Consider the following 121896-nt stretch of genomic DNA (forward strand, 5'->3'; position numbering starts at 1 on the left):
ATGGGTTCTGCCCCTTGGTAGCCTGACGGCATTAGGGTACACTGTGCGCCTGTGTCCACTAAAGCTTTATATTTCTGCGGTTCCAGTGTGCCAGGCCATTGAATCCACACAGTCCAGTAAATCCGGTTGTCCCTCTCCTCTACCTGGCCAGAGGCAGGGCCCCACTAGTCCTGATTGGAGCATCTATCAATTAATTCTTCCAAATGTGAAGCAGAAGTCTCTTCGTCAGGGTCAGGAGTAATACTATCCCTTCTACTGCCTCTGGGGGACTGTCCAGCAGAAACTGGGGCAGCAATCCTCCATTGGGCCCTCTTTGTTGCTGCTGTATCTTTCCGTAGCTCACGTATCCGAGCAGCTAGGGCCGAGGTCGGTTCACCGTCCCACTTCCTCATATCTTCCCCCGGTCACGTAAATAAAACCACAAGGTACCCCGTGGTGTGCGTCCCGGATTCTCCCTTGTTTGAGCCGGAGACTGCTGGCGCTTGATGGCCGAAAGATTCTTCCGTCTAGGTGAGGACGAAGCTATGTGTTCATCTAACCGTTGGGACAGTCTCTCCACAGCTGAAATGCCGCCCCATACTGGGGCAGAGAGATTTTCTTCATATTTATGAAGCTGGTTGGACACGTTGTCCACAGTTGGCCCCATCCCCTCCTCCCAACCCATTGCTGCCAGTGTGCTGGCATGTGTTGGGGGTGCAGCCCGTACAAACTTCCGCCACATGGACGTTGTGCATTGGACTTCATCGGGGTCTTTAGGTGCCTGGGTGTTGTTTAAATCGCTATAAAGCATCTCCAGCACAACTAATTCCCACAGGTGCTGGAGGCCCTTATCCATAGTGGTCCATTTGCCTACTTGGTATATAATATCCTCTTTGTGGGAATACCTTTCTTTCACAGCTGTTAGGAGTCACCTCCAGAGGCTGAGAACTTGTGCCTCTCTCCCAATTACTCTATCAATGAGCCTTTCTCTAGAGAGGGATCCCAGCTGCTTGGCTTCATTTCCTTCTAGCTGTTGGCTATTGGCACCGGTGTCCCTGCATCGAAGCAACCAGGTGAGGATGTGCTCACCTGGATGACGACTGAAATCTTTTCGTATTTCTCGCAGCTCACTCAAGGATAGAGACCAAGTAGTTTCTGATTCATCTATGATTTCAGTCTCTTCTCCGTGATGTTGCCGTGATGACACTGCTTTAGAGCTGCCTGCCTTTTCCTCTTCTCCCTCATCCTTAGGAGGAGCTTCTTCCCTTATTAAACGACCTGATCTGTTTCCACTGTTTTGTCTTTACTATAGGGGCGACTGATACCATAGATGGTCGGTCCTCTGGGGTGGTCACAGTGTGTGCTGTCTCATCATCAAATTCAGGAACCTCCCTATCCCCTTGAGGGTGCTGGGCAATGTTAATTGACATTTGATAGGCGTAAGCCAGACCCCAGCAGAGTGCAGCAAGCTGGTGGAGTTCTCTAGTATTGTCAGGGTCAGGGCATACATCTTTCAAACATTCTACCAGTTTTCTTGGATTTTGTACTTGTTCAGGGGTGAAATTTAGAACCATTGGAGGAGAAAACCATGACAGGTACCTGCCCAAATCCCCACACACACCTTGCCACCCACAAATACTTTGTCTGGGGACAAGTCCTTGGATAATATTCTTAATAAATTTCTTTACCTTGGGGAAGAAGACAAACACTAGACCTAGTAATAAGAGGATAATATCTGACCAAGGGTATCCAAGATACTGAAAGGCTGCTGTAATTAGCCCACAGGGAGAAAAGTAGAAGGCACCACCCCCGATATTATTCACAGATTGACTGCTAGGGGCAAAAAAGAAGGCGCTGTAATTCTTAATATTTTCAGTAAGATAATCTCCATGAGACCAGGAGGATAACAATGCCGGGCCTGAATACCAAACAAAACTGAAGGCCAGTATGTTACAGCACAACATGATAAAAAAAAAAACAAGCACAGACTTCAACACTTTCTCCGTTCGGATGTAAAGGAAAAAAGAAAACAGAGAGTGGACTACATACAACATATCCACACAGAAAAGTATTACCAGAAAACCAAGTATTATGACTACCAATATGTTAGTTGTAAATGCTTCAACCAATGCTATTGTTATTTCAACCCTCGAGCCCCACATTGGGCGCCAAAAAGGACTGTGGTGGTTTTACTCAGGTGGGCAGCCGAGCTCCACCACAACCGCTCTCTCACTTCCCCTCTCCTCAAAGAGGAAGGGGGAGAAAATACAACACAGAGAACTCGAGGTTTGAGATGAGAAAGGTTTAATTAAAGGGAAAGGGAATGGGGAGGAAAAAAAGAAACAAAAGAAACAATCAGTCCGCGTGGAAGCACAGAAAGAGTGGAAAAAAAATTATTCTCTACTTCCCATCAACGAGTGATGTTTGGCCACGTCCTGGGAAGCAGGGCCTCAAACGCGTAGTGGTTGTTCAGGAGGAACAGCCCCCTCCCCCACGAGAGCCCCCCCTTTTTATTGCTGAGTGTGACATCAGGTGTTATGGGATATCCCTTTGGTTGGTTTAGGTCAGCTGCCCTGGCGATGTCCCCTCCCCATCACTTGCCCACCCCCAGCCTGCTGGCTCTTGGGGGCTTGGAAGGAGTCCTGATGCTGTGCCAGCACTAGGCAGCAATAGACACAACACTGGAGAGATATCAGTGCTGTTCCAGCTACGAGTGCAGAGCAAAGCACTGTGTGGGCTGCTGCAGGGAAAAGGTGACTCCAGCTCAGACAGACCCAACACAGACTTGTTCTCCAGAACCCTCACCAGCTTGGTCGCCCTTCTCTGGACTTGCTTGACCACCTCCATGTCAAAAATCACAGAATCACAGAATTTTCTAGGTTGGAAGAGACCTCAAGGACATCGAGTCCAACCTCCAACCTAACGCTAACAGCCCTCCAATAAACCATATCCCTAAGCTCTACATCTAAACGTCTTTTGAAGACTTCCAGGGATGGTGACTCCACCACTTCCCTGGGCAGCCTGTTCCAGTGCCTCACAACCCTTTCAGTGAAGAAGTTCTTCCTAACATCTAACCTAAAACTCCCCTGGCTCAACTTAAGCCCATTCCCCCTCGTCCTGTCACCAGGCACGTGGGAGAACAGGCCAACCCCCACCTCGCTACAGCCTCCCTTGAGGTACCTAAAAAGAGCGATAAGGTCACCCCTGAGCCTCCTCTTCTCCAGGCTGAACAAGCCCAGCTCCCTCAGCCGCTCCTCGTAGGACTTGTTCTCCAGGCCCCTCACCAGCTTCATCGCCCTTCTCTGCACCCTCTCAAGCACCTCGATGTCCTTCTTGTAGCGAGGGGCCCAAAACTGAACACAGGACTCGAGGTGCGGCCTCACCAGAGCTGAGTACAGGGGGACGATCACCTCCCTAGCCCTGCTGGTCACGCTGTTTCTGATACAAGCCAGGATGCCGTTGGCCTTCTTGGCCACCTGAGCACACTGCTGGCTCATATTCAGCCGACTATCCACCATCACTCCCAGGTCCTTCTCTGCCTGGCAGCTTTCCAACCATTCCTCTCCCAGCCTGTAGCTCTGCTTGGGGTTATTGCGCCCCAGGTGCAGGACCCGGCACTTGGCCTTGTTAAACTTCATGCAGTTGACCTCAGCCCATCGGTGCAGCCTATCCAGATCGTCCTGCAGAGCTTTCCTACCCTTGAGCAGATCGACACACGCGCATAGCTTGGTGTCATCTGCAAACTTACGGAGGGTGCACTCAATGCCCTCGTCCAGATCATCGATGAAGATATTAAAGAGGACCAGCCCCAGCACCGAGCCCTGGGGAACGCCACTAGTGACTGGCCTCCAACTGGACTTGGCTCCATTCACCACGACTCTTTGGGCCCGGCTATCCAGCCAGTTTCTAACCCAACGAAGCGTGCGCCAGTCCAAGCCAAGAGCAGCCAGTTTCTTGAGGAGAATGCTGCGGGAGACGGTGTCAAAAGCCTTGCTGAAGTCAAGGTAGACCACATCCACAGCCTTTCCCTCATCCACCCAGCGCGTCACTTTGTCACAGAAGGAGATCAGGTTTGTCAAGCAGGACCTGCCTTTCATAAACCCATGCTGACTGGGCCTGATCGCCTGCTTGCACTGCAAGTGCTATGTAGTGCGGGACCCAAATGTAGTGAGGGACCCAAAACCGAACACAGTACTAGAGGTGCTGCCACACCAGAGCCGAGTACAGGGGGACGATCACTTCCCTAGACCTGCTGGCCACACTGCTTCTTATCCAAGCCAGGATGTTGTTGGCCTTCTTGGCCACCTGAGCACACTGCTGGCTCATATTCAGCCGACTATCCACCATCACTCCCAGGTCCTTCTCCGCCTGGCATCTCTCCAACCACTCATCTCCCAGCCTGTAGCTCTGCTTGGGTTTCTTGTGCACCAGGTGCAGGACCCGGCACTTGGCCTTGGTGAACTTCATGCAGTTGGCCTCTGCCCATTGGTCCAGCCTATCCAGATCCTCCTGCAGAACCTTCCTACCCTCGAGAAGATCGATACAAGCACCTAACTTGGTGTCATCTGCAAACTTACTGAGGGTGCACTCGATCCCCTCAAAGATATTAAAGAGGACAGGCCCCAGTACTGAGCCCTGGGGAATGCCACTAGTGACCCCCAGAGACCCCCAGAGGGACCACCGGAGACTGATACGCATGCTCCAGTAGGAGGGTTTGGATTCCGGAAACTAATTATAATAACCCTGTTTTTTTTAGAAGTAGTAATGAATATGTATCAGCCTAGGAGCATAAAAATCAGCTGCTTGATGTAACTGGTGTGCGTCCTGGTGGAGCAGAGACTCCCGGTGCACCCAGCGCTGTTTGCTTACCTCTATTCCTTTAATAAATTGTAAACTTTGATTATAGTCCTATTTTGAAGACTGAGCCATTTATTACATCCAGAATTCTACATCATCCCTGCATTCAACCTCAAAGGCATTGGTCAATCATCTACTGCGCTGATGGTATTTTCCATAATTCAGAATAATGGATGTATTCGGTGTCAACAACGTGAGCCTTCCGAAGCTACCATGGAAACCTCCTAGCGACAGAATATAGCCTATGTGCACTTTGTTACTTTCTCACTGCCCAAGGTTAAACAATCTCACAGTAGCACTTATATTACAAAAACAGTCTTTGGGTGTTTTCCCAAGTTTCTCCTAATCATCACATTCCCAGGGCTTTCTGCTGACCAAAGTGATAAGACTTTGGTGGCTATCCAAGTTCGTATACGTCTCTGGCCCCACAGTGGGTGTGATCCTCCCCTACTGCTCAGTTAAATAACTTGGGGCTTATTATATTAGAATCATAGAATATCCTGAGTTGGAAGGGACCCATAAGGATCATCAAGTCCAACTCCTGGCACCGGACAGGTCTACCCAAAAGTTTAGACCATGTGACTAAGTGCACAGTCCAATCACTTTTTAAATTCAAACAGGCTTGGTGCAGTGACTACTTCACTGGGGAGCCTGTTCCAGTGTGCGACCACCCTCTCGGTGAAGAACCTCTTCCTGATGTCCAGCCTAAACCTCCCCGGCCTCAGCTTAACACCGTTCCCGCGGGTCCTATCACTGGTGATTACGGAGAACAGGTAAGCGCCTGCCCCTCCACTCCCCCTCGCGAGGAAGTTGTAGACTGCAATGAGGTCCCCCCTCAGCCTCCTCTTTTCCAGCCTGAACAGGCCCAGTGACCTCAGACGCTCCTCATATGTCTTTCCCTCTAGGCCCTTCACCATCTTCGTTGCCCTCCTCTGGACACTCTCCAAAAGTTTAATGTCCTTTTTGTACTGTGGTGCCCGGAACTGCACACAGTACTCGAGGTGAGGCCGCACCAGCGCAGAGTAGCTGGGGACAATCACTTCCCTTGACTGACTAGCAATGCCGTGCTTGATGCATCCCAGGATACGGTTGGCCCTCCTGGCTGCCAGGGCACACTGCTGGCTCATATTCAGCTTGCTGTCAACCACAACCCCCAGATCCCACTTTGCGGGGCTGCTCTTCAGCGTCTCATCGCCCAATCTGTACGTATAGCCAGGGTTCCCCGTCCCAGGTGCAGGACCCTGCACTTGCTTTTGTTAAAATTCATGTGGTTGGTGATCAGTTCAAGTTCAAGCCTTGTTGAGCTTCATACAGTTGGCCTCAGCCCATCAGTCCAGCCTATCCAGATCCTCCTGCAGAGCTTTCCTACTCTTAATCAGATCAAGACACGCACCTAACTTGGTGTCATCTGCAAACTTACGGAGGGTGCACTCGATCCCCTCATCCAGATCATCGATAAACATGCGAAAGAGAACTGGCCCTAGTACTGAGCCCTGGGGGACTCCACTAGTGACCGGCCTCCAACTGGATTTAACTCCATTCACCACGACTCTTTGGGCCCGGCTACCCAGACAGTTTCTAGCCCAGCAAAGCGTAAGCCAGTCCAAGCCAAGAGCAGCCAGTTTCTTGAGGAGAATGCTGTGGGAAACGGTGTCAAAAGCCTTACTGGAATCAAGGTAGACCACATCCACAGCCTTTCCCTCATCCACCCAGCGCGTCACTTTGTCACAGAAGGACATCAGGTTCGTCAAGCAGGACCTGCCTTTCATAAACCCATGCTGACTGGGCCTGATCACCTGGTTGCCCTGCAAGTGCCGCGTGATGACACTCAAGATAATCTGCTCCATGTGCTCCCCTGGCACTGAGGTCAAATAGGCCTAAAGTTTCCCGGGACTACCCTCCGGCCCTTCTTGTAGATGGGCGTCACGTTTGCTAGCCGCCAGTCGACTGGGACTTCCCCCGATAGCCAGGTCTGTTGATAAATGATGGAAAGCAGCTTGGCCAGCTCCTCCGCCAGTTCTCTCAGCATCCTCAGGTGGATCCCATCTGGCCCCATCGACTTGCACACATCCAAGTGCCGTAGCAGGTCGCCAACCATTTCCTCGTGGATTATGAGGGCCACATTCTGCTCCCCATCCCCTTCCACCAGCTCAGGGTACTGGGTGTCCAGAGAACAACTGCTCTTGCCGCTAAAGACTGAGGCAAAGAAGGCATTAAGCACGTCAGCCTTTTCCTCATCTCTTGTCACTGTTTCCCCCCGCATCCTGTAAAGAATGGAGATTCTCTTTAGTCCCCCTTTTTGTGTTGATGTATTTATAAAAACATTTTTTGTTATCTTTAACAGCAGTAGCCAGATTGAGCTCCAGATGATCTTTGGCCGTTCTAATTTTGTCCCTGCACAGTTTTGCAACATCCTTGTAGTCCTCCCGAGTGGCCCGCCCTCTTTTCGAAAGATTGTAAACCCTCTTTTTTCTCCTAAGCTCAAGCCACAACTCTCTGTTCAGCCAGGTCGGTCTTCTTCCGCGCCAGCTCGTCTTTGGGCAAATGGGGTCGGACTGCTCCTGAGCCATTAAGATTTCCTTCTTGAAGAGCGCCCAGCCTTCCTGGACTCCTCTGCCCTTCAGAACCGCCTCCCAAGGGACTCGGCCAACCAGTGTCCTCAGCAGCTCAAAGTCAGCCCTACGGAGGTCCAAGACTGCAGTTTTACTGATCCCCCCCCTGAGTTCACCAAGAATAGAGAACTCTACTATTTTGTGGTCACTCTGCCCAAGGCAGCTCCCGACCACCACATCTCCCACCAGTCCTTCTCTGTTTGTGAACAGAAGGTCCAGCAGGGCACCTCCCCTGGTAGGCTCACTAACCAGCTGCATCAGGAAGCTACCTTCCACGCTCTCCAGAAACCTCCTAGACTGCTTCCTCTGAGATGTATTGTATTTCCAAGATATATCTGGGAAGTTGAAGTCCCCCACGAGAACAAGCGCTGATGATTTTGCAACTTCTGCCAGCTGCCTGTAGAATTCCTCATCCGTCTCCTCATCTTGGTTCGGCGGTCTATAACAGACCCCCACCAGGATGCTTGCCTTGTTGGCCTTCCCGCTGATCCTAACCCGTAGGGACTCAACCTTATTATTCCCAGCGCTGCAATAAACATACCTCCTTTGTTTTCTGTGCCTCAGTTTGGCAACCCAGATGGGACCTTCTCTGTTCAGCTGCGGGACCTGCTGAGGACGGGACTCCTCTGGGCGCCCCTGAGATTTCTTGGAGGGACTCCCCCAGTCACCCAGATCACAGCGGGGGCTGACAAGAACCATCACTGGTGGACCAGGTATGCTTCAATGGAGTAAGGGTATACCTGTAAGTCATGAGGAGGTGTCCTATGTGAGGTAAAGAGCATTGGTGCTCTCCCCTGAAAGTTTGGGGTAGTTGGGTACATTCTGCGCCCTGACTAATGGTAACCTGAGTTCTCCTGGACGTGGTGGTGGGAGGTATATGTGGCATTGGCATAATCATTGTCATCTGTGGACAGGAAGATTTTAATAAAGTATTGTAATCAGTGGTGGCCCCTGTATAAATTGGACGATGGGGAGAAGTGCCACCGTATTGATGCCGGCCTTAGCGCGGACGCCCGCTCGGCATAGCGCACTGCAGCCCAGAACTCCTGGGCTCAAGCAATCCGGCGGGCTCAGCCTCCCGAGCAGCTGGGACTACAGGCGTGCGCCACCGCGCCCGGCATCAATATGGTGAGCCCCGGGGAGCCTGGGCACACCAGGTTGCCTAAGGAGGGGTGAACCGGCCCAGGTCGGAAAAGGTGACTCCAGCTCAGACAGACCCAACACACCCCCCTAATGGAACACTGAATTATAATACTTTATTACAACTGATGTTGTCTTTGAGAAGGGAAGGGAAGCGGGATGAAGTCTTCTATGTGGATATGTTCTTTACTCTCAGAAATCACCCTGAGTACCAAACGAACTGTGGATTGATGATCACACAGGATCCAATGGTGCTAGCTTTAGAGAGAGAGAACAAGAAAGAAGGAAGAGGAAAGTTGAAGAGATGTTGCTCAGTGTGCTGCATAGGGCAGCGATGTACTAAGTTGAGAGGGCTCAGGGATCCTGGGGCAGGAGACTTACCAGAACATTATAAACCACCAGTGGGGGTGCAACAAGGAGAAAGCAGGGATTCTGATCGAGGAACCCCTCCCAGTAGTCCAGTAGCCTCTCGCACCCGAGGAAAAAGAGAGCAGATGGTAATACAGGCACCTTTAAGGGAAGCAGTGGGACCGGAGGGAAACCCTGTTTTGATAAAAGTTCCCTTTTCCTCGTTTGATCTTGAAACATGGAAAAACATGGCAAAAGGTTACTGGAGTGACTCTGTGAGTGTGGCCAAGCATTTCCCGTTTCTGATAAAACAGCACAATCCAGACCGGAGTGATATTCAATTGTTATTAGACTATATGACAGAAACTGAAAAGCAGCTAATATTAAAAATGGCCCGAGATTTGGCTGCTGACCAACTTAAGAATGTAGGAGAGGATCTAAAAGAGCATTTTCCTCTACATTGGGACCTTAACAAAGGAGCCCACATGAAATTACTGGGTGCCTATAGGGACTGGATCGTAAGGGGAATGGAGCGGGCTATCCCAAAAATAATCAATTGGTCGGCCTTATATGCCATTCGGAAAGGCCCAAAAGAGACCCCCTCGGAATTTTTAGATAAATTACGGGACACTGTGAGAAGGCACACCCCTCTAGACCCAGTATGGGAGATAGGAATCCAGCAGTCTCTATTCATTGGGCAGTCAGCAAGTGATATCCGGAGAACGTTACAGAGATTAAGACTGGCAGAAAGTAGAAATTTGGAGACTTTACTAGATGAAGCATGGAGAGTGTTTAGTAATAGGGAAGAGGAAGACGAAGGAAGGACAAGCGGGCATTGATAGCAGCGTTACAAGAGAATAAGGGATTCAGAAGTGTAGGGCCTAAGGGGCCTCTGGGAAAGGATCAATGTGCATGGTGTAGACAAAAGGGACATTGGAAAAATGAGTGTCCAGAGAGACAGAAAGGGAAAGGGCCCATGTCAAGGAGTACTGATGGGGACCTAGAGAATCTACCCTAGCAGATCCACTGGTTATATTAAAGCTAGGAAAACAATAACAGGGCATGGAATTTCTAATTGACACTGGAGCAATGGTTTCAGTTTTAAATCAAGTTTTGACACCTGTAGGTGTCAAAAGACCACCAGAGTACACCAGATGACCACCCAAGGACTCTAGCACGCATAGCGAATAGGGATGGAAACCTATGTTAATGATTCTTTGGATACCTAATGAATATGCAAGAGACTGGGGGGGGGGGGGGGGGGTTGTGAGATTAATGTGTATATCTCCCACTAATATAAGTACCCTGGAAGTAACTCTTGGTGTGCAAGCTAGGAAGAGTGATACCCCTTGCACCCAGAGCTGCAATAAACATACCTCCTTTATAACTCTTCAGGAGTTGTGAAGTTTGTTTTCAGCGCCTCAGTCTTTAGCTGAACTCGAGTGACGAGGACCTGTGGAGTCTACCCTAGCAGATCCACTGGTTAAAATAAAGCTAGGGAACCAGAGGAAAGAGGTAGAAATCTTAGTTGATACAGGAGTGATACAGGGAACAAGATAAAGGATGTTGATTATGTAGGTCTTAGCTAACACAACTGTATGTTAACCTCAAGGACGAGATGACCCCAAAGATAAGAGAGTAAAAGACTGTATGCATAGATAATGGAACCAGCAAGAACTGGCTTGGACTGTTTGGTCAGTCAAGTTTGTTTCACGGTACTAGATTTAAAGGATGCCTTTTCCTGCCTACCCGTGGCGACTGAAAGCCAGAAACTCTTTACCTTTGAATGGAAAAATCCCAATACAGGAAGAAAATCTCAGCTTACTTGGAGTGTTGTTACCACAGGGGTTCAAGAATAGCCCCACCATATTTGGGAACCAACTAGCCTGTGATCTTGAAGCTTGGAAAACCCCTTCAGGAAAAGGGGACACTGTTGCAATATGTAGATGACCTGTTGATAGCTACCGAAGAAGGAATGTGCAGGGTAGACTATTAGTTTACTAATTTTTTTGGCACTAATACTGTGAACCCAGCCTCTTTCCTTAGTAACAAAGTTTCCAGATCACCCACTCATGATTGCATCAAGACCATGGAAATAGTATACTCCAGACGACCAGATTTAAAGGATACACCCCTAGAAGATGCAGAGGATTGGTATATAGATGGCAGCAGCTTCATCTGCCAGGGAGTTTGCCTCGCAGGGTATGCGGTAACAACACTTAATAAGGCAATTGAGGTGAAACCTCTTTCTCCTGGAACACCAGCCCAAACGGCAGAAATCCTTGCCTTGGTAAGAGCTCTTGAGCTGGCAAAAGGGAAAAGAATTAATATTTGGACAGACTTGAAATATGCCTTTGGTGTGGTGCATGCACATGGGGCAATTTGGAAGGAGAGAGGACTCTTACCATCCTCAATTAAACATGCAGAAGAGATACTTAAGTTACTCCAAGCGGTATACCTGCCTATTAAAGTTTCCATTATGCACTGTAAAGGACGTCGAACAGGGGATACTGATATTGGAAGAGGAAATAGATTGGCTGACGCAGAGACCAAAGGGGCAGCAGAATGGGCATCGGAGAGTAAAATTTTGGCACTAGTACCAGGAATATAAAACCAGGTAGTAAGAAAAGCCTTAAAGAATGAAATAGAATATTCTAAGATCAATAAGCAATTAATTGAAGATGTAAATGGAAAATATTACCTACAGGCTTAGCACAAATAAATGGTGGGAGAATTGTGACACCCTCCGAACTATTATATCAGATGGCAAATGAAGAACATAATAAAACATGCTAGGGAGCTGAAACATTATATCAGTTTTTAAGTAGAAAATGGATAGTATACCATTGTCTGACAGGTATCAAAACAATGTGTCATATGTCTTAAAAATAACCCACAGACAGGAATCAAACCCCAAATGGGAACAATAGGGAAGGGAAATGTTCCTGGGAAACAGTGGCAAATTGATTTTTTTGAACTCCCAAGAAAAAGGGGGGTTTAGATGCCTATTGGTACTAACAGATGTCTTTTCTGGATGACCAGAACCATTCTTGTGTAGAAGTAACAAAGCTAGAGAAGTGTCCAAAGTATTGTTGAATGAAATTACACCAAGATTTGGTGTACCCTCGGTAATCTCATCTGACAGGAGACCATGGTTCACTGCAGAACTGACCCAACAAGTCAGCAAAGTGCTGGGGATTGATTGGCAACTACACACTCCGTATAGGCCACAGGCAAGTGGCCAAGTGGAAAAACTGAATCATTTGATAAAACAACAGATTGCTAAAATCTGTCAAGAAGCCAATATGTTTTGGTATCAGGCACTACCCATGGCACTTCTTAGAATTAGAACTAGGCCTAGGACCAAGGAAAAACTAAGCCCCTTTGGGATATTGTATGGCAGGCCTTACCAAATGCCATACGAAGGAGAAGATCTAACACAAGTAGGAAACCAACATTTATGACAACATATTTTATTTTTGGGCAAGCAACTAGAACAAATTAATAAGAACATTTTAGGCACTAAACCTTTTATTAGCCTCCCAAGGGGGAGTATGCACTTTAATAAATATTAGTTGCTCTAGGTATGTAAATGAGGCAGGACGAATTGTGACTGATCTCAAAAAATATTTGGGAAAAGACCAAGATCTTACATAAGGTAGTTCAAGATGACACCTTGTGAGGTTTTTGAGAATTATGGAACGAACTGACCTCTTGGTTACCTATCTTTTCTTGGCTTAAGCAATTGTTTATAGGAATATTGATCTTGCTTATACTAGTATTCTTACCCTGTGTATTAGTACAATGTGCATTTTGGTGCTGTATAAAAGGACTAGATGATTATGAAACCTGGAAGTGTAACCGAATCAAGCACCAAGTAGAAACTGGTAAGTATTTCATGAAAACTTTGAATCAAGAAGGAATGTTATAAGCAAAAGAATTTGCTTAGGATAAAGAAAAGGGAGGACTTGAGACAGGGAACAAGATAAAGGACGTTGATTATGTAGGTCTTAGCTAACACAATTGTACGTTAACCACAAGGACAGGATGACCCCACTTTGACCTCAGTGCCAGGGAAGCTCATGGAGCAGATCCTCCTGAGAGTCATCACGCGGCACTTGCAGGGCAAGCAGGCGATCAGGCCCAGTCAGCATGGGTTTATGAAAGGCAGGTCCTGCTTGACGAACCTGATCTCCTTCTATGACAAAGTGACGCACTGGGTGGATGGGGGAAAGGCTGTGGATGTGGTCTACCTTGACTTCAGCAAGGCTTTTGACACCGTCTCCCGCAGCATTCTCCTCAAGAAACTGGCTGCTCTTGGCTTGGACTGGCGCACGCTTCGTTGGGTTAGAAACTGGCTGGATAGCCGGGCCCAAAGAGTCGTGGTGAATGGAGCCAAGTCCAGTTGGAGGCCAGTCACTAGTGGCGTTCCCCAGGGCTCGGTGCTGGGGCTGGTCCTCTTTAATATCTTCATCGATGATCTGGACGAGGGCATTGAGTGCACCCTCCGTAAGTTTGCAGATGACACCAAGCTATGCGCGTGTGTCGATCTGCTCAAGGGTAGGAAAGCTCTGCAGGAAGACCTGGATAGGCTGCACCGATGGGCTGAGGTCAACTGCATGAAGTTTAACAAGGCCAAGTGCCGGGTCCTGCACCTGGTGCACAAGAAACCCAAGCAGAGCTACAGGCTGGGAGATGAGTGGTTGGAGAGATGCCAGGCAGAGAAGGACCTGGGAGTGATGGTGGATAGTCGGCTGAATATGAGCCAGCAGTGTGCTCAGGTGGCCAAGAAGGCCAACGGCATCCTGGCTTGTATCAGAAACAGTGTGGCCAGCAGGGCTAGGGAGGTGATTGTCCCCCTGTACTCGGCTCTGGTGAGGCCGCACCTCGAGTCCTGTGTTCAGTTTTGGGCCCCTCGCTACAAGAAGGACATCGAGGTGCTTGAGCAGGTCCAGAGAAGGGCGACGAAGCTGGTGAGGGGCCTGGAGAACAAGTCCTACGAGGAGCGGCTGAGGGAGCTGGGCTTGTTCAGCCTGGAGAAAAGGAGGCTCAGGGGTGACCTTATTGCTCTCTACAGGTACCTTAAAGGAGGCTGTAGTGAGGTGGGGGTTGGCCTGTTCTCCCACGTGCCTGGTGACAGGACGAGGGGGAATGGGCTAAAGTTGCGCCAGGGTAGTTTTAGGTTAGATGTTAGGAAGAACTTCTTTACCGAAAGGGTTGTTAGACACTGGAACAGGCTGCCCAGGGAAGTGGTGGAGTCACCATCCCTGGAAGTCTTTAAAAGACGTTTAGATATAGAGCTTAGGGATATGGTTTAGTGGGGACTGTTAGTGTTAGGTAGAGGTTGGACTCGATGATCTTGAGGTCTCTTCCAACCTAGAAATTCTGTGATTCTGTGATAAGGGAGTAAAAGACTGTATGCGTAGATAATGGAACCAGCAAGAACTGGCTTGGACTACTGATGTCTGTCAAAGAAAGGAAAGGTCAGAAGTTTAGCAGTGAGGAAGACTTCTGGCCTTCGTCAAAAGACCGCCAGGGTATGCCAGACAACCACCCAAGGACTCCAATACACATGCAAATAGGGGCGGGAATCTATGTTAATGTTTCTTCAGAGACCTGATGAATATGCAAGAAACTTAATTGACATGCAAGATATGCAATAAACTTAAGGAATATGTATGTATCCAACTAATATAAGCACCCTGGCAGTAACCCTTTGTGTGCAAGCTAGGAGGAAAGATCCCCCTTGCACCCAGTACTGCAATAAACATACCTGCTTTATAACTCTTCGTGAGTTGTGAAGTTTGTTTTCAGCACCTCAGTAATCATGTCCTACAGCCTACTGACATTTGTATCCCTGCCCGGGTGGGGGAGGGGAGAGGAGGGGGGCTTCCCTGCATGGGGAGATTGATTGTTACCCACCAGAACAGTGACTCAAACCCTGCAGCAATTTGACTCCTGGCTTTCTGTTCATCGGGAACTCCTCTAGGCACCCCAATAGAATCTATGTATACTCCATCATCGAATGATACTCCCAAGTGTCTTTTATTTCTTCTAGGTATTTCTGATGTTTCTCTTTCAAATGCCAGGGTGAAGGATATAGCTAATTGGAACAAGTGCACAAGTGCCTCCCCAATTAGATGGTAGTGTTATAAATGAAGTCTCAACTCAATCTGAATTTTGTAATATTTATAAAACAAATATTTATAAAAGGCAAGTAAACAGCACTGGGTGCACAGAGAGTCTAAGCTCTACCAACACGCACACATGAACATCGATCATTCTAAATATATAGAACATTGCTTTTACATACAAAACCCGAGTATGCCTATACGTATGTACAATCAGAAAAGGTAACAAACAATCCTTTAAGTTCCGTGACTTAACAGTCTCCATTTTCCATTAATTTTCTTGATTACTAACAAGTCTCCATTTTCCATTCCTTTTGAACAATATGTCTCGCTTTAAGTTGTCAAGAAACTTGGCCTATGGGCCTTATGTATCCCATTCTTCCCGGATGGAAGAAAAGCATATCCATCTCCTCCTCAAGGCCAATAGGGCCTGGGTAAAAAGGCACGTTCAGGTCACCTGGGGGTATAACAGCAAAGGTCTTCGATGGCAGCAGCAGTGGGGGGGCCGATGGCATAGCAGTCGGACCAGTAAAGGAGCCCACACCTCCCTCACTGTCTGGTAAACCACACGTTGTTAACTGTGGCCCCACATGGCTCTTTAAGGCCTCAGAGACTGCTCGCCAGGTGCCAAGCAATCCCACTGCAACCTTGCCATTTTTAGTTGTAGTCCCACACCTTGACCTCGGTTTGGTCCCATATTTCAGGCTCATAAACTGTCCAATTGTTAATAAGGAGAATGAGCTGTAAGGTTATCAGGACAGTCTTTGTTCCTAAGGACATATGATTCCCCATAATGCGCAACTGCTTACCATTGTGAGAAACACTCCATAGCCAATAGTGAGAAACACTCCATAGCCAATAACTTTTTTTTTGGGGGGGGGGGGGGAGAGAAGATTCATCCGGCCTCAAAGGGGCCCACCGCTGCCCAGAGCCATGCCATGAGCAACACAGTCCGTGCCTCTGTGAGAGCACATCCACGAAGACAAACAAACAAAGAAACAAACAAAAACCTGCTGCTCAACACCAGCTGGGAGAGCAAGGAGCAAGAAACCTCCCCACAGAAATCAAAGTCAGCCCAGAAGGAGAGGGAGGAGGCGCTCCAGGTGCTGGAGCCGAAGCCCCTCTGCGGCCTGTGGCTCCTGGTGGAACAGGCTGTCCCACCCTATTCCCCCTTCCCGATACTTGGGAAAACTGACCAAACACCACAGCAAATATACCAAATCTTCTAGACTGTTACTTAGATAATGCCTACATCCCCTTTCCCTGCTCATTCAACTTCAAACAGCTCTGTCAAACACTACATACCACACCTTTAACACCTTCAATAACGCTTTTTAACACTTCTTTTTATCTTTCTCCAGCCTGTACTTTCACCAAAGGCTCAGTCATTGGCCAACCTAATTCCATACCTTTCCCCCCCCTGGATGCTGAAACAACATATCAGTATACCATATTTCATCTCATTTTCCTTCTTTCCTCCTTCTTCCACTCCAGATATTCCTATTCGAAGTGGCCAGCCTGGCCACACTTAAACCATCTTATCAAAGCCTGTCCCTGCTAGGATTCAGGCCACAACACAGGCAGCCTTCTTTGCCTGACATTCCTTCATCTCTCTTCCTCTCCTTTCCATCCTGGCCCTGACTCCTCCTGAAGATTTTCTTCCTCTTTCTCCAACCCTCTGCCTCACTACCTGCTACACTGTCAATGCCATTTGTTTCGCTCTCTGCTTTTCCTTTTCATCTCCTCTCCTGACATACACCTTCAGGACCTCCTCCAGGAGGCCTCAGGAGGCCCCCAGTGACTGTTCACTACATCCTCCAACCCTCCTGGAGCTTTTGCTGTTTCAGCTTTTTGCTGATTGCTTGCCAGGAGCCGAGCAATCCCACTGCAACCTTGTCGTTTTTAGTTGCAGAGTCCCACACCTTGACCTCGGTTTGTTCCCGTATTTCAGGATCATAAACTGTCTGATTGTTAATAAGGAGAATACGCTGTAAGGTTTCCAGGACAGTCTGTGTTTCTAAGGACGTATGATTCCCCATAATGCCTGGCTGCTTACCAGCGAGGGGCAGTTGTGTGCACCGGTCCGCTTCTCTCAGCTTGAGCTTATTTGCAGCTCCGGTGCACCTATTTCCAGCGACTTTCAGTATGAGCTTCTCTGAGCGGTTTGCTGAGTTTGGCCGAACCTATCGTCATGAGGCGATCAATGTGCCTGTTCCCGTCCTGGTCTCCATTCTGCCAGCCTGTTCCTCTTCACTTCTTTTTCCTGCCTCTTTATTGATCGTAACTTCATCACATCGTGTTGCCTTCCTTTTTTTTTTCTTCTTCTTTCTTGAGAGCAGGCTCCCCTCTTATACCCTTCTCCCCACAGCAGTTCTTTTCAAAACAACTTTTCATTGGTCAAACAACTTTGAATGTAACAACAACAGCAATCACCCAGAAACTTCCATGCCTTAACAGCTGGAGAACAAGAGACCAGCTGGAGAACAAGAAACCCAAGACTGCATGGAGTCTCATGAATCACTGTCGTGGTTTAACCCGGCTGGCAGCTAAACACCACGCAGCCGTTCGCTCACCCTCCCCCCTCCCTCTCTGGGACGGGGGAGAGAAATGGAAAGTGAAGCCCGTGAGTTGAGATAAAGACAGTTTAATAAGACAGGAAAATAATAATAATAATAATAATAATAATAATAATAGTACAATGATGATAATAGTACTACTAATAATAATATGTACAAACAAGTGATGCACAATGCAATTGCTCACCACCCGCTGACCGACGCCCAGCTTAACCCCGAGCAGTCCGGCCCCCTCCCCCCGGCTAGCCACCCCTATATATTGTTTAGCATGACGTCAGATGGTATGGAATACCCCTTTGGCTAGTTCGGGTCACCTGTCCTGGGTCTGTCCCCTCCCAGCTCTTACTGCACCCCCAGCCTGCCTGTTGGCAGGACAGAGCGAAAGTCTGAGGTGTCCTTGGCTTGGTATAAGCACTGCTCTGCAACAATTAAAACATCGGGGTGTTATCAGCACTCTTCTCATCCTAAGCCAAAACACAGCATTCCACCAGCTACTAGGAAGAAAATTAATTCTGTTCTAACTGAAACCAGGACATCTATCCACCCCTTATTCCATACCATTTATGTCATGCTCAGGTTACACTCTTTTCCATACATTCTAATTAGTCACCTATAGTAGTCATGGTAGTGGTAACATACAGTATTATGTAGCAATTAAGATGGTACAATTCAGTTCATGGGCTATTCTCACCCAGTATTAAATCTCCTTGAGGTACACACCGGACCTCTCCGTTCTTTTGCATCACCCACCAAGTGTATCCAGGTCCCTGAGCGAAAACAATTCCATGAATGGGTTTGCCTTTTCCTGAGGCAGGAGTAGCCCAGACTGTTTTACCCAGCATATTTCTTACATGCACTACAGGAACTTTATCCCCATCTACAGTACGTAACAGGTTTGATTGGGCAGGTCCAGCTCGGTTGGCAGATCCCCTAGTATTGACTAGCCAGGTGGCCTTTGCCAAATGCGTATCCCAGTTTTTGAATGTCCCAGCGCCCATTGCTTTCAATGTAGTCTTTAACAGTCCATTGTATCGTTCAACTTTCCCGGAGGCTGGTGCATGATAGGGGATGTGATACACCCACTCAATACCATGTTCTTTGGCCCAAGTGTCTATAAGGTTGTTTCGGAAATGAGTTCCATTGTCTGACTCTATTCTTTCTGGGGTACCATGTCGCCATAGGACTTGCTTTTCAAGGCCCAGGATAGTGTTCCGGGCGGTGGCATGAGGCACAGGATATGTTTCCAGCCATCCGGTGGTTGCTTCCACCATTGTAAGTACGTGGCGCTTGCCATTGCGAGTTTGAGGGAGTGTGATGTAATCAATCTGCCAGGCCTCTCCATATTTATATTTCAGCCATCGTCCTCCATACCAAAGAGGCTTTGACCGTTTGGCTTGCTTGATTGCAGCACATGTTTCACAGTCATGAATAACCTGTGCTATAGCATCCATGGTCAGGTCCACCCCTCGATCACGAGCCCATCTGTATGTTGCATCTCTACCTTGATGGCCTGAGGTGTCATGGGCCCATCGGGCTATAAATAATTCACCTTTATGCTGCCAATCCAGATCCACCTGAGCTACTTCAATCTTAGCAGCCTGATCCACCTGCTGGTTGTTCTGATGTTCTTCAGTAGCCCGATTCTTGGGCACATGAGCATCTACGTGACGTACTTTCACAGCCAGGTTCTCTACCCGAGCAGCAATATCTTGCCACAATGCAGCAGCCCAGATGGGTTTGCCCCTACGCTGCCAGTTGTTTTGCTTCCATTGCTGTAACCATCCCCACAGGGCATTTGCTACCATCCATGAATCAGTGTAGAGATAGAGAACTGGCCATTTTTCTCGTTCAGCAATGTCTAAAGCCAGCTGAATGGCCTTCACTTCTGCAAACTGACTCGATTCACCTTCTCCCTCAGCAGCTTCTACAACTCGTCGTGTAGGACTCCATACAGCAGCCTTCCATCTTCGATGCTTCCCCACAATACGACAGGACCCATCAGTGAACAGGGCATATTTCTTTTCATTTTCTGGTAACTGGTTGTACAGTGGGGCTTCTTCAGCACGACCCACCTCCTCCTCTGATGATATCCCAAAGTATTTACCTTCTGGCCAGTCCATAATCACTTCCAATATTCCTGGGCGACTGGGGTTTCCTATTCGAGCCCGCTGAGTAATTAGTGCAATCCACTTGCTCCATGTAGCATCAGTTGCATGATGCGTAGAAGAGACCCTTCCCTTGAACATCCAGCCTAGTACTGGCAATCGGAGTGCTAGGAGGAGCTGCGCTTCAGTACCGACCACCTCTGAAGCAGATCGAACTCCTTCATATGCTGCCAGTATCTCCTTTTCAGTTGGAGTATAGCGGGCCTCAGACCCTCTGTATCCCCGGCTCCAAAACCCCAGGGGCCGACCTCGAGTTTCCCCAGGTTCTTTCTGCCAGAGGCTCCAGGTGGGGCCGTTCTCCCCGGCTGCAGTGTAGAGCACATTCTTTACATCTGGTCCTGTTCGAACTGGCCCAAGGGCTACTGCATGGACTATTTCCTGCTTGATTTGTTCAAAGGCTTGTCGTTGTTCAGGGCCCCATTCAAATTCATTCTTCTTACGGGTTACTTGGTAGAGCGGGTTTACAATCAGACTGTAATTTGGGATGTGCATTCTCCAAAACCCCACAACACCTAGGAAAGTCTGTGTTTCTTTTTTGCTAGTTGGTGGAGACATAGCTGTTATTTTGTTGATCACATCCATTGGGATTTGACGACGTCCATCTTGCCATTTTATTCCTAAAAACTGGATCTCTCGTGCAGGTCCTTTGACTTTATTTTGTTTTATGGCAAAACCGGCTTTCAGAAGGATTTGGACTATTTTCTTCCCTTTCTCGAAAACTTCCTCTGCTGTGTCACCCCACACAATAATGTCATCGATGTACTGCAGGTGTTCAGGAGCTTCCCCCTGCTCCAGTGCAGACTGGATCAGCCCATGGCAAATGGTAGGGCTGTGTTTCCACCCCTGGGGCAGTTGATTCCAAGTATATTGGACTCCCCTCCAAGTGAAAGCAAACTGTGGCCTGCACTCTGCTGCTAGAGGGATGGAGAAAAATGCATTAGCGATATCAATTGTGGCGTACCACTTGGCTGCCTTCGATTCAAGTTCATACTGAAGTTCCAGCATGTCTGGCACTGCAGCACTCAGTGGTGGCGTCACTTCGTTCAGGCCACGATAGTCCACTGTTAGTCTCCACTCGCCATTAGACTTTCGCACTGGCCATATGGGACTATTGAAAGGTGAATGAGTCTTGCTGATCACTCCTTGGCTCTCCAATTGACGAATTAGCTTATGGATGGGAATCAGGGAGTCCCGGTTAGTGCGATATTGCCGCCGGTGCACAGTTGTGGTAGCGATTGGCACTTGCTGTTCTTTGACCCTCAGCAACCCCACAACAGAGGGGTCCTCTGAGAGACCAGGCAAGGTAGATAATTGTTTAATGCCCTCTGTCTCTAAGGCAGCTATACCAAAAGCCCACCGGAACCCTTTTGGGTCCTTGCAATATCCTCTTCTGAGATAGTCTATGCCAAGGATACATGGAGCATCCGGGCCAGTCACAATACGGTGCTTTTCCCACTCATTCCCAGTCAGACTCACTTCAGCCTCCAATACAGTCAACTGCTGAGATCCCCCTGTCACTCCACAAATATAGATGGGCTCTGGTCCTTTATAGCTCGATGGCATTATAGTGCATTGTGCACCGGTGTCTACTAAAGCCTTATACTTCTGTGCGTCTGATGTGCCAGGCCATCGAATCCACACAGTCCAATAAACTCGATTATCCCTTTCCTCCCCCTGGCTGGAGGCAGGGCCTCTCTAATCCTGGTCGGAATCTTCTTCGTTTCTGTGTTTGAAGGACTGTCTGCTGGAAGTTGGAGCAGCAAACTTTTCGGAGAACCCCTTTTTCCTGATTGTTTTCTTTTGCAACTCACGTACCCGTGCCTCTAGGGTCACGGTAGATTTTTCCATCCCATTTTCTCATGTCCTCTCCATGGTCTCGTAAGTAAAACCACAGGGTAGCACGGGGTGAGTACCCACCATATCGTCTTCCTTGTGTGGATGAACGACTACCCCTGATAGCTGAGACACTGCTCTGTACAGGTACGGAGGAGAATAATCTCTCTTCAAGTTGGTGAACCTTTTCAGAAAGTTTCTCCCAAGTGTTCTCTTTTGGTCGGTGGACACTGGTTGGTTCAGGTGGGGATGAAGATAGATTCTCTTTAAGTTGGTGGAACTCTTCAGAAAGTTTCTCCACAGCTGAGACGCAGGCCTGTAAGGAAGAGGAGAGACTTTCTTCGTACTGCCGGAGTTGTTTAGCCACTTCATCCACTGTGGGTTCCTCATCCTCTTTCCAGGCCATTATTGCCAATGAGCTGGCATATGATGATGGTGCACTCCGTACAAACTTCCGCCACATGGGTCGCGTACACCTGACTTCATCTGGATCTTTGGATGTTTGTCTGAGGTCTGGATCCTCATAAATCACTTCCCGTACGGCTAATTCCCTCAGATACTGGATTCCCTTCTCCATAGTGGTCCACTTGCCTGGTAGACATAAAAGTTCTTCCTTGAAGGGATACCTTTCCCTCACAGCTGAGAGGAGACGCCTCCAGAGGCTGTGAGATTGTGCTCCATCTGCAATTGCTTTGTCAATGCCTGCATCTCTAGCAAGGGATCCCAGTCGCTTGGCTTCCCTGCCATCTAATTCCACACAATTGGCTCCAGTGTCCCAGCATTGGAGCAGCCAGGTGACAAGCTGCTCACCTATACAGCGACCAAAATCTTTTCGCACATCTCGTAACTCACGCTCGTTTAGGCTTCGGGTAGTTACTGTTGATTTTTCGGCATCCTCATCTTCCTCCTCCTGAACCCTTGATGGCCCAGCGTCATCGTCGTCTCCGTCGTCTCTATACCTAGATTTGGCAGAAGATTCTCTGCGTTCTAAACGACCTGAATCTCTATACCATTTTTTCACCTTCTCTACAGGGGCAGCTTGCACTGCTACTGCTCGTTTCTCTGACCTTGTTACAGGGTCTGCCACAGAGGTTGGAATACCCTCCGCAGGGTCAACTTGCACTGCTACAGCTCGTTTCTCTGACCTTGTTATAGGGTCTGCCACAGAGGTTGGAATACCCTCTGCAGGGTCAACTTGCACTGCTACAGCTCGTTTCTCTGACCCAGCTACCGGAGCTGGAGCAGCTGCAGGAGCTGAAGCAGCTGCAGGAACCGGAGCTGGAGCAGCTGCAGGAACCGGAGCTGGAGCGGCTGCAGGAACTGGAGCTGGAGCGGCTGCAGAGTCCACCGTAGGGGTCACAGTGGCCGTTGGATCTGTCACGGGACTTGGAGTGGCCGCAGGGTCTGTCACTAAGTTGATAGCAGTATCAATGGCGGCTCGATAGGCATGAGCCAGGCCCCAGCATGTTACAATGATTTGTGTTACTTTGGAACTGCCAGAATCATGACACCTTTTTCTCAAGCATTCTGCCAGTTTTTGAGGATTTTGCAGTTGTTCAGGGGTGAATTTCCAAAACACTGGGGGTGCCAACTGGTCTAGATGCCTGCCCATATCCTCCCATACTCCCTGCCACCCACAACTATACTGCCTCCGGGCAGATCTCCGGATGAGCTTCCTAAGTAGTTGTTTAACTTTAAGCAGAACCTGAAGTGCATTCAGGAGGCAGAACAACAGGACTATGCTGGTCTGAGTATCCCAAGGATATTCAATATCTTGGAGAGCTATTGTAATAAACTCGGAGGATAAGAGGGTGGTGAAGGAGGAAGGGAGAGTGATCAAGGAGGGTACAGGGGTGGTGAAGGAGAAAGGGAGAGTGATCAAGTAAGAAAAATTATCTTCCCCTTTCCCCTCCACAGATTGACTCCCTAATGAAAAAAGGCAACAGATACAATTGCTAATAGTTTCCAAAATACAGTTTCCAAAGTATAGAATCGAAGAATCACCCTTCTTTGTTCCCTCTAAACTCTTTTACATTCCTGATGGCCTCATCATTAAGAGTCTGATGTTATCACCAACCATGGGGCTTTCCATCCCCCATGGCCACACTCCCAAATCTCCCCCTTCTTTATTAATATCAACCATTTTCTCGACACGAATTACCACTCCATATATAACACTAGGGTCTTCTTGCCCTTCTTGAAAATTGGTACAACATTTGCCAGCTTCCAGTCTACTGGGACCTCTCCAGATTCCCAAGACTGTTGAAAAATAATTGAGAGGTCCCGCGATGACGTCAGACAGCTCTTATAACCTTCACCCCACAGCAGTTCTTTTCAAAACAACTTTGCAGCCCCTGTGAGAAAAATCCAGAAGTCTCCCCGTGGCAGATAAGGGATAATTTCATCTGGACCCAAAGGGGCCCACTGCTGCCCAGAGCCAAACCATGAGCAACACAGTCTGTGCTTCTGTGAGAGCACATCCAAGAAAATGAAAACAAACAAAAACCTGCTGCTCAACAGCAGCTGGGAGCGCGAGGAGCAAGAAACCTCCCCACATACACCAAGGTCAGCGCAGAAGCAGGGGAAGGAGGCGCTCCAGGCACCGGAGCCGAAGCCCCTCTGCGGCCTGTGGCTCCTGGTGGAGCAGGCTGTGTCACCCCCGCCACATCCCCCCCCTTCCCGATACTTGGGAAACTGACCAAACACCACAGCAAATATACCAAAACTTCTAGACTGTTACTTAGATAATGCCTACTTCCTCTTTCCCTGCTCATTCAACTTCAAACAGCTCTGTGAAACACTACATACCACACATTTAACACCTTCAGTAACACTTTTTAACACTTCTTTTTATCTTTCTCCAGCCTTTCACCAAAGGCTCAGTCATTGGCCAACCTATTTCCATACCTTTCTCCCTCCTGGATGCTGAAACAACATATCAGTATACCATATTTCATCCCATTTTCCTTCTCACTTAAAACGTCTTATCAAAGCCTGTCTCTGCTAGGATTCAGGCTGCAGCACAGGCAGCCTTCCTTGCCTGCCATTCCTTCATCTCTTTTCCTCTCCTTTCCATCCTGGCCCTGATTCCACCTGAGGATTTTCTTCCTCTTTCTCCAATCCTCTGCCTCACTACTTCCTGCACTGTCAATACTATTAGTTTCGCTCTCTGCTTTTCCTTCTCATCTCCCCTCCGGACACACACCTTCATGGACTCCCGCAGGAGGGCCCCCCAGTGATGGTTCACTACATACCCCCACCTTCTGGAGCATTTTCTGTGTATCTTGTCAGGCTTTAATCACACAATGAACTTTCAAGAGCCCTTCATCCCCGAGTACTCTCTCATTCTGATCCCAAGTCTCTCATATGATTTCTGTGTTGCACATTATTATTATTCCTGCCAGGATTGGCAAGTGGGTATTTCTGCCCTGCCGGTATTACCCCTGGTCCTGGAGGATGAGCTCTTTCCCATTCTTGTATACCAGCTCTCCTCCTGATCATTCCCATTTCTTTCCCTGTAAACAACATACTTATAGACATAATTCCCTCCCCCAAAAAGTATAAATTAGGTCCTAGGAACTGGTCTAATTGTTCAGCTAGGCTGTTGGGGTCCTCAATTAATGACTTCATCTCCTTCTTAAAACCCTTAACACCTCTCTGCTGGTAAGGAGGGGGGAGGGAAGTTCACCTAAGAGGATGCACAGTTATTATTAGTTCTGTTAGTATCAGGGAAGGCAAAATTCTCAATATATCTTCTACCTTGTTCTAATTCTTGCCAGAGCCTAGCGTACACTCTTCTCTAGGGACAGTGTTAATTGCAGTCCCTGTATCCCTTCATGGAGCGACTGGTGCTGCCACCGGTGCAATATTAGGATTATAGGGAGCATAACTTGGCTCCTTCTCCGAAAAAGGAATCTTATCGTTTACACATAAATTTAAATCCTGAATTTTCATCAGACCCGTATTTTGGCCAAAATACTGCTGTTTCTTTAATTGGTTCTTTTCCCCAGACTGATACACAATACTTACCTTTTTTTTTTTTTTTTTTTTTTTTTTTTTTATCATCTCCTCTAATTTTGGGATTATTTTTCCAATTTCTTATAATTCTTCAGGAAGAACTGTCGGTAGGCACTCCCCAAGGGATATCTCCCTGTCCCCTGTGTTATATATGGAGTGGTAATTCGTGTCAGAAAAATGTTTGATATTAATAAAGAAGGGGGAGATTTGGGAATGTGGCAATGGGGGTCGGAAAGCCTGGAGGTTGGTGATAACATCAGACTCTTAACGATGAGATTATCAGGAATGTAAAGAGTTTAGAGGAAAGGTGAGGAAGGTTTAGAGGAAGGGTGATTGAGGCAACGCCCTGCCATCTGGGGTTGCTTGTTTTCCCCTCTGTTAAGGCACGGAAGTTGCTGGGGGGGTTGCTGGTTAGAACTGTTAATATTTATTGTTTAATGTTATATGATAATAATATGATTAGTGTGATTTCAAGGGTTAACGAAACACGGGAAAAGCAATCACGTTTTGTTGCTTTTGGGAACCTTGTGGTGGGCAGAGCATGTGCAGAAGAAGAGGGAGACAGTCGAAGCCGCTCCTGCAGTCTGGAACAAAAGGTTGCTAATGGTGATGGGGAAACCATGAGCCTTTCACCCACAAGGACCACCACAAAGAGATATTCTTGGACTTTGTATCTGCGACTGGTAAAGGGAGGCGCCCCACACAGTGGCCCTTGCCAATAGTGGCGCTAGTGTTCAACAAGATTTCGAACATAAGAAGCAAGTTAAAAAAAAAAAAAAAAAAAAAAAAAGAGCTCTCCGTCAGTGACCCGTAATCTTGTGCGCGAAAACCCTAACGAAGAGGATTTGTGAGTATACTGTTCGGTTGGGTGGGATTCAGCTGTGTGACTGTGTGTAAGGGTGTGACTGAGACAGAATTTAGTTCCGAAGCGAGTGCGGAGGTCTTCTAACAGCGGTTCCGATCTCCCGCGAGGGACTCGGCCAGTGAAGGACCGAAGCGATTGGTCTAGGAATTTGTGGGTGGGTTAACCACTTGCAAGACACCTCTACACAAACACAGCCAGGGATTCAGGACCTCTTTAAGGTTTCCAGGGATTCGGAACTTATTTTAAGCTTCCAGGGATTCGGCCAGGGATTCAGAACCTCTTAGAGGATTCCAGGGATTCGGAACCTCTTTAAGGGTTCCAGGGATTCGGAACTTATTTGAAGGTTCCAGGATGGGTCTGGGGGAAAGTGGATTCTCTGACCTGGGAGACTCAGAGAGCCCAGACATTCCACCAGAAAGCCCATTAGGGATAATGTTAAAATATTGGGATGTTTGGGAATCGAGGAAAGGAAAAAATAAAGAGAAAATGGCTCAATTTTGTATGATAAAATGGCCAAAGGAACCTTTAAGGCCACATGTTTTTTGGCCAGTTTTTGGATCCTTTGAGGATTGGGTATGTCAGGCATTAAACCGCTATGTTAACTCTAAGGAGCCTTTTAACCAAGAAGAAAGCGATTATGCGGCTCTATGGGTAGGAGCCTCAAACGCATTTCCCCCAAAACAAATATTTGCATTAAATACAAGAACTGACAGGGGAAAGGAAGAATGGGAACCTCTGGATAATATACCCCCTCCCTATTCATGGCAACCAGAACCGACACATTTTGAAAGTCGATTGTCCGCGGCCCCTGTTCTCTCTCCCTCTCCTCCTGCACAAAGGACTAGAAGTAAGATAAGGGCCACAGAAAGGGAGGAAAGTGAAACACGAGGCCGGACTGATGATTTAGGAGGCCTTTACCCTTTGAGGGAGGTACCCCTTGGGGGGAACCAGGGGGGAATAGGGTTTGTAGTGGTTCCTTTGAACACGTCAGATGTAAGAAATTTTAAGAAGGAAATGGGAAACCTTTTAGATGACCCTTTAGGAGTTGCCGAAAGATTGGACCAGTTCCTAGTTCCAAACACGTATACCTGGGAAGAAATGCAGTCCATATTAGGAATCCTCTTCACCATAGAAGAAAGAGGAATGATCAGGCAAGCAGGAATGAGACTGTGGGAAAGACAAAATCAGGGAGGTCCTCCAGGGGATGTGAAATGGCCAAATACCAACCCTAACTGGGAGCATCAGGCTGCTCAGGGGAGGCAAAATATGAGGGATCTTAGGACCATAATGATACAAGGGATAAAGGAATCGGTTCCAAGGGGACAAAATATAAATAAAGCTTTTAACGAGTGTCAGTGCAGAGACGAATCTCCAACTGAATGGTTAGACAGGCTGAGAAAAAGCCTTCAGATGTACTTGGGTATAGATCCTGATTCCCCTGCAGGAGGGGCACTGTTGAGAACCCAGTTTGTAGCAAAATCCTGGGAAGACATCCGAAAGAAATTGGAGAAACTTGATGATTGGCATGAAAAGGGATTAGAAGAATTATTGAGGGAAGCACAGAAGGTCTATGTGAGGAGAGATGGGGAAAAACAGAAGGCAAAAGCAAATGTTTTTATGGCAGCAATAAGGGAAAATCAAAAGCCAAGTGGACAGGAAAGCAGGAAAGGATCAGGAAAAAAACAGGGTGAAAGAGAACCCATGGATAAATGGAAAGGACAACAAGATAGAATCCCTATCTGTTACTATTGTGGCAAAAAGGGGCATCTTCAGAGGAACTGTAGAAAAAAAGAAACAGGATGAAGAAATGTTAAATGTTTAAGGAAGACTAGGGGTGTCAGGGGCTATATCTTTTGGGGACCCGAACATCGAATGAGCCCTTGATAAAATTATTAATAGGTCCCCAGAGGGAAGAGGTGTATTTTTTGGTAGATACTGGAGCGGAGAAATCAACTCTTAGAAAATTACCAAAAGGGGTTAAGGAAGGGAAGAGGAATACCATGGTAGTAGGAGCAAAAGGTGAGCCCTTTAAGGTTCCTATATTGGAAAATATAGAAATAGAATCAGAAAAGAAACTATGTCTCAATGACCTATTGCTGGTGCCTGAGGCTGAGCACAATCTATTAGGAAGGGACTTAATAATAAGATTAGGGTTGGAAATCAAGAGCCAGGGGGAAGAATTAAAAATTCAGCTATATACCCTAACCCAAGAAGATGAGGGAGAAATAGACCCACAGGTATGGTATCAAGAGGGAGATTCGGGAAAATTAGATATGGAACCCTTGGCAGTAGAAATAGTGTATCCACAACAGCCAATAAGGATTAGGCAATATCCTATCCCATTGGAGGGGAAAAGAGGACTCAAACCAGTTATAGACAGGTTGCTCCAAAAGGGGATGTTGGAACCATGTATGTCCCCACATAATACCCCCATTTTGCCAGTAAAAAAGGCTGATGGATCATATAGGTTGGTTCAGGATCTTAGGGCTGTGAATCAGCGAACCATAACCAAATTTCCAGTGGTGGCTAACCCATATACTTTATTAAACCACCTAACACCTCAGCATAAATGGTATAGTGTAATAGATTTGAAGGATGCTTTCTGGGCCTGCCCATTAAGTGAAGGGTCGCGGAATTACTTCGCCTTTGAATGGGAAGACCCCGAAACAGGAAGGCGACAACAGCTTAGATGCACTGTACTTCCTCAGGGATTTACTGAATCCCCACATTTATTTGGCCAAACCTTAGAAAAATTATTACAACTTTTTGAGGTAAAGGGGGAAGTGAAATTGTTGCAATATGTGGATGACCTATTAATAGCTGGGGAGACTGAAAAAGAGACACGGAGAACCACTATTGAATTACTTAATTTCTTAGGGAAAAAAGGGTTGAAGGTCTCAAAATCTAAATTACAGTTTGTGGAAAAGGAAGTAAGGTACTTAGGACATTGGCTTAGCCAAGGAAAGAAAAAATTGGATCCTGACAGGGTATCTGGGATTTTAGCCCTGTCATCACCCAAAACGAAGAAGGAAGTGAGGCAACTGCTCGGCCTCTTGGGATGTTGTAGACCCTGGATTGAAGGGTTTAGTGAAAAGGCAAAGTTTTTATATGAAAAATTGGAGAAAAAAATAAGTGGAACGAGGAAGATGAGGAAAAGTTGAGGTTGATCAAGAAAACGTTAATAGAAGCTCCAGTGCTGAGCCTCCCAGATTTAGAAAGACCCTTTTATTTATTTGTAAATGTTTCTAACCAAACCGCATATGGAGTACTAACTCAAGAATGGGCAGGAATCAAGAAACCTGTGGGATATTGTTCCAAGCTATTAGACCCTGTGAGTAGGGGGTGGCCAGTGTGCTTACAGGCAATTGTGGCTACTGCCTTACTGATTGAGGAAGCCAGAAAAGTCACTTTTAGGGCACCTCTGAAGATATATACTCCACATAATGTTAGGGGAGTACTCCAGCAAAAGGCTGAAAAATGGTTAACTGACAGTAGGATGCTGAAGTATGAGGCCATCCTGATCAACTCCCCTGATTTAGAACTAAAAGTAACTGCTGCACAGAGCCCTGCACAAGGGGTTCTATATGGGGAACCCCTAACAGAACTACAACATAACTGCGTGGAAGTGATTGAATTGCAAACCAAAATCTGACCCAATCTCGAGGAGACAGAATTAGAAACAGGGGAAAAATTACTTATTGATGGATCATCCAAAGTAGTAGATGGAAAAAGAAGATCAGGATATGCCATTGTAAATGGGGATATGGTCCTAATAGAATCGGGACCACTCAGAGCTGCCTGGTCCGCTCAAGCATGTGAACTTTATGCATTATTACGAGCCCTAGAACTATTGAAAGGAAAAAGTGGCACTATTTGTACAGACTCTAAATATGCTTATGGAATAGTCCACACATTTGGGAAAATTTGGGAAGAAAGGGGACTCATAGGCACACAGGGAAAAGGGCTGATTCACCAAACTTTAGTTACTCAAAGATTGCAGGCATTGAGAGGACCTAGGGAGATTGCTGTGGTACATGTCAGAGGACATCAAAAGGGAACTGGCTTCCACATAAGAGGGAATAACCTAGCGAATAGAGAAGCTAGGGAAGCAGCTCTTAGGAAGCATGGTGTAGTCCTAACCCCACAAGAAACGGATAACGGAAAAGGGACACAAAAGAAAAAGTATACAGAAGCAGAAATAAAAATTATAAAGACCATAGGAGCAGAACTGAAAGAAGGAAAATGGATTCTGCCTGATGGAAGAGAAATACTGCCAAAGGAACAAACTAGGCGTCTACTTTTACGGCTACACCTACAAACCCACTGGGGAACAAAAGCACTGAGTGATCAATTTCTAAAATTTTATGGGTGTGTAGGAATATATGAGATAGCCAAACAAACCATACAAGGATGCTTAACGTGTCAAAAAGTAAATAAGAAGGTGATTAGGCAAGCACCTGCTGGAGGAAGAAGAATTGCATATCGACCATTTGAGAGAATACAGGTGGACTTTACTGAACTACCAAAGAGATGGCTATAAGAATGGTGGAAAAGGGGTGGACACATGCATCACGAGTAAAGGGACCCGTAACAGGAACCTGGAAGGTTGAGTCTACTCCTGGAGATCTGAAAGTTAAGCTTAAAAGAACCTGAAGTATATCAGGGCATAGGTACCCTTTGGATGCTAATTGTATGTATATTAAATCTTGTATTGATTAGAATATTAGCAATCATTGGAAACTCATATAAAGGCCCTAATAGAAGGATTTGGGGACCCCAAAGTCCCATAGGGGGAGTGCCACCTCCAGTAGAGATACCCACAACATATTGAATTACCTGAAAATTTAATAATAGGTGGGAAAATTTACCTAGATGATTGGTTATCTGCTTTGAATCGAGCCCCCACTAACTCGTGGAAAAGTTGAACGCAAATAGAAGAACCATCGTGTGTGTAAGCCTGGACCATTTCCTAAGAAGCATCAGGGAGAGGGCAAACCCGGAGAATAGACCAGTACTGCGGCTCAAGAAGGTTTACCAAGGGCTGCAACCCCTTAGGGTAATAACCACCAGGTAACATGGCCTTTACCGGACCTCTCCTAATTACATGCCATTGGTCTCAGAATTGTAGTGAATGTATTGTTAACACCCAGAGGGGAAGAATGCAGGAACAAACACTATTATGCCTATTAAACCTATGCTATGGAAACCAGAGTATGCTCGAAGTAATGAAAGCAATAAGATAACCAGTTATGAGCCAAAAGAGGTCCCCTATCAATGGTGGATAGAGGTAAGAGTTAATAATGAAGGAGGGTTAATTGGGAAAAGTACAATTATTATACACCTTGCGGAATCGTGAAATTGAAACACGAGCTAAATATGGGATTCCAACCATTGCTAAAAACTTGTTTATAAAACTTACAGAGAATATTGTGAAAGCATTCTTTTATGGTTCAATTGGCATTGGCCAAATTCGAAGCCAAGACACGAATTAATGACATTCAAAAGAAGAGGAGGGATTGTTATATATGGAGTGGTAATTCGTGTCAGAAAAATGGTTGATATTAATAAAGAAGGGGGAGATTTGGGAATGTGGCAATGGGGGTCGGAAAGCCTCGTGGTTGGTGAAAACATCAGACTCTTAACAACGAGGTCATCAGGAATGTAAAGAGTTTAGAGGAAACGAAGAAGGGTGATTGAGGCGACCACCACAAAGAGAATTATAATATGAAGCAGGGATAGGATATCCATATGTATAGGTGTAATCGAGTTTCTTGTAAATATGTAACAGCAATGTCCTATATATATATTTGGAAAATTCGACGGGTGCGTGTACATGTTGGTAGAGCATAGACTCCCCGTGCACCCAGTGCTGTTTACTTGCCTTTTATAAATATTCTTTTATGTTACTAAATTCAGAGTTGAGACTTCATTTATAACAATCTTATCTGAGTAAGGTGGTGGCTCCATGGTCATTTGTTTCAATAGTGCGGTTTCAGTTAACCATTGTACTAGTCCTCTTATACAGGGGATAATGCAGCAACCAATGGCTGTCAAAACTCCTACAACTACGATCAAGGACGTAAATATGCCTACTTTTTCTGCCAATTCACTGGCAAGGGTGGTAAGCCCTTGCAATGCTCTAGTTACTGAGCCATCTGGGACAGTATTGTTGGGTATAAGAGTACAACAATGGTTGCTCAGTATCACACACACACACCTCCTTCCTCCACGAGCATCATATCTAATGATGTTCTGTTTTCCCAAGCCATTTTGCTGGTGGCATCTAGTTGTTCAGCGATTCCTCTCATCTCATCCCTGGTGGAAGGGGATGGGGAGTAGGATGTGGCCCTCACTATCCATGAAGAACTGGTTGGTGACCTGCTACGGCACTTAGATGTGCACAAGTCGATGGGGCCAGATGGGATCCACCCAAGGGTACTGAGGGAACTGGCAGAGGAGCTGGCCCAGCCACTGTCCATCATTTATCAACAGTCCTGGCTATCGGGGGAGGTCCCAATCGACTGGCGGCTAGCAAACGTGACGCCCATCTACAAGAAGGGCCGGAGGGCAGACCCAGGAAACTACAGGCCTGTCAGTTTGACCTCAGTAACAGGGAAGCTCATGGAGCAGATCCTCTTGACAGTCATCATGCAGCACTTGCAGGGCAAGCAGGCGATCAGGCCCAGTCAGCATGGGTTTATGAAAGGCAGGTCATGCTTGACAAACCTGATCTCCTTCTATGACAGAGTGACGCGCTGGGTGGATGAGGGAAAGGCTGTGGATGTGGTCTACCTTGATTCCCGTAAGGCTTTTGACACCGTCTCCCACAGCATTCTCCTCGGGAAACTGGCTGCTCTTGGCTTGGACTGGCGCACGCTTCGTTGGGTTAGAAACTGGCTGGATAGCCGGGCCCAAAGAGTCATGGTGAATGGAGCCAAGTCCAGTTGGAGGCCAGTCACTAGTGGCATCCCCCAGGGCTCGGTGCTGGGGCCGGTCCTCTTTAATATCTTCATCGATGATCTGGATGAGGGCATTGAGTGCACCCTCCGTAAGTTTGCAGATGACACCAAGTTAGGTGCGTGTGTCGATCTGCTCGAGGGTAGGAAAGCTCTGCAGGACGATCTGGATAGGCTGCACCGATGGGCTGAGGTCAACTGCATGAAGTTCAACAAGGCCAAGTGCCGGGTCCTGCACCTGGGGCGCAATAACCCCAAGCAGAGCTACAGGCTGGGAGAGGAATGGTTGGAAAGCTGCCAGGCAGAGAAGGACCTGGGAGTGATGGTGGATAGTCGGCTGAATATGAGCCAGCAGTGTGCTCAGGTGGCCAAGAAGGCCAACGGCATCCTGGCTTGTATCAGGAACAGTGTGACCAGCAGGGCTAGGGAGGTGATCGTCCCCCTGTACTCGGCTCTGGTGAGGCCGCACCTCGAGTACTGTGTTCAGTTTTGGGCCCCTCGCTACAAGAAGGACATCGAGGTGCTTGAGCGGGTGCAGAGAAGGGCGACAAAGCTGGTGAGGGGCCTGGAGAACAAGTCCTACGAGGAGCGGCTGAGGGAGCTGGGCTTGTTCAGCCTGGAGAAGAGGAGGCTCAGGGGTGACCTTATCGCTCTTTTTAGGTACCTCAAGGGAGGCTGTAGCGAGGTGGGGGTTGGCCTGTTCTCCCACGTGCCTGGTGACAGGACGAGGGGGAATGGGCTTAAGTTGAGCCAGAGGAGTTTTAGGTTAGATGTTAGGAAGAACTTCTTCACTGAAAGGGTTGTGAGGCATTGGAACAGGCTGCCCAGGGAAGTGGTGGAGTCACCATCCCTGGAAGTCTTCAAAAGACGTTTAGATGTAGAGCTTAGGGATATGGTTTAGTGGAGGGCTGTTAGCGTTAGGTTGGAGGTTGGACTCGATGACCTTGAGGTCTCTTCCAACCTAGAAAATTCTGTGATTCTGTGATTCTGTGATAACTGATGAATCTCTGACGATTATAATAGATATAATTAATCCAATCCACATTTTTATTGATTGTTACCCACCAGAACAGTGACTCAAACCCTGCAGCAATTTGATTTCTGGCTTTATGTTCATCCGGAACTCCTCTAGGCACCCCAATGGAATCTATGTATACTCTATCATCAAATGATATTCCTAAGCCTCTTTTACTTCTTCTGGGTATTTGTGATGCTTCTCTTTCAAATGCCAGGGTGAAGGGTATAGCTAATTGAACAAGTGCACAAGTACCTCCCCAATTAGATGGTAGGGTGGACCGTAAGATCTTCCCTCCGCCGTACCACCAGAGATCTGCCCTGGGGATCTCTAGTCTTGAGCAGTTTCCCATCAAGTCCTTGGTAGCACAAGGCAAATTCTCCCAGATGCCAGGTAGCACTCACACCCTGCCGTGAGAGGCAAGCTGTATGGTGTCGTGGTTTAACCCAGCCGGCAGCTAAACACCACGCAGCCGTTCGCTCACCCTCCCCCCTCCCTCTCTGGGACGGGGGAGAGAAATGGAAAGTGAAGCCCGTGAGTTGAGATAAAGACAGTTTACTAAGACAAAATAATAATAATAATAATAATAATAATAATAATAATAATAATAATAATAATAATAATAATAATACAATGGTGATAAAAGTACTACTACTAATAATGTGTACAAACAAGTGATGCACAATGCAATTGCTCACCACCCGCTGACCGACGCCCAGCCTAACCCCGAGCAGTCCGGCCCCCTCTCCCCGGCTAGCCACCCCTATATATTGTTTAGCATGACGTCAGATGGTATGGAATACCCCTTTGGCTAGTTTGGGTCACCTGTCCTGGGTCTGTCCCCTCCCAGCTCTTACTGCACCCCCAGCCTGCCTGTTGGCAGGACAGAGCAAAAGGCTGAGATGTCCTTGGCTTGGTATAAGCACTGCTCTGCAACAATTAAAACACCTTCAGGACCTCCTCCAGGAGGCCTCAGGAGGCCCCCAGTGACTGTTCACTACATCCTCCAACCCTCCTGGAGCTTTTGCTGTGCATCTTGACAGGCTTTAATCACAAAATGAACTTTCAAGAGCCCTTGGGATACTGGGTCCTCAGGAATCATCCCCGAGTACTTTCTCATTCTGACCCCAAGTCTCTCATATGATTTCTGTGTTGCACACTATTATTATTCCAGCCAGGATTGGCAAGTGGGTATTTCTCCTCTGCCAGTATTACCCCTGGTCCTGGAGGATGAGCTCTTTCCCAGTCTTGTATAGCAGCTCTCCTCCTGATCATTCCCATTTCTTTCCCTGTAAACAACATACTTACAGACATAATTCCCTCCCCCAAGAGTATAAGTCAGGTCCTAGGAACTGGTCTAATTGTTCAGCTAGCCTGATGGGGTCCTCCCAACACAGTTAGTGTTAGTTCTGTTAGTATCAGGGAAGGCAAAATTCTCCATATCTCTTCTACCTTGTTCTAATTCTTGCCAGAGCCTAGAGTATGCTCCTTCTTTTAGGGACAGCGTTAATTGCAGTCCCTGTCTCCCTTCCTGGAGTGACTGCTGCTGCCACAGGTACAATATTAGGATTATAGGGAGCATAACTTGGCTCCTTCTCTGAAAAAGGTATCTTATCGTTTACACATAAATTTAAAGTGTGAATTTTCATCAGACCCGTATTTTGGCCAAAATACTGCTGTTTCCTTAATTGGTTCTTTTGTCCAGGCTGATACAAAATATTTAACCTTTTTAAAATTATTTTTATTTTCCTTTTATCATCTCCTCTAATTTGGGGATTATGTTTCCAATTGCTTATCATTCTTCAGGAAGAACTATTGGTAGGCACTCCCCCAGGGATATCTCCCTGTCCCCTGGAATTCATATTTCCCATTTTTCCTAGCCCTTATCAGTATGTTGCTACAGAAATTTCCCTTCTGCAGTGTACCACACACTAATGTTCTGATTCTGGAAAATGGGGGTGTACTGCCAAGCACTTCCCCGTGCAAGGGTTACCGCACACCAAATTTCCCTGGTGTAGTGCCAGCACTTCCCTGTGCGAGGGCTTACCATACACCAAATTTCCCAAGACTCTTCACACAGAGTCTCACCCGACCCCCAAGGCAATACTTAATATTTCTTACCTTGGTCTGTGCACAGAGTTGCCAGATCAATTCTTAAAAATCCGGAGTGCCTACCTTCTTCCTTTCCCCACTACTTCACGGATCCTGCCTCTTTAACCAGTCTCGGGCCCTCTGTCAGCTTTCCGCAGAACCGCCACCCTCGATGCACAGGACCGCTGAAATCAGCGGGGCATGCCTTCCTGCGGCGGCGGCGGTGGGGCTCCCCAGTAGGTGACTGGATCCCGGACGAGCCCCCAAATTGTGTATGAGAAACGCTCTGTAGCCAATAACTTAGGCTCAGGCGAGGATCTCAGTGAAGTAGTAATATATTCGCAATTGCAATGGCGGGCGCCCCACAAGCAGGAGAGAGCGCATCTACTAGTTCCAAAACACAGTTTATATACTTTTTGAGGACAGGACCCTCCCCTGTTTCCCCACTGAGTGGGTAATCCAGGTTCACAATCTATCTGATGCTTCACAAACAATGCATGGCCTTCAGTAGCCGGCCTGTTAAATTTTAATTTCCATTTGCCATTTTTACTGTTTGAAATGGTAATGTTTCTTCACTTATCTGACTTGACTTAACACCATGATTTTCACCTAATTGTCCTAAGGAGTCTGGTTGTCTGCATTTTACAAGGTCGCCTGCTAAGCTTTCTTATCACTGTAAGCATATCTCAGTACCACATTCCTTCCCTCTAAATAATGTAACTCTGCAAAAACAACATTTCTATTCCCACACCAGCGAGAGGCAGTTGTGTGCACAGGTCTGCTTCTCTCAGCTCGAGCTTCTTTCCAGCTCTTGTGCGCCTATTTCCAGCGACTTTCTATATGAGCTTCTCTGAGCAGTTAGCTGAGTTTGGCCGAACCTATCTTCATGAGGCAATCAAAGTGCCTGTTCCTGTCCTGGTCTCCGTTCTGCCAGCCTATTCCTCTTCACTTCTTTTTCCCGCTTCTTTATTGATCATAACTTCATCACATCGTGTTGCCTTCCTTTTTTTTTTCCTTCTTCTTTCTTGAGGGCAGGCTTCCCTCTTATACCCTTCTCTCCACAGCAGTTCTTTTCAAAACAACTTTTCATTGGTCAAACAACTTTGCATATAACAACAGCAAACACCCAGAAACTTCCATGCCTTAACAGCTGGAGAACAAGAGACCAGCTGGAGAACAAGCAACCCAAGACTGCATGGAGTCTCTTGAATCACCCTTCTTTGTTCCCTCTAAACTCTTTTACATTCCTGATGGCCTCATCATTAAGAGTCTGATGTTATCTCAACCACAGGGCTTTCCATCCCCCATGGCCACACTCCCAAATCTCCCCCTTCTTTATTAATATCAACCATTTTCTCGACACGAATTACCACTCCATATATAACACTAGGGTCTTCTTGCCCTTCTTGAAAATTGGTACAACATTTGCCAGCTTCCAGTCTACTGGGACCTCTCCAGATTCCCAAGACTGTTGAAAAATAATTGAGAGGTCCCGCGATGACGTCAGGCAGCTCTTTAAGCACCCTGGCATGAATCCCATCTGGACCCATGGACTTGTATGGATCCAGGTGGAGCAGCAAATCCCGCACATGTTCAGGATCGCTTGTGAGTTTATTATTCCCACCATCACGGTCCTCCAGCTCAGGGCACCCTGGGTCCTGAAGCCCATCATCAGTGTTGAAGACAGAGGCGAAGAAGGCATTAAACGTCTCTGCTTTGCCTATGTCCTTGTCTGTGAAGAGACCTTCCCTATCAAGTAGCAGACCTATGTTTTCTTTGGTTCTCCTTTTTCTGTTCACATATCTATAAAAAACTTTTTTATTGTATCCCACAGACGTGGCCAGCTTCAACTCTAGTTGGGCCCATATTAAATAGGTATGATGGCCCATATTAAAAGGTATGAGACCACATTAAAGTAGCTGAAAACAGTATGGAAGAAATGTAGAAGACTTAAGCCTAAATGGAATGTCAGATTACTGGAAACTATCAGAAGAAAAAAGGGAAATGAGAAATGTGCTGCCATGTCCTATGGGTAAGGGTCAGCAAATCAGTCTGCCCATAAACAACCAGCAGCTCTCTCTGCTTTACACAGGTTAAGATAATTTATTATTAAAAGTCTTAGCTTTATATAAGTTGATACAGTTCTATAAAAGCAAGAAGCAGATGAAAGAAGACTCTACTCTAAGACAATGGTTTTAGTGCCAGATTCACACTGACACTTTCATCTGCAGGTGCTCTCAGATGTCCTTTGGGAATTAGTTTCCAAACTTGGTTTGGATTTCTTCCTTCACAGTCTGTCACCTTCATAGTGAACTTCAAGGTAATGTTTAGAGCTCAGAGCTCTTGTTTTTACTCTCATGTACTAAGTATATGGTCAGAGATTTTGTAATGCTGTCCTATCTGAATTCTCTATGTTGTGTTTTTGTTGCTCTTGCTTTCTCCACTGGCTGCATTATGCACTTTAATTTTTAAGCAACATTTTCTATTCATTGTTGGGAGAACCTAATTTCTCTGGGGAGGGTTGCACGCACATGTCTGAGGGGTGACATTATGTAGAACATGAAAAAAAAAATTCCCCCAGTAAAGACAAAGCAGCTCCGTAGCTGCTTTCCTGCACCATCCTGTGACTCAGCCCTGGGACATCATGTGTCCAGTTCCTCTCTGAAGGTGGCTGAAGAGATGCATTTTAACTTCTTAAGTGAAACTGTCTAGGAGGTCCCACTTGGCCATTGGTCATTACTCAGATGGTAAACAGCAGTTCCTTCAGCCCTAGTGATACAGGCCATTACAGTTTTGTGTCCATCCTCTAATTACCACATTTTTTTTGTTTTACAAGGATCTTCCAGAGCCAATTGAAGAAACTGAGATTTTAAAACCCTGGTCAAGTGGCAATCCAGGTATTAAAAGACAGTAGAGAGATGCCATGAGGGCATTTCAATTACCAGGAAGGTTCACCTACCATGTGGGGTTCACCTGTGAAAACATGAATGCAAGACTTTATTAGCAACAACATAATGAAGATTAGGACAGAAGCATTCACTGCTGAGAACACACCCTGGAACAAAGTGTTTACTGGAGTCATGGAGATGTACTTGGGAACTGCATGTTTTAAACTTGAGAATAGAAAGCAAAGTATTGCTATGAGAGCTGTAAAAATTGAGCGAACAAAGCATTTCACATCTATTAGCAGAACCACCTTCTTTTCTTAGCTTTAAGTGGGAGAATAGGAAGTAACTAATAACTCTAATCACCCGAGGAAGCATGTGCATCAGAAATAAAAACTACATGAGCTAGGGAAGTTCTCCACCTTTTTTAAATCTCTCTTGAAAGCAAACACAATTACTTATGCATGGGCATGATGAGTTGTCTTTGTTGTGTGGTATACCTCTTTGTTTTCTTCTGCAAAGGCTCCGAATCCAGATTACCTCAAGCAGACTTCTTCTCTTTAACCATGCCTGAAGGGTGAAAAAAGGCCCACCCTCGTCAGGAGAAAGCCTATGCCAAGGCTGGATGTGGGGCAGCTACATCAGGACCTTTCCTGCTGGTTATGAGTGGTCCTGCTCTGGGAGAAGTCAGAAAGAACGATCCAGCATCTGAGTCAGGATAGGACAGGATGGTTCCAGCACACCGGTAGGGAGGAATATTCAGTTTGCTATCAACAGCAGCCTTTTCTCTTTGTAAAGCATGTTTAGAGTTGAAGCTTTTGCTAGCGATGTCCTGTTTCTTCTGTTTTCTACTTTATCAGTAAAAATTGTATCTAGCACGACTGAAGTAAAATGTGTTTGTTTTAATTTGGCTACTAAGCCCTTGACATACTCTTGGCTTTGATTTCCTAATGAAAAATGCACGTGTAACTCACAGTAATCATGTATCTTGGGTATTGACATAAGCCATCCAGCCCATGGGAACTGGGGATGACAGCAGGAGTTCCCATACAGTTGCTGTAACTAAAAATTACAACATGAATAATTTAAGAAACAGGCGTAAACTCACCCATTAAAGAAAGCAGCTCCCCACAGCCTCCTTTAAGGTACCTGTAGAGAGCAATAAGGTCTCCCCTGAGCCTCCTCTCCTCCAGACTAGACAACCCCAATTCCCTCAGCCACTCCTCATAGGACTTGAGTTCCAGGCCCTTCACCAGCTTCACGGCCCTTCTCTGGACTTGCTCAAGCACCTCGATGTCCTTCTTGTAATTAGGGGTCCAAAGCTGAACACAGTACTTGAGGTGTGGCCTCACCAGAGCAGAATACAGGGGGACAATCACCTCCCTGGTCCTGCTGGTTACACTATTCCTGATACAAGCCAGGATGCCGTTGGCCTTCTTGGCCACCTGGGCACACTGCCGGCTCATGTTCAGGCAAGCATTGCTCAGCACCCCCAGATCCTTTTCATCCACACAGCTTTCCAGCCACTCTGCTCCAAGCCTGTAGTGTTGCATGGGGTTGTTGTGGCCAAAGTGCAGGACCCGGGCACTTAGCCATGTTGAACCTCATCCCATTGGCCTCTGCCCATCTATCCAACCTGTCCAGGTCCCTCTGTAGGGCCTTCCTACCCTCCGGCAGATCACCACTTTCCCCCAACCTGGTGTCATCTGCAAACTTACTGAGGATGCACTTATTTCCCTCATCCAAGTCATCAATAAAGATATTAAAGAGGATGGGCCCCAACACCGACCCATGGGGAACACCACTGGTCACCGGTCACCAGATGAATCTTTAAAAGAGCAAACCTTTGTAAAAGAAGCAGGTCTTGTAAAATAAATCTGCTAAAGCCATGTATTCTTCTGTGTTAGCAACTGTCTTCCATTTACTAGAACGTTTTTCTCTGGAATGGCTGTGGTTTTCAGTTCTAGGCATGTGGAAAGTTTCTTGACCAAACTTTCTAGATTTAAAACATGTCTGCAGTGATGCCTGCACTAGGTTTGGCACTCCTGGATGTCAGACAGGTATTTGGAAATCTGGCTGTTTGTCTTGGGGATTCCAGCACTCACTTCCACTTCCAGAATGCGAGAATGTTTTTCCAGGGAAATTGGTTACTTTAAATCATCTGCTCTTTCCTAATGCATGGGTAACATTTGTAGAGGGACTGTTCCTCAAGGAGAACACATAAAACAGCAGAGGGGAGGTGAAAGCTTTTCTGTGGGGGCTTTGTTCCAAGCCCATGGCATTCACATCTGTTTTCTCTCACTTTGCTTCACTGCTCCTTAGGAAACACTTCTGTTCTGGCAGCTCCTGTAATATGAGCTCTGAATCAGTCGTGCAGCTTGTAAACTGGCACATCTTATGCCTTTGGATATGCTGGAGAGCATGCTGGGAACATTAGTTAAGGCATTCATGTGAGAAACACTCTGTTGCCAATAACATAGGCTCAGGTGAGGATCTTAGTGAAGTAGCATTTTTATTTGCGATTGCAATGGCGGGCTTCCCACACAAGGTTCTGGTAGCAGGGGGCCTGCAGTGGTAGCCCCTGTGAGAAGAACCCAGCAGCTACCCCGTGGCAGATAAGGGCCAGTTTCAGCCGGCTCCAAAAGGGCCCACTGCTGCCCAGAGCCAAGCCATGAGCAACACAGTCCGTGTCTCTGTGAGAGCACATCCAAAAAAAAACAAAAAAACGAGGAAAAAAACAAAACCAAAGAAACGCACAACCAACCAACTTCTGCTCAACAGCAGCTGGGAGAGTGAGGAGTGAGGAGGCGCTCCAGGTGCTGGAGGCGAAATCCCCCTGTGGCCTGTGGAGAGGCCCCTTGTGGAGCAGGCTGTCTGTTCGTGTCCACCACCCCACAGTCCATGGCGTACCACGGCAGAGCAGATCTCCATGCTGCAGCCCGTGGAGAGGACTCTGCTCTGCCAGTATTACCCCTGGTCCTCGAGGATGAGCTCTTTCCCAGTCTTGTATAGCAGCTCTCCTCCTGATCATTCCCATTTCTTTCCCTGTAAAAAACATACTTATAGACATAACTCCCCCCCAAAGACTATCAGTTGTGTCCTAGGAACTGGTCTAATTGTTTGTCCTGGTTTCAGTTAGAACAGAGTTGATTTTCTTCCTAGTAGCTGGTGGAATGCTGTGTTTTGGCTTAGGATGAGAAGAGTGCTGATAACACCCCGATGTTTTAATTGTTGCAGAGCAGTGCTTATACTAAGCCAAAGACATCTCAGCTTCTTGCTCTGTCCTGCCAACAGGCAGGCTGGGGGTGCAGTAAGAGCTGGGAGGGGACAGACCCAGGACAGGTGACCCAAACTAGCCAAAGGGGTATTCCATACCATCTGACGTCATGCTCGGGGTTAGGCTGGGCATCGGTCAGCAGGTGGTGAGCAATTGCATTGTGCATCACTTGTTTGTACATATTATTAGTAGTAGTACTATTATCATCATTGTATTATTATTATTATTATTGTTGTTGTTGTTGTTATTATTATTATTATTATTATTATTATTTTCCTGTCTTATTAAACTGTCTTTATCTCAACTCACGGGCTTCGCTTTCCATTTCTCTCCCCCATCCCAGAGAGGGAGGGGGGAGGGTGAGCGAACGGCTGCGTGGTGTTTAGCTGCCGGCCGGGTTAAACCACGACAGTCTTTTTGGTGCCCAACGTGGGGCTCGAAAGGTTGAGATAACGGCAGATCTGACCAGAGTGTGTTAAACTGAAATTGGTATAAGTATTAGACCTGCTTAATAGTCACTTGTCATAATGCTGATTGCTTTAATCTCAACTCTGCTGCGTCTGTTTTCCAAATTGAGTATTATAGCACATTATTTTCCGTATGTGCTCTCTGTCATGTTGTTTATCCTCTCCGGGCCCTGGTTTCAGACCATTATGGTACTGTGTGTTGTAACAGTGGCTTATGAGATGATGAAATATCTGGCCATGACTCTGACTTGATATTTGTACTCAGTAACATCGTCGACTCTATACTTTGGAAACCATATTGTTATAAATGGCTCAGGATTCAAATTAGGATTAAATAAAAAAATAGGATTTATTGAAAGAATATAAAGGAATAGAGGTAAGCAAACAGCGCTGGGTGCACCGGGAGTCTCCGCTCCACCAGGACGCACACCAGTTACATCAAGCAGCTGATTTTTATGCTCCTAGACTAATACATATTCATTACTACTTCTAAAAAAAATAGATTATTAAAATTAGCTTCCGGGGTGCAGTCCCTCCTACTGGAGCATGCGCAGTCTCCTCTGGGGTCTCTTCTGGGGGTCTCTAGGGGTCTTTCATGCTGAAGGCTCGTAGTCTTCCTCTCCCCCTTTGTACTTACTGGGCACCATGCCAAGTTTATAGAACATCCTCTTCAAGTCTTGTCTCCCAGCCGTCCTTCAGCTTCTTTCTCCTTCCTCTTTATCTGTCGCCCCCCCCAACCAGATACCAAAGATCCACATAGTATCCCATAACAGTCACTAGTTGTTATCAGTTGTTCTGAAACTCCCAGACACACGAGTAATTAAAACATTCTTCCCCAGCCATTCACAGACACATCTATAGCAGTGTTAGAAATAGAAGTCCGGAATAACAAAAGCAAACAGGTTCATAAATTTAAGAAGTGATAAATTGACTAGAATGAGGGGGAGACTGGGACACACTGCATCTGTGGTTCAAGAATTAAATTGCCAGTGCAGGGCCCAGAGGCAGACAGGATTCAAACAGAATTGTTCTTTATGGACACGAATTGTTAAAACATTCCTCACAATATCTCAGAAACTATTAGCAATTACACCTGTTGCCTTTTTTCATCAGGGAGTCAATCTGTGGAGGGGAAAGGGGAAGATATTTTTTCTTACTCGATCACTCTCCCTTCCTCCTTCACCACCCTCTTATCCTCCGAGCTTGTTACAATAGCTCTCCAAGATATTGAATATCCTTGGGATACTCAGACCAGCATAGTCTTGTTGTTCTGCCTCCTGAATGCACTTCAGGTTCTGCTTAAAGTTAAACAACTACTTAGGAAGCTCATCTGGAGATCTGCCTGGAGGCACTATAGTTGTGGGTGCCAGGGAGTATGGGAGGATATGGGCAGGCATCTAGAGCAGTTGGCACCCCCAGTGTTTTGGAAATTCACCCCTGAACAACTGCAAAATCCTCAAAAACTGGCAGAATGCTTGAAAAAAAGTGTCATGATTCTGGCAGTTCCAAAGTAACACAAATCATTGTAACATGCTGGGGCCTGGCTCATGCCTATCGAGCTGCCATTGATACTGCTATCAACTTAGTGACAGACCCTGCGGCCACTCCAAGCCCTGTGACAGATCCAACGGCCACTGTGACCCCTACGGTGGACTCTGCAGCCGCTCCAGTCCCAGCTCCTGCAGCCACTCCAGTTCCAGCTCCTGCAGCCTCTCCTGTTCCAGCTCCTGCAGCCGCTCCAGTTCCAGCTCCTGCAGCCGCTCCAGCTCCGGTTCCTGCAGCCGCTCCAGCTCCTGTGGCTGGGTCAGAGAAAAGAGCTGTACCAGTGCAAGTTGACCCTGACGATGGTATTCCAAACCCTGTGGCAGACCCTGTAACAAGGTCAGAGAAACGAGCTGTAGCAGTGCAAGTTGACCCTGCAGAGGGTATTCCAACCCCTGTGGCAGACCCTGTAACGGGGTCAGAGAAACGAGCTGTAGCAGTGCAAGCTGCCCCTGTAGAGAAGGTGAAAAAATGGTATAGAGATTCAGGTCATTTAGGATGCAGAGAGTCTTCTGCCAAATCTAGGTATAGAGATAACGACGACGCTGGGCCATCAAGGATTCAGGAGGAGGAAGATGAGGATGCCGAAGATGTGCGAAAAGATTTTGGTCGTTGTATAGGTGAGCAGCTTGTCACCTGGGTTCTCCGGTGCTGGGACACTGGAGCCAATTGTGTGGAATTACATGGCAGGGAAGCCAGGCAGCTGGGATCCCTTGCTAGAGACGCTGGCATTGACAAAGCAATTGCAGATGGAGCACAATCTCACAGCCTCTGGAGGCGTCTCCTCTCAGCTGTGAGGGAAAGGTATCCCTTCAAGGAAGAACTTGTATGTCTACCAGGCAAGTGGACCACTATGGAGAAGGGAATCCAGTACCTGAGGGAATTAGCCGTACGAGAGGTGATTTATGAAGACCTAGACAACGGACAAACATCCACAGATCCAGATGAAGTCAGGTGTACACGACCCATGTGGCGGAAGTTTGTACGGAGTGCACCATCATCATATGCCAGCTCATTGGCAATAATGGCCTGGAAAGAGGATGAGGAACCCACAGTGGATGAAGTGGCTAAACAACTCCGGCAGTACGAAGAAAGTCTCTCCTCTTCCTTACAGGCCTGCGTCTCAGCTGTGGAGAAACTTTCTAAAGAGTTCCACCAACTTAAAGAGAATCTATCTTCCTCCCCACCTGAACCAACCAGTGTCCACCGACCAAAAGAGAACACTGTGGAGAAACTTTCTGAAAAGGTTCACCAACTTGAAGAGATTATTCTCCTCCGCACCTGTACAAAGCAGTGTCTCAGCTATCAGGGGTAGGCGTTCATCCACACAAGGAAGACGATATGGTGGGTACTCACCCCGTGCCACGCTGTGGTTTTACTTACGAGACCATGGAGAGGACATGAGAAAATGGGATGGAAAATCTACCGCGACCCTAGAGGCACAGGTACGTGAGTTGCAAAAGAAAACAATCAGGAAAAAGGGGTTCTCTGAAAAGTTTGCTGCTCCAACTTCCAGCAGACAGTCCTTCAAACACAGAAACGAAGAAGATTCTGACCAGGATTAGGGGGGCCCTGCCTCCAGCCAGGGGGAGGAAAGGGACAATCGAGTTTATTGGACTGTGTGGATTCGATGGCCTGGCACGTCAGACGCACAGAAGTATAAGGCTTTAGTAGACACCGGTGCACAATGTACTATAATGCCATCGAGCTATAAAGGACCAGAGCCCATCTGTATTTGTGGAGTGACAGGGGGATCCCAGCAGTTAACTGTATTGGAGGCTGAAGTGAGTCTGACTGGGAATGAGTGGGAAAAGCACCGCATTGTGACTGGCCCGGATGCTCCATGTATCCTTGGCATAGACTATCTTAGAAGAGGATATTGCAAGGACCCAAAAGGGTTCCGGTGGGCTTTTGGTATAGCTGCCTTAAAGACAGAGGGCATTAAACAATTATCTACCTTGCCTGGTCTCTCAGAGGACCCCTCTGTTGTGGGGTTACTGAGGGTCAAAGAACAGCAAGTGCCAATCACTACCACAACTGTGCACCGGCGGCAATATCGCACTAACCGAGACTCCCTGATTCCCATCCATAAGCTAATTCGTCAATTGGAGAGCCAAGGAGTGATCAGCAAGACTCATTCACCTTTCAATAGTCCCATATGACCAGTGCGAAAGTCTAATGGCGAGTGGAGACTAACAGTGGACTATCGTGGCCTGAACAAAGTCACGCCACCACTGAGTGCTGCAGTGCCGGACATGCTGGAACTTCAGTACAAACTTGAATCAAAGGCAGCCAAGTGGTATGCCACTATTGATATCGCTAATGCATTTTTCTCCATCCCTCTAGCAGCAGAATGCAGGCCACAATTTGCCTTCACTTGGAGGGGAGTCCAATATACTTGGAATCGGCTGCTCCAGGGGTGGAAACACAGCCCTACCATTTGCCATGGGTTGATCCAGTCTGCGCTAGAGCAGGGGGAAGCTCCTGAACACCTGCAGTACATCGATGACATTATTGTGTGGGGTGACACAGCAGAGGAAGTTTTTGAGAAAGGGAAGAAAATAGTCCAAATCCTTCTGAAAGCCGGTTTTGCCATAAAACAAAATAAAGTCAAAGGACCTGCACGAGAGATCCAATTTTTAGGAATAAAATGGCAAGATGGACGTCGTCAAATCCCAATGGATGTGATCAACAAAATAACAGCTATGTCTCCACCAACTAGCAAAAAAGAAACACAGACCTTCCTAGGTGTTGTGGGGTTTTGGAGAATGCACATCCCAAATTACAGTCTGATTGTAAACCCGCTCTACCAAGTAACCCGTAAGAAGAATGAGTTTGAATGGGGCCCTGAACAACGACAAGCCTTTGAACAAATCAAGCAGGAAATAGTCCATGCAGTAGCCCTTGGGCCAGTTCGAACAGGACCAGATGTAAAGAATGTGCTCTACACTGCAGCCGGGGAGAACGGCCCCACCTGGAGCCTCTGGCAGAAAGAACCTGGGGAAACTCGAGGTCGGCCCCTGGGGTTTTGGAGTTGGGGATACAGAGGATCCGAGGCCCGCTATACTCCAACTGAAAAGGAGATATTGGCAGCATATGAAGGAGTTCGATCTGCTTCGGAGGTGGTCGGTACTGAAGCGCAGCTCCTCCTAGCACCCCAATTGCCGGTACGAGGCTGGACATTCAAAGGAAGGGTCTCCTCTACACATCATGCAACTGATGCTACATGGGGCAAGTGGGTTGCACTGATTACTCAGCAGGCTCGAATAGGAAACCCCAGCCGCCCAGGAATATTGGAAGTGATTATGGACTGGCCAGAAGGCAAATACTTTGGCATATCATCAGAGGAGGAGGTGGTTCATGCTGAAGAAGCCCCACTGTACAACCAGTTACCAGAGAATGAAAAGAAATATGCCCTGTTCACTGATGGGTCCTGTCGTATTGTGGGGAAGCATCGGAGATGGAAGGCTGCTGTATGGAGTCCTACACGACGAGTTGTAGAAGCTGCTGAGGGAGAAGGTGAATCGAGTCAGTTTGCAGAAGTGAAGGCCATTCAGCTGGCTTTAGACATTGCTGAACGAGAAAAATGGCCAGTTCTCTATCTCTACACCGATTCATGGATGGTAGCAAATGCCCTGTGGGGATGGTTACAGCAATGGAAGCAAAACAACTGGCAGCGCAGGGGCAAGCCCATCTGGGCTGCTGCATTGTGGCAAGATATTGCTGCTCGGGTAGAGAACCTGGCTGTAAAAGTATGCCACGTAGATGCTCACGTGCCCAAGAATCGGGCTACTGAAGAACATCAAAACAACCAGCAGGTGGATCAGGCTGCTAAGATTGAAGTAGCTCAGGTGGACCTGGATTGGCAGCATAAAGGTGAATTATTTATAGCCCGATGGGCCCATGACACCCCAGGCCATCAAGGTAGAGATGCAACATACAGATGGGCTCGTGATCGAGGGGTGGACCTGACCATGGACGCTATAGCACAGGTTATTCATGACTGTGAAACGTGTGCTGCAATCAAGCAAGCCAAACGGTCAAAGCCTCTTTGGTATGGAGGACGATGGCTGAAATATCAATATGGAGAGGCCTGGCAGATTGATTACATCACTCTCCCTCAAACTTGCAATGGCAAGCGCCATGTACTTACAATGGTGGAAGCAACCACCGGATGGCTGGAAACATATCCTGTGCCTCATGCCACTGCCCGGAACACTATCCTGGGCCTTGAAAAGCAAGTCCCATGGCGACATGGCACCCCAGAAAGAATAGAATCAGACAATGGGACTCATTTCCGAAACAACCTTATAGACCCTTGGGCCAAAGAGCATGGTATTGAGTGGGTGTATCACATCCCCTATCATGCACCAGCCTCCGGGAAAGTTGAACGATACAATGGACTGTTAAAGACTACATTGAAAGCAACGGGCGCTGGGACATTCAAAAATTGGGATACGCATTTGGCAAAGGCCACCTGGTTAGTCAATACTAGGGGATCTGCCAACCGAGCTGGACCTGCCCAATCAAACCTGTTACGTACTGTAGATGGGGATAAAGTTCCTGTAGTGCATGTAAGAAATATGCTGGGTAAAACATTCTGGGCTACTCCTGCCTCAGGAGAAGGCAAATCAATTTGTGGGATTGCTTTTGCTCAGGGACCTGGATACACTTGGTGGGTGATGCAAAAGAACGGAGAGGTCCGGTGTGTACCTCAAGGGGATTTAATACTGTGTGAGAATAGCCCATGAATTGAATTGTACCATGTTAATTACCATATAATACTGTATGTTATCACTACCATGACTACTATATACCCTACATGAAAATGGTGACTAATCAGAATGTATGGAGAAGAGTGTAACCTGAGCATGACATAAATGATATGGAATAAGGGGTGGATAGATGTCCTGGTTTCAGTTAGGACAGAGTTGATTTTCTTCCTAGTAGCTGGTGGAATGCTGTGTTTTGGCTTGGGATGAGAAGAGTGCTGATAACACCCCGATGGTTTAATTGTTGCAGAGCAGTGCTTATACCAAGCCAAGGACATCTCAGCCTTTTGCTCTGTCCTGCCAACAGGCAGGCTGGGGTTGCAGTAAGAGCTGGGAGGGGACAGACCCAGGACAGGTGACCCAAACTAGCCAAAGGGGTATTCCATACCATCTGACGTCATGCTAAACAATATATAGGGGTGGCTAGCCGGGGAGAGGGGGCCGGACTGCTCGGGGTTAGGCTGGGCATCGGTCAGCGGGTGGTGAGCAATTGCATTGTGCATCACTTGTTTGTACATATTATTAGTAGTAGTACTATTATCATCATTGTATTATTATTATTATTATTGTTATTATTATTTTCCTGTCTTATTAAACTGTCTTTATCTCAACTCACGGGCTTCGCTTTCCATTTCTCTCCCCTGTCCCAGAGAGGGAGGGGGGAGGGTGAGCGAACGGCTGCGTGGTGTTTAGCTGCCGGCCGGGTTAAACCCTGACATTGTTCAGCGAACCTGATGGGGTCCTCAGATAAAGACTTCATCTCCTTCTTAAAACTCCTAACCTCTCTGCTGGTAAGGAGGGGGGGTAGTTCACCTAAGAGGATACACAGTTAGTGTTAGTACTGTTAGTATCAGGGAAGGCAAAATTCTCCATATCTCTTCTAATTCTTGCCACAGCCTAGAGTACGATCCTTTTTTAGGGACAGTGTTAATTGCAGTCCCTGTCTCCCTTCCTGGAGCGACTGCTGCTGCAACCGGTGCAATATTAGGATTATAGGGAGCATAACTTGGCTCCTTCTCCGAAAAAGGAATCTTATTGTTTACATATAGAGTTAAAGACTGAATTTTCATCAGACCCATATTTTGGCCAAAATACTGCTGTTTCCTTAATTGGTTCTTTTGTCCAGACCGATACACAATATTTAACTTTCTTCTTTTCTTTTTTTTTTTTTCCTTTTACCATCTCCTCTAATTTTGGGATTATTTTTCCAATTGCTTATCATTCTTCAGGAAGAACTATTGGTAGGCACTCCCCCAGGGATATCTCCCTGTCCCCTGGAACTCATATTTCCCCTTTTTCCTAGCCCTTATCAGTGTGCTGCTACAGAAATTTCCCTCCTGCAGGGTACCACACACTTTTCTGTGAGAAACACTCCGTAGCCAACAACTTAGGCTCAGGCGAGGATCTCAGTGAAGTAGTAATTTATTCGCGATTGCAATGGCGGGCGCCCCACAAGCAGGAGAGAGCGCATCTACTAGCTCCAAAACACAGTTTATATAATTTTGAGGACAGGACCCTCCCCTGTTTCCCCACTGAGTGGGTAATCCAGGTTCACAATCGATCTGATGCTTCACAGACAATGAATGGCCTTCAGTTGCCGGCCTGTTAAATTCCAAATTTCTTTTGACATTTTTACTGCTTGAAGTGGTAATGTTTCTTCACTTATCTGACTTGACTTGACACCATGATTTTCACCTAATTGTTCTAAGGAATCCGCTTGTCTGCATTTTACAATGTAGTCTGCTAAGTTTTCTTATCACTGCAAGCATATCTCAATACCACATTCCTTCCCTCTAAACAATGTAATTCTGTGCAAAAACAACATTTTTGTTGCCACAGCTGCAAGAATGCAAAAATATGCTGTCTCCTCGTACAGGAATTACATCTAAAATGCCTCTCTTCCTGTTCCCAATGACTTGCAAGACAAATTCTTCTGACACATTTTCTGAAGTCTTCTTCTATAGCCTCTTTCTCAGTGTGAATCTTTACCTGGGAAAACTTCTAGAGCTCACGTCTTCTTCGCAGTCCCACAGTGACTCTGGACAAATTGAATCTGTCTTCTCCGAAATCTACTAGCTGAAATGTTTTATTTCTTTACCCCAGAAAGTATTTACTTCTAATTTATTAATGGGATAGTCCTGACTGTACTTCTAACTACTGCTCTCTTCTTATGTACTAGCAATGTTTTTCTATGGATTTTACTGCCATGGCAACTTGGCTGCATAAAGGTGTTTTTTTCTTGCCTATTTTTTTTTTTATTATGTGCACCTTTTGTCAGTACGGAGGCACACCAGAGTAGCTGAAAGATCACAGTTTTTGCCTCGTGCTTGTCACAGGCGATGTGAGAATTGACTGGCCCTTTCCAGATTGCAGCTGCTGCTAATGGCAAGAGGGCTCTCTGATGTTCAGAACACACAGAAATGTTACAAGCATCAGCCCAGCTGAAGTGGTTGATTTCCTGCATAAAATTGCACTTATTTTGTCTGTGTAGCATATTGATTTCCGATTTTATTTTTTTTACATGTTGCTTGCATACTCCCTTCATTCAAATGTAGCAGAACAAGGCATAAACGCCAGATCATAGAATCATAGAATCATAGAATATCCTGAGTTGGAAGGGACCCTTAAGGATCATCAAGTCCAACTCTCGACACCGCACGGGTCTACCCAAAAGTTCAGACCATGTGCCTAAGTTCACAGTCCAATCTCTTCTTAAATTCAGACAGGCTCGGTGCAGTGACAACTTCCCTGGGGAGCCTGTTCCCGTGTGCAACCACCCTCTCTGTGAAGAACCCCCTCCTGACGTCCAGCCTAAATTTCCCCTGCCTCAGCTTAACCCCGTTCCCGCGGGTCCTGTCACTAGTGTTAATGGAGAAAAGGTCTCCTGCCTCTTGACAACCCCTTACGAGGAAGTTGTAGACTGCGATGAGGTCTCCCCTCAGCCTCCTCTTCTCCAGGCTGAACAGGCCCAGTGACCTCAGCCGTTCCTCGTACGTCTTCCCCTCCAGGCCTTTCACCATCTTCGTAGCCCTCCTCTGGACACTTTCCAACAGTTTCATGTCCTTTTTATACTGTGGTGCCCAGAACTGCACACAGTACTCGAGGTGAGGCCGCACCAGCGCAGAGTAGAGCGGGACAATCACCTCCCTTGACCTACTAGCGATGCCGTGCTTGATGCACCCCAGGATACGATTGGCCCTCCTGGCTGCCAGGGCACACTGCTGGCTCATATTCAACTTGCTGTCTATCACGACCCCCAGATCCCTCTCTTCTAGGCTGCTCTCCAGCGTCTCATCGCCCAGTCTGTACATGCAGCCAGGGTTTCCCCGTCCCAGGTGCAGGACCCGGCACTTGCTCTCAGATGTACAGCTTTGCCTGCTAAGATGGATGCATTAAAGGTCAGCCCCTTCTCTTCATCTTCCCTTTTACCTTTCGCCTCAGCACATGAGCACAGTGACTGACTGGCCTAAACAATTTCAGTCTCAGCCTCCTCAATCACCTGGCACTTTTTGTCTTCCATGCTTTAGTGGAGCACTGCAGTAGTTGGCATGGGGGGTGGCAAATCACATACTGCACTGACCCTTCTCTGCATTGAACAGAGCTTCTCTCTTCATGTTCTTGCACTATTTGTATGTGTAGTTGTTTGTTTTACTACTTGACATAACTTTTCTTCCATTTTTCATTTAGCTTTCACATGTAGTTCTCCAGCAAAGAGCCTTCCTCATTTTATTTCTTCAGTTGGACCCATTTAATCAGTTCTGTTCTTTCTGATACTGTTTTACTCACTTTTTCCTTTCTTCTCATAATTAATTGAAGTCCTACTTCTTTTTCCTGCTAAAACATGTATGTCCTTGTTCCTGCAAAGTGGCACCAAAATCACAATGAACTTGAAATAAGTTACATTATCAGAAACAATACATTTGGGACTGGAAAAAGACTGTTGGGTGACATTCTTAAGACATGTGTCCAAGACAAGTCCAACTTGTCCATGACAAGTCCAACTCTTGGCTCCACAAAGGCCCACCCAAAAATCAGACCCTATGCCTGAGAGCATTGTCCAAATGCTGCTTGAACTCTGGCAGCTCAGTGCTGCAACCACTGCCCTGGGTAGCCTGTCCCAGCACCCAATCACACTCTCGGTGAAGAACCTTTTCCTAACACCCAGCCTGACCCACCTCTGTCCCAGCTCCATGCTGTTCCCTCAGGTCCTGTCGCTGTCCCCAGAGAGCAGAGCTCAGCGCCTGACACTCCGCTCCCCTTGGGAGGAAGCTGTAGATCATGATTCCTATGTATTCTCAAAACCTTGGACAGGTGTAAATCACAAAACACACGCTAAAAAATTACTTGGAGAAATTGGGATGGTATTTAATTATCACAGGCATTTGAGCTTCTGTGACAAGCACGTGCCATTGCTAATACCAGTGCTTTCTTCATGATTATACAACCTTGTAGCTGTTTCATGTGACTATATTGGCAGTGCTCTGGCCCACACTGGCACAAACTCTAAAAAGGTAAAAATGCTAACACTTTCCTTTCATGCATATAAATACATGGTAGTTACCTAAACGCCATTTTAGATGTCATCAGGCATGTGAAATATCCATCATGACATCTTGTGCAGATGTTGCTTTGTGTCTTTGCTGCTTGTACACAAAATCTCTCACCCTGTAAGTTTATTATGTTAGCGTTTCCTTAAACTATATTAAAAAAACCTCTGAAATACTTTTTTTTTTTTTTAATATTTATTTTATACTCCCCTGTAGCAAAGCCTAGATGGAAAATAGCACCTTGCACTGGAGGGCTAGTGGGGAGGCACAGTGGCCAGCCCTACTATTTGCTACTCTCTGCTCCAGAAAGGCTCACACTATCCCTGCACTTGCAGCTCTCCTGGAGTCAAGAGCTCCACTCCTGGGCCCCTTTCATGGGGATTTTTTTCCTGGATATTGCAGCTTGTGCCCATCACCTCTCATTAGAAGCCTAACAAGAAAATAAAAGCAACAGGACAAGAGGCAACAGGCACAAAATGAAGCACAGGAAGTTCTGGCTGAATATGAGGGGGCACTTCTTTACTGTGAGGGTGACAGAGCACTGGAACAGGTTGCCCAGAGAGTTTGTGGAGTCTCCTTGTTTGGATATTCAAAACCCACCTGGATGCCATCCTGCACAACGTGCTCTAGGTGATCCTGCTTGGCAGGGGGGTTGGACTAGATTATCTTCAGAGGTCCCTTCCAACCTCAGACATTCTGTGACACAAGGCTGGCTAATACAGTCACGGACCTCTGTGAAACCTGTCCTCTTTTGCAGCACCACATACCCTAGGAACACATAAAATGGTACTAAACCCCTGTATTTAGGCACCATAACCTCTCCCATATTGTTCTGACTTGCATTGTCAGCAATTCAGCTCAGCTTCCTGTCTTAATAACAAACCGTTAACTTGTATAACCAGCAAATTACAGATAAATCTAAATGTATGCCTGAAGTTAAGTCTGTGATAAAGGTATCTCATATTCTGGACAGAACTTCCTAATCATATGCATACAATTGATGTAAACATGATAAGAGTATGCAGCAAAGGAAAAAGACTTATATAAGGAGCAAGGTTTATGACTCATGTAGAAACAAGACTTTTCATCTCTTTTTAATGATAAAGTAAGCTTCCACTGTAGAATGAATGATTTATTTTCTCTTGGTCAGCTATTCCATTCTGCAAATTTAGATTTTAAAATGTAGGAAGCTTCAAAAATTAAGAGAGATTTCTTGATACCTTCTACGTGTCTTTGGATTTTAGGATATCAACTTGAAATAGGATTGATGTAGAATGTATTTCAAAGTATTTAAGCTAGGCTAAGACTCTAAAAGCTGTCAGGCTTTAAACAGTCCTGCAATAAATTAATCACTGGCTTCAGAATAAATAGTAATATACATGTCTTTGCAAAACGATTTAAGAAAATATATGCATTAAAGAAGAAGACCATTGCTAATGCTGGTATGTTAAGGCAACATTAAGTGGGAAAGTAAATAATGTGTAGGACAAAAATCCCCCGCTGCCAATCAGATGCCTATGAAAAATGATGCACTCTACCCTGTTAGGAAGTTTACATTTGCCAAGTATTATATTAGGGTAGCATTTCTTAAAATGTGAATGGTAAACATCAGAAAGTAGTCCAACTGGAAACATCTTCCAGTACTATGAACATATATGTACAATCGCACATTTTCATAAATCCAAATGAGAAACTGGTACAAAATGGGAAAATACAAATTAACAGATACTTACAGAATTAAGCCTGATTTTTATTTGGTTGTGCGAACCTCTGAGGTAACACTATACTACAGATGACACTTCTTGGATTTCTCCCCCACCCTCAAAAGATTTCATAGCTGTTTCATTCAAAAAAAGGCTGAGAAAGACCGCGCTGAATAAAAAAAAAATAAACTATTGAGAAGATTTATAAAGTAATCTGTCAGAAGAAATTTAATTTGTAGCCTTTTGGGCTAGAAAACTCTGGCTTACAAGCTTCAGAGAAAAAAAATAAAGAAAATGGAAGTTTTGTCTTCATAAGCACACAATGTAATATTTAAAAGTCAAAACTATCGCTGTACTTTGTAAAGTGTTGTTTTTCCACTTTTAGCTTTGACAGAGCCAGGAGTTACCTAGTTAAAACAGGCCATAATAATGGGCAGGAAAAACAGCAACAAACTGAAATTCACTCTTCACTACACAGCACAAAAATCACAGTCACAGTTTCATATTTAATGTGGAATCACTTTAAGTATACAATATTTCAAAAGATCCAGAAATTAGTTAAGAGATAAAAGCCAGCAGAACAAAAATACAGGAAATCCAAACTACATCTTTGACCTTTTTAATCCTAAATTTGAGGGTCACATGCCTGAATAGACAAGTTTTAGCTTTATGAGGAAAGAAACTTTGGTATGGAGTTAAACTAGCTACATGAATAGCACCTGTAGCTTTCAAAATAAATAGTAATGGCTAACTAGACACCATGGCAGCAAGATAGACTCCTATTAAAAAAATAAAAATAAAAAATAAGGACAAGCACGTGTTTGGAAGCTATGCCTGGACAACAGAAACTACTGCAATTTTTTTTTTTAGTCATTTTAAAGCACACACTAATTATTCTATTTCTGACACTGAAATTATTTAAAAAGTTTTTCTTAATGAGATTGCTTTCATTTTATTTGCTAACCATTAATATTCACTCCTTTTAAAATTGCACTCTGATGCTTGAAGAACATTAAAATTTAAATAAATTAATTAAAATATTAAAATTTTTCTTTAAGATTCCCTCTATTTTCTAAAATATTTTATTTGCATTGTATGGACCCATGCTGTTAGCAGTAGGTGTTGCAAGACAAAAGTATCCCCCTACTCCAAAACTTGTTTTATTAAAAAGGTCAAAGATAAATTAAACCACAAACTACAAACGGGAACAGAAGTTTTTAACAAATGGTATCAGAAATGGTTTGGCAGGGGGGTCGGACCTGATGATCTCCTTAGGTCACTTCCAATCCCTACAATTCTGTGATTCTGTGAAATGACAAATGATCTTTGTGATGGCTGATGCTCTCATACAGCCTGTGATTAAGTAGATACCAGAATGTTAGTCTATGTTATCTATGTTTTATGGGTTTGCAACAAAGTATAATACACATTGAACAGAATAAGTGAAACTTCAGTTTCCAGTATATAATGAATTTAAGTCATTTAATAAATTTTAGCTTTTGAGTGTTCCACTTCAGTGCTGTTACAATAAATCACACCTGCGTATCAGAGCATATATCAACAGCATGATGTAACTTTACTTACACCACTGCTATATTTAGCTTTTTGAAAGAGACATAAGCATACACTATAGCCACATCAAATAATTTTCTGTTTTTTTTTGGTGGTGTTTTTTTTTGTTTTGTTTTGTTTTTTTCTTTGATAGCCTTCTCTTAGTAATACTTCACTTTTAAATTTTGATTTATTGAAAAAAAAATCACAGAAATTTTATACAGGAATAGCTATAAGGAATAACTTACAGGCACTGATATGACAAATATCTATTTTTAAGGTCTAAGAGGCATTAATATTATATTGACAAAGCTGATTGAAAAGAATGACTAACTTTGTCCAAATAGGAAATGCCCGTTTCTGCTTATATGTTAAGAAATTCAGAAAGTTATTTTTTGGCCTTGCTATGTCACAAAGTCTATCATACAAAGAACTACGCATTTAACCTAAAATGATAGTTTTAAAAGCCCTTCTATTAAAAACAAAATCATGCTAAACTTTGATCAATTATGTAGCTGCTTTAAAACTGTTGCAAGACCATAATGTATATATTAGCTTTTATACTGCTAATGCAAAACTAACAGCAAACTTGATTAGATTAACACAAATTTGTTTTAATTACACTGTTATATCACACTAAGATGACAAATGCTACAAGATTGGCAAAAGCATTTAATTCTGAGCACTCAAATGGCAGGCTAATTCTGTTGTAACCCCTTCACATTTAGGGAAAAAAAGTATAATCCTGCAGTCTCACTTTACAAAAAAAAAAGTTCTGTAAAATATTAATTGGGAGGGGAACAGTTTATACTATCTAACACAAAGTAACTTATACAACTAGTGTCAAGGGCAAACAAAAAAACCTTCTAAATAAAATGTCAAAATACACATAGCAACAGAAGCAGAAATGCTGCATTAAATACAGTCAAGATAAGACAACACACTTGTTAATAAAAAAGGTCAAAAAAGAAGAAAAGTTACTGAAGTTAGCAATACATTTAAAGGAAACACAATGAGGGGGAAAAAAAAATCAATCTATTTTCTCCCCAATGACAGTTTCCATTTGTAGTCTTTCCATCCATAATTTGTGTGATACAGCACATCCATTACAATGTTCAGAATCTCACAGAAAAGCTAGGTTGTTCTAATTCCCGAGCTGGTTTTGGATGTTTTAAACAGACATTTTATTATGAAGTAAAAGCAAGGCAACAAATGGACTTTTTATCACCTTCAATCTTAGCATAAATGAAAAACTTTTTTTTTTTAAAAGTTATCATAATCTTTTTTGTCTTTTTTCCCCTCTGCTTCAAATCCATCAACCCCATCACTGTCCCTTCTCCTTTTACGATTGTTATGGATGTTGAAGCGTTGATTCATCTGTGGTAATGGATCCATTCCTAAAACTTTGTGTATTTGACGGAATGCAAGGAGTCTCAATGCAAACTACAAAAAGGGTAGAAAGAAGATATTTCAGTTAGAAACAAATGTCAATTTTGAGTACTTTGTCAAACAACAGATAAGTGGTGTAAGATATCATCCTTAGCTCTTACTATCCATCCTCTTCTTTTCCACAGCATCAACACAGTAATATATGCATGTTACATTTGCTATCTCTGTACAAAGCCCAGCATCTCAGCTTCAAAATAATATGTTTTAACTGTTGGACTAGCAAATGAAGCAGCCAAGGCTTTTCACACATCCCATTACATGCTAGTAATCTTTGGCAAAAGGATCAAACAAACTCGTAGAGACAGTGAGCTATTCAGCTGCAAGCATGAGTGGTCAATACTATGAACAGAAACAATAAATATTAAAATTTAAACATATTTATTTGTATGATCTTAAGTTCCAACAACATTTTAAATCTAATAGAATACTGTTGTAGGCAGAGCATCCTTATGGATATACATGTATATAGAAAGGAACGTTCCAAACTTGTCACATTTATTTCAGTGCAAAACACAACACTGCTCCGCATCCTCTCCTGCGACATTTTCATTGCCTAGATTAAGGCTCATCATCTAAAAAAAATGGACTATGTTCTTATAAGAAAGGAAAATTCACATCCACATAGCCTCATTCAGAAAAAACACTAATGTCTTCAACTTTAGTTATTTTACACATATTTTCCCTTACCTGTGCACTTGAAGTAATATCTTCTCGTTGCTGATCTGTCATTACAGCAAGTGTATCAAAAGGATCTCTCTCACAAGGGTCCAGAAGGCCAGGACCACCTAGAATGGTTAGGCTAATTAGTAGAACATCTATACCTTATTTTGACCAAGACTATATATTTTATATTACTTCAGCATAAGTACATTGATCAAATTCAACTTGCCTTTAAGGATGATTCCTGAAGATATACACTCAAAAACTCTTCTAAGTGCATCCCCAGGACTCTGTGGTCCAGTAGCACTGCTGATTGCTTTTTCCACGAGCAACTCCATAGCCTGTAACAACAACAACAAAATCCAGTTAATTCAGAAGACTGATTGAAACAGAAAAAAAAACACACTACTGTTGTTCAATACAGAACTTTCCATAGAATGGTTTGGGTTGGAAAGGACCTTAAAGATCATCTAGTTCCAATCCCCCTGCCATAGGCAGGGATGCCACCCACTAAGACCAGGTTGCCCAGGGCTTTGTCCAACCTGGTCTTGAACACCTCCAGGGATGGGGAATCCACAACCTCACTGGACAACCTGTTCCAGTGCCTCACCACCCTCTGAGTGAAGAATTTCTTCCTAACCTCTAATGTAAATCTCCCCTCTTTTAGTTTAAAACCATTCCCCATCGTCCTGTCATTATCCAACTGAGCAAAGAGTTGCTCTCCATCTTTTTTATAAGCCCCCTTCAAGTACTGAAAGGTTGCAACGAGGTCACCCTAGAGCCTTCTCTTCTGTAGGCTGAACAGCTCCAGCTCTCTCAGCCTTTCTTCATAGGAGAGGTGCTCCAGCCCTCTGATCATCTCTGTGGCCCTCCTCTGGACCCACTCTAACAGATCAACATCCTTCTTTTGATGGGGGCTCCAGACCTTGATGCAGTACTCCAAGAGGGGCCTCACAAGGGCAGAGAAGAGGGGGACAATCCCCTCCCTCAACCTGCTGGCCACTCCTCTGTTTATGCAGCCCAGGATGCAGTTGGCCTTCTGGGCTGCAAGCATGCACTGCTGGCTCATGTTGAGCCTTTTGTCCACCAGAACCCCCAAGTCCTTCTCTGCAGGGCTGCTCTCAATGGGTTCTTCTCCCAGTCTGTACTCATGTCTGGGATTGCCCTGACCCAGGTGCAGCATCCTGCAACTTGGCCTTGTTGAACCTCATTAGGTTCACTCAACAACTTTTGACGTAGAAATTTTGAAGAACATCACAGAACAATTTCAGTTAAAATGGAAAAAAAAAAAAAAAAAAAAAAGCATATTTTGTAAAAGTGCATAAAAAAGACTGGTGCAAGATTAACACTGGGTACCAATACAGACATGCCTCTTCTCATCACAGATTGCCCAAAAGTTGTTTTTTTTAAAAAATTATTATTATACATTAGTAACTATACATGTGCAGATAGCCAATTTGTCCAACAATTTCTTGGGAACTCATGAAAAATGATGGGTTATCTAAACGTGGCAGCCAGATGAATAAACAGCACACAGTGTATCTAATAAGAGTAAAAGAATATGACAAAAAATCTATTGTGTTTTCTATAAGAACACAAACTCAAATCATCAAAAATATAATGGTCTTTTGTTTGAAGTTTAGTTTAAATGGTTACTAGTTCCTCAGATTAACAAAACTGAAGCTCACATGTTTTTTTCCTGGACTTAGCCTAACACTAACTCAGATGATAAACAAGCGTAAAAAAAATCTTATCAATCAACAGATTTTCAAAAATGTACACACCAAAAAATTTTAAATGACGTTTTAAAAAGGTGTATTTTAAATACTATTTTTTCCTCTGTGACTATTTCCATTGTTTCCTTTTATTAGACGTTTTTTCAATAGACTGTAAAAAAAGATTTGCAATAGTAAGGAATAGCTTTCCTTAGCTGTTTCAGCATTAAGATGTTTCACTACCACTTCATTTGCAAATTTCATTTTCAAACAATGTCTTTTTTCCCCCCTTCCTCTGAATTTACACTTTTTCAAACGTTGTCTTTTATTTTCACTAAAAGTAAATGCCTATTCTGATGCATGCAGTAACTATGGGCAGTGTTGATTACAATTCTTCATTAAGGGTGCTCATTCCTAGCCCAGGACAATGACCTGGTGTTTGTGTGCATGAAAGGCTGGATTTCATGTCAGAAAAATCAACCTTGAATAATCATTACTTCCAACTTGTAGGAAATTGACAAAATTCTTCCAATTTATTTTTTATTTTTAGGTATATAGGGAGGTCACTACTAATTGTGTTTAAACTTCCTACTATTTTCTATTATTACAAACACTTAGGCTCTTTTTGAAAAGCTCCTTGGTTTGTGACAGGCTTCTAGCATACAGGTCAAGAGAAGTTCTATATTCAGAAAAGTCTGTTTCTTCTATCTGAAATTCCACCTGTGACTAGCAGAAATTACAGATATTTAAAATCACAAATTTTCATTCTGTCACTGCTTTTGTCAAGTAAGACTTTGCCAATAGACCAGAAGAACAACTGACTACACAGACTTCAGTGCTGATCCATGTCACTGACAATGCATCCCAGCATTGTCAAAAATCAATTCAGCAAACCAGAGAGCACTCTTGTAGAGAGCAGAGATGCAGCTAGACTTGACACACACCTCTATTCCCTTTCAGATGTGCCTTAGAACAGACAATGTGACAAAGAAAAAACAACGTTCTTTATTCTTCATCTTCATGTGTGTTGCAGGAGTTATAATGGTGCTTTCCTGCAAGCACTCCAGTTTTTATTCTTTGGCATTTCAGCATCACAGTGATAATTAAGAGGACAGTTACACACTTTTCTAGCTTCTTTTAAGTTTTATTTATACAGTGCATCTTTCAGAAATGTAGCACAGAAACTGGCGGGATATATATTTCTATTAATACTTTAAAAACATATATAACCTTTTCTACATTTTTCCAGAAATAATATTATCAGAACTAATTTAATAAAATCATATGTAAGACTAACACATTTCTCATTCAAAGAATGCCAACTTAGTGCTCTTCTTGTCAAAACCAAAAAGTTTACACTGGGAAGCAGCATAGTGCAACAGGATTGGGTTTGTGAAACAAAACAGTCAGTTTATCTACACACATTTCTGAAATTTTCTTTCAGACTAATTTTGGCTGGTCCACAGATTGGAAAACAAATTACATTCCTGAAGAGCATCTTTTAAAACAGTCAATGCAAAAGGAATGTTTGAAGAATGCTCAGCTGCAGGAATTATCAGAAGTAAACAGGTTGAACCTAGAGATCTTTTTCTAAGTGACACTGATTAAAGATACTAATTTTGACACATCCACTGACTAGTACTGTGGTATTTCATCTTGGAGAAGGGTCACAATAACAATCACAGGAATTACTGTGATTTGTTCTTTTACTTTAAGTAACCTTTCTGTTATCACAGAGGTATCTGGGCACAGCTGACATCACTTTAAATCAATTTCAGTAAAACCCAAGGAATTTCTAACCACCAGTAGGTGGTAAAAAAAAAAAAAAAAAAAAAAAAAAATTCTTTATATACAGTTTAAAAAAACAACACCTAAAATCTAGAATAAGAATGCTAAGCACAAAGAACTCAAAAGAACAAGAAAATTCTTTTGGAAAAAAAAATCCAGCTCCAAATGACTAAATTTCAGAAAATTAAGTTTTTAGAGGGACTCTCTACCTGTAAATACAAGCACAAAAAGCATATTTCTTCTTGAAAAAGTCTACGTTTAACTGCAGTAACACTTTCCAGTGCCCTACTTGTAGTACCATGTGTATTGAAAAGACTCATTCAAAAAGAGTATTACTCACCCAGCTTGGGAAATCAGACCAGGTTGGAACACGGTGACAGAGGTCACGAAGAATACGTATGATAATCACACAGGACTGCAGACCATTAGCTCTAGCCTTGAGAGCAAAACAAAATCAAATTAATCAATCCCAGCACCTACAGCAAATAGGCCTTGTTGAAAGACTAAAACACCACTGTTCAATGGAAGCTCAGATACAAGACTGATACAAATCATTCAAGTTTATTCAGTGAGCTGCCATTTACAGCAGTATTTTATACAGGGTTAGTAATTTAAAGTTGTAAAAGTCAAAGTGCGCAGGTTATACAAGAATAACATTTCTTGATCCCCTGTACACTTTGACCTATGTTCACTTATAACAATAAATACAGCATCTTTCTATATTAGAAATATAAAGAATAAAGTAAAGGTCTAAGAAATAGGTATAGAGACTGAAAGGTCAAGGGAATCTGTTTGGTTTCTTTATTGTGCCTTTGCCAGAATGCAAAGTCACTAAACCAAGCAGTTGTTTCTCACCTTTCATTCCCTACACTTAATGCACTTAAAGAAATGGGAAAAAAGTCTTAAATCTAAACACAAAGCTTTAAACACATATTCCATCATTTAAAGCAAAGTTACTCTGCAGCCTTATGGAATATATAACAAATATACAACGTATGATCACCCCAAGCGAGTCAAACTTTCAACATCGCCTTCTCAATGACCAGAAAAAAATCATGTCAAACGAGCAATTAACTGCATAAAGCAGTTCCTCCATACTCAACTTTCTACATTTAAATTTAGGGACCAGAAAAATAATAAGTATTATTAGCATGAACAACGCTGAGTGTTTTCACACAATTAAACATTTATATTGCAACTGAACTAATCTCTCATAAGGCTACAAGAAGAAAGTAAAATGATGTTCCGAACCTGGAACCACTTAGCGTGGCGTAGAGCAGCCAGAGCGTCAAGGCATTTTTGCCTGTCCAAGACGTCCGGTGGGTCTTTCACCATACCCGAGGTTACATCTAAAATGGATTGAATTGGCAAAATGCAGTGAGGAATGGGTGTTTGACCAGGTGAGCAAGACAGTTCCTGAAAGTAGCTTCAATGTCACACATGCCATTTTAAAGTTTAAACCTTTGTGAAACAAGTGAAAATGTTCCATACAAGGTATTCAATTAGGATTAGTGTACCAACCCAGCATGAAGATCAAGAGCATAATAAACTTTATTTAGCTCTCAGGTTATTTTCAAATGCATTGCAGATTATGCAATGCTTAGTGCTTCTTTATTTAAGCTACCACTGGAAAAATATATATCTGCTAAAATTAAATAGGGAAGGAAGGATGGTTGGACACAGTGCACCAGCACAGAGAACACAAGACAGAAGGAACACAAAAATCCACTTTAACCAAGTAGTAATATTAAATCTTAGTTTCTTGCATATTTTAACTGCTACCTGTTATTTGGGACCTAGTCCTCAAAAAAAGTATAACAAATCTCAAAAGCACTAGATGCTTAGTAATTATGTTATTTTTATTATACCTTAACCTTAGAATGCAATGATTTTGCTTTAAAAGCTAATTAAAGGAATCTGAAATGCTCTTCAATATTACTGAGTTCACTACCTTCTAGTATCCCCTCTTACTCAAATTCCTCAACCCATAATATATGTGCTCCAATATAACTTTGGATGTAAAGAAAGATCTGAAAGGGGACTGCTTTACTTAAGATTCAGCAGGAAAAAGAAAAGCAAGGAATAGTATAAAAAAAAAAAAACAAAAGCAGAATGTCTGAAAGAAAATATAGAATATCTCATATATTAAATATTCAGAAAATTATTTAAGTTACCAAGCTGATTGCTTTGTTAGCTAAATAGAATAGATCACAAGATCATTTTAGAATTGGTTTAATCAACAAAACAGGAACCACTGAACAATCTGAAATGGTATTTTCAGGTTACTTAAAATTATAAGGATATGATGCAGTAATCAGCTTTAACATATCTTTATTTTATTATTTATGAATTATTGTGACTAGTAACACAAAAAAACAGTAGCATGACTGGTAATATACCAGATAAGAAAAAACGAAAAGCCACGTCTCAATGGTAGTTATTTCACAGCAATTGACTGTGAAACTGTATGGTTTATTGCAGCAAGATACAAATTTAGGTTAAGTCAGAGAACCAAATTAAAAAAAAACAGAGAGACTTATGAAACAGGCCAACATGGAGAAAATTTTAGGGATGCTGCAGAGACAGCTCTGAAGCTGCCATATACTTATATACAAATATGTAATGAACAGTAGGGTACTTTTTATTATACTGAGAGCAAAAAAGCTGTAAATGAGCACAGTGCTACAATTTTCCAGTATTATAACTGAATTTAATCTAAGGTACTAGATTTAGGCATTTTTATATGATAGTCTTATTGCTCTGCACAGGGTTAAAAAGAGAAGGATTTCAAAATAAGAACCTAGTTGCAAAGAATATGGCTATCTTCTCTCAAAGATATTCAGACTTATGGACCATATGTTAAAGTGGAAAGAAGAAACTAACAAAACATTTACAGAGCAAATGAAGACATTTAAATTGGTTCATTTAAAACAAAATCAAAAAACTCCAAAAAAAAACAACAAACAACAAAAAGAAGTCAACACAAACCAATACAAGAAAGATGCATTGCAAAATTTTATCACAATAATTCACTACGTAATTTAAAACTTTGATTACTTGACTTCTAGGTCTCAAAAACTTCAATTTGGAAAATAATTTTACTAAATCTACTACATTGCAAACACACAGAAGTGCACTTAGTGCTGGAAATGTCAATCTAAAGTGTACTACTACTAACAGAAATCATATGAATACCCTTGAAACTAAAAAAGACTGAAAGTCAGAAGTTGCCAAGACACCTATTGAACAGAGAATATATTGACTGAAAAAAAAATAAGGGAACTCTTGTAATATTTAATCTGTGAATTTTTGCATCTATTTTACATTTTAGGATTAACCTTTTAAAGACTATTTAACTAAATTCAGACTCCTAACCTACCACCCTGTAAAAGCTAAAAAACAAAACGGAATTAATTTACAAAACACAATCATGAATTCTCACCCTACATATTTATTAGTAGCCTAAATATAAGGGGTTAATCTTTGGTTATACATGCTGTGTCCACACTACTTCTTCATTAAAAGTTAACAGGTATATTAATTTTGGTAAGTTTTATTATGCAAAATACATATTACCCAGTCAACTATTTCAAAACTAGTGTGAACACTGCTTAATTCTAAGAGAAAGACAGAGATTAAAAGGAAAAAAAAAAAGCCAAACACAAAGAAACAGGAGATGCTAGGACAGCCAAACTCCCCTCCTTTATAAAGTATAGCAGGTGTGACACTGAGCTTTAGAAAACCTTGGTCAAAAATCCTTCCGATGTCTTGGCAGCAACCCCTGACAGGAATCAAGTCCCTCTGCTAGAAGGCTTTGGACCGGGGCTGTTAGCTAAGGATAGAAAAAACACATGCGCACACATACGCGTTTATACATATGTACACTTTGTTTGCTGAAGGAAAGATTCCACAGCAGGGGGTTAGATCACTTTGAACATATCAGATTTGGGAAACTGTCAAATGCACAACACTGTAAGGAACAGTAGCTATGCGGTTAACAATTTTATTTCACACTATTTGTGTTTTCTTTTAGCCCTTTAATCATGTAACTGTATTATTACACATCAAACACAATTCTACTCCACGTGCAAGTTTCAGTCTCATCTTTATTCAAACCGGTTCTTCCGGTAAAGCCTTCCTCATCACCTGAACTAGTTCCCCAAGCAAGCTAAAAAAAAAAACAACTTTAAACCATTGTAAGACACGGAGCATGAGAAGCTGAAGCAAGAAAAAACACACACACATATACTTCTAACTCTACAGCAAATAAGAAGCAGTCTTCATAATAAGGCCATCTTTGCTGCAATAATTTGCAATTGAGTCTTGTATTTTCTCGTTTCAAGAGCAAACTACTGCAGATCCATTTTACAATGCTCAGTGTTTTGAAGAGAAATCTACTGATTTGGCTTGCCTAGAGGCAGTACTGTATTCAGTAGTGAATAAACTCATAACGATCATTTTAACTCAAGTGTGGGTCAGACAAAAAAACATTTGTTTCCTTTAGGAGGCATAAATTAAGGGATTGATCATAGGCATTTTAAATCTATTTTTAGTCCACTTCATAAAATTTTAGGCCAGAAACAATTCCATTGAAATTGTAGCAGGAATCAATACTGCACTTTTGTACAGTACATTAAAATTAACATAGTGTTTCAGGTTAACTTTTTTTAATGATTAATCTAATTTAATAATCAAAGGTTTTAAGTGAAAGTATTCTTTATGGACTTAAGCAATATACAAAGTCTGATTCAGCACAAACAAACCAAGAGTCATGTAACACTTAAGATTGCAAAAAAACAAGTAGTATTGGTTGGGTGTGACAGTAAATGTACAAAGCATTTATAGCTAGGTATGATGTGCACAGCTTAAAAATCATGTACAAAGCACTCAAATACTCTTCAGAAGTCATCCAAACTACAGAATGAATCTTGAATTTATTCTGATTACATACGATGACTTTGTTAACACAGTTTGCTTTTGATGCACTAGTCACAGCTACAGAACATTTAGTAATGCAGTATAAAACCTCATGTATTTTAGAGGACATGTAATGATGAGATGAAATAAAAAGCTGTGGCTTATATAAATATGTATATACACAAGCACATGCATACATAAACACAATTTTTTTAAACCTGCACGAAAAATGTTAAGATAACCTGATTTCTTATTTGTAGGTTCATTATAATACACCAGAACACTGTTTGCCATTGTGGGAATAGAAATGTGGTTTTTGCAGAGAGTTACATTGTTTAGAGGAAAGGAATGTGGTATTGAGATATGCTTACACTGATAATAAAGCTTGGCAGACTACCTTGTAAAATGCAGACAACCAGACTCCTTAGAGAGTTTCTCAAAATTTGGGGGCTCGTCCAGGATCCAGTCACCTACCGGGGAGCCCCACCGCCACAGCAGCAGGAAGGCATGCCCCACTGATTTCAGTGGTCCTGTGCATCGACGGTGGCGGTTTGGTGGAGAGCTGACAGAGGCCCGAGGCTGATTAAAGAGACAGGATCCGTGAAGTAGTGGGGAAAGGAAGAACGTAGGCACTCCAGGTTTTAAGAATTGATCCGGTAACTCTGTGCACAGACCAAGGTAAGAAATATTAAGTATTGCCTTGGGGGTTGGGTGAGATGCTGTGTGATGTGTAATTCAGATGTACTTTTGTACGAACCCAGTGTGGAGTCCTGATCCGCAGTTCCATAGCTCCGTGAGGGGGGTGGCTGGAGATGGATGAAGGGTGAGATAAGGGAGAGAAAGGAAGAGTCTCGGGAAATTTGGTGTACGGCAAATCCTTGCACGGGGAAGTACTTGGCAGGACACCCCCATTTTCCAGAATCGGAACATTAGTGTGTGGTACCCTACAGGAGGGAAATTTCTGTAGCAGCACACTGACAAGGGCTAGGAAAAAGGGGAAATATGAGTTCCAGGGGACAGGGAGATATCCCTGGGGGAGTGCCTACCAACAGTTCTTCCTAAAGAATGATAAGCAATTGGAAAAATAATCCCCAAATTAGAGGAGATTATAAAAGAAAGAAAAAAAAAGGTTAAATATTGTGTATCGGTCTGGACAAAAGAACCAATTAAGGAAACAGCAGTATTTTGGCCAAAATATGGGTCTGATGAAAATTCAGTCTTTAACTCTATATGTAAACAATAAGATTCCTTTTTCGGAGAAGGAGCCAAGTTATGCTCCCTATAATCCTAATATTGCACCGGTGGCAGCAGCAGTCACTCCAGGAAGGGAGACAGGGACTGCAATTAACACTGTCCCTAAAGAAGGATCGTACTCTAGGCTGTGGCAAGAATTAGAACAAGGTAGAAGAGATATGCAGAATTTTGCCTTCCCTGATACTAACAGTACTAACACTAACTGTGCATCCTCTTAGGTGAACTCCCCCCCCCGCTCCTTAACAGCAGGGAGGTGTTAAGGGTTTTAAGAAGGAGATGAAGTCTTTATCTGAGGACCCCATCAGGCTAGCTGAACTATTAGACCAGTTCACAGAATCACAGAATCACAGAATTTCTAGGTTGGAAGAGACCTCAAGATCATCGAGTCCAACCTCTGACCTAACACTAACAAGTCCTCCACTAAACCATATCCCTAAGCTCTACATCTAAACATCTTTTAAAGAACTCCAGGGATGGTGACTCCACCACTTCCCTGGGCAGCCTGTTCCAATGCCTCACAATCCTTTCAGTAAAGAAGTTCTTCCTAAGATCCAACATAAACTCCCCTGGAGCAACTTTAGCCCATTCCCCCTTGTCCTGTCACCAGGCACGTGGGAGAACAGACGAACCCCCACCTCGCTACAGCCTCCTTTATGGTACCTGTAGAGAGCGATAAGGTCGCCCCTGAGCCTCCTTTTCTCAAGGCTGAACAAGCCCAGCTCGCTCAGCCGCTCCTCATAAGACTTGTTCTCCAGGCCCCTCACCAGCTTCGTCGCCCTTCTCTGGACTCGCACAAGCAACTCCATGTCCTTCTTGTAGCGAGGGGCCCAAAACTGAACACAGTACTCGAGGTGCGGCCTCACCAGAGCTGAGTACAGGGGGACAATCACTTCCCTAGACCTGCTGGCCACACTGCTTCTTATCCAAGCCAGGATGCCGTTGGCCTTCTTGGCCACCTGAGCACACTGCTGGCTCATATTCAGCCGACTATCAACCATCACTCCCAGGTCCTTCTCCGCCAGGCAGCTTTCCAGCCACTCATCTCCTAGCCTGTAGCTCTGCTTGGGGTTATTGCGTCCCAGGTGCAGGACCCGGCACTTGGCCTTGTTGAACTTCATGCAGTTGGCCTCAGCCCATCGGACCAGCCTATCCAGATCCTCCTGCAGAGCCTTCCTACCCTCGAGCAGATCGACACACACACCTAACTTGGTGTCATCTGCAAACTTACTGAGGGTGCACTCGATCCCCTCATCCAGATCATCGATAAAGATATTAAAGAGGACCGGCCCCAGCACCGAGCCCTGGGGAACGCCACTAGTGACCGGCCTCCAACTGGATTTAACTCCATTCACCACAACTCTTTGGGCCCGGCTATCCAGCCAGTTTCTAACCCAACGAAGCGTGCGCCAGTCCAAGCCAAGAGCAGCCAGTTTCTTGAGGAGAATGCTGCGGGAAACGGTGTCAAAAGCCTTACTGGAATCAAGGTAGACCACATCCACAGCCTTTCCCTCATCCACTAAGCGTGTCACTTTGTCACAGAAGGAGATCAGGTTCATCAAGCAGGACCTGCCTTTCATAAACCCATTATGACTGGACCTGATCACCTGGTTGCCCTGCAAGTGCCACGTGATGACTCTCAAGATAATTTGCTCCATGAGCTTCCCTGGCACTGAGGTCAAACTGACAGGCCTAGAGTTCCCCGGGTCTGCCCTCCGGCCCTTCTTGTAGATGGCCGTCACGTTTGCTAGCTGCCAGCTGACTAGGACCTGCCCCAATAGCCAGGTCTGTTGATAAATGATGGAAAGCAGCTTGGCCAGCTCCTCTGCCAGTTCTCTCAGTACCCTCAGATGGATGCCATCTGGCCCCATCGACTTGTGCACATTCAAGTGCTGTATAGCAGGTCACCAACCATTTCTTTGTGGATAGTGAGGGCCACATTCTGCTCCCCATCCCCTTCCACCAGTTCAGGGTACTGGGTATCCAGAGAACAACCGGTATTGCCCCAAAAGACTGAGGCAAAGAAGGCATTAAGCATATTTTCCTCATCTTTTGTAACAAGGTTTCCCCCCACATCCAGTAAAGACTGGAGATTCTCCTTAGTCCTCCGTTTGGCGTTGATGTATTTGTAAAAAGATTTCTTGTTGTCTTTAACGGCAGTAGACAGATTGAGCTCCAGATGAGCTTTGGCCTTTCTAATTTTGTCCCTGCACAGCCTCGCAACATCCTTATAGTCCTCCTCAGTGGCCCGCCCTTGTTTCCAAAGATTATAAACCCTCTTTTTTCTCCTAAGCTCAAGCTGCAACTCTCTGTTGAGCCAGGCTGGTCTTCTTCCACACCGGCTTGTCTTTGGGTACGTGGGGACAGACCGCTCCTGCGCCATAAAGATTTCCTTCTTGAAGAGTGCCCAGCCTTCAAGGACTCCTCTGCCCTTCAGAACCGCCTCCCAAGGGACTCAGCCAACCAGTGTCCTCAGCAGCTCAAAGTCAGCCCTCCGGAAGTCCAGTATAGCAGTTTTACTGGTCCCCTTCCTGGCCTCGCCAAGAATAGAGATCTCGACCATTTTGAGATCACTCTGCCCAAGACAGTTTCCGACCACCACATCTCCAAACAGTCCTTCTCTGTTTGTGAAGAGAAGGTCTAGCGGGGCACCTCCCCTGGTAGGCTCACTAACCAGCTGCGTCAGGAAGCTATCTTCCACGCTCTCCAGAAACCTCCTAGACCGCTTTCTCTGGGCCGTGTTGTGCTTCCAGGATATGTCAGGGAAGTTGAAGTCCCCCACGAGAACAAGCGCCGACGATTTTGCAACTTCTGTCAGCTGCCTCTAGAACTCCTCATCCATCTCCTCATCCTGGTTCGGCGGTCTATAACAGACCCCGACCAGGATTCTAGCCTTGTTTGCCTTCCCGCCGATCCTACCCAAAGGGACTCAACCTTGTCATTCCCAGCCTCGAGTTCCACAACATCGAAAGACTCTCTAATATAGAGAGCCACACCACCACCCCTTCTGTGCTGCCTGTCCCTTCTGAAGAGCTTATAGCCAGGCATTGCAGCACTCCAGTCATGAGACTGGTCCCACCACGTCTCCGTGATGGCAACCAAGTCGTAGCCTGCCTGCCGCACGATGGCTTCCAGCTCCTCCTGTTTGTTACCCATGCTGCGTGCATTGGTGTAGATGCACTACAGCTGGGCCATTGCCTTATCCCCTGGCCTTGCCATTGTTCCCCCTGGCACAGCTCCAACAAGCCTTGTTTCAGCCCCGTCCCCCTTCTTACCTAGTTTAAAGCCCTCTCAATGAGTCCCGCTAGCTCCTGGCCCAGGATCCGTTTTCCCCTTAGAGACAGGGACCTATCTGCGGCCATCAGGCCGGGTACTGAGTAAAGCGCCCCATGGTCAAAAAAAAACAAAATTTCTGTGCTGGCACCAGCCTCTGAGCCATGTGTTTATCAGGTGGGCTTTTCGTGTCCTATCAGTACCCCTCCCTGCCACCGTAAGGATAGACGAAAACACCACCTCTACTCCCGCTCCCTCCACTAATCGTCCTAGCCCCCTAAAGTCCCGTTTGATAGCCTTGAGGCTTCTCTCTTCAACGTTGTCACTGCCAGCCTGGACTATCAAAAGAGGATAATAGTCAGAGGGGCGAACCAGGTTGGGAAGCTTCCTGGCAACGTCCCTGACCCTGGCCCCAGAGAGGCAGCAGACTTCCCTACGGGTAGGGTCAGGCCGACAAATAGGGCCCTCTGTTCCCCTGAGAAGGGAGTCGCCTACAACAACCCGTCTTTCTTTCTTGGTGGAAGCAGTCCTGAGGCATGGAGTTGACTTCCTCCCCCTACCCTCCTGAGTAGGCTTCCTACCTCATCCTCACCCACGGGTCTCTCAAGCTCCAGGGCCTCAAATCTGTTGTATAAGGGCTCCTGGGAAGGCAGGGCTGGAAGGGGAGGGCATCGCCTGCGAGGTTGAGTAGGGACCTGTCTCCATTCCTCCTCAACTCCCAGGTCCCCTCCCCCTGCCTGATGGTGACAGGGCAGGGGGTCCACCCCCATTTGGGGTGTCTCACCCCGGTACCTCTCCTTGAGGCCCTGCAGGGAGTTGCTCCACCAGTCTAACTCCCGCTCGCACTCCCTGATAGCCCTCAACCTCTCCACCTCCTCCCTGAGTTCTGTCACCATGTGGACCAGGTCATCCATCTGCTCACACCTCAAATTTAGTCCCTAGGACCTAATTCATACACTTGGGGGGGGGGGGGTAATTATATCTATACTAAGTATGTTGTTTACAGGGAAAGAAATGGGAATGATCAGGAGGAGAGCTGCTATACAAGAATGGGAAAGAGCTCATCCTCCAGGACCAGGGGTAATACCGGCAGGGCAGAAATACCCACTTGCAAATCCTGGCTGGAATAATAATAGTGTGCAACACAGAAATCATATGAGAGACTTAGTGTCAGAATGAGAAAGAATGAATCTTGCGGACCTGGTATCCCAAGGGCTCTTGAAAGTTAATTTTGCGATTAAAGCCTGGCAAGATACACAGAAAATGCTCCAGAAGGTAGGGAATGTAGTTTTGTTTGTTTCTTTCTTTGTTTTTGTTTTCGTGGATGTGCTCTCACAGAGGCACGGACTGTATTGCTCATGGCTTGGCTCTGGGCAGCAGTGGGCCCCTTTGGGGCCAGATGAAATTGTCCCTTATCTGCCACGGGGAGGTTTCTGGGTTTTTCTCACGGGGGCTGCCACTGCAGTTCCCCCCCCCCAAACCTTGCCATCAAACCCAATACACTGGGGAACAGCTAGGTCATTACTGACTTGTAAAGTATCAGGGCTTAAATTCACTAATGAAACCCTAAAAAGTGATGGGGGCAGAAGGGGCTGGGATAACAGTGCCACCTTTGGGGGATACCAAGCTGAGACTAGGAGATAAAACGATCACTGGGCAATTATTGCATGTACCCAAGGCAGGGACTAACTTGTTGGGAAGGGATTTGATGATGAAATTGGGCATTCAACTAGTAAATTGTTAGGCTGGAATAACAGTGTTATTAATGGAGTGCTCTCAGGCCCTGAGAGCAAAGATAATATTCACCTCTGACTGGAAAGACCCTGAAATGGGGGCGGAAGCAACAATATAGGTGGACAATTTTACCTCAGGGGTTTACAGGGCCACTGATTTATTTGGGCAAGTTCTAGAACAGATTTTGGAGCAATTACAACCTCCCAAGGAGGTATCAATGTTACAAATACGTGGATGATCTTTTATTGTCAGGACAGGAGAAAAGAGTTGTGAAGAAAGCTACTAACAAGCTATTCAACTTTCTGGGAAAGCAGGGCTTGGAAGTATTGAAAAATAAATTACCAAATCTATAAAGAGAAGTCAGGTATTTAAGGCATCTAATGTCTGAGGGAAAACAAAGAATAAATCCAGAGGGGATTCAGGGAGTTGTTGAAAACTAAGAAAGAACTAAAAAGTTTTAAAAGAAAGATTTTTTTCTTAAGGAATCAGGAGCCACAAAGTCTGAAGGAAAATGGATACTCCCTGATGGAAGAGAAATGCTGAATAAAGTGATAATGAGGCAAATATTAACTGTTTTACATCAAGAGTCATTGGGAGGTGCAAGCAATGTGTGATGTTGTGCTAAGAAAGTATGTCTGTGAAGGAATATACACTTGAGTGAAGCAAATATGCAGTGGATGTACCATATGTCAAAAGGTACATAAGAAGGACATCTGTAACCCATCTAGAGGGGGACAGGAGCCAGGAATTTGTCTTTTTCAAAGTATACAGGTAGACTCTACTGAATTACTTGTTTGTCCATGTTGACCACGTGACTGGAGGGGGGAAAGCTTTACTGCAAGGGTTAAAGCAGGCCTTAGAGATTGAGTGGGATTTTCACAGCCCCTTGGCAGCCCTCCTCTTCTGGGAAGGTGGATCGAATGAATCAGACATTAATGAAGCAATTAACTAAACTAGTGTTAGAAACCCAACTTCCTTGGGTAAAATGCTTACTGCTACAGGTTCAAACAGCACCAAGAAAGGATATAGGAATTTCACCATATGAGATGCTGTTCAGATTGCCCTATTAGGGCAGAAGGGATGAAATACCACAACTTGAAACAAGAGAGTTTTCTTAAGAACTGTATTCTGGGGTTGTCCTCTTCTTTGTCATCTCTCAGGACCTGTGGGTTGTTGGCTCAAACCCCACCTTTGGAATTCCCTATTCACCACCATCACCCAGGAAACCGGGTCCTGATTCGGACCTGGAAAGAATCAAACCTCCAGCCTGAATGGGAAGGACCATTACTAATCACCGAAACAGCCATAAGAACTGCGGAAAAAGGTTGGACTCACTATACTCGAGTGAATACATCCATCAACCCTGGTACCCGGGAATCTGTTCCTACAGAAGACTTGATGGAAGTTGAAATTGAAGAGAAAAATCTCATAGTGGACTGTGAGCAGGATAAAAGCTTACAATTGTAAACTAACCTTTTATTTTCACAGGTAACTAACGAGTGTGATTTGTGATTGAGAGAAAGGACAGACCTATAGCGAATTGCAGTGCTCCCAAGGGGTTTTTGTTCTAGTACTACATATATCTTATTCTTTGTATTGATAATTATTTGGAAACCTAAGGGTTAAAAATAACGACAGGGAAAAATCAACTATTAATTTTGTTTCCAGTGATTGTAGGCCTCAGAGAAGGCCTTGGTCAATTGGCAACTTGGAAAAGGCATGACCAGATAATAGCAAAAACGGGATACCCCATCAAAATATGGGTGAATGTGACAGTTATGAACCACAATTCATCACGTTTGATGCTTGTGAGGTGTTAGCTTGTGGAGATTTAAATGCCCAACGACAATTGAGCAGAGAAAACAAATAACTGGGAGAGACCCAACAGCCAGATTGAGAATGGCTGTATGGAAACAATCCTCTATTGCCATCAGAGAAAGGGAGAAACTCAAGGAGAAAACAGGAGGCCCTCTTTGAAATGCGGCAGTTCAAACATTTGAGATTGAAACAGGGTATGGGGATGTGAATGCCTGGATAGAATGGGTCAAATATACAGTCCAGAATCTCAACCATAGCAATTGCTATGCTTGTGCCTCAGGACGACCGATTGCCCAGATAGTGCCCTTCCCATGGGGGTGGACCAAGGACTCCCCGGGGATGCGATGTATGTTTGCATTGTACCAAGAAAAGACTGCCTGGGGAAATGAGGCCTGTAAGTCTCTCTCTTTGCTGTTCCTTGCGTGATAGGGATATCAGGGCTCCCCCTGCATTCTCTACAGCTATAGGTAACCATACAGCTTGCCTGTCACGGCAGGGTGTGAGTGCTACCTGGCATCTGGGAGAATTTGCCTTGTGCTACCGAGGACTTGATGGGAAACTGCTCAAGACTTGAGATCCCCAGGGCAGATCTCTGGTGGTACGGCTGAGGGAAGATCTTACAGTCCACCCCACCATCCAATTGGGGAGGCACTTCTGCACTTGTTCAATTAGCTATACCCTTCACCCTGGCATTTGAAAGAGAAACATCACAAATACCCAGAAGAAGTAAAAGACACTTAGGAGTATAATTTGATGACAGAGTATACATAGATTCCATCGGGGTGCCTAGAGGAGTTCCTGATGAACAGAAAGCCAGGAATCAAATTGCTGTAGGGTTTGAATCAGCATTGTTCTGGTGGGTGTTACATATGGAGTAGTAATTCTTGTCAAAAAAATGGTTGATATTAAAAAAGAAGGGGGAGATTTGGAAGTGTGGCCATGGGGGTCGGAAACCCCAGGGTTGAGATAACATTAGACTCTTAATGATGAGGCCATCAGGAATATAAAAGAGTTTAGAGGGAACAAAGAAGGGTGATTCAGGAGACTCCATGCAGTCTCCAGTTTCTTGTTCTCCTGCCGTTAAGGCATGGAAGTTGCTGGGTGTTTGCTGTTGCTGTTATATGCAAAGTTGTTTGACCAATGAAAAGCTGTTTTTGAAAAGGACTGCTGTGGGGAGAAGGGTATAAGAGGGGAGCCTGAGCCTCAAGATAAAAAAAGGGAAACACGATGAAGTTATGTCATCAATAAAGAAGTAGAAAGAAGGAATGAAAAGGAAAAGGCTTACAGAACAGAGACCAGGATGGGAACAGGCACATCGATCGCCTCATGAAGATAGGTTTGGCCAAACTCAGCAAACTGCTCAAAGAAGCTCGTACTGAAAGTCGTTGGAAGTAGGCACACTGGAGCTGGGAAGAAGCTCGAGCTGAGAGAAGTGGACCCGCGCACACAACTGCCCCTGGCTGGTAAGCAGTTGCACATTATGGGTAATCATAAGTCCTTAGAAACAAAGACTGTCCTGGTAACCTTACAGCTTATTCCCTTTATTAACAATCAGACAGTTTATGATCCTGAAATATGGGACCAAACTGAGGTCAAGGTGTGGGACTCTGCAACTAAAAATGGCAAGGTTACGACGGGATTGCTCGGCACCTGGCGAGCAGTCTCTGAGGCCTTAAAGAGCCATGTGGGACCACAGTCAGAAATGTGTGGCTTGCCAGACAGTGAGGGAGCTGTGGGCTCCTTTACTGATCCAACTGCTCTGCCATCAGCCCCTCTGCTGCTACAGCCATCGAAGGCTTTTGCTGTTACGCCCCCTGGTGACCTGGACGTGCCTTTTGACCCAGGCCCTATTGGCCTTGAAAAGGAGATGGATATGCTTTTCTTCCAACTGGGAAGAATGGGGTACATAAGGCCCGAAGGCCGAGTTGCTTGACAACTTAAAGCAAGACATATTGTTCAAAAGGAATGGAAAATGGAGACTTGTTTGTAGTCAAGAAAAGGAATGGAAAATGAAGACTGTTAAGTCATGGAACTTAAAGGATTGTTTGTTACCTTTTCTGATTGTACATATGTATAGGCACACTCGGGTTTAGTATGTAAAAGCTATGTTCTTTATATTTAGAATGTTTGATGTTCGTGTGTGTGTGTTGGTGGAGCGCAGACTCCCCGCACACCCAGCGCTGTTTCCTTGCCTTTTATACCTTTTATAAATATTCCTTTTATAAATATTACTAAATTCATATTGTGTTGAGACTTCATTTATAACATGTGTAACAATCAATAAGAATGTGGATTAGATTCATTATATTTATTATAATCAGCAGAGATTCATAAATTATACAAGGGATGTGATAAAAAGTATTGCTGAACAACTAGGTGCCACCAGCAAAATGGTTTAGGAAAACAGAATAGCATTAGATATGAAGGAGGTGTGTGCGCGATGCTGGGCAACCATTGTACTTTTATCTCTAACAATACTGCTCCGGATGGCACAGTAACTAGAGCATTGCAAGGGCTTACCACCCTTGCCAGTGAATTGGCAGAAAACTCAGGAGCAGACACTTCCATCACCAGATGGTTGGAATCTTGGTTTGGTAAATGGAAAGGGATGGTAGTGTCCATATTTACAACCTTGATCATAGTAGCAGGAGTTTTGACAGACATTGGTTGTTGCATTATCCCCTGTGTAAGGGGACTTGTCCAGCAGTTAACTCAAACTGCACTATTGAAACAAATGACCATGGAGCCACCACCCTACTCAGATAAGATGATGATATTAGAGGAAATGGAAAGCAAAAAAGTGAAGAAGAGGAAGATATCTACCAAATTACACCTTAGAGAAAAGTTTTGCAAAAATCAACAGTTTATAATGAAGAAAAGGGAGGAATTGTGGGAATAGAAATATTGTTTTTGCAGAGTTACATTGTTTAGAGGAAAGGAATGTGGTACTGAGATATGCTTGCAGTGATAAGAAAGCTTAACAGACGACCTTGTAAAATGCAGACAACCAGAATCCTTAGAGGAATTAGGCAAAAATCACCGTGTAAGAAACATTACCACCTCAAAGAGTATAAAAGTCAAAAGAAATTTGACTTATAACAGGCCGGCAACTGAAAGCCGGGTCTTGTGTGTGAAGCACCGGATAGGACAGATTGTGAACCTGGATTACCCACTCAGTGGGGAAACAGGGGAGGGTCCCGGTCCTTGAGGAAAAAAAGTATATAAACTGTGTTATGGAACTAGTAGGCAGGCTCTCCTGCTTGTGGGGCGCCCGCCATTGCAATCGCAAATAAATTACTACTTCACTGAGATCCTCGCCTGAGCCTAAGTTGTTGGCTACGGAGTATTTCTCACACCACGATGTCTTTCAACTATGAAAATACAGGATTAAAAGGAAACAAAAGTTAATTTTATCTGACCCGTAAACAAAAAGAACCAATGAACTTCAGACATTAAACATGCTTGTTGGCTTAAAAGCTTTTGGAGCTTTGAAAGTGTTACAGAACAGAATCTAAAGCAACACTGCTGGCACCAGAGAAACTGTGGACTTCAGAAATGTAAATTGATTTATAAGCTCCACCTTCTGCTTCAGCTCAATGACAAAGCCAATTCTTACTGTACAAGTCTGGGTTCGCCAGTTGGACAGAAAACTGATTGTAATGCCAGGAGCTTAAATATACTCAAAAAGCACTCCAGACCAAAAAGCAACCTCAGAGAGCTGGAAAAAAATCACACTGTCTTTTAAGGTTAGAAGCACCATTACCATCAAAATTATTACATAAGTGTATTTTAAGTGGTACTGCTAATTGGAACGTGTAAGTGATGGTAATACTGATCCAGTTTAAATCCAAGACCATATGATTTGATTTTCTAAAAGGATACAATCTTTATCTTAGGACAAGACTGCTCTACAAAGCCAGTTTATAGCCATTTGCTGTAAAATACCAAGTTTTTCAAGTAATTTTGTAAGAGGGGAAAAAATAGTCAAGTTTGTACCTTTTCCAGAAAGCTGAGGTTGGACATAAAAGTTACAATTTCAAAAAATTAAATAAATGCATCATATAAGCATTTATTTTTAACCAACTGTTGACTACTGAGACTGGTTGTTGAAAAACAAGTTTTCAATGGGTATTAGTTGTGCCAGCATGTTACCTTCCAGGACCTTAATGCCATCTTAAGCAGAATAGTTAAGCATATAAAATACATAAGAAAGAAGTAACATCTTCAACAACTTCCCAACCTCTATCCCTCATGTTCTTCTCCCGAATGACTGGAGATGTCAGCGTGATAGTAACTTGCATTTTGGGTTCCAGACATGAATTTAAAATTATTGCTGCTTCTGGGACTGCACACTTGATATCGTATTTCTCAGGACTTATTACCTAAATATTGGGAAACAGATTTCTATTAGCACCAAGAAAAGTATGGAGAAGAAAATGGACTTCAATATAGTCTTTTCAAACAGAAAGACAGAAATGCAGTATTAATTATAAGCAGCAGGCATCTCTATTCATAAAAGTCACAGTATATGCAATTAAAAATATATATACATATGTACAAAGATTTGTGGACTTACTGTTATCAAATCATTAATGAAAATACAAAGCACTCACCAAGCATGCAAAAGAAAAGGGAAAACTGTCCATAAAGGAAATTCATACACCAAGTAAATTATGTAACATGAACAGCATTTAAAATAAAGAAAAGCCTCAGTGCCACTTGAAACAGCTACTGGGTATGTTTCCTGTTCAAACATACAAGTCTTTAAAAAGCACAAAGCTGCAGTGGTTCCCCTCCTTCCAGCTCTCACTTATAGGTTGGGTACTGCTAGGCACATTCTATACTTGGCTGTCGCAACATCCTCAGATGAGAACAAAGAGCAAGATAAACACCAGGGGAAAACATAAGAATAACAAGGTAGTAATTCTTAATTGGTTCTTGCTAGTGATTTAATAGTTCTAAATATCTCAAGAGGAAGCTATAGGCACCTCTGTCATCTCCTTTTACAAACTAGAAGTCAGTTCTCCACAAAGACAGACCAAGATGTGCAATTTTTAGCTTTTCTTGCTTTGTAACTTTTGAGCAGGACCCAAAATTATTTCCTAATTAATTTGATCCTGCTAATGCTTCTACCATGCCACTGATTCTGCCAAGCAATTTACCAGACTACTGAAACACTGATGCTACAAGCAACCCTTCTATAATGAAGGTGGGCAGCGTTATATATTAAGTGGTAATTCATGTCGAGAAAATGGTTGATATTAATAAAGAAGGGGGAGATGTGGGAGTGAGGCTATGGGGGTCAGAAAAGCCCAGTGGTTGATGGTAACATCACTCTTAAAGATGAGGCCATCAGGAATATAAAAGAATTTAGAGGGAACAAAGAAGGGTGATTCAGGAGACTCCATGCAGTCTCCAGTTTCTTGTTCTCCTGCCATTAAGGCATGGAAGTTGCTGGGTGTTTGCTGTTGTTGTTATATGCAAAGTTGTTTGACCAATGAAAAGTTGTTTTTGAAAAGGACTGCTGTGGGGAGAAGGGTATAAGAGAGGAACCTGTCCTCAAGATGAAAAAAAAAAAAAGATAGGTTTGGCCAAACTCAGCAAACTGCTCAGAGAAGCTCGTACTGAAAGTCGTTGGAAGTAGGCACACTGGAGCTGGGAAGAAGCTCAAGCTGAGAGAAGTAGACCTGTGCACACAACTGTCCCTGGCTGGTAAGCAGTTGCGCATTATGGGTAATCATAAGTCCTTAGAAACAAAGACTGTCCTGGTAACCTTACAGCTTATTCCCTTTATTAACAATCAGACAGTTTATGATCCTGAAATATGGGACCAAACTGAGGTCAAGGTGTGGGACTCTGCAACTAAAAATGGCAAGGTTACGACGGGATTGCTCGGCACCTGGCGAGCAGTCTCTGAGGCCTTAAAGAGCCATGTGGGACCACAGTCAGAAATGTGTGGCTTGCCAGACAGTGAGGGAGCTGTGGGCTCCTTTACTGATCCAACTGCTCTGCCATCAGCCCCTCTGCTGCTACAGCCATCGAAGGCTTTTGCTGTTACGCCCCCTGGTGACCTGGACGTGCCTTTTGACCCAGGCCCTATTGGCCTTGAAAAGGAGATGGATATGCTTTTCTTCCAACTGGGAAGAATGGGGTACATAAGGCCCGAAGGCCGAGTTGCTTGACAACTTAAAGCAAGACATATTGTTCCCACGACTAGCCCTGGAATTCTCTGGTGTTTGTAATCAAGAAAAGGAATGGAAAATGGAGACTGTTAAGTCATGGAAGATATGGGAGTGCTTCAACCAGGATTACCAACTCCAACTATGCTCCCCCAGACATGGACATTAATAGTAATAGACTTAAAGGATTGTTTGTTACCTTTTCTGATTGTACATATGTATAGGCGTACTCGGGTTTAGTATGTAAAAGCAATGTTCTGTATATTTAGAAAGTTCGATGTTCATGTGTGCGTGTTGGTGGAGCGTAGACTCCCCGCACATCCAGCGCTATTTACTTGCCTTTTATAAATATTCCTTTTATAAATATTACTAAATTCATATTGTGTTGAGACTTCATTTATAACAGCAGGCTTTATTTCAGTAGGGAGCAAAGACTTTTACACATTTCTTATGGAAATATATCAAATAGTTTATACGAGTTCCACTGAATGGTTTAGGACTTTTTTTTGGTAACTTTTAAGAACGGTACAACATTAAAAAGCAACAAGACTTAATCTGTTAACTGTGGAACTATGAAGCACACATACTGGAAACACACTGGCATTAATGGAGAACTTTGACCTTCAGGCAGTAAGCTTTCTATAACACTGCACAAATTACCTCTGTCACTGGTGGTAACTGGACAATAGAAAGTCATCTTCTACTCATTTATTCTATTCATTTAATTATTCATTTCTTCTATTCATTTATTCAATTATTTATATATTTTCCAATTAAATGAACTCTATTAAATGATGATTGATACTACACCACTAGCATAAACACCTAGACACTTGTAAACACAATGTACAGAAAGCAAAACATGCAGTGTGGTCACTGAATTCAGATGGAAACACCCAGAAAAACAAAAGAAACTCAACTTGAGCTATGCTGTCAGCTGAGCAGCTGTCAGCCCTGCAGACATATGACTTGAGGACAGATTTTTTTTTTTAAAGTATCTTTACAAAAAATCAGATGAAAGAATCTAAACTCTACTTACTGCAAGTTGTTTGGGAAGACTTTCAGCAATACGACTGAGTAAAGTCTTTGAAGGCTTCTCAGCACATAACAAAACAAGATTGACATTTCTGTCTCCACGGAGCAGCAAACCTTTAGCCAAAACGCCTACCCGTAAAACTCCTTTCAAAGCTCTGTGAAGTAAATTACAGTTAGAAATTGCTTTAAGGTTTTACTATTATTTTAAATGCTAGTCATGAAGATAGAAAAATGAAATGAAATAGGAATATTCCACATACTCCTGAGGACACAGTCCTAATCAAAATTTGCTGTATGAAAACTTAAAGAGAACAGGATCCCTGGAAGCACTAAGAACAGTACAAGGAAAAACATAAAATGATTTTAGAAACAAAAGATGCATTTCTTAAAAAAAAAAATACCTGTCTTTACTGCAATCTTTTTTATCATCTCCCTCTTTGCTCTTGTTTTTTTCATGGTCAGTCATATTGTCAGAAACAAGTTTCAAAGCACGCTCAGTAATAGAAACGATTTTTTGGACTGCCTGAAGTTCCTCCTCTGTTGGATATATTGTCGCATGTTTGGTCATCACGTAACGGTCGTCAGAGGAGTCAGGGCGGCATAGAGGCTAAACAGAGATAAAGTATATTTCTGAAATGTGGGAACACTTAAAAGTTCATAGAATATTCAAGCCTCAAATGACTGAAATGTAACAAAACATGAACTGAGATGTCCTTAACAACTTACACTGCTCACAATCATGTCTGAAGAAACTATAGAAATAAAACAAATTTTGAAATCCACAGATCCAAAGTACTCCTCTCTCCCAAATAAGTATCTATTGTCTTTTTATTAACCGCTAAATGCTTGCATACTTATTCACTGCTGCAAAATAAAGTATCTATCGTTTCTTTCAGAGAAAGAAGAATTCAAATAGTAAGGGGCCTCAGGAGGTCTCTAGTCCAACTTCCTGTGCAAACAACGGTTAGCTATAAGATCAGATCACATTGTTTAGGGATTTATCCAGTCATGTCTTGAAAAAACACCAAAGATGGAGGCTGCACAACGTCTCTGTGAAAAAGTTACTTCCTGTATTCAGTCTGAACTTCTCATCTCAGCTTAAGCTGGCTCTATCTTGATCTCACCACTACAAAGAACCCGGCTCCATCGTCTTTCTAAGGCACAGACATTAGAAGGCTCTTAGGACCTACTGACGCTCTCTCTTCTCCAGGCTGAAAGTGGCAAGATCCCTGTCTCTCCATGTAGCACACATGCTGCAGTCCCCAGTCATTCTGGTGACCCCACACTGAACCTGCTATGATTTATCAGTATCTTTCTTGTACTAGAATGCCCTAAACTGAATGCAGTATTGCAGCTTGGGTCTAATGAAAGCTGACTGCTTCCTATCATCTATTGATTATGCTCCTGTTAATACAAATCAGGATACTGTTGGTGTTCCTTGCTGTCAGAGCACATTGCTGGCTCATGTTCAGCTTGTTCTCTGCCAAGATCCCCAGGTTCCCTTCTGTAGGGCTACTACCCAGCCTGTCACTTCCCAGCCTTCACCAGTGCAATGGGTTACTCCTGCCCAAGTGCAGCACTAGCCATTTGTTCTTGCAGAATTGTGTAAAGCTCCTGTCAACTCATTCCTCCGGCTTGCCTAGGTCCATCTGGACAGAAGTCCTGTCCTTAAAGGTATAGGTTCTTCTCCCCACCCTGAGCCAATGTCAGCAGCAAACCTGATGAGCACACACTAAACTCCATCACCTTTCAGATGACTGATAAGGTACTAACAAGACAAATCCCAGGATAAACCCATGTGGTACTCCACTTGTTACCAACCTCAAAGGAGAGTAGTACCCACCACTAACCATTATCCTCTGGGACTCATGATCCAACCACTTTTTACCTAATACATTTGTCCACAATTACAGAATGGTTTGGGTTGGAAGGGATCTTTAAAGATCAAGAAAATAATGTTTTATAATGCAATTAAATAAAAGTAATACACAAATCCAGAAAGACTTGTATTTCAGAAGCATCAGTATTTTTCGAGTATATTTCAAGTATATTTCGAGGCATCTTATTGTCATATTAAGTGGACTTATTTTGGAAGAAAGGTTCATCTACATAATTTCATTAGCATATAATTTTTTTCTTCACCTTTACGAATCCTTTATTAAGAAAGGATGGAGACAACTCTGCACTGAATAATTTATAGTCCTTAACTGTGCCTCCTAGTAAGTAAGATTTCATTGTTTTCCCTTTAAGTTAAGAAACTCACAGCTGGTCCTTGGGGCTGAGGAGGTATTCCTGGTCTAACTCCCAGCAGGCCTAGAGGTCCTGGAGGACCATGAGGATATCCTCCATCTGGTATTCTGCGACGGTCATCCCAGTGATGCTGCTCTTCCTCCATTCTCCTCCAGTACATGTCTTCTTCATATCGCCTGAAGTGCATGAAACAAAGCATTCTCTTTACATAGCTGTTAGTACTTCCAAACATTCTAAATAAATTCTTGGATGTCCTCACTAACTCATTTCTAGTAATTGTGCAAATACCAGGGAATTCCAGAGGGTAAGTAAAAAGGAATGGCTTTTTGAAAGTGAGTCTGTTTATAGCAAAATAATTCTAGTAAGTCCACATTCCTCAGAGGGCTCAAAGACCAGCAAACGAAAACCCCAGTGAATTAATGACAATTTAATTTAAAACAAGACAGTACAGAGTTCCCACATCATTCAAAAGAACTAACTACAGAAGCAGAGTTAGTTTTAATCCGACTTCAGCTTTGTCTCATTTACTGATAAAACAATGCATTACCTCATTTCCATCCTCCAGCGTTCTTCCTCTTCTCGCCTTCTCCAGTATTCTTCCTTCTGCATCTGTTTCCTCATCTTTTCTTCTTGAATTTTTCTTGCTCGAATACTAGGCTTTACTTCTACTTGTAAATCTGGGTTTACTTTTTTCTAGTTCAGAAAAAAATGAATGAAATGCTGGTTTTCCTTGTCATCTCAAATTTACATAGTTTTTCCTGGAATGTTTAACACACACTACTTGTCTACAATAAAATCAAGGGGAGTAAAATGCAGTTTTAGAACTACATTGAATGAGTAGTTGAAGAAAATCATGTCCAGTATTTTAAAGAAATAACATATTACAAATAGCATGAATCCCCTCTTTACCTACATCAGGAACAAAGTAATTTAAGATGAAAATGTTACATGAAAGACCAAGTAACTTGCTGTTCATTCTGTAGCCAGGTGACTAATCTGTAGCCTGAAAAAACATTTCCTCTCAACTACTGTGTGCTTCCTGACATCCTAATTCCTGAAAGGTACCTCATACAGATGTATCATCATGAGTTACTGAACACATTTTTCTAGCAATTCTCTTTTTTCATCCCTTTCATGATTACACAGGCCTATTACAATTCCTGAGACCACAGTAGATTCTTCTTACATTGTTTCATAATAATCAAAATGCACACCATATATCAATACAGGTGGCTCTCCACTCATGACTGGAAAAAAAGCTCCAATGCTCATTTCTCAAATGTCTCCACAAAAGGTTTGTGTGGTCTATCCTGCCAAAAACATTAAGCACTATTCTATTACACTGCTTGAAATTAATGGTAAAAAACATAAAAGAACCTACTGTTCCTTGCATATGTTGTACCATATTTCAATGTTGCAAAGGTTCCCAAAAGCAACATTCAAAATGTTTAATAACAAACAAAATCAAAAATGGAGTTTCATAGTCTGCATTACTGCTTTGAATCACAGAATCACAGAATCACAGAATTTCTAGGTTGGAAGAGACCTCAAGATCATTGAGTACAACCTCTGACCTAACACTAACAAGTCCTCCACTAAACCATATTCCTAAGCTCTACATCTAAACATCTTTTAAAGACTTCCAGGGATGGTGACTCCACCACTTCCCTGGGCAGCCCGTTCCAATGCCTAACAACCCTTTCGGTAAAGAAGTTCTTCCTAACATCCAACCTAAAACTCCCCTGGCACAATTTTTTTTTTTTTTGAAGACTATAATCCAAAGAAAATCAATATATTTCTCTACCTTCTTTAACATGCTGTTTACTCAGAGTACTTAGTTTGGCATTCTTTAAACGTAAGACTGTACAATTAGATGACAATCTGATGGATTTTCAGATAGAAGCATAAACATTTCTACTAACCTTATACTGAAGTCTGTGCCGCCTCCCTTTTAAGTGCATCTCCTTGGCATTTGGATCATTAAAACTGCATTCACAAAGTTTACAGTGAAAGCGGATCACCTTTCCTTCATCATTTCTTACCTGGAAAATAAAGTTTAACACAGTTGTTTTTGTGTTTATTTGTTGTTGTTGTTTTTGTTTTAAACTCAAAAATGATGTAAACATGAATTTAATTCAGTAACATTGGATAATGTGTATTCATCTATAACACATACTAAAAAGTTCACACAGTAACTGAAAGAAGGCTAGCTTTCAATTCTGCCAGAGACACCATTGTGCTCCATAACGAACTGAGTTCTTCCATTCCAATGAGCACACAGCTTTAAACTTGAACCTGAACATATTGAGCTGAAATTAATAATAGCAAAACAAAAATAATGAAAATTAAAAAAATAATAATCAAATAATGAAAAATAATGAAAGATTTACATCAGATTCTGATCCTATTGACTTGATCCACGTCTCATACCACCAACGTGAAGAGTCCCCCGCTCAGTTCAAAACATATACAATACAAAAATGTGAATATATGCACAAGCCTTTGCAGGTGTGATGCCTTGTTTCATAATGAACAATTTTTCACTGAAATAGTTAAAATAATACATATTTTTGCATCAATACCTCCTCCACGTAGTCATGGCCCACTGGCTGTACATCACTTTGCAGGGCAGCAAGAGTCGCAGGAGTCACTGGTTCAGTTGCTGTGTCTGGTGTTACTTCCTGTGTTTGTACCGTGGCAACAAGAGTTGTTTTAACACTTTCAGCTGATTTCATTTCTTCCAGTTTACTTTCTGTTGTCTGAAGCTTATTACCACCTACAAATTAAAATATTAAATTTTTTTAACTTCCATAAAATGCAAACATGATTACACGTGATGTACAGACTGAAGAGTTTATTTGCAAGTATCAATGTTCTGCCCAAAACTTTATCAGTCTTTTAAAACTAGTTAAAACTTAAACATATTTAAAATATGTGTTGTTTTTTTTTTTTAATAAATAAGAGTTTGAAAACATTCAAATTTGTTTAAAGCACTTAGTATTAGCTTTTAATTTTAGCACAAAAACCTACTACTTTACGTAATTTTCATCATTCACTAACACGCTTTTTCGAGAGAAAACCGAAAGGAACAAAGACATTTTAATATTTTTTTTTTTGTAAATGGATCCAAAACCATATTTGAAAAACCATATAATTTGTGTATTAACAAAGGTACTATGCTCTCAATGTTGCAACTGCATAGGTTTTTCCTTCAAGAGGAGAACAGCTTATTTCAGAACATCTACTTCCCATCTCTGTATGTCTATCATGCTAATTTCAAAAAGTTTTCACTATACACTTACACTGTTACAAGGATGTTTCAGCTTCCCAGTAATCAACTGCCTGTCTGCCATAGCAGTCCAGGCTGTAAACTGAAATTAGGACCAACTGGACTATAAACTGCAATACTCCATCAGCTACTATGTAAGAAACCAAAACACTTTTATGAAGGAGGAAGAAGCCTCCAGGAAAAGTCAGGTAGAGACAAAAGGACAGAAGACAGAATCACATAAACATCTAGGTTGGAAGATACCTCCAAGATCACCTAGTCCAACTGCTGACCTAACACTAACCAGTCCTCCACTAAACTCCTCTTAGGTCAGAGATTGGACTCGATGATCTTGAGGTCTCTTCCAACCTAGAAATTCTGTGATTCTGTGATTCTGTAAACCATATCCCTAAGCTCTACATCTAAACGTCTTTTAAACAACTCCAGGGATGGTGACTCCACCACTTCCCTGGGCAGCCTGTTCCAATGCCTCACAATCCTTTCGGTAAAGAAGTTCTTCCTAAGATCCAACCTAAAACTCCCCTGGAGCAACCTTAGCCTGTTCCCCCTTCTCCTGTCACCAGGCACGTGGGAGAATAGACCAACCCCCACCTCGCTACAGCCTCCTTTAATGTACTTATAAAGAGCGATAAGGTCGCCCCGAGCCTCCTTTTCTCCAGGCTGAACAAGCCCAGCTCCCTCAGCTGCTCCTCATAAGACTTGTTCTCCAGACCCCTCACCACCTTCATCGCCCTTCTCTGGACTCGCTTGAGCACCTCCATGTCCTTCTTGTAGTGAGGGGCCCAAAACTGAACACAGGACTCGAGGTGCGGCCTCACCAGAGCCAAGTACAGGGGGACAATCACTTCCCTAGACCTGCTGGCCACACTGCTTCTTATCCAAGCCAGGATGCTGCTGGCCTTCTTGGCCACCTGAGCACACTGCTGGCTCATATTCAGCCGACTATCAACCAATACTCCCAGGTCCTTCTCCACTAATCAGCTTTCCAGCCACTCATCTCCCAGCCTGCAGCGCTGCTTGGGGTTATTGTGCCCCAGGTGCAGGACCTGGCACTTGGCCTTGGTGAACTTCATGCAGTTGGCCTCAGCCCATCGGTCCAGCCTATCCAGATCCTCCTGCAGAGCCTTCCTGCCCTCGAGCAGATCGACACACGCACCTAACTTGGTGTCATCTGCAAACTTACTGAGGGTGCACTCGATCCCCTCATCCAGATCATCAATAAAGATATTAAAGAGAACTGGCCCTAGTACTGAGCCCTGGGGGACTCCACTAGTGACCGGCCTCCAACTGGATTTAACTCCATTCACCACAACTCTTTGGGCCCGGCTATCCAGCCAGTTTCTAACCCAACGAAGCATAAGCCAGTCCAAGCCATGAGCAGCCAGTTTCTTGAGGAGAATGCTGTGGGAAACGGTGTCAAAAGCCTTACTGGAATCAAGGTAGACCACATCCACAGCCTTTCCCTCATCCACCCAGCATGTCTCTTTGTCATAGAAGGAGATCAGGCTCATCAAGCAGGACCTGCCTTTTATAAACCCATGCTGACTGGGCCTGATCGCCTGCTTGCCCTGCAAGTGCCGCGTGATGACACTCAAGATAATCTGCTCCATGAGCTTCCCTGGTACTGAGGTCAAACTAACAGGCCTATAGTTTCCTGGGTCTACCCACAGCCCTTCTTGTAGATGCGCGTCACATTTGCTAGCCACCAGTCAACTGAGACGTCCCTGATAGCCAGGACTGCTGATAAATGATGGAAAGCAGCTTGGTCAGCTATTCTGCCAGTTCTTTCAGTGCCCTCAGGTGGATCCCATCGACTTGCACCATAAATTATGAAGCAGAACTTTTATACACATTTTTATTTTCACCTATCAGGAGTTACTCATGAATAGTTAACTCAATACATTTGTATTTACTAAACTAAGATCTTTAAAAAATATAAGGAATAGGTTAGGTTTCAAAATAAAGACTGACTTCTGTACTTGCCAACAAAGTTTATTTTCGGTGTAGATGTTTTCTTTACAGCTATATTAGCAGCAGTTGAAGACATTTTGTTGTTGGACGCCGTGTTAAGTGGTGTGCTTGCTGTGGGAATAAGAATTTTCACTGCAGAGGATGTAACAGAGGAGTTCACAGTACTGCTGCTAGTTGATATGCTTGAAGCAGATGCAGCTGGTTTGGAAGCAGATGTGGATGTTGAGGAAGTAGCCTGGGTAACCAAATTTGGTTCAGTTGAAGGAATGGGTTTGCCAAGTTTTGTGTGCAATTTTACTACCTATAAGAGAAAAGAGAAATTCATATACTCTTCCTGGGACAACTAGAAAAAAATGAACTTGTTATAGGCTATGGAAGCTGTAACACAAACAAATATAACATCGAAAAAATAAAAATAAAAAGTGATCTTGGCAAGAAAAGATGAACATGTAGAAGTTTTTGTCATCTGTAACAAGGAAATTGTTAACTGTTGTCTCAGATTGCTTATTTCCATCGCAAATTCAGTATTTACTCCAAAAGCTACATGGATAAGATAGCCAATAAACTGAAAGGCCAGTAAAACTGAAGGAGGAATTTTGCTCAAAATGTTTCCATGTCACTGTTTTGCTGTCCGGTTGCTTTTTCTTCTCTTCAAAAAGCATAATACATTAAACTACATTTTTGAAAGAGCTGACCATCACCTGAAAAAGGAATACAAGCAGTCCATAAAAACTAAACATGCAAAATGAAAGCTAAAGATTGGGAAAGATTTAAAAGTAGCAATAAAAAATCTGCTAGACACACCTTTAATGCAAAAGTATAGACAACAATAATACGCATACAACAGTATACATACGCTTCTTGGGTTTTTGCTCTCTCTCTCTCTCTTTTTTTTTTTTTTTTTTTTTTTTTTTTTTTTTTTAAGTAAATCATATTTCCCCCATTGGAATACAGGCTATAACTTCAAGTTTAAGCAACTCTTCAAAATGACTTCTGCAGTAGAATGCACAAGATTCTTCACAGTGTACCAAAGTAATAGATTCCTTTGAGATTTCAGTTTTACGCAGATGACAACCTAAATTAGCAGTAGATAGTGACTATCTATAAGGAAAAGAAAGCTACATCCACATGTACTAAGATAACATACCACCCTCCATATATCTATCCAATTACTAGGGACACCACAAAAAAATTAATGGCTCAATGTATTTATAAAAAAAACACTAGACACGTCTAAATTATATTTGTTCTTGCACTAACAAAAATCATATTAAGGAAACTTTTAAATGCATTGTGAGATTTATTTATTTTAATAGAAATGATGTTACTGATGCCACTTTGTACAGTGCTCTAGGTTAGAAAGGTAAGAGCTGTAAAAGCTGAATATTAATACTGTATTTGTTACTGACATTAATCTTGCCCAAGTAACGAAGAAAATCTGTAATACTGTCCTGGTTTCAGTTAGGACAGAGTTAATTTTCCTCCTAGTAGCTGGTAGGGTGCTATGTTTTGGATTAGGATGAGAAGAGTGCTGATAACATGCTGATGTTTTCATTGTTGCAGAGCAGTGCTTACACCAAGCCAAGGACGTTTCGGCTTCTCACTCTGTCCTGCCAACGGGCAGGCTGGGGGTGCAGCAAGAGCTGGGAGGGGTCAAACCCAGGACAGCTGACCCAAACTAGCCAAAGGGGTATTCCATCTCATCTGACATCATGCTGAACAACACATAGGGGTGGCTAGCCGGGGTGGGGGGGCTGTGCTGCTCAGGAATAGGCTGGACATCGGTCAGCAGGTGGTGAACAATTGCACTGTGCAACACTTGTTTCGTACACATTATTAGTAGTAGCACTATTATCATCATTATTGTTATTATTGTTATTATTATTATTGTTATTATTATTATTTTGTCTTAATAAACTGTCTTTATCTCAACTCACAGGCTTCACTTTCCCGTTTCTCTCCCCCATCCCAGGGAGGGAGGGGAGAGGGTGAGTGAACGGCTGTGTGGTGTTTAGCTGCCGGCTGGGTTAAACCACAACAAATATATAAACACACACTACAGTGCTATTCTATTTACTATTGTATGGCCAAATTCAAAATACAGGTCACAGGGGTTCACAGTGAAGACCGAGTCTTCTTTCCAGAATACCTACATACCTGCACCCAGACAGTAGGGAAAAAGCATGCTTACCTGAAGTATTCCAAGCACACACTATGAAGTCTACTACTACAGTGCACTGTTCTGTGCTCCCATATACCAATTTTGTTTGCAAGAAATGCCAAGGTGTGATGCATAATTATCCTGTCCCTTGGTACTGACTCGGTTTACAGCATTTCAAAACGCACTGTGAACTTCACAGCACCAAGCAAGTAAGCTGACTACCGAGAAAAGTCTTGGAAAGAGTTACTGAAGACAAGCATGCTACCACATGTCTTCACTGACTCTTTTCCCCACCTTATTCTACACCTTCATGCTACAATTTCCATACTTTCCCTAATACATCCCCTTCTTATTGATGCAGCAGCAGTATTTTTCTCCCTTTCTCCCGACAATGCCCTTCTAATAGTGAGCTTAAAGTTACATTTGAAACAAAAAGCAGAAATAAACATTTTAAAACAAACTTATTCAAACTATATTGTGTCTGCTTATTTTCTCCCCTCTAAGATGAGGGGAAAAATATACAACTGACTTGTGTAATAAGAACAAAGAAGACTCTTACTTTCTGATGTTTTGCTCCACGGATATGGGCAGCATATGCATCTGCTCCTGTACAAGACACATCACAAAGCTCACAGCGCAACTGATTCTGAGATCCACGAGCAGATGTGCTGCTGTTATTGGTGTTCTGGGAAGCTTTTAATGCTGCTTCTTTCTTTTTGTGTTTCTGGCCTTCTAAGTGTTCTTTATAAGTCTGATTAAATAAATAATACACACAGTAAGCTACCTTTGTACTGCTTGTTCATCTTTCAAGTGAATACACATAGAATAGACCATAACATAAAATACATGCTTTGTATAAGAACTACTTCCTACTTTGAACATTTATTTTATATTACATGCTCTAAGGCATAAACAGGCCACTTGCAAGAACAAGAAATTTTATTCTCCACTACCAGAATTCCACTTTTAGAAGTAATACAACCTGGCTTCTCCTCCCCTACCTGCTCACTTCCTCAATCAAGTACAGTTCAAAAGATATTAATATTGAAAACTTGAGATGATCACAAAACTGTATCTCAGTTGCAGTTTCCTGCACTACATCGAATTATTCTTGATTTTGAATTTTCCTCAACCTGCATGATGACACTGATTAAGTGTATCCTGAGAGCTAAAAAATTGATTCAAAAGAAGGTAGCACAAAAAGCTGTGGTGAAAATGAAATGCAGAAGTTGAGATTTGCTCCTATAACATCCCTGACAACCTAGAGAGACAGGGTGGGAAATAATGACAGACTTCCTTAAAGAACTGTTGAGCCAAACACACACAGATACTACATGAATTGATGTCTACATTTTACACACTTGTACCCACTGTGAAACTACACTGGGATGACAGAATACCATGAAAAATAAATTTTCGGGCTTCCCATTCACAAAATTTATATAATTGAGTAGTTTTGAAAAAAAAGTGTTTCCTAAGAAGTTTGCTGTGCTAAAAAAGCAAATCAAATTCATAGTTTATAATACTTCTGGAGTTCAAAGTATTGTTAAAGGTTCTCTGTACAAGCTAACAGGATGCATCTTTTGCCTTCACGTAGTAACTCTATAATAGCACAAACTTTCATTTAATTATTCCTTTAATAAAACTTCAGAATCAGGTCCTTAAAATTTAAGGAGTTTTATAAAGGGGGTCATTTTTTTTCTGAAGAAATTATGACGAAAAAACGTATAGCATAATATTACATAATACAAGTACCTGTGGTCCAGCACAGCTGATCTTACAAACATCACAGTAGTGGATCTGGGGTGTTTTGGGAGGTTGTTTTGCTTTCAGTTGCTTATTTTGGAATGATGCCTTTTTTGTAAAGGTGGTCCCTGTCCAAGCAGCTGTTGCAGCAGCAGCAGCAGCAGCTGCTGCCGCCTGTTTCTGTTGCTGCTGCTGCTGCTGGTAATAGGACGATGCAGCTGAATACACAGCAGCTTCATAGCCAGAATAAGAGGTACCTCAAAGATCAAAATAAAATAAATATTACATCACTGTATAGTAAGTACATCATGTATCAATTACATAACACACTACTTACAAGCACACTGTGTAACAGAGGTGGGGGGACAAGATATAAACAATTTATTGATATCTCGTTACATAGTCCAAGTTTTTCTTGATGTTTCACAGTACACAAATATCACAAATATATAGCATACCACTTGTATCTTTTTTTTTTTTTTTTTTGGACATCTTCACAGAGACATAGTTATGTTGCTGGATATATCAAAGCATCCCTAAAGAATATGTGAAAATTCCTCGTACATCTCGCAAGACTGATTCATAGAATCATTACGGTTGGAAAAGACCTCCAAGATCATCTGGTCCAACCATCCCTCTACTACCAAATGTCACCCACTAAACCATGTCCCTAAGCACCCTGTCCAACTTTTCCTTAAACACTCCCAGGGACGGTGACTCCACCACCTCCCTGGGCAACCCATTCCAATGCCTGACCACTCTTGCTGAGAAAAAATGCCTCCCAATTTCCAACCTAAACCTCCCCTGGGCAACTTGAGGCCATTCCCTCTATTGCTATCACTGGTTATCTGTAAGAAGAGGTCGACCCCCAGCTCCCCACAACCTTTCAGGTAGTTGTAGAGAGCAATAAGGTCTCCCCTGAGCCTCCTCTCATCCAGACTAGACAACCCCAATTCCCTCAGCCACTCCTCATAGGACTTGTGTTCCAGGCCCTTCACCAGCTTCAAGGCCCTTCTCTGGACATGCTTCAGGGCTTTGATGTCCTTCTTGTAGTGAGGGGTCCAAAGCTGAACACAATACTCGAGGTGTGGCCTCACCAGAGCAGAGTACAGGGGGACAATCACCTCCCTGGTCCTGCTGGCTACACTATTCCTGATACAAGCCAGGATGCCGTTGGCCTTCTTGGCCACCAGGGCACGCTGCCGGCTCATGTTCACGACATAACAAGAACAAAATATTTCTCAAAGGCCAAATGGAATAAATAGTCTTTTGGAAGCAGATTTATTGTTCAAGATCCAAAACAAAAAGGAGGACAAATTATGTAGAGGAAGGCAAAAAAAATAAATACAAAAGATAGAACTGCTAGTGCTATTATTACATTCTACCTCAGTGATTTAAACTGTTCAAATGCAAAGCTACTTGTCTGCTAAAACCTCTGCAGCACGCCCTAGATATGCACTCCTTGATTTCTAGTCTCAAAGCTGAATAAATCAAGGAAACCGGGCTTTCATATCTTTGAGATAGTTTTCCCATAAACTTTTTACATCTACTGGTTCAACTATTTTAATCCTCTGATCAGGTTCTCTTTCAAGGAAGTCCCTTTAAAATCCCTTTTTAAACAGAAAACCAAAAAACTTCAAGGTAGCTATAACATGTCAGTTGATCACCATCTGGCCATAAACCTGAAGTTTCTTTTCACCTTTAACTAGGCTTTGGATTCTAATGTTTAAAGAAAAGTGTTTTTTTGCACCCATTCTCCTCCCATTTTGTGCCAACAGAACCCAAAATTACAAGATTTATATTGGATTGGTTCTCCCTGTTGGTTTGATAGTGTTATATATGTAATTCGTGTCAGAAAAATGCTTGATATTAATAAAGAAGGGGGAGATTTGGGAATGTGGCAATGGGGGTCGGAAAGCCTCGAGGTTGGTGAAAACATCAGACTCTTAAAGATGAGGTCATCAGGAATGTAAAGAGTTTAGAGGAAACAAAGAAGGGTGATTGAGGCGACGCCCTGCCATCTGGGGTTGCTTGTTTTCCCCTCTGTTAAGGCATGGAAGTTGCTGGGGGGGTTGCTGGTTAGAACTGTTAACATTTATTCTTTAATGTTATATGATAATAATATTATTAGTGTGATTTCAAGGGTTAATGAAACGCGGGAAAAGCAATCACGTTTTGTTGTTTTCGGGAACCTTGTGGTGGGCAGAGCATGTGCAGAAGAAGAGGGAGACAGTCGAAGCCGCTCCTGCAGTCTGGAACAAAAGGTTGCTAATGGTGATGGGGAAACCATGAGCCTTTCACCCACAAGGACCACCACAAAGAGAATTATAATATGAAGCGGGGATAGGATATCCATATGTATAGGCGTACTCGGGTTTCTTGTAAATATGTAACAGCAATGTCCTATATATATTTGGAAAGTTCGACGGGTGCATGTGCATGTAGGTAGAGCATAGACTCCCCGCGCACCCAGCGCTGTTTACTTGCCTTTTATAAATATTCTTTTATGTTACTAAATTCAGAGTTGAGACTTCATTTATAACAATAGCATCATGCTCTTCCAATTTCCCTGGGTTTTATTTGTGTGGATGTCTCTCCATTTTTTTCTATTCCCCCACCTTCTCTCTCCAAAACTTTAAACAAGTCACAAAACACCATGTACATAGCAATGCTGATACTTTCTATATTTTTACATGTAAAAAATAGGCATACTTAAGCATAAAAACTTTTAAAGATAAATCATTATACTGGCAAAACATTTTGATGCAACTGGTTGATACTTCTCAGTAGACTGATGCAATTGAACAGAAACATTTTGAGTATTTAAATCCTGTAATCTTCTGTGACAAAGATCCCAGCAGCATAATACACAAAACTCTTACCAGAGTAAGTAACTGCTGTTGTACTGTACGTTGCACTTTGAGTATAGGATGGAACAACAGTAGCTGCAGCTGCCACTGGCTGTACAGTAGAGGATACTGGATATATAGAAAATGTAGTTGTTGCTGGACTTGGGGTTGCAGGTTTTATAGCCGTCACTTGTCGCGTTTGTTGGGCTTGAGTATATTGAGCTGCCCCTTGGCTATATCCTGCTTTCTGAGCTAATGAGGATAGAAAACAGAAGTACACAAACATAGGCTTTAGTTGAATGAAGTGTAAACCATATTAAGTAATGCTTAATGATACCTAATAACATTCTGGGAATTAAACATAACAAGGAGAGGTGTTTTTTTGGTTGGTTCCTTTATTACTATTATTTTAACAGTCATGGTTATGTACTGTGTAATTGTGCAAAAACCACACAACTGTGTAAATATGTCTCAGGTCACATTAGTAAGCCTCAGATTATTTTTTTAACTACGCTGCCATGTTCTCAAATGTTATATATGGAGTGGCAATTTGTGTCGAGAAAATGGTTGATATTAATAAAGAAGGGGGAGATTTGGGAGTGTGGCCATGGGGGTTGGAAAGCCCCATGGTTGAGATAACATTAGACTCTTAACGATGAGGCCATCAGGAATATAAAAGAGTTTAGAGGGAACAAAGAAGGGTGATTCAAGAGATGCCATGCAGTCTTGGGTTGCTTGTTCTCCAGCTGGTTCTCTTGTTCTCCAGCCATTAAGGCATGGATGTCTCTGGGTGTTTGCTGTTGTTGTTACATTCAAAGTTGTTTGACCAATGAAAAGTTGTTTTGAAAAGAACTGCTGTGGAGAGAAGGGTATAAGAGGGGAGCCTGCCCTCAAGATAAAGAGAAGGCAACATGAAGTTACATCAATAAAGAAGCAGGAAAAAGAAGTGACGAGGAACAGGCTGGCAGAATGGAGACCAGGACGGGAACAGGCATTTTGATTGCCTCATGAAGATAGGTTCGTCCAGACTCAGCAAACTGCTCAAAGAAGCTCATACAGTCGCTGGGAATAGGCACACCGGAGCTGGGAAGAAGCTCAAGCTGAGAGAAGTGGACCTGTGCACACAACTGCCTCTCGCTGCTACGCAGCTTCGCATTATGGGGAATCATACGTCCTTAGAAACAAAGACTGTCCTGGAAACCTTACAGCTTATTCCCTTTATTAACAATCAGACAGTTTATGATCCTGAAATATGGGACCAAACTGAGGTCAAGGTGTGGGACTCTGCAACTAAAAACGACAAGGTTGCAGTGGGATTGCTCGGCACCTGGCGAGCAGTCTCTGAGGCCTTAAAGAGCCATGTGGAGCCACAGTCAGAAACATGTGGCTTGCCAGATAGTGAGGGAGCTGTGGGCTCCTTTACTGATCCGACTGCTACGCCATGGGCCCCTCTGCTGCTACAGCCATCGAAGGCTTTTGCTGTTACACCCCCTGGTGACCTGGACGTGCCTTTTGACCCAGGCCTCTTGGCCTTCACAAGGAGATGGACATGTTTTTCTTCGATCTGGGAAGAACGGAATACATAAGGTCCGAAGAATGGAAAATGGAGACTGCTAAGTTATGGAACTTAAAGGATTGTTCGTTACCTATCCTGATTGTATGTATGTATAGGAATACTCGGGTTATTATGTAAAGCAATGTTCTGTATACATGTATTTAGAATGTTTGATGTTCGTGTTGGTGGAGCATAGACTCCCTGCACACCCGGCGCTGTTTACTTGCCTTTTATACCTTTTATACCTTTTAGAAATATTTTAATTCAGACCTCATTTATAACATCAAAATAACCTTCGAATTTAGTTTTTACTGGAATACACTAAGCTAAAGAACATCTAAACCTTCATATTACTTTTCATTAACATAAAAAAAGACTTTGTAGCAGTCATGATACCAATAATTAAATAACTACATACATCATTAAGTAACTGCAGAACTACAAATAAAGTCTAACCAAAGTATCATCTGAACCCACCACTGACTATCTGCACATAGCTCAGCAAACTTTCTAGACAAATCATCAAAACGTTTGCCTAGAAGTATGCTTTGTGTGCATTTAATAACAATCCAAAATTCAAAGATAGCTACAGCAATGTCCAGCTATCCAAAGAAAGTTACAGCATTAACATTCAAGTTCCAGATGCAGCATATTCTTCTACACATTATCAAGGATTACGTGAAAAAAAAATAAAATCTGGGTAATGTGATATGTTCAAATACATATTTTTAAGGTATTAATGTAGTACCCACACTGTATAATGACAGGAGTTGGAAGCGTGCAACCCACCTGTCTGGTAGTACGATTCAGCTACTGAAGGCTGAGGCTGGGCAGCAGCCACAGCCGCAGCAGTTGCTGTTGGCTGTTGATAGTATTGTTTGTTGTCATAAGCTACAGCTGGGGCAGTAGATCGAACATAAGAATAGGATTCCTAAAAATTTTCAAAGAAGAAAACAGTGATTTTCTCCTTAAAATAGGTATCTGGAGTAATGCTCATTACCAGAGTCAAAAAATAAAAACAATATATTTCCTTCTAGTCTACACTAAAGGAGATAGTTTTTAAAAAAAAATTATTCATGGAGACAACATACATAGATATATGCATTAAAGAAATTAAATGTTTACAAATGCTTCTGGACAGAATACAAACCTGATGGTCTTTTTCAGATTTTATATAAAAATTAACCTCACTTAATTAAATCGCTTTCCCTTCCAAGCTATTTTGTAACTGAAAAGCAACTACTTTCATTAGTTTTTCATAGGAACTATATCAAATTCCTAAAAAAAAATATGAAGGAAAAAAAACACCACCAATCTCCACAAAATGTTAATTTCTATAAACCACAATAAAGTCACAAGGTTACAAACATCATCCTATATTTGCCTTAAAAATCCATTCATTAAAAATGGTTATAATGGTTTTCTTGGTTATATTTGTTAAGAGTGTGGAAGTGACACTTTCAAAGCCTTCTTCATTTTTTGACATATCAGCTGTTCCGTTAGGGAACCATAACTAGTCTACAAGGGTAAGGCAAGTAGCCCATTCAACACAGCCAGAACTCAGAAGATGGCTAGTAAGCTTAGAATAGGTGAGCCTGGAAACCACTACATATGTATACATATTTTCTCATCCATACCATATTTACGGTAAAGCGCGACTAGCTGACCAACTGATGGGTAGCAGGGCATAAACTACGTTAGCTGAAGTCTACTGACATGAAATTTTCTTTAATTTAGGGGACTCTTCTCTGAATACATCGAGTAACTGACTACCTTAATGACGTTGTGAATATACACCCAACTGGAAGGACTCCTAGGTTACAATTCATTACCATATGTAACAAATTCTAAAAGCTGCACAAAAGAACTGAACCTAAAGCAACAGAATCATCCTTTTAAACAAACAAGCCCACTAATTAGAATCTATATAATGCCTTGATAATTTTACAACTAATATATTAAGGAAATATTACAAGGGACATACTGTTTCAATGTCCTCTGTCTCACTAGTAAATGCAAATTTTAAATATGAACCATGCCACAAAATTTATGTAATTCCTGTGCATAAACACACCAGACTAGAGATATCCACTGAAGACTTGGACTAACAAATGCTAATGTAGAAAAAAAGCTGTTAAAAATGCAAATAATGCTCACATTTCCAATGGAAAACTACCTGGCCATGTAAAACCCCTCCTCTTTCTGCATCTAAACTGTCTAATTGAAACCAACGGGCTAGGATTGCTGACGTGCAGATACACCTGTATTATGTGAATCTAGACAGACAGGAAAAACTGCAACTTCTGACTCTTCTAAAATCTGAACAGAAATAAAGACATATGTTAGAAAGTCCCAACATGACCTCTACAGACTGAAATCTTCCAGCTGCAAAATCAATGTAGCACGCTGATTTATACTGCAAGTTTACTAACTCATGAACTGAGAAGGAATACAATCCAGTAACAGGATGCTGTCATACTACATTTAAGCCAGTCTAAGAGTGGGAAGCTATCTAAAGTACCAACAAATCTCTCTCCAAACAGGCCTCTACCTTTTAACATACAAATTTAAAAACCATTAAGCAGAAGATTTTTTTAAGCATACCTGGTAATTCTGCGTAGTGACAGGAGGTGGTGGTGGTGGAGCTTCTTGTTGCCTCTGTGTATAACCATAATCTGTAGCTGTGTGTGCTGTAGGGTAGCCTCCATATGCAGCAGCTGTTGCAGCAGCTGCGACAGCTACTGGAGCAGGCCTAGCTACTGCAACCGTAGCTGCTGCTGGGGCATAGGCTGCAGTAACCGTGTGAGCAGCAACTGGGGCTTGATGGACAGTGTAGCTAGCAACTGTAGTTGGATGGGAATAGGCTACACCCGACGCTGGCTGCTGGCTACACGGAAAAAAGACAGTAAGTAAATAATTAGGTTAATTCAGCATATTAAGCTAATACATAAGCATTTCAAAATCCTGGATTTAATTAATATTTGTCTATTCTACAAACAAAGCAGGAAAGGCTATCTACCTGAACATACGCTTCAATAGCTAGTATTACCTCTCTTCTACTCACATTAAAAAAAAAAAAAAACACTATCATTTTGAAGTTTCTGTGAATGACAGAAATATCAAGTGGATAATGACTTTCTTCTTAGAGAGTGTTACATATGGAGTGGTAATTTGTGTCGAGAAAATGGTTGATATTAATAAAGAAGGGGGAGATTTGGGAGTGGGGCCATAGAGGTCGGAAAGCCCTGTAGTTGATGATAACATCAGACTCTTAACGACCAGGCCATCAGGAATGTAAAAGAGTTTAGAGGGAACAAAGAAGGGTGATTCAAGAGATGCCATGCAGTCTCCAGTTTCTTGTTCTCCACCTGGTCTCTTGTTCTCCAGCCATTAAGGCATGGATGTTTCTGGGTGTTTGCTGTTGTTATATGCAAAGTTGTCTGACCAATGAAAAGTTGTTTTGAAAAGAACTGCTGTGGAGAGAAGGGTATAAGAGGGGAGCCTGCCCTCAAGATGAAAAAAAAAAAAAAAAAAAAAAAAAAAGGCAACACGATGAAGTTATGTCATCAATAAAGAAGTAGAAAGAAGGAATGAAAAGGAACAGCCTAGCAGAATGGAGACCAGGATGGGAACAGGCATATTAATCACCTCATGAAGATAGGTTTGGCCAAACTCAGCAAACCGCTCAGAGAAGCTCGTACTAAAAGTCGCTGGAAATGGGTGCACCGGAGCTAGGAAGAAGATCAAGCTGAGAGAAGTGGACCCGTGCACACAACTGCCTCTCGCTGCTACGCAGCTGCGCATTATGGGGAATCATACGTCCTTAGAAACAAAGACTGTCCTGGTAACCTTACAGCTTATTCTCCTTATTAACAATCAGACAGTTTATGAGCCTGAAATATGGGACCAAACTGAGGTCAAGGTGTGGGACTCTGCAACTAAAAACAACAAGGTTGCAGTGGGATTGCTCGGCACCTGGCGAGCAGTCTCTGAGGCCTTAAAGAGCCATGTGGAGCCACAATCACAAATGTGTGGCTTGCCAGATAGTGAGGGAGCTGTGGGCTCCTTTACTGATCCGACTGCTCCGCCATCAGCCCCTCTGCTGCTACAGCCATCGAAGGCTTTTGCTGTTACGCCCCCTGCTGACCTGGATGTGCCTTTTGACCCAGGCCCTATTGGCCTTAAAAAAGAGATGGATATGCTTTTCTTCGATCTGGGAAGAATGGGATACATAAGGCCCAAAGGCCGAGTTGCTTGACAACTTAAAGTGAGACATATTGTTCAAAAGGAATGGAAAATGGAGACTGTTAAGTCATGGAACTTAAAGGATTGCTTGTTACCTTTTCTGATTGTACATATGTATAGGTGTACTCGGGTTTAGTATGTAAAGCAATGTTCTGTATATTTAGAATGTTTGATGTTCGTGTGTGCATGTTGGTGGAGCGTAGACACCCCGCACACTCAGCGCTTTTTACTTGTATCCTGCTTTCAGTTAGAACAGAATTAATTTTCTTCCTAGTAGCTGGTGGAATGCTGTGTTTTGGCTTAGGATGAGAAGAGTGCTGATAACACCCCGATGTTTTAATTGTTGCAGAGCAGTGCTTATACCAAGCCAAGGACATCTCAGCCTTTTGCTCTGTCCTGCCAACAGGCAGGCTGGGGGTGCAGTAAGAGCTGGGAGGGGACAGACCCAGGACAGGTGACCCAAACTAGCCAAAGGGGTATTCCATACCATCTGACGTCATGCTAAACAATATATAGGGGTGGCTAGCCGGGGAGAGGGGGCCGGACTGCTCGGGGTTAGGCTGGGCATCGGTCAGCGGGTGGTGAGCAATTGCATTGTGCATCACTTGTTTGTACATATTATTAGTAGTAGTACTATTATCATCATTGTATTATTATTATTATTATTGTTATTATTATTTTCCTGTCTTATTAAACTGTCTTTATCTCAACTCACGGGCTTCGCTTTCCATTTCTCTCCCCCGTCCCAGAGAGGGAGGGGGGAGGGTGAGCGAACGGCTGCGTGGTGTTTAGCTGCCGGCCGGGTTAAACCACGACAACTTGCCTTTTATACCTTTTATAAATATTCCTTTTATAAATATTACTAAATTCAGATTGAGTTCAGACTTCATTTATAAGAAGAGGGTTTGTGGGTTGGTTTTGTGTGCTTTTTTTTTTCCTGAAGCAGTGAAAAAGAAATCTTTCATTCAACATTTTAAACTATTATCTTTTCATGCCCGACAAGCTTGTGCTTCATTAGTTCTTCAATAAAACCACCTGACAAATGAAGAAAAATACTACTTTTCTATGACAGCTCATTATTGACCTGCACTTGCATTATGTTTTTCAGTAAACTATATGTAGTGGGTTTACGTGGCAAGGTTTTGGTAGCAGGGGGGCCATAGGGGTGGTTTCTGTGAGAAGGATCTAGAAGCTGCCCCATGTTTGGTAAGGGCCCCATTGTTGACCAGAGCTGAGCCAATAAGTGATGTTGTTTTGCGCCTCTGTGAGAGCATATTTAAGACAGGGAAAAAAAACACTGCGCCACATAGCAGCTGGGAGAGTGAAAGGAGTGAGGAACAGCCTTGCAGGCGCCAAGGTCAGTGAAGAAGGAGGGGGAGAGGTGCTCCAGGCGCCGGAGCAGAAGTCCCCTGCAGCCTGTGGTGAGGACCATGGTGAAGCAGGAAGTCCCCCTGCAGCCCATGGAGTACCACGGTGGAGCAGGTGGCCCTGCACCGACGGAGGCTGCTGCCTGTGGAAGACCCCTGCCGGAGCAGATTCCGGGCTAGACCTGTAGCCCATGGAGAGGAGACCACACAGGGGCAGGTGACCTGGCAGGATCTGCTGCCCGTGGGGGACCCAGGTTGGAGCAGTTTGCTCCTGAGGGATGGACCCCGTGGTACGGACCCATATCTGGAGCAGTTCTGGAAGAGCTGCTGCCTGTGGGAAGCCCACGCCGGATCAGTTCATCAAGGACTGTGTCCCGCGGGTGGGACCCCACAGCACAGGGGATGAGAGTGACCGAGAAGGAGCAGCAGAGAAGCGCTGTAGACTGACCATAACCCCAATTCCCCTGTTCCCCTGCGCCGCTCGGGGGGAGGAGGTGGAAGAGGGTGGATGGGGGGGGGAAGGTGCTTTTGGTTTCTTTCATTTGTTTCTCACTTCTCTAGCTTGTTAGTAATAAGCAATAAATCTTACTATCTCCTTATGCCGAGTCTGTTTTGCCCGTTACAGTAATTACCGCGTGATCTTCTTGTGATAAATTAGTAGGGGTTTGTTCATTGTCCTTGAGAATTTAAAGAATCTACTGAGGAGATAAGGTTTCACAACTCACGGCATTGTAACATGGGGACAAATGGGGAAGGGGGGTTGGGTGAACATCCTTGTTAAAACAAAGATTTTGTAAGATACCACCCACCCACCGCAAGACATCCTGTTTTGCCCCCACCTGAACACAAGCACAACTCGTGATCACCGGAGGAAGAATAACGACCCCCAACAACAGACTGCACAGTCTTAGGACAGGTCTCGACTGGTCTCGACAAGTCGACAGGTCTCGACAAGCCAGAACTTCAATGCTATAAAACAGCGACACTGGAAAGGGGAAGTTGCGTGCCGTGGTGGAGCGGAGACTCCCCAGCCACCCAGCGCTGTTTTGCTTGTGTCTGCTTACTTGATTAATAAAATAATTTCAATAGACCAGTAAATTGTGTGGTCTAACTTATAACACTTCTCATCCTTATCTCAACCTTTGAGCCCTTTTCATCATATTTTCTCCCCATTCCTCTTTGAGGAGGGGGAGTGAGAGAGCAGCTGTGGTGGAGCTCGGCTGCCCACTCGAGCAGAACCACGACACTATATTAAAGCTATGAGCTTGTAAAGACTTCCATGAAAATTAGCTCAGAACTCTTAAAGTTAAAGCAGACACACTTTAAAAACATACCTGTGATACCAGGCTTTTCCCACAAAAGTTTACAATTATAAAATACTGGCCCCACTTGAACAGAAGTCCACTGCCTTACCGCATGAAGGATCATCAAAAGACAGCTAGATCAAAGAAGAAGACTTCCACCAGAGCTCTGGCAATCTTCCAGGCACATGCTGAGACTAACATGCCTTTCTAAAATTTGCAGGTAGGACATTAATATGTGGCTATTTACTAAGAAGGAGTAATTACTAACAATGGAAACAGAAAATTTATGATGGGTTTAATTTTTTGAACAGAAACAAATATTATTGTCCTATTTCAATCCCTACCCATGCATTATGATTAAAAGCTTACAATATCTGTTCTGATTTTTTGAACAAATACAGTGAACTGAGATAAATATCACTATGTAGAACAATTATATGAAATGGGGATTCAGTGATTATTCTGATTTTTTTTCCATACATTTCCAGCACTGCTATTCAATAATATTTAATAATCATTATAGGGTTCTACAACTCCATAGAACTATTAAAAGATAATTCAAATCCAATTTTGTGTCTATCAAGGAGATAGTATACACTATTTTAAAGAAAACAGAAATGATATCTTACTTGAAAGAAACATACACAATGGCACAGTGGAATTGAAGCATGGTTATGCTCAAAACCAAAAGTGTGGGAATATAAATGTTGTTTTTGCAGAGTTACATTGTTTAGAAGGAGGGAATGTGGTACTGAGATATGCTTACAGTGATAAGAAAGCTTAGCAGACTACATTGTAAAATGCAGACAACCAGACTCCTTAGGACAATTAGGTGAAAATCATGGTGTCAAGTCAAGTCAAGTCAGATAAGTGAAGAAACATTACCATTTCAAACAGTAAAAATGGCAAAAGGAAATTGAAATTTGACAGGCCAGCAACTGAAGGCTATGCATTGTTTGTGAAGCATCAGATAGATTGTGAACCTGGATTACCCACTCAGTGGGGAGGGTCCTATCCTCAAAAAGTATATAAACTGTGTTTTGGAACTAGTAGATGCGCTCTCTCCTGCTTGTGGGGCGCCCACCATTGCAATTGCGAATAAATTACTACTTCACTGAGATCCTCGCCTGAGCCTAAGTTATTGGCTACAGAGTGTTTCTCACAAAAGGACCAAGAAGTCAAGACAGCTATTCCAAAAGACAGCAATATTATCTCTGACATAACTTCCAGAAACAAAGCACCTTTTTGCTGTAGATATTTTTGCTAAAAACATTTCCATAACTCCACTGCGTTTAGTAATTAAAAATAAAATTTGTCATTTAATTACAGCAGAACACATTGACTTTAACATATCAAAAAGCCATTTTTATGTCAGAAACACACAGAGAAAGTTTTATTACTACTGGACTTCCATGTCTAGACTCTACCTTCTTCCCACCATAGTCCCCTGATATTTCATTGTTTAAAAGACCCTTTACATTACATCCAAACTCAACTCAGTTGTGAGTTGTACTCATGATTATATTACATTATATATATTAATGTTATTTATATGTATTAATATTAAATATTATATTACATTTTATTTTTAGCTTCTTGGTGTAACAGTGGAAGGATAAGACCTAAAATATTTTGGTGTAGCTCGAGTCACTACTTGAAACAATTCCTTCTACTTGATTTATATAGGTAGTGCCTTTGTTTTGTCAGCTTTGGGTCAGAAATCACTGTCAGAAAACTCATGAAAACTATTTTATGATGGTAAAAGTGTATGATAATCTATAAAATTAGGCTGCATTGTTTACGTACCTAACAGCACAAAAGTGTAAAATATTCACACGTTCAAAGGTAATTCACAGCATCACATGCATCTACTCAAAATATATTACTGAGAAAACAGGAAGCCTTATACTTTCACTTAGATTACAACTGAACTCATCAACAGTGCAATACTGCCAATGAAGGGACAGTCTTGCTCCACCCTATCCTCATTCTCACTCTTCCCTCCTCCCATATATCAAATCTGGCCATCAGGCCATCACATACAATTCCATCACTTGGGGTAGCTCTGCTATTAGTTGAGCTACTGATTTAACTCAATCTAGCAGAAAAGTACAAGATCTTTTTTTTTTTTTTTTTTTTTTTTTGCTTGGCCCATTTTTTGACATGGTAAAACTGTTAGAAAAATTGGAGTTCACAGAACAGTCTGACTGCCAGATTGTGATTGTACTGTTAACAAGATTCTGCTAAGTCTCATTTCTTCTTTGCTATTTTTGTATTAAATTTCCTTATCATGGTATAGAATGAACAGCCCCAATCATTTGATTTCTAAGGCTTAGTTCTATCACCATTTTCACTTTAGCAAAACTGTTCCTCTTGCTTCTGCAATGTTATATATGCAGTGGTAATTCGTGTCAAGAAAATGGTTGATATTAACAAAGAAGGGGGAGATTTGGGAATGTGGCCATGGGGGTTGGAAAGCCCCATGACTGAGATAACACTAGACTCTAAAGGACCAGGCCATCAGGAATATAAAAGAGTTTAGAGGGAACAAAGAAGGGTGATTCAAGAGATGCCATGCAGTCTGGGGTTTCTTGTTCTCCAGCTGGTTCTCTTGTTCTCCAGCCATAAAGGCATGGATGTTTCTGGGTGTTTGCTGTTGTTATATGCAAAGTTGTTTGACCAATGAAAAGTTGTTTTGAAAAGAACTGCTGTGGAGAGAAGGGTATAAGAGGGGAGCCTGACCTCAAGATAAAAAAAAGGCAACACGATGAAGTTACATCAGTAATGATATTGTATAGACTCACTTTAGGATAGGATAAATCTTGTGGTTAAAAATGAATGAGAACAAAATAGATGACATCTTGTTATCCGTCGACCCTCAGCCAGGCTGAGACTTGAGATAACTTGAGTCAACCTTCTGTTATGTCTTGTTAACTGAGACATCCCATTATCTGCCGACCCTCAGTTAGGCCGAAACCCAACTCAGCTTGGAAAACAACCGATTCATCATATCTGGCATTTTTTAAGCAAAAGGTGAAAAGTGCATCACGAGGAAGACCTACAGTCTTCCTCCCAAAGACCACTGCCCACGTCCCGAAGACCCCGGCCCACAAATCTTGGAAGGCTTTGCGCAAGCACTGATAAGCTAATTAGCGTACGAAGCGAGAGTGGGCGGGTTTAGGTAATGAATATGTATAGGCGTTAGAACATTCATCGTTTTGCTGTATAAATATGAGATGGCTTGTTACTTCGGACATGCATGATAGGTGGAAAGATCCCCCGTGCATCCAGCGCTGCAATAAAGAATATACCGCTTAAGGAAATTTCGGCTTCGATCTTTGAATCAGTAAAGAAGCAGGAAAAAGAAGTGAAGAGGAACAGGCTGGCAGAATGGAGACCAGGATGGGAACAGGCACTTTGATCGCCTCATGAAGATAGGTTCGGCCATACTCAGCAAACCGCTCAGAGAAGCTCATCGCTGGAAATAGGCAGCACTGGAGCTGGAGAGAAGCTCGAGCTGAGAGAAGCAGGCCTGAGCACACAACTGCCTCTCGCTGGTAAGCAGCTGCGCATTATGGGGAATCATACGTCCTTAGAAACAAAGACTGTCCTGGTAACCTTACAGCTTATTCCCTTTATTAACAATCAGACAGTTTATGAGCCTGAAATATGGGACCAAACTGAGGTCAAGGTGTGGGACTCTGCAACTAAAAACAACAAGGTTGCAGTGGGATTGCTCGGCACCTGGCGAGCAGTCTCTGAGGCCTTAAAGAGCCATGTGGAGCCACAATCACAAATGTGTGGCTTGCCAGATAATGAGGGAGCTGTGGGCTCCTTTACCGATCCGACTGCTCCGCCATGGGCCCCTCTGCTGCTACAGCCATCGAAGGCTTTTGCTGTTACGCCCCCTGGTGACCTGGATGTGCCTTTTGACCCAGGCCTCTTGGCCTTCACAAGGAGATGGACATGTTTTTCTTCGATCTGGGAAGAACGGAATACATAAGGCCTGAAGAAAGAAAAGGAATGGAAAATGGAGACTGTTAAGTTATAGAACTTAAAGAACTGTTTGTTACCTATCCTGATTGTATGTATGTATAGGCATACTCAGGTTATTATGTAAAGCAATGTTCTGTATACATGTATTTAGAATGTTTGATGTTTGTGTGTGCGTGTTGGTGGAGCGTAGACTCCCCGCACACCCAGCGCTGTTTACTTGCCTTTTATACCTTTTATAGCTTTTATACCTTTTAGAAATATTTGTTTTATAAATATTACAAAATTCAGATTGAATTGAGACTTCATTTATAACATGCAACATCCTGAAGAGCTAATGATTGAGTTTGCAATATTACAAGAAAAATATTCTAGAACTGCCTGCTTTTTCCTTTTTGAAAGAACTACTCATTATGTTACAGAAATTCACATCTTTTTCAAATTTATGGGCTTCTTTTTTCCCCCATTTTCTTGCCGAAAACCTTTTAACATTACATGGAAGCATCTGGTCATCTTAAAGATTTTTGTGCCAACTTTCAATTAACTTACAAGAGGTTTTACCCTTGTTCAGTGACAAGCAATCATCACACAACTTACCTCCTCTCTCAGACTATTCTGCCAGACCCCCTCTGTTCCACTGATCTTTCTTGCAGTGAATCTTTGCACCTATTTACTACCTACTCGTCTTTTATGACTGTGGATGGCCACAACCCTCAATTCAGATGAAGGTTCAGCTGTACTATCCAGTGCTTTCTTTCCAGTCTGGTTTCCTCAGAACAGCTTCTTGTAAAGCTACTTCTGTATTGACAATACTTTCTTTGTATAAAATACAAAGACATGCCATACTAAAATAATAATCAAGACCAATCCCTGGATAATTCCAGTGTAATTATTCCTATTTAATGATGATCACTCTTCTCATTAGAATAACCACCTCTACCAGTATTTCGCTACAATTCTTTTATTAACCTCTACATTAAGTAATAATTTTCCATAATGCACCTCATCAAGTATTTCAACTTAGTCCCACAGTAGGAATAAAAAAGCTGTTATTGCAGAGTTACATTGCTTAAAGGTAAGGAATCTGGTATTGAAATATGTTTGCAGTTGTAAGAAAACTTAGCAGGCGACCTTGTAAAATGCAGACAACCAGACTCCTTAGGACAATCAGGTGAAAATCACAGTGTCAAGTCTAGTCAGATAAGTGAAGAAACATTACCACTTCAAACAGTAAAAAAGTCAAAAGAAATCAGAAATTTAACAGGCCGGCAACTGCAGGCCATGCATTGTCTGTGAAGCATCAGACTGTGAACCAGGATTACCCACTCAGTGGGGAAACAAGGGAGGGTCCTGTCCTCAAAAAGTACATAAACTGTGTTTTGGAACTAGCAGGTGCGCTCTCCTGCTTGTGGGGTGCCCGCCATTGCAATAAATTACTACTTCACCAAGATCCGCAACTGAGCCTAAGTTATTGGCTAGAGTGTTTCTCACACAGGGAAAGAAGATGTAGGCATTATCTAAGTAACAGTCCAGAAGTTTTGGTATATTTGCTGTGGTGTTTGGTCAGTTTCCCAAGTATCGGGAAGGGGGGGGGGGTTGAGGGGGACAGCCTGCTCCACCAGGGGCCTCTCCACAGACCACAGGGGGGCTTCGGCTCCGGTGCCTGGAGCACCTCCTGCCCCTCCTTCTGCACTGACTGGTGTCTGCGGGGAGGTTTCTTGCACCTCGCTCTCCCAGCTGCTTTTGAGCAGCAAGTTTTTGTTTGTTTCTTTGTTTGCTTGTTTTCTTGGATGGGCTCTCACAGAGGCACAGGCTGTGTTGCTCATGGCATGGCTCTGGGCAGCAGTGGGCCCCTTTGGGGCCAGATGAAATTGTCCCTTATCTGCCACGGGGAGGCTTCTGGGTTTTTCTCACAGGGGCTGCCACTGCAGGCCCACCCCCAAACCTTGCCATCAAACCCAATACACTGAGGAACAGCTAGGTCATTACTGGCTTGTAAAGTATCAGGGATTAAATTCACTAATGAAACCCTAAAAAGTGATGGGGGCAGAAGGGGCTGGGATAACAGTGCCACCTTTGGGGGATACCAAGCTGAGACTAGGGGATAAAACGATCACTGGGTAATTACTGTATCTACCCAAGGTAGGGACTAACTTGTGAAGGGATTTGATGATTAAATTGGGCATTCAAATAGTAAATTGTTGACTGGAATAACAGTGTTATTAATGGAGTGCTCTCAGGCCCTGAGAGCAAAGATAATATTCACCTCTGACTGGAAAGACCCTGAAATGGGGGTGGAAGCAGCAATATAGGTGGACAGTTTTACCTCAGGGGTTTACAGGGCCACTGATTTATTTGGGCAAGTTCTAGAACAGATTTTGGAGCAATTACAACCTCCCAAGGAGGTATCAATGTTACAAATACGTGGATGATCTTTTATTGTCAGGACAGGAGAAAAGAGTTGTGAAGAAAGCTACTAACAAGCTATTCAACTTTCTGGGAAAGCAGGGTTTGGAAGTACTGAAAAATAAATTACCATATGTAGAAAGAGAAGTCAGATATTTAAGGCATCTAATGTCTGAGGGAAAACAAAGAATAAATCCAGAGAGGATTCAGGGAATTGCAGAAAACTAAAAAGAACTAAGAAGTTTTACGAGAAAGATTTCTTTTAAGGAACCAGGAGCCACGAAGTCTGAAGGAAAATGGATACTCCCTGATGGGAGAGAAATGCTGAATAAAGCACCAGTGAGGCAAATATTAACTGTCTTATATCAAGAGAGTCATTGGGAGGTGCAAGCAATGTGTGATGTTGTGCTAAGAAAGTATGACTGTGTAGGAATATACACTTCAGTGAAGCAAATATGCAGAGGATGTACCATATGTCAAAAGGTAAATAAAAAGGTCATCCGTAACCCACCTAGAGGGGGGCGGGAGCCAGGGATTCGAGCTTTCCAAAGTATATAGGTAGACTTTACTGAGTTACCTAAAGTAGGGAGACTGGATGGGTGTAAGCTTTCCCCTTGGTATCTGCCACTGCGAACACAGTGGCTAAAGTATCAATGGAGCAAATTGTCCCTAGATATGGGATAGTTGAAAACATTGATTCAGATCAAGGACGTCATTTCACTTCACAAGTACTGCAAGGGTTAAAGCAGGCCCTAGAGATTGAGTGGGATTTTCACACCCCCTGGCAACCCTCCTCTTCTGGATAGGTGGGGCAAATGAACCAGACATTAAAGAAACAATTAACTAAATTAGTGTTAGAAACCCAACTTCTTTGGCTAAAATGCTTACCTTTAGCGCTCCTACAGGTTCAAACAGCACCAAGAAAGGAGATGCTGTTCAGATTATCCTATCTGGGCAGAAGGGATGAGATACCACAATTCAAAACAAGAGTTTTCTTAAGAACTGTATTCTGGGGTTGCCCTCTTCTTTGTTATCTCTCAGGACCCATGGGTTGTTGGCTCAACATCCCACCCCACCCCCAAATCACCCAGGAAATGGGGTCCTGATTCGAACCTGGAAAGTATCAAAACTTCGTCCTGAAGGGGAAGGACCATTCCAAGTACTACTAAGCACTGAAAGCGAATTAAGAGCATTTAAATTTAAGAAATAAATATTAAATCCTTCCCTGAGAACACTTTGCTCCTGTCCTTTTCCAGATATTGACCTTTTTTATTAAAATTGAAGCTTTGCTAAAAAAAATAATACATTGAAGGTAGAAAGATTTATTTGTTTTATTTCATTTATTTATTAATATCAGGAGAATTTAAAATAGACAGCATTATATCCATGTGTTATCAGGTAATAACTTCAGGTGACTTGAGACTGTAAGATACTCCACAGGCATCCTAATGTGGAAAATAAAGTAAGTTGTGTATTAAGAATCTTAATACAATATCTTTAGCATTTATTGTCAAGGGAATTCACTTTCAGAAGAAAACAGTATTTCCATACAGGGTACGAAGCACATGAAAGATTAAAAGGATAGCACAAATAAGGCTCCCTATAAGCCTTGCATTTCATCACACCAACTGATTTAACTTGAAAATGAATTACAGTTCACGTGCACATAAGCCCAAGGAATATAGAAATGGTCATCTCCTATGTATTTATGTACTAACAACCAACACATACATTTTAACTGCTGCTATTCCAGCTTGGTTTAGAGCACTGAACATAGAAATCTCTATTTCTAGAGGCAAAATACATTGTTGTATATTTAGTTTTAACTTTCTGAAGAGTACTATTCTAACAGATTTAAAACTAAGGCTAAAACCAATTGTCTCAATCCAAATTATGAACTTCCTCAGAAATGACAACTTCTTAACTATGTTTCTTGCATATTTTTTCATTTAAAGAAGCGATTTGCAGGCTAGCTTAATACGACATTTAAACTACTCTTAAGCATAATTTTAAAAATACAAATATCTAGACAAAACAATTAAGCCTTATTTCTTGAAAATTCTAATTTCTTAGAACATTTTAGCATTAAGGAAACTGTACTTATTGAGACCCAACTGCAGGATTTTTCAAAGATTCACAGACTATTCTATCAATAGCAGAATAGCAAAGCTCTGTCTAAAAACATAATTCTGCAGTTTTTCTTTTAGTGATATTAAGATTGAAACAAGTATGACCTAACTCTCCAAAAACTGAATGAAGCACTACAACCTGCTGCTTCTTTAGAGAAGCGGATAAAGAGGAACTACTGAATAACTGGTCAGATGAAGTTTCAGGTATGTTAATGAAAGTAGGGCAGAGTGAAAAACAATAATCCTCATTCAACTCTTTTCTCCTGAACACACTTAACAATACACAGCATAAAATGGTCAAATAAAATGGTCAGAGAAGTGAAGAAACATTACCACTTCAAACAGCAAAAAAGTCAAAAGGAATCTGAAATTACCACCATATAGCTAAATTATACGCTATCAGTAATTCATCTCAAAGATTAAAATGTTCATCTTTTGAATATACTATTACTGTTTAATCTTCACATTTATTCTCACTACCTGCTTTAAAACCAATCAAATCAGGTAACGTTTATCTCTGTACATCAGACCATAACTGCTAGCATCTAAAACAGTGATGCAATAAATGCTCTGTATCTACCACCCCCATACTCAGTTGCATACAACAGATGGCTCTTCCCTATATTACTTCCTTCATCATCAAAACATTGCTTTTATTCAAGTCTAGTTAACAGCCATGTTCACGATGATAGCACAACACGAAAAGAACTGAGCTCAAGATGTCACATCTGCCTGAAAAATACTAGCTACAAACATTTTCCCTGTCAGAAAAAAAAAAAAACAACAAAAAACACTAAAATTGGCAAGCTCTTTATTAAGTGAGAGAAACTTCACTAGTAAGGAAAAATGTATTCAATTCTTGAAGCGTTCTATATTTCCTGCCTTTAGCCACTACTTCGCTTTTCTAGGTACCAATAACTCAACTACATTTTACCCTACCATTTTTGCATCTAGGTAACAAGTTTTTACAAATAATTTAACACCCCAGAGTTAAGCCTGCAATCATCAATACATTTTGAGGTTACAACTACAAAGGACTTTAATATTAACAGAAAATTTTTCCCAAGTGCTCGATTTTTAAAATCATGAGCCTGTTGCAAATTTCACCTCATTGGCAGACTTCACTCTTCCAAATGACAAAGCTTCCTCTGATTACTGAGGCACCTTTCCTCCCCAGTTACCACCACCTCCTCTGATTCCCTGTCAATAGTCAACTGCAGTACCGGCACGCAGCCCACACTAACAAACCCAGAGGCTCCTTACTGCCTTACTAATGTTGGCGTATCTCACTCAAGGGTGGCACCTCACTGGTTTGGAAACAAGTCTACCAAAATCTTTGCATAAACAGCACTAGCTTAATGGAGGCTTCTTGTGTACATTAAGACAGAACAGCATGTTTAAGACAACACTTAAGACTATCATAGACTGAGCAAAGGAGAATCAGCACCATACACAGCTTGATCATATGGTTCTTGAACTTATTGAGGCGCACCTGGGGGACAAAGCAGTCATTGGTCCCAGCCAGCATGGGTTTGTGAAGGGTAGGTCCTGCCTAACTAACCTGATTTCCTTTTATGATAAGATCACCCGTATGGTGGACCAAGGGAAACCAGCTGATGTGATTTTTTTGGACTTCAGCAAGGCTTTTGACACGGTTTCCCATAGGATCCTCCTGGACAAAATGTCCACCATACAGCTAAATAAAAACATCATACGATGGGTGAGCAATTGGCTAACGGGCAGGGCCCAAAGGGTTATGGTAAATGGGGCTGCGTCAGGCTGGCGGGCGGTCACCAGTGGGGTCCCTCAAGGCTCCATTTTAGGGCCAGTACTTTTCAATATTTTTATAAACGATCTGGATGTAGGAATAGAAGGTATTTTGAGCAAGTTTGCTGATGACACCAAACTTGGAGGAGTTGTGGACTCAAATGAGGGTGGAAAGGCCTTGCAGAGGGATCTGGATAGGTTGGAGAGCTGGGCGATCACCAACCGCATGAAGTTCAATAAGAGCAAGTGCCGGGTCCTGCACCTGGGACGGGGAAACCCTGGCTGCATGTACAGACTGGGCGATGAGACGCTGGAGAGCAGCCTAGAAGAGAGGGATCTGGGGGTTGTGGTAGACAGCAAGTTGAATATGAGCCAGCAGTGTGCCCTGGCAGCCAGGAGGGCCAACCGTGTCCTGGGGTGCATCAAGCACGGCATCGCTAGTAGGTCAAGGGAGGTGATTGTCCCGCTCTACTCTGCGCTGGTGCGGCCTCACCTCGAGTACTGTGTGCAGTTCTGGGCACCACAGTATAAAAAGGACATGAAACTGTTGGAAAGTGTCCAGAGGAGGGCTACAAAGATGGTGAAAGGCCTGGAGAGGAAGACGTACGAAGAACGGCTGAGGTCACTGGGCCTGTTCAGCCTGGAGAAGAGGAGGCTGAGGGGAGACCTCATCACAGTCTACAACTTCCTCGTAAGGGGGTGTCGAGAGGCAGGAGACCTTTTCTCCATTAACACCAGTGACAGGACCCGCGGGAACGGGGTTAAGCTGAGGCAGGGGAAATTTAGGCTTGACATCAGGAGGGGGTTCTTCACAGAGAGGGTGGTTGCACACTGGAACAGGCTCCCCAGGGAAGTGGTCACTGCACCAAGCCTGTCTGAATTTAAGAAGAGATTGGACTGTGCACTTAGTCACATGGTCTGAACTTTTGGGTAGACCTGTGCGGTGTCAAGAGTTGGACTTGATGATCCTTAAGGGTCCCTTCCAACTCAGGATATTCTATGATTCTATGATATTAAGAAGCTCTTTTTGCTAAAAACACATATCCTTTAAGATGTGGTGCAATTCAAGGCACCACAGTCATAAAATTCACAGAAAGAAAGCATTTACAATTTTTACACTCTGATATAAGTAGGTTCATCCCGTGATAAAATTATTACTTTTGTTCCCCATTAATTTTAAGCACTGCACCTGAATGCCAGACTAGCTATAATTGCAAAAATTCATTTCCATATGGCTGCCTAGAAGACTGCATCTTAACCTAAACTCACAGGCATCATGATCTGCTCTGGATCCAAACATCTTCCTTTGCCCTTGTGTGTTACAGCTCACAATACTGAATGTATAATATTCACGCTACTTGAGGGCAATTTAAAGTTAACAAATCACTCCTAACTACCCAAGGATCTCCCACCTGTCTCATTACAGCAGAGCCTTGATAAGAACATCACTAAGATGAAATTCAAAGAATTACTCTATCTTCTTGAAACCAAAATTTTAACACAAGGTTGGTTAAATGAGACCATCACATTTGCAAGCAAAGAAAAGCTCACTTTTCTATCCAAATGTTTCTCAATGCTCTCATCTCTCCACATTTCAATCAGCCAACTTTCAAATAAAAGCATAACAATGACTCTACAGCACCAAATCAAGAATGCTAACATTGTTTTTTACACATGAAAGACAAGCCAATATTAAGCTCTTCATTTCAAATTGGAGATACACAGTGGTTCATGTGAGTTATGGAGTGTGAGCACAGAAGAGAAGAGGACTGGTATCACCAAGTTACACATTTATTTCAGACTCCTAAATAGATTAATACAGTTACTGAAATAAGTAACAGATGAGTTTTGCACTGCACACAGATTTATGATGTTAGGTCCTAATACCACCATCAGCATAAAGTAAAGCTATTGCAGAGAAATTTCCTGTATAGGTATTTGCATAATCTAATTCTTCTCTCATTAAGTCATGATATTATTAACGTACAGTTCATAGAAGAATTCTAAATGAAGCGGGCAGCAGGAAATTTTATGCAGTAACAACACTAGAAGAAACAAGAATGATTCTAATCCGTTATTTATAGGTTTAAAGGGCACTTAGCTCTTTTTCTGCCCTTAAGCATGAAATAAGGTAAGTTTCAAACATGCTTTATGAAAACTAGTATTTATGAGCAAATAAAAAAGACATCTATTCCCTTTCTTATCTAGTCAACTCAGGAGCTATACTGCTTACATGTTACAACAGTAAACATGTTATTAACTCCTGAACACTCCGCTCATGAATCTCCCAAACCAAGTTCTAACATCTGAGCAGCTACCAATCATTCACCCAGCACACAAAGGATGGGAGAGTATTTAAGTGATCCACCATGGCCACAAACAACCTAGAATAATAATAAAGAAGCACTGAGATTGCTTTTAAAGTTCTATCCTGAAGTTCTCCCAATGCATCAGAATTTTTGACAGCCATTTTGTCAAGAGAGAACCCAAAAACGTGACTAATCATGTTTATTATGAACATTTGTTACATTCTATAATACCCACAGGAGTAAAACTTCTAAAAAGCCTATGTCAAAAAAAAATAAGGTCTGCAGTTGCAAGTGTCTAATTTACTCTCCTAAAACAACCTGCTATTTTGATCAACTTTTTGAAAACCATGGAGTAGTTCTGTGACCAGAAAAAGTCTACTGTAGAGTTGAGGCCCACCTGCACGTTAGCTATCAGATAAACATTAATCTGTATTCTCTACAAGTCTGTTCTCTAATGAGGCAGGAATTTTATTATTTTTATATGTTATGATACTTCGAATACTGGTAACAATCTTAAAGAGCTTGTTGCAATATTAAATCTTCAATTATCTTACCCTGATGCCATTACCTCTAAAATATGCTAGAGTAGAATATACATTTTGTAGTACTCAGTAAATAAGCTACTAAGGACCTGTCAAACCTGCTTTATGAAGGTAAGACCCCCTTTCAGATGCTTTAAGCAATTTCTGTGTTTTCTGCTCAAAATATTAAATTTCTCTCTTACGAAAAGACCACTTGAACACCCATCACTGTCTCTCATCACACTCAGACATGATACACATACAAACCATTTATAGAACACAGAGTCTTACTGATATACTTGTGGTAAGAAAGGAAAAACCTTTTGATCAGTTTTTCTTTCCTCAAGAACGCATTTATGATTAACAAGGAAGAGAGTTTTGAACTTCAACTTTATTCCAATTATACTTTAATATTGCAATGCAGAAGGAAACTCCAACTGAGTTGTTTGGGTTCTTAAATCTATACAGCTCTTCAGCTCCACAACAAAAGGAAAAGTAAATTTAAAAATTAATCTCCACTTCATAACTGCAGTCATATGGATCTCATAGTTTATTATTCACTTAAAGATCATTTATTTTCTTATCAAGAAAAGAAAATCCTCTATGCTATTTAAAAACTGCTCTACATCCCACAAGGACCCAGTTTCAAATTTCACTATAACTGTGAAGTAACACATAAATATGCTGTGAGCACCTCATCTTAAAAGAACTAGAAGACATGCTAAGTTTAATCCCTTCCTTTAACTATTCAACACCGGAAGTAAATTAAAACAAATGTATTTTACATCCATTTCCAGGAAAGAATAGATGCACCAACTTGAGCATCACTACAAGACCTCCATAAAATTGCACTCCTGAAACTACGCCAGGTATGCAAGCCTTGAGCCCTAATCCTGCCACTGATTCTCCTCCTCTGTGGTGCCCAGCTCCACCTCTCCACCCCCACACCACAGGGGACACAGGTGGCAGCAGGATAAGCAAACACACCCCGCGACAGTGCAGGCGAGCAAAAGGGTCCCTAGCACAACCAGCCCGGGGGCACACGGTGCAGCAGAGGCCCCCAGAGAGGGACAGGCAAAGATGGCAAGCCCCAGGCTCCCCCCCCGAGAAGGCGGGGAGAACCCTCTCAGGGACCAAAGCGGGAGAGAAGAGGGCTTCGGGCCTGGCCGAGGAAAGGGACGGTGGGGCGGGGAAGGGAAGGGAAGGGTGGCGGCAGTTACCTGTACTGAGCAGCAGCCCCACTATGGGTGAATCCAAAGTAGTTGCCGGTAGCCATTTTGGCATCTTCTCCCAGCCGGCTGGGCACTACGGTGATGGTAACCGAGAGGAGACGGCAGCAGCAGACAGGGCCATAACAGGAGGAAGAAGGAAGAGAAAGCAGGGGGTAAGAGAAGTGGACAGATGGACAAGAGACAGAACGAGCGTGACAGCGCCTAGTCAGACACGGTGCCTCAGGACCCCCGCTTCCCCCCTCCCCCACCTCGCAGCCGCCCTCCCCAAGCGCTGTTACTTACCATAGGCGAACGAAACTACCGGGCATATGGGAATCATGAGTCCGAGCTGGTGGCGGCAACGACGTCTGAACTAACTCACTCACTCTCTCCTCTCTCCTCTTCTCTTCTCTTCTCCTCTCCCCCCCTCCCCCCCCTCCCCCCTCCTCCTCCCCCCCCTCCCCCCCCTCCCCCCTCCTCCTCCCCCCCCTCCCCCCCCTCCCCCCTCCTCCTCCCCCCCTCCCCCCTCCTCCTCCCCCTCCTCCTCCCCCTCCTCCTCCCCCCCCTCCCCCCTCCTCCTCCCCCCTCCTCCTCCCTCCTCCCTCCTCCCTCCTCCCTCCCCCCCCCCTCCCTCCTCCCTCCCTCCCTCCCCCCCCCTCCTCCCCCCCCCCTCCCTCCCTCCCTTCCCTTCTCTCCTCCTCCTCCTCCTCCTCCTCCTCCCCCTCCTCTCCCCCCCACTCTCCGCTCCCTCTCTTCCTCCTCTCTTTCTCCTCTCCTCCTCCTGACGACCACGATTGCTCCCTTCCCTCCAGCCACCTATGGCGACAACTGCGGAGTACGGCCGGGCCGGCGCCGTACGCACATGCGACGCATGCGAGAAGCCGCTGGGAGTTGTAGTTCGGCCCGTTGCTGCCTTCGCCCGCAGATGCGCGTGCTTGACGCCGCAGGAGCTGCCGCGCATGCGCGGGATGTGCAAAAGCTCTTGGGAAGTGTAGTCCTGATCCATCAGACCCACGCGGGAGGGAGCGTTGCATGTACCGCTCTCCTTATTCCCTCCATTACCCTGTGTTTTGCGCCCATAATCACACCACAGACGTACCCCTTAACTTTTATGGCAAACTATAGGGCCGATTTCTCATTCCTGCCTATGCAGGCAGAACACACAGCAGTTGGTAACCCAAGTAGATGAAGTCCAGGTGAAAGGGCTCACCGCCACGCTTGCCACATACTGCTATTTTCCCTGTGAACATACTGGATGTGTCAGTACTGTTATAAATGAAGTCTCAATCTGAATTTAGTAATATTTATAAAAGGAATATTAACAAAAGGCAAGTAAACAGCACTGGGTGCGCGGGGAGTCTATGCTCTACCAACATGCACACACGCACATCGAAACTTCTAAATATACAGAACATTGCTTTACATACTAAACCCGAGTACACCTATACATATGTACAATCAGAAAAGGTAACAAGCAATCCTTTAAGTTCCATGACTAAACAGTCTCCATTTTTCATTCCTTTTCCTGATTACAAAAACTGGAGAATTCCAGTGCTAGTAGTGGGAAAATTATGTCTTGCTTTAAGTAGTCAAGCAACTCGGTCTTCGGGCCTTATATATCCCGTTCTTCCCGGATCGAAGAAAAGCATATCCATCTCCTTTTCAAGGCCAATAG

The 121896-nt window shown here is 43.4% G+C and overlaps 1 protein-coding gene across 1 annotated transcript; it reads right to left on the reverse strand.

The window, feature by feature from the left end:
- Nucleotides 1-56099: 56099 nt before the first annotated feature.
- On the reverse strand, nt 56100-120639 carry LOC309889575 (zinc finger RNA-binding protein-like). Its single transcript, XM_082782444.1, has 20 exons — nt 120525-120639; nt 120231-120315; nt 101574-101856; nt 99759-99900; nt 97448-97666; nt 94575-94822; nt 93379-93570; nt 90671-90959; nt 87981-88174; nt 87321-87440; nt 85946-86091; nt 85412-85574; nt 83550-83755; nt 83153-83303; nt 80175-80316; nt 64193-64290; nt 63282-63377; nt 59668-59779; nt 59466-59563; nt 56100-58772 (listed from the first exon to the last, which is right to left on the reverse strand). The coding sequence occupies exons 1-20, from the start codon at nt 120559-120561 to the stop codon at nt 58593-58595; spliced, it is 3201 nt and encodes a 1066-aa protein (XP_082638570.1). The 5' UTR covers nt 120562-120639; the 3' UTR covers nt 56100-58592.
- Nucleotides 120640-121896: the final 1257 nt, after the last annotated feature.

Source organism: Aythya marila (assembly GCF_965140915.1).
Source record: "Aythya marila genome assembly, chromosome: W".
Classification (NCBI taxonomy): Eukaryota; Metazoa; Chordata; class Aves; order Anseriformes; family Anatidae; genus Aythya; species Aythya marila.

Coding starts and splice junctions, on each gene's coding strand:
- LOC309889575 (XM_082782444.1), bottom strand. CDS start 120,561: ATGATTCCCATATGCCCGGTAGTTTCGTTCGCCTATG. Junction 101,857..120,230: donor GGGGCTGCTGCTCAGTACAG/GTAACTGCCGCC, acceptor TTTTCCGTGTAG/CCAGCAGCCAGCGTCGGGTG. Junction 63,378..64,192: donor GCCACGCTAAGTGGTTCCAG/GTTCGGAACATC, acceptor TTTGCTCTCAAG/GCTAGAGCTAATGGTCTGCA.